The sequence below is a fragment of the Phyllostomus discolor genome, chromosome 1 (genome assembly GCF_004126475.2).
Source record: "Phyllostomus discolor isolate MPI-MPIP mPhyDis1 chromosome 1, mPhyDis1.pri.v3, whole genome shotgun sequence".
Classification (NCBI taxonomy): domain Eukaryota; kingdom Metazoa; phylum Chordata; class Mammalia; order Chiroptera; family Phyllostomidae; genus Phyllostomus; species Phyllostomus discolor.
In genome coordinates this window covers 7,771,801-7,905,650 of record NC_040903.2, presented here as the reverse complement: position 1 = coordinate 7,905,650, position 133,850 = coordinate 7,771,801, and the positions used below count along the sequence as shown (strand labels likewise).

The following is a 133,850-nucleotide window of genomic DNA, read 5'->3' as shown; positions in this document are numbered from 1 at the left end:
CCCCGTCTCCCCCTCCCGCAGCCGTGGGACCTTTCAGACTGGCCACGCAGAGACCACCAGCACATGAGGCTGAGAAGCTCTTTCCTCAGCAAACAAAGCTGAAGAAGGGGGAACGGCCACACCGTCCAGTAAGCGGTGCCGTTGAGCCGGGGACAGAGCAAACAGGACAGAGAGGCTCCTCTGCATGACTTCTACTCCACAGGGGAAACCAGGTGATGCGCCCGGGAACAGGTGCGTGTTGAGAGGGGGGGTGGGTGCCGCAGAGGAAACGGGGCAGTGTCACAGGGGCGTGATGCTTTCCGGACACTGGACGGTCAGAGCAGGCCTCCGAGAGGCAGTATGTGGGTAGGAACCTGGAGTTCTCGGCTGCTGGGCGGAGAGCGAGCAGGGTGGATTCTACGAGCAGAAGTTGGGTGGTGCTGGGGGACAGGGCAGTGGGGACAGTCGGACTGCAGCATGAAAGCAGAAAGGGGTGGAGAGCAAAGGTCTGGGATAGGTGACTCAAGCCCGGGGGCCAGGAGGAGTTAGAATGTTGCTTTTTTCTGCTGTCTGTAGAATGGGGCACAGGGCCGCCGGTGTGAAATGAGGGCACTGGTGGTGTGGGGGGGGGGGGGGGGGGTCTTTCTGGAATAACCTGGGCTCGGGCAGCCTGCAGTCACAGGGCAGCGTCAGAGGCCCCCCTCCCCTGCAGGCTCACCCCACTCTGCCGTCCCCTGGAAAGGCAGAGCAGCAGCACCTGCAGGGCCCGCCCACCCTCCACCTTCCACAGGTGGGCGGTGAGCGGCACAGACAGAACAGGATTCAGCCGATACTTGAGCCCTTTCATGCGGTCACCGGTCACCGCAGAGCAGGCGCAGTCGGTTTTTGTCTGACTTTCCGTTTCTCGCTGGATGCCGGGTGGTGGTGCTGAGGGGCCACCACACCTGCTACCTTCTGCAGCGGTCCCCAGAGGCAGGTGGGGTCCGCCCACGAGCCAAGGTGGGAAGCCACATTTCCAGGAGGGGGGAGATGAAAGGGAGGAGCAGGAAACGGGGTTCAGCCCCAGCAGCTGCTGTCGAGGTGACATACAGCCATGCACTTTCAGGTTCTCTGCTTCTGTAACGGATTCCCTTGCAAACATAACGGATGTAGATGCACTGTTCACATCTCCCTCAAAGAGAACACGTTTAAAAATGAGGTGAGTCCCAGGATGATGGGACCACCTTGAAGGGGTTCTAACAGGGCACCCAACCTCTGTCCTGCCCAAGTCCGACCTCTGTCCCAGCCAGGGCAAGCTGACTTTTTTTCCTGTTTTGTTAAAAATTAATTTAATGTAATTCTTAATTACAGCTGACGTACAATATTATGTTAGGTTCAGGTGCACTACATAGTGATTAGACATTTCTGTACCTTACAAAGTGGTCACCCCAATGAGTTTGGTGCCCACCTGGCACCAGGCATGGTTATTTTGGGGCTCCTGACTATACTCCCTGCGCTGTGCTGCACATTCCCAGGACTGTTCTCACAACCGGGAGCTTGTGCTTCTTCCAGCAGCTTTCCTCCCGTATCCCGGGTCAGTTGTCCCCTGGCTGTGGCTCGAAGGAAGACCGAGAGCAGGGGGGGTAACGATAACAGTGTTTGAAGCAGTACACACTAGACGTCCTCCGCCAATCATTGCACGAGGCTCTTTTAATTCATTCCTCACTTGGTCTGCACAATGTCCCTGCAGGGCCCCATTTGACAGATGTGGAAACCGAGGCTCGGGAGGCTCTTAACAGCCACCCAGCTAAGAACAGAGCCGGGAATTCACGCCCGGTCCCTCCGACAGCAGAGCAGCGGCCCTGCCCTCTGTGCAGCGCACGGGCACCCCGGGGACCCCAGGACAGCGCTGCGTGAGAGCCCTCGGCAGCGCGAGCACGATGTTGCGCTCTCTAACGAAAGCACGCAGATGACAAACGTCCCGTTCCTTCCCACCTCCTCCAGGCTGGCATTTCCCAAACCCTGACATGACTCCGATTCTCCATTGATTGGCGTCGTCCAGTGCTATTTTTAGAACTTGGATGATGAATGGATTGTTCTGGTTTTGCTGCTTAGTGTTGAATCACCATTTTTTTTGTTGTTGTTTGTTTGTTTCTTCCTAAGGAACCATGACAGTGGGAGACATCACAACGTGGGTTTACATGATCCCTGGCACTTTGAAAATCGTCTCCGCCTGGCTGGCGTAGCTCAGTGGATTGAGCGCGGGCTGCTAACCAAAGTGTCAGAGGTTTGATTCCCAGTCAGGGTACATGCCTGGGTTGCAGGCCATGGTCCCCAGCAACCGCACATTGATGTTTCTCTCTCTCTCTATCTCCCTCCCACTTCCCTCTCTATAAATAAATTTTTAAAAATCTTGAAAAACAAAAGAAAAGAAAATCATTTCCACATGGTGACAATTCATTCATCCAGCAAGGTGGGTGCCGTGGGGTCATGGCGTCCTTATACTAGCAGGAGACTAGGCCCTGGTCCCCAGTCGTCCGGGTGCAGGGCCAGGACCGGGGGTGGGAGGGTCCCCACCATGTTGGACACGGGCTCGCTAAACGCACAGTCATAACACGCCAACCCCACGCTAAGCAGGGAGGGTGGGGGGAGCACTCCGTTCCCACCTCAAGCAATAGCAAATACCACAACGCACTTTTACGAAAACCTGTATTATTTCTCATCCTCAGTGAATACACATTAGTTACAGAGAAGTCAGAAGAGTATTCACATAAAGGTAGGGGAAGGGAGAGGATCGCCTATAATTTCGCCATCTAATTTGGTACATGCTCCTTCTTTCCAAATGCTTTTGGTAATAGGTACGCACGCACGTGAGTTTCTGCGTGTGAATGCATCTCAGTGAGATGCTACACGGTGGTTGTCACGCACTTCCCCCACAAGGACTGGAATTCCCTGTACGGTCAGACCCTAATTTATGTAAGCAGTTCTTTTTGTCGGGCGTTGGTCTGGTTACTTCTTTAGGATAAATTCCTGGAGCTGGAGTTCCTGGGGCAAAAGCGCCACGAGACGTCTGGTGTGAGTCAGGAGACCGCCTTCCCGAGGGGCACACCGCGCGAGCACGACTGGAGCCCCACGGTCTCCGCAGCCCTGGTTGGGTGACTGTCGCAATCCCTGCTAACCTCCCAGGGGGGTTAAAAAGCATATCTGGGCCCTGGCTGTTGTGGCTCAGTGGACTGAGTTCCCGCCTGTGAACCAAAGGGTAGCTGGTTCAATTCCCAGTCAGGGTGCATGCCTGGGTTGCGTGACAGGTCCCTGGTTGAGGGCATGTGAGAGCCAGTCAATGAATGTTTCTCTCACACATCGATGTTTCCTTCCTTCTCTTTCTTCCTCCTTTCCCCCCTCTCTAAAAATAAATAAATAAAGTCTCTTTAAAAAAAGAAAGAAAGAAAGAAAGAAAATCACCGGCTTAAAACAATCAGCTGCCTGGAACAAGATCAGAGTTCCATCGGCACGGAATGAGAGGGAAGGCAGGTGGCAGGAACACCCCGCACAGGGCCAGCATCAGACCTGCAAGGACGCACGGGGCGTGGAGGGGTGGAGCCTGGGAGAGGCAGTGAGAGAAGGGAGGGAGGCAGGAGAGTGTCCATCACGTCCTGTGTCTGGCTGGGAGAGTTCTCTGAGCCCCGCCTACCACGGAGGGCCTTGACTGCCAGGCTGGGGGAGAGGACCCTTCAGGGAGTGGCTCACCTTGGGCTGCTGTGACAAATCACCCAACACTAGCCGGCTTAAACAACAGACATTTATTTCTCAGTCCTGGAGGCTGGAAGTCCAGGGTCACGGTGCTGGCAGACCTGGTCTGATGAGGACCCTCTCCCTGGTCTGCCGTCTTCTCGTGTCCTCACGTAGCAGAGAGCAGAGAGAGAGGAAGCGAGCTTTTTCCTGTCTCTTGGCCCTGAGATGGTTCATGTGTCGACACATTTTATGTGTCGGCTTCACGGGGCTAAGGGGTGCCCAGAGAGCTGGTAAGACATTATTTCTGGGTGCGTCTGTGCGGGTGTTTCTGGAAGACCCATTAGCATTTAACTCCGTAGACTAAATAAAGAGATCAAGTCCTCACCAGGGTGGGTGGACACCATCCAGTCCACGGAGGGTTCGACTGGAACAAAGAGGAAGGAAGGGGGAGCTCTCTCTGTCCCGGAGCTGGGACCCCCGTCTCCTCCTGTCCCCAGACACCGGCGCCCCTTGCTCCCCCAGGGTGTTGGGACTCCAGGCCCTGCACGCACAGCCTCCCCAGGCCTCAGGCCCCTGGACCAGACTGAGTCAGAGCCCCGTGTTACTCCTGGTTCTCCAGCTTGCAGACAGCAGGTCTTGGGGCTTCCTGGCCTCCGTAACTGCGTGGGTGAATTCCTACAATCAGTCTCATGTATCTCTGCATCTATGGGTCTGCTTGTCTGGGCAGCCCTGAAAATACAGGCATGAATCCCATTCACGAGGGCTTCACCCTCAGGACCTACTCCCCTCCCAAAGACTCCATCTCCGAGTCGCCCCCTCCCCACCTTGCACTGGGCGCTGTGATTTGGTGGGGCAGAGACCCTTCCATGGCATGACCTCTGTCTGGCCCGGGAGCTGAACCTGGGCCAGAAGGGGGAGATTGCTCCTTGCAATGCCCTCTTGGTAGTACTTGGTACCAACCTGATGGTAGTCGATGCTGTTCTGACATAAACCGGTACCCTCCACTGCCTCCCGCTAGTTTCTGGAACAGGCCCTTGTCCTGACCTTGTCGACATGTCAAGTAATTTCTCGAACCTGGTAGCATTTGTGTACCATCCCCCCACCCTGTACCCTGTTCTTTGGCCCCTGCTGAGAGCTGCAGACATTCATTCCATCGGGCAGCTGCCCGAGGTGTGCCTAGTACGGAAGTTTCTCTTAACAAACGCTATCCATTACCCGATCAGAGTGCCCAGCCGCTCTCTTCCTCTTCCCTGCCCTCTGCTTACCGAGGTGGGTGTTCGGTCCAGGGGTCTTCCCTTGGGTCTGTGTGCACTAACAGATTCCAACACGTACATTTGGTGGGGCACAGGGAGGGGACACAAACGTTCGGTCCCTAACGTGGGCAGGAGTCCCCAGGCCCCCACCCTCCCAGCGGCCTTTCTTCCCAGAGTTCACTTTCCCAACTAACCGCAGGCTGACCCACGCCAGGGCTGTGTCTCCTCTGTGCTCGGTTGCATGACTGTCTCTCTGTGTTCTTTTTCTCCAGTAGTGTACATTTTCCTAACGCCTTTTCAAGTGCACGGTCGTCACAAACGCTCCACCAGGGTTCTGCTTAAATGCATCCCCTGGGCATCTCCCCCCGATGGCTTTGGACAGTGGCCATGGTGAGCGTGAGTTGTCTCCCTCCAATGGAGCCACGGGGTGTAGAGCCTCTGTCGAATCGGGGCAGCCCCCGGGCCACAGCGCTCAGCCTCCTTGCACGTCCCTCCACCATCGCTGTGGCCCCTGTCGCTGAGGACACAGCGGTTGGATATGAAACGATCACCCTTCTGTCCAGACAGGACACAAAACCACCCCCCCCAAAAGGAGGGCTTTGCTCAGGCTTCTTTGGGCTCAGAAATAAAGCATCTTTGTTTTTACCGGTGTTTCTTCTCCGTTCTGCTGAAGGAGTGCTTCACCAAGTCTTTGCTCATGTCCCATCCTGATGTTTTCGTGCAAGTCCTGGCCCCTGTCTGTTGGGGGTGTCAGCTCCCCTGTCATGAAGGTGGTGGTCGGTGCTGATGGGCGGGAAAGGGGCCCCATTCCCATGATGCCTTTGGGGCTGTGTTTGTGAGGAAGAGATGATTGAAGAGGGCATCGTGGGTGCTGCAAAAGTGGGTACTCCCTGAACTTAAAGGGAATCCCAACTTACTAGCCTCTCTTTCCTCATTCACAAATTCAACAAACCGACTGGCAAGAAGAACCCCCCAAAATCACTCCTCCTGCAGTGCTTGTAAGCAGTAGCCTCTGAGGCTCACCGAGGTGTTTACTGAAACGATGCTGCACTCAGTGTGGGTTTCTGTACGCTACCTCCCGTCCTTGGGCGATGGCGGGCCAGAGAGAATTAGCGGACAAAGAAACACAGTCTCCATTCTCGGGCAAAGCTGGGCTTCCCTGCACGGAGAGCTGAGAGGAATAAGTGATCCTGATGTGAGGGTAATGAAACCTTTGGACTGTGGTCAGATGTGATGCTTTCTGGGCTGTGGTCTCATCAATTATTTAATGGCAGAAATCAGTGTAATTACTCTCATTTGTCAAGGCAAGAAAAGAAGACCTGGCCAAGCGAGGCAGCCAGCACCCCATCTCTGGCTGGGTCTGGAGAGCAGACTCCTGCCAGCACAGGTGTCGGACCCGCAACCACAACTTTGCCCCCCGTGTCCCCTGCAGCGGGCACCCTACCGCCGTGCACATTAAGTTCCTTTGATTCCCTAATGAAAATGGCATTCACGAGCCCTGTCCTCTTAACAGAGACGACTGCTCTTGATGTCAAGGTTTCTCCACTTTGCAAAAAGTTCTTTCTTGTACTTCCAGCTCCTGAATTAGGCCACCCCATAGCCCCCAAGCAAGCTGCTGACCCAGTTTGAAAGCTGTGGCTGCCCCTCAGTGCGGAAGTAGGGTTCTCACTGTGAACGAGAACCTTGTCTCTCTGTATTCATGTCCTCAGTTTCAATTCACAGGGGGCAGGCTCCCAGCCGCTGGGGCTCGTCCTAGAGTGGGCTGTTTTCCCTCTCTGCTGTTCAGACCTGTGAAATGGGCTTCCCGGTGGGGCCTGCTCCCTCAATTTTTCTCTGTGTTCATGAACCCAGGCAATGTGTGTGGAGCCCTCGAGTCGGGTACTGGCCCTTACTAAGCACTCGACAAATATTCACTGTTTTATCTCATTCAGAATTTCTTCTAAGAACATGTGATGTTTATCGCAGTGTTCTTTCTACTGTAGGGGTTCAGAACGAGTCATCCAAGATGTGCTTCGGTGGCGTTTGGATTACTTTGGGCTAAAGACAAACCACCTGAGACCCCGCAGGCCCAGGAAAAACTTTTGCGTCCCTGCCCTTTAACTGCCTGGAAGACTTTAAATTAGGGGCCTTGCCCCTAATAAGAGGTTATCAGAGGTAACCTTTTACCCACCTAGAGGCCAGGGCAAACAGCCAATTCCTGAATGTCTACCTGCTCCTCTCATTGTCCTGAGGCAGCCCTCCCTGCCGCCCCGCCCCCCAGCCCCAGAGCGCCCAACTGGCCCCTAGCTCAGGGTGTCACACACAGGGTCCGGGGAGGAAAGGAAAGGCCTGCCTGAGTGTGGTCGGCAGGGCGATAATGTGGGTGTCCTAACTTACAGTTTTCATTCGAACATTTCCCCTAAAATGCCCTATGGTGTGCTTGAGGGTGACATTGTTATGTTGCAGAATTACATGCTTATGATTCTGTAATAAAAGATGTTGTAATAAAAAGGGGGCATTATGAGCTTGGGCTGCGAACCAGGCATCGCAGGTTCGATTCCCAGTCAGGGTACATGCCTAGGTTGCAGGCCATGACCCCCAGCAACCGCACATTGATGTTTCTCTCCCTCTCTCTCTCTCTCTCTCTCTCTCTCTCTCCCCCATTCCCCTCTCTAAAAATAAATAAATAAAATCCTTAAAAAAGGGGGGGGCATTATTTGTGCCAGACACCCCCCTCCCACCCCCCATACATCTTGTCTCCCCTTTTGTCTCTGACTCTCTCATGTATGGGGGGTCTCGGGCTCCCCTACGTGTATGGGGCCCCTTATGTGTGTGTGTGTCATGAAAGTTGGTTATTTTCTCTTGTTAATCTGGCTCCTGCAGATCCAATGGTCACACCAGCGGGTGGAGGACAGTTTCTTCTTCCCCCGCAGTACTCACACGAGTTCAGACGATGCCTAGAAGTGTGGAGTGTTTAAATATAGTTCATCTGCATAGAAATCTGTCAGGATATTATTGACATAGAAAAATGTTGACAGCATATTGCTAAGTGGCGAAAAACAGACTCAAGCACTGGAACATGAAACTGTTTCTATAAAAAGCCTTTACGAAGATTCCAAGCACCTGGGTCAAACTGTTGAGCGATCGCGTGTGTGTGTGATCAGACTCTGAGTGATTTTTTCCCCTTCATGAGACTTTTTAAAAAAAATGGGCCTCATTTTTAAGAACAAGTTTAGTTTCATATCAACACCGTGTGGAAAGTACAAAGAGCTCCCGTGTGCTCCCTGCCATGCCCCACACCCACAGCCTCCCCTCACTCCATCAACACCCCCACGGGGGGGGCACATGTGTTACAATCCACGATCCAACACGGACACATCAGGAGGCCCCGAGTCCATGGAATACATGAGGGTTCACTCTTGGTGCTGTGCAGCCTGTGGGCTTGGACAAATGTGTAATGATAGGTACCCATTTTTATAATAGACAGAATAGCCTCGCCGCCCCCAAAATCTTCTTTGCTCTGTTTACTCCCCCCACCACCCCCATCACCTCTGCACCCACTGATCTTTTTGCTGTCTCCCTAGTTTGGCCTTTTCCAGCGTGTTAAATAGTTGGAATCATACAGTATGTAGCCATTTCAGACTGGCTTCTTCCACTTAGCAGTATGCATTTAAGGTTGCGCGTGTCTTTTCATGGACATTTCTTTTCAGTGCCGAATAGTATTCCACTGTCTGGACGTACCACAGTTTATTCATTCACCCACCTGCTGAAGGACATCTCACTTCCATGTTGAGGTAATTATAAACAAAGCTGCTAAAACACCCATGTGTAGGCTTTTGTGTGGACATAAGCTTTCATATATTTTTCTAAATAATAGCTCTATTAGACTATAACTGACATACCATACAATTCACCCATTTAAAGTATACAATTCCGTGGCTTTCAGTATAGTCCTACAGTTAGGCAACCATGGCCACTACCAATTTTGGAACATTTTTGTAACCTCATTAGAAACTGTACACCAATTAGTAGTCACTCTGCAGCCTCTCCAGCCCAGCCTTCGGCCACCGCTAGCGTGCTGTCGATAGATTCGCCTGCTCTGGACATTTCACATAGGTGGAACCATGCACCATGTGGCCTTTTGAGACCTAGCACGTCTTCAAGGCTCACCCCCGCAGTAGCACGCATCAGTACATTTTTGTTCCCGCTGCTGAGAAACCGTTGCATGGCTACGCCACATCTTGTCTGTCTCGGTATCAGTCAGGGGAGGTCGGGTTGCTTCCACATTTTGGCCGTTATAAATAACGCTGCTACAGACACTCACGCATGAGCTCATGGGTGGGCTCGTGCTTTCATGTCTCTGGGGTAGATCCCTGAGACAGGAAATGCTGAGTCATAGATTTCACCATTTGAGGAACCAGCAGACCGTCTGCAAAGCAGCTCCACCAAACGCAGGGTCGTGACCTCTCCTGGTTCTCACCAGCACCGTCTACTATCTGTCACCTGTCTTTTCTATAGCAGCTATAGGAGTGGGGTGGCGACTGGTCCTTATGCAGTGTACGTCTCTGTTTTCCGATGAGTGCGTGTCACTTCCGTAGTGGTGAGGGACGTGTTACTCAAACAAACCAGAGAAGTCCAACACCCCGCTGGCCGGCATCGCTGTGAGCAGCCACAGTGCACAGCGATGCAGTTGGTTGGGGACACTGGGTGAATTAAGTAGGGCATAAAGCAGCATGGTCGGCCTGGGGAGCTCTGTGATGTGCTGTCCCTGCTGTCCTCTGAGACCCGGGTCCCTCTGCAGTTCCACCTGTTTGTCTCCTCAGCCCTAGGAAAGGCAGGAGAGGACCCTTCTCCCTGGCTGGACCCTGGGTTTGCCTCCCAGTCACCCCAGGCTGGGTCTCCTGTCGCTCTGCCCCATCCATGCCTGGTGGGCAGCAGGACACCTCACATGGACCAGACGATCGATCTCTTGGGTATTTCAGGAAGGTGCTGGAAGCCGCGCTGGAGCTTTACCGGGTCCTCTTACAGGGAACATGACCCTCGGCAAGGTCCAAGCCCTCACAGAAAGGTGAGGTTCAGTGCTACGCCCTTATCCCGACGATGCCGGGTGCAGTTCAGCTCGGTACTTCCAACATCACCAGGGTGCTCATGCGTGCTGGGAACCGGGCTCCAAGGGGTGCTGTCCTGGTGGTTCTCACTCCAGGTGGCTCGGAGGTAACGGTAGGTTGGGGCTTGCTTCCTTTTTTAAGTGCAAACCCAGCGCTCTGATCATTGTCTGTGTAGCCTGTGACGGAGTTCAAGGCCACAGGTACAATGACAGCAATCACCATGAACTGAGGACCTAACGCCCTTCACTCTGCTCTCTGTTCACACTCGTCTTCACCCTGTTCCACGCAGCAGCTTCCTTGTGGCTTCCCGCTTCCTCGCCTTCCAGAATGTTGCAGAAGCCGTTTCTCACCCAATCGGTCAGTTCTGCAGTAATATGGAGGTCGCTCCTCTATGAATCACGTCTTTTGTTTTGTATGTTTGATGCTTTGACGTCTCAGGGCCTTGTTGACTCTGGAGGGGCTGCCCCTCCCACCGTTGGCTAATTCTAGCAAATGATTGGCCCAGCACTGTGTCTTTCCAAGGCAAGCCAGCCAATCCAGAGCCCGTACCCCCCACCCCCTCTTCTCCAGGCCCTCCCACGCAGTTGGATGGTGTCTGGCCAGGCACCAGACAGCTAGGGACAGCCCCTGGGCCCCGCAGCCCACCGAAATTACTCACACTCGCCCACCCCAAGCCTGCTCACCCTGCAGGAAGTTCCTTCCTGTGGAAAACGCGATACAGGCTCTTGTCCACGCTTCCCGCTGGTTCCCTGGGCCTCCCCAAGACCTGGGCCCTGTGGGGCCCTGCCTAGCACCCTGTGCCTGCTGTTTCTGGGGCTCTGTGAGGACAGCATACTTTCACGACAGCCACGTCCGTGTTGGGGTGTCTCACCATCCCCCATGAAACAAATCCCCGCCACTCCAAAGGCCTCTGGAAACCCAGTCTAGAGCGCGCCCCCAGCCCCGCCCCCCCAACATCCTGCAGATAAGAAGGTAAGCACCCGATTTCCTGCCCTCACTCTCTTTTGGCCTAGAAACCGTGAGAGGGTTTGGTTTCCTGCAGCTCGCCCTGCCGCCTCCAGCACCTGGGCCCTCACACGCCCGCCTGCCCTCTCTCTCTGCTGCTGGCTGCCTCTGGCTGCCGCTGGCCCCCTGGCTCAGCCGCTGGCCTCTCTCTGTCAGCTTTTCCCCAAACACAGACTGTTGCCCTGGCCAGTAGGTGACCTTTTCTGGCCAGCCTCCAGGCAAAGCTGCTGCCTGAAAACGTGTTTTGGAATTCCTTGACGTCTGGACCACTTCCCCACCGCGGCCCGGGCTCCAGGTTGGGTTTCAGAGCCCCGAGAAGAGGAGCGCGCGGCTGCAGAGGCTGAACCAGGCGTTCCTTCCCTGTCAGGGGCGAGCCCGCGGGTGGCGGGTGGCGGGGTCTCCTTCTGGTCCTTTTCGGGACATAAAGGATTTCCAGCCCAATCTCAGCTCGAAGTTTGTTTTTCCTTTTTTTGTTTGTTTCATCTCACATCTCCCTGAAAGCAGTGGCCCTGCCCCCGCAGGCCTCGCTGTGTCTAGACCCCCGCCCCAGTCAGGAGGAAGCGTGGGTGGGGGGAGAGAAGCTGTGCGGCAAGGAAGTCCCCCCCCCCCCCCCCCCCCCCCCCCCCCCCCCCCCCCCCCCCCCCCCCCCCGCCCCACGGACTCCTGGTGCAAGGCTGGGCCCCTGACGCCTGCTGCGCGGCGGGTGCCGAAGGCTGTGTCCCTTACGTCGATTTCCTAGGGCCGCCATAACCAAGTGCTGCAAGCGAGGTGACTCAAGCCAACAGAAACTCCTTTCACGAGTCCGGGAGCCGGGACTCCAGAATCGCGGTGTGGGTGGAGCCACAGTCGCTGCCTCTGACGTCTCTCATCTCTTGGGATGCGTCCCTCCTTGCGCCTGGTGACTCCAGGTGTTCCTTGGCTGGAGGCAATGTCCCTCTTGTCTCTGCCTCTGTATTCACACGGCCTTTTCCTCCGTGTCTGTGCCCGCACTCCCCTTTTCTCATCAGGACGCCAGTCACAGCACACACGACTCCAGCCTGGCCTCGTCTGAACTAATGACAGTAGGCAACCCCATGCCCAAACACGGTCACATGTATAGGGACAGGGGGCGAGGGCTTCAGCAGATGTTTTTTGAAGACAGGGTTTACCCATAAGAGCCCCTTTTCTACTCTCCCCCTCAAGGGCTGCTTTTGTGGTTCTTCAGACCTATCCCCCTCTGCTCACGCCCACCCTGCCACCCCCTGAGACCTGACCTCTCTTCCAGCTGCTTCTAATCCCTTCGTCTCCCACCCAACGGTGGGCCCTGGAGGTCTCCTCGCCTGGCAAGCAGCCCTCTGGGGCGGGATATCTCCTTGGCTTCCCTCGGCCCACAAGAAAACTTACACAGCCCTGGCCCAGGCAGCCGCAGGGGACGCAGGTGCTGCCCTCACCCCTCAGTGTCACCCAGACAGCTCCAGAAAAGGGGACGCCACTTGCCCATGGCCTCCCCCGTTCAGGAATGGGTTCAAGCTCTCACTCAGGGTGGTCGCCACACTCTGTCCTGGTCCCGTGGCAGCTCCAGCCCACCCTTCTGCAGCTTGGGAGACACGCCTGGCTGAGTCAGACACCGGCTGCCCTGCTGGCCCTCACCACCCCTCCCAGGGTCTCTCCCCTGTCCCTCCCCTCGTTTATGCTGAGGACATTATTTTTCTCTCTCCCCCCTCAGGAGAGCAGGAGAAACACCATCACGGTCTCTACACCTGTCGGTCTGCTTGAAAGGACGGCCTTCTCTGCTCCGTCTCTGCTGAATCACATGCTCCGTGTCCACCGAATCACAGGAGTGGGGAGTGGGGGTCACAGGTTCCCACAGATTGGAGCATTACTGCCAGGATACCCACCACCTCCTCTTAGAACGTGGGAGAACCCCTTGTCGTCGGTTTGGGAGATGCAGGCCGTCTCACCGGACAAGACAAGTCTCACCTACCGTCCTGGAAGACCAATGCCATAGCTGGCCCCTAGTGAGCACCCAGTAAATGGCAGTCTGGGAAGCCCGAATCTCAGCCCTGGAACCCCCAACGCTAGGCTGCTTCCTCTCCGGCTACATCAGCAGCTCGAGGCTTCAGGAAACGCTGCGCTCCTCCCAGGCATGCTCTGCCGGGCACAAGCACCAAGTCCCTCCTCTCTCCAGGGTGCTGTGCCGCTGCCTCCCGGGGCCCTGAACCTGGAGGGATGGGGTTGGGGCAGGTGTGAGTGACACGGGCAACGATGACCTCCTCATGCAATTGTGTCCTCCGAGAGGGCTTCTCCGATTGCTTAATCTCGAGGAGCACACCCCTGCCCAGACGCTCTCTGCCCCTCTGCCCTCCCTAAGAGTGCTGCAAAGCGGTTCTCCCCACGTGAAGTCCTAGTAGATTACAGTTTGTGTGTTCCCCTCTCTGCGGAGCTGAGAGGAACCTGTGCCTGGCCTTATCTGGGGAAAAGGTCTTTGCAGATATAACTAAGGATCTTGGAATGAGATCATCCTGATTAGGGCGAGCCCTAAAACCAATGACAAGTATCCTTACAAGAGAAGAGCAGGGAGAAGACATGGACAAGGAGCCCACGGGAAGACAGAGGCAGTGTGGAGGGATGCAGCCACAAGCCAAGGAAGGCCTGGAGCCTCGAAAGCTGGGGGAACTAGGGGAGAAATGTCGAGATCCTTGGGAAGGAACACAGCCCTGTCAACACCTGGCATTTGGCCTTTTTGCCTGCAGAACTGCACAAGAATAAAGTTCTGTTATTTTAAGCTACACGCTTGCAGTAATTTGCTAGATACCCCTGGGGAACTAACACAGCAGACATTCAGTAAGTGTTTGCTAAAGGAGTGAATGAATGAGTGATGAATGCATGCATGCATGCATGCATGCATGAATGAATGCATCATCCACTGCAGCAAAGTTCAGCTCCCTTCTGTGGGATCCCGGAGAGCCCACTGTGTCCAGCGGTCACCCCTAAAGGAGGAGTAGGTGTCAGGGCCACTGAACATAAGTCCCAGCTCTGCGCTAAGCATCAGTTCCCACTCCTGGCCTCAGCCTCCCAGCTGGAAGCTATGGCCTCCGAGGTCCATGGGGTCTCCAGGGTTTAACAAGAGCACTGCTGAGCCTGAGAAGATTCTCCAAGCCACTCCCTGCAGGCCCCAGATCGGAGGCCTCAGCTGGCAGAGGGCCCCGGGACGTCCTCCGGAGTGGGGCACCGGCAGCGTGCCCAGCGGTGGCAGCTGCTGTGTGCCTGCGCCTGCCCACCCTCCGGGCCCTGTGGTTACCTTAGCAATCACCTCCCTCCCCGGACTCCCTGCAGCAGATGGGACCCACTGGCGTAGGGCTGGGTGAATTTTCCCCTGGCTGGGAAACAAAACTTGTGTGTCTCCAAGGACATTATCTCTAGGTCAGGGCAGGGGGGAAAGTGGCTTAGGGAAGTCACCTCAGTGCTGAAGGCTCGTTTCCCACTGAGTGGGTGCTAGGAAGCCCGGAGGTGTGGCCATTTCTCCCGGGAAGTCTGTTTGGCACCCCAGTACAGAGAGTGGGGGCTATCTTGGGAAACTAGTAAAGATCTACAGAAATGTATCCACAGGCTCTATCTGCCTCTGTACTCTCCTGAGAACACTGTTGGACGGCCCAGTCTTGGTTAATTCAGTCTTGGTTAATTTCTGCAGACTCGCATGGGTGTTAAAAGGATTCAGACCCGCAAGTACTGGAATTTGAGCTGACCTCAATCTTTTGACCTTTCCAGTGACTGGTTCCTCTTGGGCAGCTGCTGCCCGTGGAGTGACGATTGCCCTGGGCCGCTGGGTGGAGCCAAAGGTCACTGGGGCAGGTCCAAGGGCATGTGAGCCGCAGAATGACCTGTGTGACCTTGGGGAAGTTCCCAGAGCTCTCTGCCTCAGCAGACTCATTTGGGAACCGGAGCTCCCAGTATCCGCCGTTCATGCCTCCAGAGGCCCCCAGGCAGCAGGGCTGTTTGGAAAGACTTCCCGGGAAAGGCTGTGGGGCACGGGGGAAACAGCTGGGAAAGCTGGGGGAGGAGCTTGGTGTGCAGTAAAGGGTTAGCTTTCACCAGAGAAAGGTATGGCCTTTGCCTCTGGTCCTGGGAGCTACCTTTAAGTCCTTGGAACGTGCTGCCCGATAGGAGAGGCTTTTTCACCTGGGGCAGTTTGGGGCTGTGCCAGACGGTCCACCCTAACGAAGTGGTCTAGGGTGGGGGCCTTGGGCCAGGCAGCACCAGCTCCCCCTCCAGACGGGGAGATAGTGAAGTCAGACATGTGGGTCATCAGCAGTGTCCACGTGGCCGAGCCCCCATAAAAACCCTGCCACCAAGGCTGGGGCCAGTGCCTCTGGTTGGCCACACTCAGCGTGTGTTGTCACGCACGGTCTGGGAGATGAGAGCGCTGTCCGTGACCCCTCCCACCGGGAGAGGACAGCAGAGGCTGCTGCCTGGAGCTGTCCCGGACCCTTCCCGCCACCCCCTTCTTGTCTCGGATTATGATCTGTGAGCTTTTGCTGTGATAAACCACAACTGCGAGTGTGACAGCTTTGCTGGGCTCTGCGAGTCCTCCGAGTGAGCTGTGGAACCTAAGGGTGGCCTGGGGGCCCTGCAGAGCCCACATCTGGAGAACGGACAACACAAAGGAGGGCCCAGTGGCAGAGAACGCCAGAGCAGGTCCCGAGGGACGGTGGGATGGGCCCCCACCGCTGGTTCCCCCGACACTCACGGTGGCTCCTCCCTCGCCCTCACCTCCGCCGCTGGCTCTCCTGTCCTCCACCAACTCAGGGAGGTGTCCCCAAGGACCCTGCATCTTGGCACCACCCACTCCAGACTTGAAATCCTGGTAGGGAATATCTGATTGGCTGAGTCTGCATCACATGCTTGCTCCCTGGTTTCCTCGGGGCTGGAAGAGAATTTCTGTGGTGGGAGGGGACCAGGCGCCCATCTGGATGGACACGCTGGGACATACCTCCATTCCCCAAATAGGAGGGGATGTCCTGATGCAGAGCAGCCAGAAAAAGCTACCTGCTCTGCATGAGTTGAGCGGTCAGACCCTCTCAAAAACTGCTCTGTGAGATTAAAGAACAGAAGGGAACTGCTTAGAAGTAGGCCGGCTTCACGGACGTGTCACCTGTGCAGGTGCCCTGGACCCCACCCTTGTTTTTGTTTTTAAATATTTTATTTATTTATTTTTAGAGAGGGAAGGGAGGGAGATAGAGAGAGAGAGAGAAAAAAACATCAATGTGCAGTTGCTGGGGGTCATGGCCTGCAACCCAGGAATGTACCCTGGCTGGGAATCAAACCCCACCTTTGTTTTAACATCCTCCTGTCACCGTCTTGAAATTCCTGATACTTTCTGAACAAGAGGCCCACGTTCGGTTTTGTACGAGGCTTTGCAAATGAGGTAACCTGTCCCGTCTGGAAGGTGTCAAACGCCACGGAAATGCAGGGGCTGATTATATATAACCTTTGTTTTACTAGCAAATGACCTGATCCATCGAAGTTATTTTCATAGCTGCCTCTTGTTGTTTCTGTGTTTGTTTTGACTTAGAATGAAAGTACCACCTGCCCCACTGGTGAGCGTGCCCCAGAGCAGCCCCCTCTGTGGTCACCGAAGGCTTCCTAAACCCCACGCCCGCTTGCCTGCTCTGCCGCCACTGGTCACGCTGACTTTGAACTCTCAGCGCCTCCGCTTCATTCTCCCTCCTGCCCTGGACCCGCCGTCCTGCACGGCCCTGGTCTGCCCCTCTCTCCAGCTGCTGCTGCTGCTGCTGCTGCTGCTTCTCTTCCGTTGGCTCCATCTGCTCAACTTCCTCTCTGCCCTTCGACCCTGGATGTACCCCCAGGCTGAGTTCCTTCTGGTGTTTCCTCTCCAGGTGCACCAGTATCCTCTCGAGCCTTCCAGCAGATCTTGTCTGCAGCAGCTCCCAAGGCAGCTGCTCTGACCGGTGTCACCACAGGGCTGCCCGGGCGGGTCCGAGCCCGATGCCATCGGCTCAGGCTACTTTGCCTCTCGCTCTCCTGATTCTGCCCACGTGACCATCAGCCTTCTAGCTTAACGGGTCTCAACACTCCTGCCTTCACATTGTTATCACACCTAGTACATGTCGGTCCGAGACATCACTCCTATGGGTATTTCCAACAGGGCAAAGGGGCGGTATCAGAATTTCTGGGCAGGGGGCTGGGGGGGGAAGTTATATAAGTGAGCGAAAGCTGTCTAGAGCTTCTAAGAGCCCCAAAAAGGACATTGACTCTCTGAAATCCCAGCCCCCAAAATTCCAGTTTAGAATCACTGCTCAGGGTAGGCGGCCACCTGTGTATTCGTTATAATATTTGTTCAGCTGCTGTAACAACGTTCAAAATAATCAAAGAGACGTTTCTGTGTCTCTGACAATATAGTCCGTGCGGATACAAACCAGGTCTCGAGTAGCCAGCCTGTGACTGTCAAGGACCTCAAATGCTTCTCTCGTCATTCCAGTCCTCGGAGCGTGGCTTCCAACCTGTCCTCCGCGCCCTGGTGATCGTCTCTACCTTCCAGACAGCAGGAGGGCGAGAAGGAAGGAGGGCGCGGCCCCTCCGAAGTTGGGCAGGCCGTTCTGCTCCCCCTCCGTCGGCCAGATACCTGAACTGCAGGAGACAGTCTTCATCCCCCCGCCCCCAGCGATGACCCCAGCTAAACACGGGATGTCCTGTCCCTACGGAGCTAGTGTGAGCGGGCCAATGGCATCTCTGTCACAGTCACACAAACGACAGTCTTGCTCGGACTTCCCGGGTGTGTGGCAAGGCAGGAAGTGTACCCTTTTGCTTCTTCCGCTGTCCTCTCTTCTGGCCTCCAATTCAGATGTCATGTATTGGAACTCCAACGTCCTTCTTGGGTCAGGTGTATATCAGGGTGGGAAAAGAAAGAGCTAGAAAGAGCCTAGGCTACGAGGCTCATCGAGTCCTCACTGCCCCTGAGCAGTCCAACTCCTGACTGCACCACGAGAGAGAGAACCATCCATCCTGGTTAAGCCACCGGCAATGCACGTTGGGAAGCTGACCCTGAGGCCTAAACAGCCCAGATGGGAAATGCATCCCGGGCACGGCAGGCACACCCCAGTTGCAGCTCTCCCGTCTTTCCCTGAACCGACAGATGGGTGCATGTATGCGGCCACCGGAAGTGCTGGGGGACGCTGCAAGAGGGCTTGAAAGAGAAAGTGGGATTTTGGCAAAACGAGTCAGATCCAAGGCCCACGGCCCAGAGGGGAGGACTGGGGACCTGAAAACAGTTTGGAAGCTGGTATTTGAGATCCTTTCTAACCCAGTTAATACACTTTTTTGGACAGGAAAGGCCTGAAACTGCTCGCCAGACAGGAGGATTATGGTCAGCACAGTCGCACTACAGCCTGGCGAGGCTCGGAAACATCGGGATAGCAAGGAGGGTGCGTGTGTGTGTGTACGCCCTTGTGCTTGAACGTACCAGGTTGTGTGTGTCCGCCTGAGTGCGTGTACGTTCCGGAAGTGTACTCAGTATGCCCCGGCCAAATTCTAAATCGGCAGAAGGTAAGGTCAGTGTAGGTCAGTGTTTGGTCAAAGCCAAGGCCGTGCTGAGCAGTACAGTCACCGAATGAAGCATTAGCAGCGTGCGATGAAATGGTTCTTTCTGCCGTGAGACTGCCTGGTCCAGTTATCTCCTAACCGGATGCTGTCTCCCAACCAGGACAGACTCAGGGGTACCGGTCACACTCCCCAGATGGGCATTCGGCAGGGCCAGCAACTGTGTGTGCAGGGAGTGAATGAATGAACGGCTTCCCAGTGGGGGAGGCCCAGACTAACCCTCACACGCTGCAGGATCAAAGAAAACGGCAACCACTGGGGTCACACTTTCAGGATCAAGGCCTGCAACGAGAATTCTGATGAAGTTTTCTGCTGATATTTAAATCTATTCAAGGAAAAAATCTTTCAAAAGTATTTAGACACACCCAACTGTTTTTTATGACTTCCATGCCGCCCTCCATCCTAACACGAGCCACGTGGTCTCACGCCCGGCCGCTGTGGTGGCTCCCAGACTGTTCTCACTTTTTTCAACTGACCTCCTTGTAAGGGGTTCCGGGTTTCCTGTGTGGACACTGGGCAAGAGAAACCCTGTCCTCGGGGGCCCCAAACCAGCGTGTCAGGATGGGAGCCCAGAGAGTAGGGAGTCAGGGTCTCTGCTCCTGGGAGAAAATCACGGAGAATAAGATACACGAAGCCCTGGTAACACGAGTTGAGTCACTGGATTCAGCTGTGCCGGCACGGGCCCCGTTCTTCCTGAACACAAAATCACCAACTTTCCTTTGTGCTGAAACTCCTCTGGAGCCAGGATCCTGTCACTGGCAAACAAAAGGGTTCCGACCAGTGTCATTGTCACAGCTTCTTCATTTGCCTGTTGTGAAATGAACCAATATTGCATAAGAGCTTTGTGTGAGTATCAAGTAAAATTATTCTTTGTCATGCACCGCCCCCCAAAAGCACTTCATGAACTAGGGCACTTTCGGTTGCAGAAAATAGAGCGTGCGACCCGAGTGAAGCCATGGCTACTCGGAAGTGTGGTCAGCACCCCCTAGGAGTCTGTTAGGAATGCAGGTTCATGGGCCTCCCTTCAGCCCTGCTGAGTTCACACCTCTGTGTTAGACCAGGTTCCCTGGGCGATCCTTCTGCACGCTGATGCCTGGGAATAAATGACTTCAGCAATAAAGGGTTTCTTATCTCGTAGAACAAACAGTACAAAGGTGGCTGGCAGCAGGTTGTTGAATGTTATCAAGGATCTGGTTGCTTTTACACCGTGTTTCATGGTTTCCTGGCTTTTGTGTTCAGGTTTATTTCCTGGTTGCAAGACGGCAGCCTCAGCCTACAGCTGAGCACACAGCACACCTGCATAGGACCACACCCAGGAATGGGGGGGCAACTTCTCCTCACATGTTCTTTTCAGGGGAGAAAAGCCTGTTCCCCACGTCCCATAAAGGACCTCTCCTTTAGCTCAGAAGCTAGGGTTGCATCCCATGCCAGTGTCTACATAATGGTGGTCACGGGAATGAAATGACCATTAGCGGCTGAGGCTAAGACACCCTCATCCCCTGTGGAGCTAGCTCCCCTGAGCACGTGGGAGAGAGACTACCCAGACCAGGTCAGAGCGTTGCCAGCAAGGGAGGAGGGGAGGGACAGCTGCGGGATGCAACCAGCAAGGTCTGCCACTCGCCCGTGTAACAGGAGAGCAGTCGGAAAATCGAGCAGTTGCGTCGCTTTGTCACTCTGATCCCTCGATCACAGTGAAGTCCCAGTGCTGGGGACCTCCTCCATGTCTTGGGAACTTCATCCACGGGTCATGAATGACAGAGATTTCCCGAGGTGCACCAGATGAGTTTTGGGTTAGCTAGTCAGAAGGGTCGAGGAAAGAGGCTGGGCGGCCAGAGGCCACCAGAGGCATCACATGCCCCACAGGTCTATTTGGTGTGGGCTCTCCAAGCCTTTCCCATGGTCAAGGCCATACCCGCACACCAACAATGGGCCCTTTTCAGGGCAGCACATCATAAGAGTGTGACATGGGCTTAGTTGCTCCATCACCTGCAGGGTGCCTGACATGCTCAAGGGATAGGTTCCAAGGCATGGTAATTTCCAGACTCATGAGGAAGGGTCACTCAGAAACCAGGAGGCCCACCTGCGTCCAGGTCAAGCCCCCAGCTGGAGGACAGTTGGAGCTTGATTGAGGGGAGGGACGTCCTGCTTTTGGACCCAACTCCTATCTGACCAGCTATCCGGCCTCCCCTGCAGGCCAGCCAAGTGGCAGCCCCCAGATGGGGCTTGGTCAGTGGGCATCCCCACGTCCCGTGGGCTGCCAGGCCAAGGCCACCATGTGGGCCCCTAGTCCCAGGTTTCCTGGCAACGAGGAAGCAGCTCCTGCTGGGAAGTAGCTTATCTCTGGGAGGTCGCCAGAAAGACTGGGAGTAGCAAGAACAAGCATGCTGTGGAGGGACGCGAACAGCAGCGGGAACCCTGGGTCCCTGTGGTTCCCCAGGCCGAATTATTTATGATGTGTGCGTTGGGTTGTGGTTTTAATTAGCATCCTGGGAAAAGGCGGCAGCCTCAGAGTCCTCCTGTGGAATCTCACAGAAAGCTCTACGGGCCCATCGAATTGTTTTGGTAACAGGATCAAATTCACAGACCATGATGAGCTGGCGGTGCAGCTGGATGGGAGGAGAAGCCCGGCCCCGGAGGTCTTCCTTGCTTTATCAGGCCTGAGGCGTGTGTGCCGTGGTTTGGGAGTTGAGATGGCGCCTGTAAGGCTAGACCAGGTGTCTGGCTCCGGGCCGCTGCAGACAGAGCATCCTGGCGAGGCACTGCCCGAGGGCCCTGTGCAGCCTCTGAGCAGCACTGGCAGCAGGAACCCTGGGGCCAGCAACGCCGTTTCCATGGCGCTTCTGCTCTGCTCTGGTTCTGGAAGACCTTCATGAGCCTCTGCCGTTGCAGCGAGGGGTTGATCCGAGCAGCGAGCCACGGAGGAAGCACACAGCAGCCCCGGGCAACCCGGAAGGCAGAATGTGGAGCACAGAGGTGAGGGCCCCGGCCACGTGATTCTAGATCCCAGATTAGGGGCAGGTTGGAGACACACACCGGGCCTGCCGAGACAAGCAGCCCTGCCCCCATCTGTGTGACCCTGGACACACTTCCCTTCCCAGCGCCTCTGCTTCCTTCTCTGTAGAACGCAGCAATGATAATGACTTAGCATAAACGGGCCCTCAGAATCCAGGGAGACAGGTGCAGAGTGGTGGTTGCCCGGGGCTGGGGGTGGGGGTGGGGGTGGGGGCAAATGCAGGACAACAGTTTAGCAGGAACGGAGCTTTCTTTTGGGGTGGTGAAGACGCTTTGGAACTGGATAGAGGTGGTAATTGTGCAACACTGTGGATGAACTACATGCTGGTGAATTGCCATTTTATGACGGTTAATTTTAGGTTAACTTTATGTTATGTGAATTTACTTCAGTTAAAAAAAAAAGAGAACAGGGCTGTACCCCTAGCAAACTCCTGTTGATCAGCTCCATCTGCTGGAACGACCCTCCCTCCTCTCCTCCTCACCACAGGAGCTTCCCTAGGGGGCTCCTCCCCGCCAGGATGCTTTGTGTGTGACCCCTCAGGAGGGGCCAGACCCCCACCGTGGGGCCCACTGCCCCCGAGGAGGGGGAGACATCTCTCAGGCCCTTGGAGCCGTGAGGGTCTTTTCTGGGTGACAGGCAGGTCTCCCCCACCACGCCCTAAGCCACAGTGCCATCTGGATTCATGCTGGTGCAGGTTCCCCCACCCAACCCCCCACCGGGGCCCAGCAGAGCCAGGGAGAGTGGCCGGTCAATGAACCATGTGCACTTCTATGAACTTCACCCCCATGATGTGATGAGGTCATTCAAGGTGAATTATTTTCCCGGTTAAGGCCCCTCCGTCCTTCGAATCTGTCCTCCGTGTCTCCCTGGGCATAACATGGGAAAGCTAATCTCATGGGGTTTACAAGATGGAAATGAGGAGGTAGCACTGGGAAGCTCCCCGCCAGTCTCGTGGTCTGGAATTTTCTCCCTGCTCTGCTCTCCCTGGGGAGAATCCACAAAAGGTGGCGGGGCGTGGTGGTCACGCTGGACCTGCGTTGTGGCCTGGTGGGTGACCTCAGTTGGGGGGCCCACCCTGATTCCTGATTTCAGCCACACTTTTGGGGAAACCAGATCGCTGAGAGAGAGATCAGAGGCCAGCTCCACACAGTGTAGAAAGGAAGGGAAGACCAGGGTTTTCATTCTGCTCCTTCCTACTGACAGCACTTGATACCCTCTCGGGAAGAACTCTATGGACAGAAAACAGAAGGTCATGTTTGAATCTCAGCTCTGCCACTCAGTAGCTGGGTGACTCCGGCTCCCTCTTCTGCTCCCTTGAGCTTAGGTTTCCTTGGCTCTAAAAGGAGGAAATAAGAGCAGCCACACATCCTTAAGTTCCAGAGGGGCTGGGAGGGGTGCACAGAGGTGACCCAGCAGGCTCCTTGCAGGTGGCCAGTCACACCCAGATCCGAGTTGTGATGACACCAGCGTGGGAAAGGTGGCAGCCACCAAGGAGCCAAGCATTTTTACTTGAAAATGAAAATAGAAATCTCCTGTAGCCACCTTGTTTATTTTCCCAGGGTTAAGCTCCCTGGATTTGAAGAACTAGAACCTCCCAACACGTTTTTTGCTGACTTACGACGTAAGTAAGAACACGTGTCCCGGGCCTTTGTTCCTCCTGGCTGCCGGGAATCGGACCCGAGGGAAAAAGGGAGTTGTTCTGTCCCATGTGTGGGCCCGGGGAGCGGACCGGCATGGTGGCTACCTAACCGCAGATGGGCAGCGGGCGATCCAAACCGCACACACACACACACACACACACACACACACACACACCCTTCTCTGCCGACCGTGGCTCGAGGGTGCAGGCTGTTCTGGGGGTGGGGAAGCACCAGGGCTCCTCAGGACCCCACTCCCGGGGGAGAGGCAGTTCAGTGTGGCAGGAAAGGGCTTGGAAGCCCAAATCCCTGCCACCTCGCAGATATGGAGCCCCCGAGGGGGACAGGCAGCGTCTCTGAGCCTCGGTTTGCTCCCGTGGGCGTGGACTCATGTACTAGAGCTGCCGGAACAAAGTGCCACAGACTTGGTGGCTTCGATGACAGAAACGTATTGACTCCCAGGTCTGGAGGCTGGAAGCCCGACGCTGACGTGGCGTGAGGGCTGGTTCCTTCTGAGGACTGAGGGAAGGATCGGTTCACGGGCTCTCTCCCCGGCTCGCAGAGGGCCACCTTCTCCGTGCCTTTTTTATGTTGTCTTTCCTCTGTGAGTGTCTGCCTCTGTGTCCAAGTGTCCCCTTTCAGTCGGGACACCAGTCATCCTGGATCAGGGCCCACCTTAGTGGCCTATGTTATCTAATTCCCCGTGCAATGACCCACCTCTAAATACAATACATTCCTAGGGGCTAGGACTTCAATGTGAATTTTGGGGTGGGGCAGGGACCCAATTCAACCCACAACAAGGTGGCTGTGACGGCGTTAGGAGATGGGGGGTAAGGAAGGGTTCACAAATGAGTTCCCTTTACTCCCCTGGAGGCAGGGGCAGCCTTCCTCTTGGGGGCATTGCTGTTGTCCTCACCTTCCCCGGGCAGGCGAGGCACCTCTTGGAGGAACGGGTGAGAGAGGCATATTCCTGAGGCTTGCAGCGCGCCCTGTGTCGTGGACACGGGCCGAGAGTTCAGCCTCAAATGTCGCAGCGGCTCAGAAACCTGCTGCAGTGAGTTCTTCCAGACCCGTTCATGCTGTCCCGAGCGCCAGGCCTCTTCACTGAACAAGTGGTCTGGAGCGGTGGCCCGAACCCCAGGCCCAGTGGCAGGCCAGCCGGCCTCCCAGTGCCCCGCCCCCGCTCCTCAGCATTAGCGCTCTGCCAAGGCCCAGTAGCCTTGGGAACCAAGAACATGCATTGCATACCTTGTGTCTGGGATATAGTATAATCCTGACTTACATTTATCAAGTTTACATGTACTCACTGTCTGTCCTCTGGTACGTGGCACGTCCTCTCGTGGCCTCTGCCTTCCTGGCCGCCCACGCAGGCTCTGCTTCTTTTGTGTCCCTTTCGAAGTGTCTATTTGGAAACAGGGCAGCAGTTCCGTAGCCCAAGCCATGTCCCCATCCTGGGGCTACCAGGTCTTCAGGACATCCCCAGTGAGCCCACCGTGCCCCTTGAGCCAGAGACCGGCTCCTGCCCTGGGAGAGCCCGGCAGGCAGGCAGGGTGCGGGCAGGAAGCAGCCTTGCCAGGCTCCCAGCCCCCCGCTGCAGTGGTGAGCAGAGATGAGCTTCGGGGGCGGGGACAGACCGAGTCCAGGAACGCCAGGTGTGGCTGTGAGGAGCCCTCTCACAGCCTGGTCTGTGCCCTCTGAATGACCTTGAGAAGACAGTGGTCTGATGTGATACTGGGGCTCCAATGCCCCGGGATGCTGGACAGAGTCACCCATAGGAGTGGACATCCCTGATGTCAACCAGGCAGGAAGAGGAGGATGCTGGGACAGCAAGTAGTTTGGAAGGCAGACCCCGGACTAGGAAGGAGTTGCCACTTTCCATCTGTGGGCCTCTCTGTGGGGACCCGGGCCGCAGGGGTAGGGAGGAGATAAGTATTGTGAGCAGTAGCCACTGCCCAGAGGAAGCTGAGCCAGACAGAAGGCACTCTTGGGTGGCCTTGAGGGTTCTGAGAGCAGCCATGTTGGTGACAGTTGTCAGTTAATCTGTTTATGTCCCTTTGGTGCTTCCAAGACCCCCTGTAAAATCTTGCTAAACAGTCCAGCTGGGTCTCAGCCGAGCTGGGCCCAACGGAGGGAGGGGTCTGTGTTCAGGGTGAGGTCAGAGGGCAGGAAGAACAGGCGGGGCCTTGTGATGCCAGAGGTGTGATGACAGGGGGAGCCCTGCCCCCACCCTGTTGCCAGCACCGGAAAATCAAGGTGAGGATTGGATGAGGGCACAGGGGAAGGAGGTACACCCACCCCCGTGGCTTAACCCCTTCCCTGGGCTTTTCTGGGACACAAGAAGTGATCTGAAGTGGGCGCACTGTGCTAACGATGCAAGCACGTGCTTTGCCTCCCCAAACCCTTATTTCCAGAAAAACACTGATCTTACAGGGTGTGTATTACCCTTCCTGTTTTATAAACGAGGCTCAGACAGGCTGTGTGAGCTGCCAGGGTCGCACACAGCTGGTTAGACGCAGAACCAGGGGTTAAAGTCAGACGGACATATTTAAACACTCAGTGGCTTATGATCAGTGAAATGGCTTATATTCAGTTAAATTATTTTCATCTCTATCAATTCAGTATAGAATTCTGGAAGGTGACCCAGCTGGGTATCGACAGGCATGGATTTGTAAACCTGAGTCCAACACGCTGAAGGGTTCATTAAAATAGCGAGTCCTTTTCCCTCAGGGCTAAGAAGAACTTCATATGTTCTTTTTGTTTGCGGCGTCTCTGAACTCCACGGACATCCGCCTCGGATGAATCAGAACCATTGGACACAATGAGACCCCATTAACGGCTGACGCCTGACTAACAATTTTTAGAGGCCAGAACAATTCGTGCAGCTTCCCCGGGGTGTCAACGGGCGAGAGGCCGGATTTGCCACAACAATAAGAGCTGATTGCAAGTGTTTCTCTGCCAGCTACGTTTATTCTAGGAAACCTTAAAATGACTGACTTCAGTAGCTATCAGCTGAGCTAGCTCATCAGCCGAAGCTGCTGCTTCAGATGCACGTGTGCAAACCTCCCCTGGAGCTAAGAACAGAAGAGGAAGAGAGTTGCCCTGAAACTGTCTTCTATGGAGAATTTGGCTCAGTACCTGAACAAATAAAACTTTACAACGGTTTAAATGAGATTTGAAAAACTACCCATTAAAAGCACCTTTCCAAATAATGCATTCTGCTGCTTAACAGAACTTCATTGGGACATGAAAATTGTTCTTGAAAGCATTTCCATGCACTCATTAAACTACACACTTTCAGAGTGAAAAAGTAATGCGTTCTTATGCTTTCATGCTTTTTTTTTTCCCCAGAAAAGTCGGTTACCAATGTGCATCACTTATAAACCTGAACGATGGAAAAACTTTCAACCCCCCCAAATATATTGAAAATGGGGTTAGATGGAGATACCTTTATAGAATTATAGTAATTTTTTCCTTCAAAGGGTTTTCTTTCTTTAATGATAGAGGAGCAATTTTTTTAATAGTAAATCTGGAATTACAGAAACAAATTTTACAAGAACAAAAAGGTAAAAGACTGTTGTCCCCTTGCTCCTGGAGACAATGGGGGCTGACGTGTCCGTGTGTTTGCTTTTGCTTTGTTTTGCTTCTTCTAAGCTTGGTTTTTATTGTTTCTGAGAGTGCTGGTAGTTATGCACCATGTTTTGTTCTAGGCAGGCTGGTCACCTGGCAGATGGAGGTCAAGGGTGGGGCAGGAGGCTGAGCTGCCGCCCCGCTGGGATCGCCGGGATCCTGGGTGAGTTGTTTCTCATCTCCAGGCCCCACGTTTACACAGGTCGCTTGCTTACACAGGTCGGTTCCGAGAATCTGAAAAAAAGCAACACGCCCTCTGTCCAAAGTTGCACACAGACCCATCGTGCCCTGCATGCAAGCACAGCCCCCAGGTCCAAACCCCTTCACCAGCCAGGAGTGTCAGGTTCAAAACCCCTGAACTAGGGGATTTTACAGACCCCTTGGCTGCTTACACCTCTGCCTTCTCGGGGAGGCTGCCATAAGCCCCTGATGTTTTCAGACGCCTGTGTGTTGTTCTGAGTACGAGGGAAGGAGGGAGGAGCCTTCCCAGCACCCTGCTTCCGCCTCCCCCTGCAACCTGTGTGGCTCTGGGAATCTTGCCTTCCGGCTGCAGGAAAGGGGAGGTCAGCAGGCTTTCTGCACCATCCCAAGTCCACACTACCAGGGACACTTGGATGAAACCGCCACATGCTGCCTAATGGCTCTTTGGTCAGTGACAGACCACGTGTACGACGGTGGTCCCTTCAAATTGTGACGGAGCCGAACTTCCTGTAAGAGATGGAAGGCTACCTGGTTCAGGAGGAATCCCCTCGCAACAGCCAAAACCACACATCGCCACGACAGTCCCCTGTCCCTTTACGCCTCCGACTTGATGTCTGATTCCTACTGAGCCTCGGGCCACCTTTCACTCCCTCCTGACTGACCCTGCGATGGTGCCCCTCGCTTCACCCAGCCAGTTTCTTCTCGATATTTCCAACCAGTCCCGCCCACATGCCTGTTCTGGGAGCGGCGTTGGTGGCTCCGGGCTTCTGTTTCCGACCTGTCAGGAGGCAGCAGGGGAGGGGCTGTGTGGTACGCACTGGTGTCCCGGCCTCCACGTCACTCCCCTCCCTGCTGGGCCTCGCCCAGAGCATCTTCCAGTCCTGCATGCGCCGTTCGAGGTTGGTGCCCTGTGCTGGTGCACCGCTTTTAGTCTTCGATACTGCATTCTCACTGTGCCTTTCCTATGCGTATATGAACGAGTCCTCACCAGGTGGTGTGCTGTCTACAGTACTCAGTGCGCTAACATGCTGCTCAGGCTTGTAGCCTGGGGCAGCAGGCTGTGCCGCTTGGTCTGGGTGTGCAGTAGGCTGTAGCATCTAGGTCTGTGTAAGTGCACGCTATGTATGCTGTTCACTCAATAAGAGCACTGCCTAATGACACACTGCTCGGAACGTATCCCTGTCATTAAGTGACACGTCACTGGATTCAGTCAAGGTCAAGAGAAAAGAAACCATCAGGTCAAGGCTTAAGGGAGGGTTTTGTTTCTTGTGCCCCTGTGAAATAGCCCCGATTCACAACACACCCTGGCAGGCATTCAGTGCCACCTGGCATGTTGGCCGCACCTAGGTCTTGGCCACACAGCATTCAGCCAGACGATGGCTAAGAGCCGAGTTGCCAATGTCCTCAGCCGCCATGTATGGTCATTGTGGCACACCCCAGCTCTTCCTGCAGGGACACGGCCAAGCCAGCTTCGGAGCAGAGCAGAGCGAGAAGGTTAGTTGGGGACAGAGCCGGGTGCTGGCAGGCAGGGCAGAGGGCCTGGTGGGGCCTTTGGGGACCCAGAGGTGAAGAGTGCCCTGGGAGGGACTTCTAATTAAGAGTCTGGAAGAAGGGGGAAAGGGATCGAAAGGAAGCTTCCACTTACTTGGTACTTATTGCATCCAGCACTATGTACACAGTAATCCTATTATTCAAGCCTCTCGATACACAGGCGAAACAGGTATTGTTCAGCTATCCGCCCAACAGCTGTTATGGGCCGGGGACACTGGGCCAGATCCTGGAGAGACGGCAGCAAACACAGCCCCAGCCCACACTCCCATGGAGCTCGCTTGCTAGCAGGGGAGCAGACAAGAAAGAACTGGGTGAATAATAAGCATGAGATGACAGGGGAAAGTGACCCAGGGAAAAAACCAAGCTACCCCAAGTGACAGTGAGGGGTGTAGACAGTGGCCTCCAGAGCTGTGCACGTGGGGACGGAGACCCCAGGCCAAGGGCACAGTCAGGCACAGCCTGAGGGGACATGTGCTCGGCCCAGGTAGGGGTGGCGGGTGCTTACAGTCCATGCTGGGTGCGTTGGCCGTTGTGCTGAGTGCAGGTTGAGATGGGGACCTTCGAGGGTTTTTAAGCAAAGGAAGGATGGGTTCTGGCTTCCACTGTGAAAGCATCGCCCTGGGCTCTGAGTGGAAAGTTGGACCACAGGCAGGAGAGAGAGCAGGGGGCACGTTATGACCCTCATTCACAGATGAAGATTTGGAGGCTCAAGAACATGTTTCAAAAATCTGATCATACCACGACCATCCTGAACAGTTGAGCGAATGCCCTTCACCTTTAGGATGGAGCATGAGCTCCCAGACAAGATCCCACACCACAGGGCCTGTGTTGGCTTCCCTCCCCCAGATCCCCAGCTACCCCATTGCCTTGGGCCTTCTCTCCACCTCATCCTCAAGAGGCTCACATTTCTCTACTTACCTGGCCTTTGGGCATCTTTCCTGATACCCGCAATGCCCTCCTCTCACCTGTTCACCTGGCTAAGTCAGGTCCTTGTCTTCCTTCATGTCTTTAAACACCTTTTCTTAGGGAAGCCACTCCCATCCCCATAGACCAGGCCAGGTGTGCTGAGTACCTCTGTAGGGTCCCTCTTCCAATGTGGCTGCATTCTCCACCTTTGAGAATCCCTGCCCTTTGGTAGGCCCGCCCTGGGCTCTGGGATACCCAAGGGCAGGCTGGCTCCGGTCTCGTTCACCCCTCTGCGCTGCAGCCAGGCGCACGATCAGGCAACGATGTGAACGCGTGATCAAATGACTTTGTGAGTTGCAAAGAACATTTGCTGCAAAATCCCACAGCTGATAGGTGGGAAGAACAGGGTTCAAACTTTTATTTATTTATGTTTGTTTATTTCCTTTTTATTGAATTGATTGGGTTGACTCTAGTTAACAAAATTCTACAGGTTTCAGGTGCACAGTTTTACAACACATCATCTGTACACTGCGTGGTGTGTGCACCACCCCGGTCAAGTCTTCTTCCATCACCGTTTATCCCCATTACTCCCTTCCACCTCCTCCCACTCCCCTGCCCCCCGCCCTCCTCGAGGACCACAGTGTTGTCCATGTCTGTGAGTTTCTCTCTCTCTTTTTTCTTTTTTGCTCAATCCCTCCGCACCTCCATCAAGCCCAACCCCCCTCGAACTGTGGTCAGCCTTCTCTATGTGAGTCTCTGTCTGCTTTGCTTGTTAGTTCACTTTGTGCCTCTGGGAGCCTCTGGTCACAGACTGTTCTGAGCAGAGTGGGTGTGGGGAGGGGACTGGAAGAACAGTTGACGGGAACCTTCGGCATGAGTCTCGCAGGATTCCAGTCCCAGTGAAGGGGCTGTCGTTACAGTATTAGAGTCGCCTCAGAGGGTTAGGGGTAACTACACATTTCCTATTTCCAGCACTTATTTGCATTTTAATTAAAAACAATGTTTACAATTTGGTGTTTGCCTCCATAGAGATCATGGAGATCAGAAGCTCCATTAGGGCTTCTACATTATAATTTTCAAGAAATTAAAAACACGATCTCGCTCTGGCTGGCGTAGCTCAGTGGACTGAGCGCGGGCTGGGAACCAAAGTGTCGCAGGTTCGATTCCCAGCCAGGGTACATTCCTGGGTTGCAGGCCAGAACCCCCAACAACAGCACATTGATGTTTCTCTCTCTCTCTCTCTCTTTCTCCCTCCCTTCCCTCTCTAAAAACAAATAAATAAAATCTTTAGAGAAAAAAACCCCACAATCTCCATGCAAATATATGGTGAACACACGTCAAAGGTTTTGCCTGATTCATTAGTTAATAAGGGAACCAGTAAGATGTTATGATTGGTTTAAAGGATCCTCTGAAGAGCAGACATTTATATAGGCACTCAGGAATGCCGACATGAATTTTTACTAATCGTTGCAACACTTGTCGCTGTCCTAGAGGGCAGCACAATTTTATGTTTGGGATCATGTTTTCTACATGGTAGAAATGAGGTGGTCTCTCCTGGAGAGCATTCGTGTGCATTGTCATCGTTTTTCTACAGTGTAACTGCTACCCTTAAGAGTTGGGAGGTAGCCTAGTCCATAGAAATACTGTCAAAGGAACCGATCTCTGTGGAATCCAATACTTTCTAGAAGGTCTGTTCAATCACGTCCTTCATTCCATCGAAAACACGGTCAGTCTTCGTCTTTGTGCATTCCCAAGTCTCGGAGAATTTCTTTTGAAGGACAGAGGTCAGAATATGTCCCCCTTTTGGCCTTTCTGGCCTGGAGCCTTGCAAATCCTTGGGATATATTACGGAACGTTTGTGGGATGAAGCTAAGAAGAGGGGATAAGGGTGGGAGAGAGTCTGACAGAGAAAGAGAAAGAACAGAAATAAGGGCTGCCATTCACTTCATGGCCGAGTGTGTGTGTGTGTGTCAGGGGTGTTGTCTGTATCGTGTCATTTGATCTTTGCAAAATCTCTGTTTCGTAGGCGAGGAAACGGAAGTTCAGGGAGGGCAAGTATGGATTTGGTGGCTGTAATGTTTCCTGTTCTCCTCTATCAGGGGGCAATTCTCTGCCATATCTGTGTCTGACCCACAGAATGTGTCAAATGCATGTGTAAGTGAATGAATGAATGAATGAATGAATAGGGTCGCACAGCTAGGTCCCATTCTCAGGTTTGTTAGAGCCTCCACATCCCATGCTTTCCCTGCTATCCCTTAAAAAATAGCTGTTCTCTGTAAATACCTGGGTGGAGCTATAATTTTTTTATGTTGTATTATGTATCTTTTATTTTATTTTATGTTTTCCAGTGTAATTGAGATCTAACCGATAAAAACGCTGTATTCGTTTACAGTATAAATCATAATGCGTTGATACAGGTATACACAATTGTGAACTGATCACCACGGTCAGTTGAGTTAACACCCAGCACTGTGCACAGTTGTAAAATTTTCCCTTCTACGTGATGGAAACTTTTCAGATAGACTCCCTTGGAAACTTTCAAACGTGCAGCCCAGTATTGTCGGCTGTGGTCATCGTGCCGTACGTCCCATCCCCAGAACTAATTTATCGTACAACTGGAGGTTTGTCCCTTTTGATGACCTTTGCCCATTTCCCTGGCTCCCCAGCCCCAGCCCCAGCCCCTGGCAACCACAAATTTGATCTCTGCTTCCTCGAGTTTGGTTTTACTAGATTCCACAGAGTAGTGAGATCATGTGATGATATTTGCCTTTCCCAGGCTGACTTCACTTAGTGTAATGCCCTCAAGGCTGGATGGGCCTATTAGTTAACCCCTTAATTGGTCTGGCAAAAAAAAAAAGGAAAAGAAAAAACGCATTTTAATTAGCAGAAAGTTTACCGAGTTTAAATAACTATCTGACCATAGCTTTGGTAGCAGATAAAGTATGAAGCAGAAGAGAATTTTGCAGACAATGCTATTTTAAAAAGTCTCCCAGTGAGGAAAATATGCAAGGATAGTAACGAAGAGGAAAGGCCGTGGCTGATAAAAGGGTTTTTTAAATGAGTTCCGAGTCACAGTAACCAAGGACGCCGGTCCATGGTCTACAGTAGGTACTAAGCAAATACGACTGGCTGACTGATGCCTACCTTGTAAGTACTTTCAGATAATGATGAGAAGTACAAATTAGTAGCTATTTAGGGGAAACAAATAATAGTGATTATTTCCAGAGAGGTAACATATTGCTTAGCAAAGGTGTAAGTTTTGCTGTCGTATAAAGTACAAGTTCCTGGGCAAACCGTAAATCTCCATCTGAACCACTGCGTGTGGAAAATGAAGAGGGACAGGCCCAGGTGAAAGCGGCCGTGGAGATGAGGCATTTATTTGAAGCGGTTACCTGAAGACAGATTTAGCACATAAAATGTAAAACGACCCCACACCTACCCGCATTAAAGTGGGAAAGAGTTTGCCGATGTCTCCCCAGAGTTCACGCTCGCTAGGAATCCAAGCTTTGAGGCCCCTGGCCTTGGGCCGGCCACCCTCCACCGTCTTCCTTCCCTTTCATCCAAACTGAACCGAAGTGTTCCTTTTCTGCCTTTGAGTTAATATGCAGTGGGCTTGGTGGATGACTTACACATTTTACCTGATGTTTCTCAAAGTACAAAAAGAATGTTTCCTTGGTTTCTGATGATCAAATATCAGCAATGCTATTTTTGGTATCAAAGCCCAGAAACAAGGGTTAGGGGAGGGGGCGTGAGAAAGGTGAACAGGAAATCATGAGGTGAAATATTTGCAATAGAATCCTGCCTTGCAGGAGGCCATTGCTTTCAAAACTAGTATAATTTCTTTCTTTAATAAAGATTTTATTTATTTTAGACAGAGGGGAAGAGAGGGAGAAAGAAAGGGAGAGAAACATCAATGTGTGGTTGCCTCTTGATCACCCCCTACTGGGGATCTGGCCCGCAACACAGGCATATGCCCTGACTGGGAATCGAACCAGAGACACTTTAGTTTGCAGGAGGCACTCAATCCACTGAGCCACACTGGCCAGGGCAAAACTAGTAGAATTTCTATTTAAACTAATATCTCTCTCTCTCTCTCTACACACACACACACACACACACTTCTCCCTTTTTCTTCTCTCTTCTTGGCTGTCTCTTACACATATTTCAGAGTTTCAGTCTTAAACAGGCAGGCTAGTGGCAGTTGAGAGGACACAATCCTATTTTTCTAAAGAGTCATGTGCTGCCATGTTTATTAATCATTTCTTTTTGAAGCATAGCTGTTCATGGTAGAATTTGTTAGGTTAACTAGAGTAATACACTTGCTAACCTATTTTGTGTTAGTGACTCAGAGAAAAATATCCAAAGTTTTTCATAGGGAATACCTGGTGAAGGACTTTGCATTCTTGAATGACCGAGAGTTGGCTACTCTGACAATAATTCATCTTAACACTTCAATTTAAAGGTATATGACCCTGGTAAGTTTGTTGAACCTCAATCTTCTCCCGGTCGTGTTGTAATTTTTCTTTACTGTGGTTCACCACTGACGCCAGCACTGTCCAATGGGCCTCTCCGTGATGACAGAAATGTCCTCTGTCTGTGCTGCCCAGATGGTGGCCTCCAGCCCCAGGTGGACCAGTGAGGAATGTGAGGCCCCGGGGGTTTGTGACTTATCAGCCACCATGTGACTTACCAAGGGCCACACGGGCAGTTAGAGACAGAATCTGAATGACTTTCCTATCTCTTGCTAGGATGCGATGGTACCTCATGTTTAGTTTCATTTGGGCAGGGAAAATGAGGAGCCATTTCAGAAAGGGAGACCTACTTTTTGCATCTAATGACTGAGTGTGTATGTGGGAATAGTATCACCCTCCTCTGGCCTTGCGTATCACAGGTGACATAGAAATTCAGCAACGTTAAAAATGCAGGACTGTCGGCTTAGGGATTAGGGCTTGGAGCCACAATGAACAGAACAAATCATGAGGTCCCTTCACGGTCTGCCTAAGGCTGTTCAGAACTGATCTGAATACTGTGTTCTGTGTTTATTATTTATTCATCCTTTGATGAAATACCTACGATGGTCTAGGTAGAGTAGGTGTCAGGGGTAAAGAAAATGGATAAAGACAGCGGAAGCATTCAGGGCCGTAGGGCACTGTCCACTGGGGCTCACAGGCCCTCGAAGGTTGTGCCTTATCTTTGGGCGTAGTTATTAGTCACCGTGGTATTAGGGCCCTGGAGGCCAGATCTGGGTTTGAAGTCAGTGCTTCACTTACTAGCTCTGTGACCTTGGACACACGACGGAGATGAGTTCAGCCTTCTCTCTAAGAAGGAGAGAGGAAGTGCTGTGTTGTTGCTAAGACTACGTAAAATCATGCACTTAAAGCCCTGAGCCTAGTGCCTCCTTCATAGTGAACGCTCATTAAGTGCCAGCACTCACCACTACTACCGCTGTTGATATTAGCATTATGAGAAATAAAAACGAGTCCCATGAGGCATAATTCTCGAGATAAAGTAGCCAACGTCACAGTGATGAAAAGGTTCAGGGCCAGAATTTGATCCAGGTTGGAGCCGGCTGCTTTCAGGCGGGAGAATTCACCTCTGGGCCCCACCCCAGAGAGGGCTGCCTCTGAGCTGCAGGGCTGGGGTTCTGGGGGCGGGCAAGCAGAGCCCCTGACCAGCTGGGGGCGTCACAGGCCCAAACATCAGGCTGGCTGAGAGGCCTACCCTCGCCACAGCTGTAGTGTTGCTTCAGAAGTTTCCTGAACTCATACGTAGTTCTCCTGGAGATAGGTGTATTCAGGATGAGTGTAAACTTGAAATCAAACAATACTATTGCCAGCACCTGTTTGGGTGGATTCTCCAGGAAGTGAAAGAGCCACGGAGTTAAAGTTCCTGCCCGTCATTCAAAGATCTGGCCGTTCATCCATCTATCCACCCGTGCTACCAACATTGAACACCCACTGTGTGCCGCCATCCCGAAGGCACTTTTCCTTACACACCTTACTTTTCCTATCAGACAGTGTTCTCAGTTCAAGGTAGAAAGTGGCAGGTGAGAGGCCAGATGCACATCGGTGAGTGGGGTCAGGTGAGGCAGTGACTCCTCCTGGCAGACTGTGCGCCCACCCCGGCAACTGGTGAGGGTGGTGAGGACAGTGGGGACTGTGGGGATGGTGGGCTGCTCACAGCCGGGAGAGACCAGTGTGAAATGATGATCTGCGGGGTGGCGTGTTCCCTGTGCAGCGGGTGTCTGCACACGTATAGTGGGAGAACCGCTGCTGTGTGCTGTTCAGTAGCTCCAGCCACTAGCATTGTGATGGGCACACACTCAGGAAAGCCCAATGATTTGGGTGTTGTTTTGTTTTATTCTGATAAATTGTTTTAAAAAGTCTGTTGGGAGCTGGCAATACAAGCATCTGCAGGGGCGGCGGGGAGTCCGCCCGCCCGAGGCAGGCCTGAGTTGGAACCAGACTCTGGGAGGAGTCTGTGGAAGGAAGGGTGGCGGCATTCCAATCACAAGGTCCCGTCTGGGCGACGGAGGCGTGGGTGCTGCGGGAAGGGCGTGCCCCGGTGAGCAGGACAGCCGCCTCAGGAAATGTTTGCGGGCCCAGTCCAGTAGGTTCCCCGGGGGCATCGCGGCGACGCTGCCCCTGCTGGTCCAATGGGAGCGCGCCCAGGACCCCGGCTTAGCTATCTTTAAAACACCCGGTGGGGGCCCCACCAGGTACCTGGCAGCGCTCAGCTCTCCAGCCTCGGGTGAGTACTGCGTACACTCAAGGAAAGTTTGGCATAGACGCGGCTCCATCCGCAGGTCCCAGGTGGGGAGGCGGGCGGGAGGCAACAGGTCCCACGGCCACTGGCCTCGCTAGGGCCTCTAGGGCAGACGCCTTTCTTGCGCCAGCCTCCTCCCAGAGCCTCTCCGGAAGTCTTCCCGGTGGTCCCCGAGGCAACCTCGTTAATCATTCACGAGCCGGGGCTGGGGAGCGGGGGCTGCAAGGGCAGCGGCGGAGGGTCACGCGGGCCAAAGCGGGAGCCGGACCGGGTGCAGGGTGAGGGTCTGCGTCCTCACCCGGATGAGCCTGGGGAAGTGTCTGTGACCCGGCAGGGGGCTGGACCCACCCCTTTCTAGAATGCTAGGGGCGGGGAATAGGACACTGAAGGGTTCCTCGTGCGCCCTTCGCCTCCCGGTCCTCTGAGACCCCGCCCGGACACCGTGGCGAGTGATGCGAGCCCGAGAGCGAACACAGGGGCTGCCGGACGCGAAGGTGGTCCAGGCACCCCGCCAGCCCAGCGGGATTCCGGGCCAGGTGAGATGCTCACAGACTTTGTTCACCGCTGCCTGGTGGGTCTTCTTTTCATCCACTGGAGGGGAGCCGGAGACTGTGGTCCCCGGGTTCTGGGCGGGAGCAGGCTCTGGGAGAGAGCGAGCAGGTCAGGGACCCTGACCCCAAGGCCGTGGGCTCGATCTCGGAAGAGCAGCAGACAAAGAGGAGTTTCGTCAGGGGCTTGGGACCTGGTCTGCGGTGAGGGAGCGCTTGGGGGGGCGGGCACCGGGGGCCGCGGGCGTTGAGCCTCCTAAGGGGTATGGAGAGCGATCACCTTTCTCTGGTTTGCCAAACGGATACGCCTGTGCAGGGGACCGTAGCACCGGGGAGCTCTGGGGGCAGCGGGAGGCCATCTCCCGGCTTACGCCAGGGAGCGCGCTAACCCCTGACTTGAAGCGTTCCCCTGCCCGCTTTGGGTGCAGAGCGTGCAGGGACCTTCAGCGATTTCGGGTTCAGAACTAGGTTGCTGGGGCGCCCCCGGCGGTAGGGTGCGGGCCGGGACAACAAAGGGAAGCGTGGACAGAGGAAGAGCCTCGCGCTGTGGGCGAGTCAGGAGCAGAGGTCAGTTTCCCCCGAAAACTGCGCCGAGAGGGGCAAGGGATCCAGTCCCGGGACGGTACTTGGGGCCCCCATCCGTGCCAACCCCGGCTGCGGAGCCCGCACGCTCTCTCGCTCGGGGCAGCCAAGTCACTCTGGCAACCCGCTCCCCCAGAGGTCTGGCTAATTCCTGGAGCCTCGCTCAGCCCTGCAGCCTGTTCTTTTGTGTCCGGCTGTCTGGAAAGGCTGCGGGGGAGGAGGGAGCGGGAGGGGTGGGGGTTGGCCTGGCGGCGGCTTGGAGAAAAAGCCTGGGGGAGCCAGGGCTGCAAGCTTCCTGCAGCAACAGGTTGCGCCCGGCAGCACACGGTGGCTGCTGACGACTCCCGGAGGTTTTGCCGGAGTCCTGCGGGCTGCGGGTACCTTCGTGAGGAGAAGGTGTGTGGCTGGTTTTCTTAAACTCGCCCCTGCCCTGCCCTGCCCTGCAACGTAGACCCCTTGTGGAGACGCAGCCATCTGCGGCCACATGTTAGGATGAACTACCTGGAACTGACGTGGTTTTGGTTTTTGTTTTTGTTTTTGTTTTGGGATGGATGACTTGAACATCGTCCATTTCATATGATTCCACTTGTGGGACCTTACTACCTATTTGTCTTTCCTCCCTCACTCGCGAGTGTTCTCTTTTCCATATCCGTGGAGCCGTCCTCTCTTGCTGGGGTCAGGGTGTTGGTGCCCGCAGGAGCGCTACAGGCCTTCATTGACTGCGGGCTGCGGGCGGGCGCGGGACCTGTTCCACCTCTAACCCCCCCAGCGGGTCGGGAAGCCCCGTTTCACAGATGAGCAAAGGAAAGGGTGGAGAAGGTATCAGTCAGACTCTGGACTCCAGCCGGGCTGTCTCTCCAGCGGCGACTTGACTTTTAGTTTTGTTTCCTTGACGCGTCTCCTAATGTTTTTTATAGACGTCCCTATGATTCCACGCTGGGCTGTCTCTGCGAGTCTGGGACAGGGACGCAAGCAAGTCCTCAGAGCACAGGTTAAAATAGTGCAACTTGAAACTAAATACTGTTTTGCTGACTGTTTAAAATATGAAGGAAATAGGTTTCCCAGGGGGCACCAAGAGCTACCTCCGAGATTTGTTAAAGGCTGGGGTGCTTCGTTACAAATAAATGGTAGAAGCCAACTCTGGTCATTGTATCTGGTGGCTCAGAGAAGTTGCAGGAAGGCGGGCCAGGCGGGCTCAGGAGCCCAGGGGAGCAGGACTCGGGACCTGCACAAGAGCCCCTGAGTGGTGCATGGCCGTGCTGTCACCTTGATGAGGCCCTGGATGTGGCTGCTGGCACTGCAGAGGTGGGAGAAGCAATTTCTGCCTTGATGTGCGGCTCCATGCACAAGCCCAGGAGAAAGCGTCTGATTGGCTGAGCCTGGGCCACCCTCCAGGGCACCATTTGGGTGCCTTGGCTGGCCTCACAATGAGAGGCAGGGCCTGGCCCCCGGAGATTCACAAAGGTGGGCTCAGAAGTCGGGCAGCTCCCATCATGCCCACTCCCATCCCCCAAAACCCTAGAGGACAAACATGCAGTGCAAAGATCCTTTAAAAAGAAATTCCATCAAAAGTTCAATCAGAAGAAGCGAAGAAATGAAGCTGGATGGCCACCGTGTTTGCTTTTAAACCAGGGTTTGTGGAAGCAAGTGCCCCACTCTGGACCCCAGGCCCAGAGTCACGTGAGGTATTTGCTTAAAATTCACATTCTTAGGTCCCTTCCCCAGTTTGAGCTCATGCGGCATTTGGAGTGAAAACCAGGGATCATCACCCCCATAAACCAGAAAAGCAGTGAGACAATTTATTGATCAGTCTGGTACCTAGGCAAGGAGATAGCCCCCAGGAGAGCAATTTCCAAAGCCTGCAAAGTTGGTCCCAGCAGAAAGTATGGCGCCCAGAAGGGTAGACCAGTTGGCTGCCTCTGTTGGCGGAAGTAGCCAGGACTGTCCATAAACAGATGTTTGATGCAATTTTGAAACAGGTAAAATAGGCCCTTTTGTGAGTCTTCCCTCCACCATTCGATTTTGACAGTGTGTCCTTGCTGAGTGCCTACTGTGTGCCTGACTCTGTGGGCACAGAGACAGTCAGACAGCCCACACAGCAGCTGGTCAGTGCAGTGCAGGGTAAGAAGGGCAGTTTGCAGCCTTTGCCTTGCTTCTGCCGTCCTGCGGCTGTGTTTGGGGAGCCGGAGGTGCCTTTGGAAAGTGGCATGAATGAGCCCAGCAGTGGTCAGGAACGGCACCAATGGCACTGGTTCTCAAACCTTCCGTGTCTTAAGTAAGAGTCCCTCCCCAGGGGAGCTTGTGAAACATGCAGGTGAACGGCCCCACCTGTAGAAATGAGTTCCGCTAATCTCACTTAAAACAAACACCCCCTTTACTGGATGGAGCCGTTGGCCCACGAGGGTTTTCCTGGATTCGATGCCAGCAGCTCCGGGAGCTGCCCTCAGGCACCCTGGCTGCGTGCGTGTTTGTGGTTTCGTAGGGAAGCACCCACACTGAGCACCGCCGGTTAAAACTAGAGTGAAGACCTTTTCTTTTTTGACTTGACTTTCATCAATTGTCTATCATGAGTTTTAATATTTTCTTAAAATGTACTCTACACCTTAGGAGGGGCCGACACGCTGGAGCAAGGTGTAGAGGCGTCTGGGCCTGGGGCTCCAGGGGCTGCCTCAGCCCACGGACACTGCCACATGCCCCTGACACCCCCACGTGCCCTGCAGTGGGAAGCAGCATCTTCTTCAGGGTGTCCTTTCCCGGGCTGGGAGTCTGAAAGTTTATTCCTGGCTCTCCCACCGGCCAGCTGCCATTTCTCTCCTGCTGCGTGCGTCTCTGTCCCCGGCCCAGGCTTGGCGGCATTACCGGGAAGTCAGCCTTTCTTAGCAGCTGAGCCCTTAATCCCTCCAGCTGCCGCGCTCCCTGCCTGTCCTTCAGCGGAGAACAAGCTGTGAGTGTGTGTGTGGTCCGTGTCCATGGGTGCACAAGTGTGTGTTGTGTGTTAGTGTGTGTGGTTTGGGTGTGTGTGGTGTGTCAGTGTGTGGTGTACATGTACATGGTGCGTGTCGGTGTATGCCTATGTGGTGCGTGATGCCCGTATGTGGTGCGTGAGGTGTGTGTGCCCATATGCATACACGATGGGGCAAAAGTAGGTTTACAGATCCTTGTCTGGAAAATAATACAATAATTAGTAGCAAAATGAGACTAAAGTCTGTTTCACGTGCTCACGACTCTGAACCTACTCTTGCCCCATTCTGTAGACATGTGTTAGTATATACGTGGGGTGTGTGTATGTAGTGGGTCAGTGTGTGGTGTATGTGTACATGGTGTGTGTTAGTGTGTGTTGTGTGTGTACGTAGTAGGTTAGTGTGTAGTGTATAATGTACCTGGTGTGTGCATGTGCATGTGTGCACACGCCTGCCTGCCTGCTTAGAGTAGCCCTGTCCTACCTGAATAACCACACACACCTCGAGTTTCATACCTTCCTGCTACTCTGCAGCCCCGGAAATTTCTAGACTGAGGGGCCTTGCAAAAGCTGACACGTCGTTATTTTTATTTGTTCTCTCTGGACACGATCTGATGGCTGAGCAGAGCCGTGATCTCCTGTTAGAACCAGTGAAAGGCTCGGGCACTGCAGAGCCTGAGGACCGTGTTTGCGGCTGCCGTGCCCGGCAGGGCGATTGCCTCGTGCAGACAGTTACCAGGGTCCTGGGTGTGTCTGTGAGTGAGGTGGACAGCAGACGTGGGAGCTCAGGGTTTACGAGGCTGGTCCTGGGAGCCACTGGGGGCTCTGAGCAGCCCTGAGTTGATAAAGGAAGAACTGAGGGTCATTCTACTGTGGCTCTTTGCAGAAGTAACTGGAGTGGGGCGGGTCTTAGAAGACAGGCAGCCTCTGAGGGGATTCTGTAGGAATTCACATCTTTCAAATAGCCCATGAAAGTGCGCCTCCTCCTTTGACTTGGAGGAGTGGAGAGAGTGGGCCCACTGGGCCCCTGTACAATGTGCCACTGTCCTGATGGTCCCCCTCACAGGGTGAGTTTCAAGAGCACCGTGTCCTTGTTTTGAAAGTTAGTGTGTGTCTACTATATAAAATAAAATCCGGGGTTTCTGACACCAGGACAGAGGGGACCAGCAGAGCTTCCCAGTTGTTCTGGTAGGTTCTGTTTTGGTTCACTAGTCTCATGCACTGGCCCAAGTGAGTCAGCGGTCTTGGCTTATTTATTTGTATATCCAACAGCACCTTCTATGCCCCCGCTCTGTGCCCCGCCTCATGGTCAGTTCTGGGGAACAGGGGCCACACTGGGTGTTTTTGGTAGACACTGGGTAGGCAGCTGCTTTTAGGATTCCTGTGCTCGTTCCGCCTCTCCCAAGGGTGAGCAGGAGTCCCCCTCCACCCTGAATCTCATCGCCTGGACCTCCAGTTGATCAGGTGGTGACCTGGGGGCACAGGTTTCCATGGAGACTGCCTGGTGACTGTATGAGACGGATGAATTCCAATGTCACCCAGCGAGTTTTTGGTCCCTGCCGTTGAGACCGTGTTCTTCTAGTTTGGATTGGGGGCCAGTGGAGAGGGGATGCTTGAAATGAGGTCAGTGAGCAAGTAAGGAGAATAAAAGGCAGAGTATGAGTGATCTCCAGAGACAGGGGAAGCGCCACAAACTTGGAGGAAAAAAGCGTACGGTCTACTGCTGGGGGCCTCCTGCCTCCGGCTGGAGCCCGAGACGGCGGGCTCTGCAAGGAGAGCCTCGGTGTCTGAGGTTGGGCTCTGAAGGCAAACTCCTGGGTGTGAGCCCTGGCCTCACCTCGAGTCAGCTGTGACCTCGGGCAAGCCACTGAAACCCTCTGTGCCAGTTTCCTTAAATAAGATCCTACCTGGAAAGCATGTACCACAGTGTCTGGAATATAGGAAGTGCACAAGAAATGCTAGTTTCCAAGATTGCATAACCATCACTACACACCTGTGGTTCTTGAACCCTTAAAGAGCCTGCATGTGGCCCCTTGCGGAGGAGAGAGCTGCTTCTCACTTTCCTGTCCCTGTGCCTCTGAGTCAGCTTCTGTTTGCCTCCCTGCTATGCCCCCCCTCCCTGCCCCCCCTCCCCCGGTCCAGATTAGGTGGATAGGCTTGCTCTCTAAAGCCTGCAGCTTCCTCTGGGGCTGCTCCCGGGGCAGGCAGCTGCTGTGTTATCCACTGTTGCCCCTTGTCTCTCTGCCAGGGATGCTGCCTTGAGCGACTGACCCCTCTGGAGGTTGCGCATGCCGGCCCCGGCCAGGAAACGGAGGACTCTGCAGACCTGGTCCTCCCCGCACCTCTTCTGCACAGAAGCACACGCTCCTGGCTCATCCTCGGCTTCCAGAGCCTCTGAGGTGGGAGGCCCCCACGTTTACCTTATGTGTGGGGCATCTCACTAGCCATGACCCTGACACTCCGCGTCCTGCTGCTGCTGGGGCTCTGCTGGAACACCATTTCCGAGGGGCCTCCGTCATCCCCAAAGAGCCCCGCTGGTCTGGAATTTCAGTTGCCCTCAACGAACTATGAGACCAAAGACTCTTACACACCCGGGCCCATTGGCGTTCTCTTTCAAATGGTACATGTCTTCCTCCACGTGGTGCAGCCCAACGCTTTTCCAGAAGGTAAGTGGCGAAGAGACGGTGGCGGAAAAGACAGAATAGTTCTCCAAATAGCTGTGTGCACACTCAACAATGTTTGTTAATGACAACGCGACCCATATATATTATCGTCAGTATTAAGGATGAGGTTCGAGGAGATGAATTGCATGAGAGCAGGAAGTATTTCGACAGAAGTTAAGAAAAGTTGTACCAGGTTAAATGGGTTGTCAAGAATGCAATGAGAAGAAGCGAAATCAAACTGTGTATGCTGGTTTTCCAGTTCTTTATCCTCCTCTCCTGTTTTTTTCCCCTTTTTTCTTATTCTCTTTGGCTAGAGCAATGACTCATTCTCGAGTACACGCCAAAGGTAAAACTTAGGGTAAAAAATGCAAATTCTCTGTCCTCAGATGAGAAGTTAATCATTTAACTTCTCATGATTAACTTCCTCATGATTTAACAATTCCGCACTTCTCTACCCACCACAAAATGCCATTGACATTGCTTCCAGCAAGGACAGGCTTGGCCAAACCCACGCGCCTGGGGGACCGTGCGTTTTAGTTCTTGAGGAGAGGAGGGGGGCCCCTTTCGGTCACATCCATGGCACCTGGTGCTTGTGTCCTTTCCACATGCCACTATGAGGGCTTCTTGCCTTTGCTTGCCCCCCTGGGCTGTACTCAGAGCCTTCCGGGGCATGAGTTTTCAGGGATGGGGTTATGGGCCTTACAAGGGTCCCTGGGGAGAGTCTGCTACCGGGGCCGGCAGCCTGAATTTTCATTGGCTTAATGTTAGATCTGCCCTGTGCTTGTTCTTTAAACTACACAGATTTGAGTATTATCATGATTACTAAAAATTATAAGAGCTGTGGAAATTTGTATCATCGTCCTTAGCTGGTCAGCTGCTGTTCCCAAGAGCCAGGGGGTTAGAAAGAGGGGAAAGAGAGGGAGACTTCATTTAGTGAACTTCAGCGCTTGTTTATATTATGGGCAGTTGGAGGATTTTCATTAAAATAAGTTTATATCAGAATATTTTTACCTTTATTTGCCTTAGATCAAGCAGATGGAATGGTTTTGAGTGTAGTTCTCAATTTTCTTATTAAGTTTAAATTTTGATTTCATGAAATACATTGCTTTGAGCCCTATTGTCTTTGAAGAGATTCCTGAAGACTACTTACTGTTTACGTCATTGCCTAGGAGACTAAATTTGGAAACCCAAAAGACAGAAGTAGAAAATACACTGCGTTTATTTATTTACTTTGAATGCAAATCCACTGTTTTCAATACATATCTCTTTATTGGTAGGCTTGATATAAATATTACTGAGTAAACACATACCTACTAGTGTTTCCACTGGCTTCTTTTTTATGTGAAAGGCATAGAGTTCAGTTGTCTATTTATTATGAACTTACAGTGGTGTCTCAAAATGTGTCATTGGATGGAAAGCGTATCAGGTACCGAGTTAATCCTGTAATCTCCTTCCATATGTTGTTCTATTTCCCTGCCTCTGGATTTCAGAGGGAGACTCCTCGCACTATTTTATAAGGAAAAAGCAGCATTTTAAAAAGTCTTCATTCGAATGATCAGGTTACAAGATATCCTATCTCCAACGCATTCTAAGGTTATGAGCTCCAAGATCATTATTAGTCTAGAAGGAAAATTCTGAAAAATTTAGATCCTACTGCAATCTGAGGGAGTTCGCCTTGCTTGCCCCCTTGACCTTGTTCAATACTTATTACTTCACAGAAAGAAATTCTCAAAAGTTTCAAGAGTAGACCAGAGCAGACCAACACTATTCCATTCAAAAAATAATTGTTAGGGCCATTTAAAGAATAAAAGTTTTAAAAGATTTTATTTATTTAATTTTAGAGAGAGGGGTAGGGAGGGAAAAGATGGAGAGAAACCCTGATGTGCCAGAGAAACATGGATCAGTTACCCCTTGCGCACCCCCAACTGGGGACCTTGCCTGCAACCCAGGCATGTGCCCTGACTGGGAATTGAACCAGTGACCTGTTGGTTCGCAGGCTGGCACTCAATCCACTGAGCCACGCCAGCCAGGGCATAAAGAATATAATCTTGGATTCTTGAATCAAGATTATGATCTTGGAACGTTGTTTTTTTTCCACCACCCCATTATTTATATTCTTTCACGCGTTTACTAGACTTCATCATAGCCTCAAAGTGCCCAGTGGATGCTTTGCAGCACAACAGACCCACAGAGACCAGCACGGCTTTTGCACGTGGGACCTGTGCATTTCATGATTGCCTCCTCAGAGGCAGCCGTCTGCATACTTGAAAATGGAAAAATAAAAAAGAGGTGGATTCTTAAGTGTTTACTTCACTAACTTATGGTAATACACTAACTAAAATAGAAGTCTTTAGGGTGAGTCCTCGATGGAGAAGACTCTGCTTCTATCTTCCGAGCAGATATTATCCCGTAGGTATAGTCTCTCATTGGAAAGAGAACACGTGTTTTGATGCTAAGTCCCAGGGCAGGAGCGGGAGGGCAAGAGAGGGCCCAGGAGGCTGGGATTCCTCTTTTCATGCCATCGGACTGGGGAGCTTTCTACTTTTACATCCTGTGTGCAACCAAAACGGTATACCAATTTTTTTTTTTTTTTGCATTTAGACCTCTCTAAACAGAAACACATGTTTCTGTTATTTAGCTAGTACTTGAGACAAAGGCTTCCTTAACTTCCTGGGAAAAGAAAAGCTCAGCCTAGGGAAGGCCAGGAAGACGATACTCGGAGGGAGAAGGTGCTCTGGATTCTGGCGGGGGACTTTCCTAACGACCTGCCCTGTCTGAGGCTGCAAGAGTGACGCAGTGTCCTGGCCATGGGCTCACTCAGAAGAGGGTGACAGGAGGAGTCCTTTGTCCCTGTCCAGGGCAGGATGCCCGAGGGTGTTGAACACCCTTTGTTCCAGGGAAGGAACAGGTGTGTCTGGAGACGGGGAGAGACCGTGGTTCGTGGTGGATCCCTGAGGTGGCTGATCGTGGAATAAGGCCGCCTGGGCCGGGGAGCCAGAGAGGGCAGGCAGGTCAGGGAGTTCTGTAGAGGGAAGGAAGCCGAGGAAGCTGGGGCTGCGCAAGCAGAGGTTTCACTTGTCTGACAGGCATTTCCTGAAAGCCCTACCTTTGGTGGTGCTGGTGCAAGGCACGGTGAGCCCGGGAGGAAGCGGAGTGGGGCTTGGGGGAAAGGAATCTCAGCAGCTGGTGAGAAAGGTCACAGGGAGGTGGAGGCTCTTGCAGTGGGTGCAAAGGGAGGTAATAACGAACTACCTCAGAACAAGTTCAATAATGGGGGGAACGGAGGCCGGATCCACTTTCTGTCCAAAGGACCGTGTTGAAATCCTAGCTCCCGCCGATTGCCTGCTGCGTGATCTTGGCCGAGCTGTTTCATATTCAGAGACTCTGTTCTCGTAGATGTAATGTGACTATAAGTGTAATGCACTTTATAGTGTGTATCTGTGAGGCTTACGTGGCTGTACTAATACTATTATTTGAGAGGAAACATTGGCCAAATTTGATGCCGAGATTAGTTTCAGGAGGGGAAGTGGGAAAAAGGAGGTGTCTCCAGGAGGGATCATTAAAACTTCTCGCTGCTGCTCCCTCGGGGACATTCCTCAAGGAGGTGCCTTGGAAGAAGCGTTTGCACTCGTTTTGAAGTTAGGCGGCTGTGTCTCCTGGCGAGCGCCACAGTAGCAGAACCGGAGGGAGAAGCCAGGGCTTGGATGCTGGGCTACTCTCCTGAGTGGTCCTTACTCCTCCACCAAGATATCTCTGTCCCACGAGCCCTTGCTTCCTCTGCTTCTTTCTCCTCTCCTGCTCTGCCTCGTACCTGCCATAAGACGTCTTCGCTAGTGTTTGCCCCTTTGAACCTCCCCGCAGCTTTGAGTGGCAGATGATTGTGGTAGATGCTGGTCTTACTTCTCTTTTTAATATCCGCCCCCGGCCTTACAGATTGGAAAACTGAGTTAGGGTGAGATTGCGTGTTCAGCTCACACAACTAGCCAGGGGAAGGTTGAGAAGCCCATCTCCAGGACGAGCTATCGCTTCTATATTTCCCTGCTTCCCTTGTAGATAATCTATTTCTCTGTTACTTGAGCATAGTGCTTGTAAACTGCCCGTGGGATGCTATGAAAAAGAGAGTGATTTTTGCACCCCAGAAGTGGCCGTTGCAGAAGGTGACCTGGCCTAGGTGGTGAGGAGTGCCCTTTTCAGTGTGCTGCGTCTGTGACTACTCTGGCAGAAATGGGGACCCAGATCAGAGCCATTGTAATGGCACAAACGAGACAAGAATCCCCCCTCTGCTTTTATTGTCATAGAAATTCTCCAAAATTATTCTCTGCCTTGTTTTTGTATATTTTTAAGTTATTGTAGGATGGTCGGTCTGCTTCCAACAGCACTGTAGGCTAATGGGGTTCACCCCTGGGATGTGACGATGAGAGTGGAGTTGGGGAAGCGGCAGAGTGGGAAGAGGGAAGAGGGAAGGTGGTTTCTGTGGAACCCGCGATGACATCAAGGTGTTCGGTTCCGTGGGAGCCCCTGCTGGTGCAGGTGGCAGAGACCCAGCAGCTAAGGTGATGACAAACAGGAGTTTATTGTCAGGACTTCATGTCATCCTCTAGTTTTCTCATCTGAGAAGCTCCGTGTCGGCCCTTCCGTTCTGAGTGTCTCTGCTGGGTAGGGCAGTCTTGGCTGTAGGCTTCTGCTTTTCATGACGTGGACTATTTCTTGCCAAAGGAGTTCATCATCACCAAACCATTATTATATGAAACATTAAAAGGACTTATTTAAGAAAAAGAAGAAGATCCAAACTATGAACAATCAAATGGCAAAAGGTGCAAATCTATCAACAGTTGAATCTAAAAGCAAACAAGAAGAACAGAGAGAGGATCATGGATACGGAGAGCATTTTGATGGTCGTCAGATGGGAGGGGGGTGTGGGGAATGGGTGAGGAGATGAGGGGATGAAGAAGTACAAATTGGTAGTCACCAAATAGCCATGGGGATGGAAAGTACAGTGTAGGAAATGGAGCAGCCAAAGAACTTACACGCAGGACCTACGGACATGAACAATGGCAGGGGGATTGCCTGAGGGAGTGGGGGCTGCTGGGTGGAGGGGGAAACACCAGGACAACTGTAATGGCATCATCAATAATCCATAATTAAAAAAGAGAGACTTAACATCATCTCACACACTCAGGGAAGGGGTCAGGCACCAGGGACTAGACCTTGCACTCTCGGGACTCTCCACCTCCCACGTGGGAGGGAGCTCCTCTCTGCACGTAACCGTTTCGTTCCTCCTTCCCCGGCCCCCCTCTGTGGGTTCCCCGACTCCCGCAGTCTCAGGGCGGAGAACCAGGTTGCCAATGTTACGAGTTTCAGGCTGGCTCCCCGGACAGTGGCTGGGCATTTTTTCTCTCTCAGTCCCAAATCCCAATTCAGTCCTGCCTGAGCCAATCAATCAACACCCTTGGGTCCATGCAGTAACTGTGGCCAAGGTCCCAACTCCTGGGCCTGATGCTGTGAACCATCACCAGGCCTCACAGCATCGTGGGCAGGGAGGTGGTTTGCAGGGAAGTGGTGACTGGGCCGACAGCCCAGTCAGTGTGTCTATGCCCATGTCCATGTAGAACCAGGATGTTATATCCAACACCTGTGTGTTCTTCAGTCAGACAGAGCCGTCACTGTCCTTTAGAGCGTGTGACTCATACTGGCGACTGCCTGGCCCTGTAAGGTCATGGAGGGAAAGAACCAATATCTGTTGTTCCTTCCTCCCCATGTCACTCATGCTGGGCAGTCCCTAGCTGCCACCTCCTTCCACCCTACCCACTGTAACAGCAAACAGCTATTGTGTGCCTCCATGCAGGGATTGAACAACTCCACGCTCTAGGAGCTAGGTACTGTTACTCCCATTTTATAGAAGTGGAAGTTCAGGCCCGGAGAGCCAGCTAACTTGCCCAGGGTCACGTGCTGGTGGTCAGGGGCAGAGTCAGGGTTTGAATCCTGGCAGGCTGGCTGGCTGTAGAGTCCAGGATCCCAGTGGCCAATTTTATTGGGCCGATAAGAAAAGTGAGACTCAGGAAGGTCAAGGGACTATTCCAAAGTCACACACACTGATGGCTAAGTGGCCGAGTCAGGCACCAGCCAAGAGGGCTCTGTGATGGCCACACCTGGGCTCGTCCCCAGGGCTCCACGCTGCCTTTGTGGAGGACGCCGGCTGTGCAGACGGCAGTTATCTGTCCCCAGAGACCTGCAAGTGCGGGTGGAGTTGGCCGGGAGGTGACGGGCGTGCCTGCAGGCTGTAACAGGGACTCTAATCCTCCTTACGCATCTGCTTCAGGGAGCAGCTCTTTGAGCTCAACTGAAACACTGGTCCGGTTGGCTGCATTCCCATAAGCTTGTCTACGAAGTCCCGCTGCCCTGCGCCCCGGCCTTCCCTACAGAAAGGAGGGGGGGCGGCGTGCGCTGAGGGGGATGTGCTCCCGATCCGAAAAGACTCCAGAAGAATAGCCTCCTCTCTCTTGGTCCCCAACAATGATGTCCTTTTAGGAGGATTTCCAATACACGCAGGAACTGAGAGACTAACTAAACTGAGAGACTAAATGTAAATAGAGAGAGACCACCCCAGGAGCTGCTGGAGGAAGGCAACGTGGTAATAAGCATCGCTTGTCCATTGGGGTTGAGTGGAAGAGAAGTCCTAAGATTTGCACTTGGAGAAGTAGCTGCAAGGCGTGGCCTGCCCAGGGCAGTTCTGGGTCAGAACCACGAAGGGTGCACATCCCCAGGAGAGCTGGCTCCTGACGGCCTGGCACACGCCCTCTGCTGGGTTGGGGTCTGGGTTCCGAAATGAGCCTCAGCCCGGAGCCGTAGGGAAGAGCTCAATGTCCGGAGCCACTGCCTGGGGTTGAATCTGGCGCCGATGTTCACTGGCTCTGTGACCTCGGGCAAGGGACTTAAAGTCTCTTTGTTTTCCCTCTCTAAAGTGGAAATAATAGTAATGGTACTTCTGGGGCCATCATAATATTTACGTAAATAATATTTATGAAACAATTACAACAGTGTCTGATATGTACGAAGTGCTATATTAATGTGTGTTAAATAACTATGGAAGTATACAGTCCATACGCATTTAAAAACATTTACATTCCCTGGCTGGTGTAGCTCAGTGGATTGAGTGCGGTCTGGGAACCAAAGTGTCCCAGGTTCGATTCCCAGCCAGGGTACATGCCTGGGTTGCAGGCCATAACCCCCAGCAACCGCACATTGATGTTTCTCTCTATCTCTCTATCTCTATCTCTATCTCCCTCCCTTCCCTCCCTAAAAAATAAATAAATCAAATCTTTAAAAAAATAATAAAAAAAACCATTTACATTAACCTCAGGTCTTGGTGATCACAGGGACTAAGGAATAAGTAGTTATCTGACCCCCACTGTGTTGTTTTCCTAGGGCTGCTGTAAGAAATCGCAACCCGGGTGGCTTAACACAACAGCAGTTTATGTTCTCACAGTTCTAAGGGCCAGAAGTCCGCGGTCAAGGTGTTGGCAGGGCCATGCTCCCTCTGAAGGCTCTCGGGGAGAACCCTTCCTTGCTTCCTCCTGCCTCCGGTGGCTCTGCCTGTCTCCCCACGGCCACCTCCGTGTCTCCGGCGCAAACCTCCCTCTGCCTTTCTCTTCTAAGGACAGCTGTCACCGGATGCAGGGCCTTTCCTTTGTCCAGGGAGATCTCGGATCTCAGACCCTTAACTTGATTACGTCTGCGAAGACCCTTTTTCCAAATCAGATCACCTTCCCAGGTTCCCAGGGGCAGCACTCGGACACAGCATTTTGGGAGTCACAGTCCAGCCCACAAAACCTACGACACAGCGCTTTAGTCTTCGCCACCCGCTCAGAGGTTAAGCAATGTGCCCAATGTCCTATTTCTGAAAGACGACGAAACCAGATGCAAACCCGACTGATTGTGAGGGCTTGCGTGTCAGTTGCGTAAATACGTAGTGAGCTCCTACTGAGTGCGAAGAAGCCTGGTGCGGTTGGGCAGAGATGGACTTGCCTGGGTTTCCCTGTTCGCAAGAGGCTGACCTTGAGAGAGCAGACCTCCACCTCCACAGTGGGCCGTGATGCAGGGCAGGCGGGCCGTACTCACTGTCAGGCCCGAGCAGTGTGCTCATGGCTGGCCAGAGGAGGGATTGATCATGATGGGGCGATCAAAGAAGGCTTCATGGAGGAAGTAGCATTTGAACCGAGTCCTGGTGGTGTTGGAAGGGTGTAGGAGGCAGAGAGTGTTCCAGGTAGAGCATTCTAGGTGTGTAAGCAGAGTCCTGGGTGATGCGAGTTGAGCCAGGGGCTCATGGGATCCGGCCTGGAGAGCAGTGAGGCCTGAGGCCTGAGCCCTGCACGTCTGGGAGGTCGTAAGGCCACGCACCTGGGGAGTAGCTTGTAGGCAGAGGGCAGACAGGCGCTGGAGTGTCATGCCAACACATCCGCACAAGTTTCTGCAAGTCGTGAAGAGTGGGCTTGACCTGTACCCTTGGCCAAAGCTACAGGCCATGGGGAGTACCCATGTTCCACGGAGCCTGTTCCCAGAAATTCTCCTGCACCCTCGGGCACTCGTGGTCTGGCCCAGGGCTTGACCAGGTGTGCATTTTGGACCAACAGGGTCAGCATCACCTGGGAGCCTGTTAGAAGTGCAGGTGCTTAGATCCTATCACCATATCTACTAAATCAGAATCATTTTTGTAATTTAAAAAATATTTAACTTTCTACATTGACGTGTTAATGAGCACACAGGACAGCACACCTGAACCTGCCGCTTGATGACTTTTCACACACTGCACACATCTGTGTAACTGGCCCTCGGATCGAGCAACAGCAAATGAGTTTGTAGAAAATTCTCTTATCTCCTAAAACCTTCTATTGTTTTCTGTTCACTGTCCCCAACTCATCCCAAGGGTAACCCTGTCCTGACTGCCCAGTGTTTAGATGAGGTCATGCCTGGTGAACCTTCGTATAAATGCTTTGGTTTCTGACTTCTTTCACTCAGTGTTTTCATTGCTAGTTTCATTCATGTTGTTGCATTTTGTATAAATATTCATTCTTATTACTGTATACTATTCTATCATGAATATACCATAATTTATTTACCCACCCTGCTGCATTGGCATTTGAAAAGTCCGCAGTGGGAGCCTGTGTTGGTCAGCATGGGCTGCTGTAACAAAATACTGAAGACTATGTGGCTTAAACAATAGATATTTATTTCTTGTGGTTCCGGAGCCTGAGAGTCCAAGATAAAGGGGTCAGCAGATCTGGCGTGAGTCCTCTCCCTGGTGTGCAGATGGCTGCCTTTTTTCTTGGCGCAGAAAGAGAGAGAGAGAAAGAGAGAGAGGTCTCTGGCCTCTTCTTCTTCTGATAAGGGCACTAACCCCACCCTGAGGGCCTCACCCTCTTAACTTCATCTAAATCTAATCACATCCCAAGGCCTCACCTCCGAATGCTGTCACTGGTGATCAGAGCTTCCACATATGAATTAGGGGGAAACTCAAGCATTCCCTCCATGGAAGGGCCATTATGCAGAGTGTGGCTATGAAGATCTTTGTGTATGTCTTTTGGTGACTATATACACCAACCAATCCTTTAAACATTTTTATTTTACTTATTTTTTAAATATTTTATTTATTTTTAGAAGGGAAGGGAAGGAGAAAGAGAGGGAGGGAAACATCAGTGTGTGGTTGCATCTCTCATGCCCCCTACTGGAGGGGGCCCGAAACCCAGCCATGTGCCCTGACTGGGAATCAAACTGGTGACCCTTCAGTTCACAGGTTTGCGCCCTATCCACTGAGCTACACCAGCCAGGGCTTTCTTTTGTTTTTGAGAAGAGTCTGATGAATCCTCATTTACCCATCACCCAAGCTTCAACTTGCAACTCAAGGCCAGCCTTGCTCTATTCCTACCTTTACCCACTTCTACTCACCCCTTCATTCTGAAGCAAGTTGTAGTCTTCCTATCCTTTATCTGTAAATACAGGGTCTGGCAGGAGTAACGCCTGCTTGAGTGTGGTTGGTAGGGTAATAGCATGGGGGTAATAATGTGTAGTTTTAATACAAACATTTCACCTAAAATGTCATATGGTGTGTGTGAGTGTGATATTGTTATGTTACAGAAATGCCTGCTTATGATTTTGTAATAAAAAATAGGCATTGTTTGTACCGGACCCTATATTTCAGTGCGTGTCTCTAAAAACAAAGACATAATATTATCATACTATAGAAAGTTAATAATAGTTCTTTCATATAATCAAATATTCAGGAAGTGTTCAGGTGTTTTAATTGTCTCATAAATGCAATTTTAAACAGTCTGAATCAGGACCCAAATAACGCCTATACACTGCAGCTGGTTGGTGTGTCTCCTTATGTTTCTTTTGAATTTATAGGATGCCCCTCCATGTCTCTTTTCCCCTTGCAATTTATTTGTTGAAGAACCTAGTTACTTTTCCTGTAGCATTTCCTGTGGATGGCTGATCGTATCATCATGCTGTTCTTAACATGTTCCTCTGTCCTCTGCATTTCCTGTAAACCAGTACTTATAAAGGTCAGATGCGTGTTCATTTTGGGTCAAAACGGTTTCTAGGTGGTACGGCACCTTTGCATCGGCAGACATTTCTCCAGTTGTCTCTCTTTGTAATGGCGGCAGCGTTGGTGATCACCGTCCATCCATTCATTCATAGCAGGTGCAGCCCTTTCAAACTCCTTTGCAAACATGCTTTCACTTATATGGAAACTCTTAAGAAAACATGAGATACTTTACATATTCTATAACTTGAACTTTTCATATAGTGAACTTTTCCCCATAAGGATGTTGACTAAAATAGATTTTTAACAAGGAACCTAGAACATTCTTTCACCGATCTTTTGATGTAGGGCCAAGGGCCTTAACATTATTATGGGTTAATTCTTTGAAGTTTTACGATTAGTGTTTCTGATATGAACAGTACGCACCCAAAAGCACCCTATTTTTAGTTTTATTGTTTTGATTTCTTTGAAGTGGAGCAAAAACACTTGGAGCTCGGTGTTTTAGATTTATAGTTTATTGTTTTCTCCCCAGGCTTTTATGGTTTACCCACACGTAATTTCATCCAATCGACTGGCTGTTAGTAAGTTCCTCATAGAACATGTGACTTCGTTTTTAATGGTCATTTTTTTTATGTTCTTATTTCTTCAGTTCATGTAATATTTAATTACTTATTATACATAAAGAGGCAGGAAGAAACTTGGGAACAAACCCAGTGTTATGGGTTGAATTGTCCCGTCTCCCCGTCACTGAAATTCACATGTTGTGGTCCTAACCCCAGGACCTCTGAATGTGGCCGTATTGGGAGATAGGATTGTTGCAAATGCAATTTGTTAGATGAGATCAGACTGGTGTAGGGTGGGTGGGCACCTAATCTGATATGACCAGTGTCCTCGTCAAAGGGGGAATTTGGAGACAGGTACACACGCCAGCAGGACTCCCTGTCACAAGCCGAAAAACCACCGGAAACCAGGAACAGTCTAGAACAGATCCGTCCCTGGGGCCCTCAGAGGGAGCAAGGCTCTGTCCACATCTCGCTGCATCCGGGCTTTGTGCCCCAGAACTGTGGGGCAATACATTCCTGTCCTTTAAGCCACTTCATTTGTGGTGCTTTGTTACAACACGTCTAGCAAGCTAACGCATCCAGCAAGTGCACCAGCGAGCAGAAGCTCGGAAAGCTCAGGGCCCGCAGCAGGGCTGGTCCCCTGGCCCCTGTGGGACTGTGCAGCCATGTTGTCTGAGGGAAGGGGCAGGTGGCCAGGTACCCTGGTCAGCTGGGGAGCGGGGTTCAGCTCCTAGAGCCTCTGCTGTGCATTTGTATATGCCAGTGATGTCACCTGTTCATTTAATGGACGGATTCTGGCGCATGTGCCAAAGGGTAAAAGAGATGAGAAATAAGTAGTATCACTGATTATTCCCACCTTTTCACAACTGTATCCTGTAGCATTCACCTTCACCAACACTTAAAAAAAAATCAGAACTCTGCCACTGCTTGTGTGAGACAAGAGATGTGAGGGCTTTTCACAGGTAACTCCTGGGTTGTGTTCCCCGCAGTCCCTAACTGGCTTGAGGACCTCACTTTTTTCAAGATCAGACACCTCATTCTGTTGCCTCTTGTCCGTCTCTTGCCTCCTGGCAAACTGTTATTTTTTCAAACTTTTCTTGTGATTCATGTTCTGGAAATCTGGTCCCTCCTATCTCATGGTTTTGTCTGTATTGTTTCTGTTTATAAATAAAAGTTTTATTTATTTGTACAGTGTTGCATGTTTACCATGGCCTTTTAATGGTTTGTAGTCTCGCCCTGGCTGGTGTGGCTCAGTTGGTTGGAGCATCGTCCTGTAACCGAAAGGTCGAGGTTCGATTCACAGTCAGGGCCCTTACCTGGACTGTGGGCTTGGTTGATTCCGGTCAGGGCATGCATGGAAGCCAACCAGTGGATGCTTCTCTCTAGCATTCCTGTTTCTCTCTCTCCCTTCCTCCATCTCCAAAAGTAACGACAAGAATGTCCTTAGTGTGGATTAAAAAAATTGTTTGCAGTCCTATCTTAGAAACCTAATGATGCCAAGGTGCCTGGAGCATCAGAGGTTCTTCATAATTGCTAGCTTTTATGTTGATATGTTAGAACTTTTAAAGAGTTCAAAACTCTCACTCCACCAAATTTCTTTCTCTATTCACTCAGCAAAGGTTGAGCATTTGCTGCGTGTATATCCCCGAAGTGCTGGTGCCGTGACGACACCACTGGGCTGCCAACCAGTAACACCCTCGGGGCCACGCGCCTTTCTGCAGCATGCTGCCCTGCTTGTGCGCTGTCTCGTTAAATGTCCCTCACTGTCAGGCTTTCACTCACTTTTCTCTTTGTCTCTCTGCCGTCAGCTGCCAGTGCCTCTCCGCTTTCGTCAAACCCTAATGCTTCACATCACACACTTGGCTTCATACAACTGTCTGGGGAGCTGCCGTGGTGGCCCCGTTTATCCTGTAGAATTCAGAGTGTGTGGATTTTATGATAGTTATTTATATAGCAGAGACTTGAAACTTTATTTCCAAGATTACCTTTTTTTTTACTTCTGTGTCAAAGCTCAAGCTTATAATATTTTAGCCAACAAGATGCCCAGACTTAACAGTAATTACATATCTGTGAAGAGTTCAGGGGCAAGGAACAGCTGTCGTGTGGGGGCCATTGTGTGGGTTTTCACTCTAAAGGTGACAGGGGCTCCTGGGGACACCTGACCTGAGAAGGGATAAGTATTGAATGAATGCAAGCTGTCATATGAGTCCAATTATAGGTGTTGTTATTAAATAGTTATTAAATGATAGTTTTAATGGTTATTAAAGTAATTTAAAATGAAGTTCTTTTTATTTTTAAATATAAAGCAATATATGTGCACAAACAACAAATGACATTTAAAGGTAATGTTTGCTAACAAGATTCTTTTTAAATTTTTATAAAAAATCAAATATACAATTATTGAAGTAAGTGTATTTTTTAAACAATTCTTTTTTTAAAGATTTTATTTATTTATTTTCAGAGAGGGAAGGGAGGGAGAAAGAGAGACAGAGAGAAACATCAAAGTGCAGTTGCTGAAGGTCATGGCCTGCAACCCAGGCACGTGCCCTGACTGGGAATCGAACCTGTGACACTTTGGTTCGCAGCCTGCACTTAATCCACTGAGCTACGCCAGCCAGGGCTGCTAACAAGATTTTTATGTAGCTGTTTATTCAGTTATTCGTTCGGTGGCTGCTTAGAGAGTGCTTTCTGGAACCAGGCTCGGTCCCAGGCTCCGGGGAATAAATGTTTTCCCCGCACAATGTTTTACACACGCGGGTGCACGCGCGCACACACACGCACACACACGCACACACTCTTTTTCCAAAAGGGATTATTTGACAAAGTTTTTCTGCCTCTTGCTTTAAAACTACATATGTGATTATTCTAGACATCCATTTCATTTGTGTTTAATTTCACAACATATAGAGAAATACAGAGAAAAACATTCATAAAACTTGCATAGTGCATTTCTTCTTTGAGAACGAACATGTAGTGAGATTGTTTTAAGTGAGAGAAAGCAAATGCTAGTGACAAAATGGAAGTCCCCGTCCCAATTTTCTTGACCTTGCCTTCCCTCCCACCTTCCCTCTCCTTATCCACAGAAGCCTGTATTCTTTCGGGCATGTTTTTATGTACTCACTATACATAAAGAGAGCATTGTTTTGTGCCTGCTTTCTTTCGTTTTTTTTTTTAAACTCGCTGTTATGTTTTCGGTTTCTAGCCATGGTGCAACCCATGGATTCTAACCCATTCATTTGAGCTGCGTTCTGATGCTCAGTCGTACCAGTAAGCCTCATTGTGTTTATCCTGTTCCCTAGCAATGGCATTTTAGTTCGTTTTCCTCGTCTTTGTTACCACTGCATACTTAGTGTTCCGTTGATTAGACAATGCATTTCACTGGTATACTGGTGGATATTTGGGTTTGCAGTTTCTCTCAAGCGCTGTTACAAAGACCACTGTTGACCACATGTATAGCTTTGCATCATCGGGCAAGTACAGCCAATAGGAGGACTGCTAGAAAAGGAATTCCTGCGGCAAATGGCACGTGCATTCAGAATTTCGAGTGACTTACCAGATTGTTCTCTAAGTCGTGTACAAATCTGTATTCCCAGTATTAAAACGTTAAAGGCTTGTTTTCCCATACTTTCTCCAATGCTGGTTATTAAGACTTTCCATCATTGCCAATCTGACATGGTATAGGGAAAAAAAGTCATGTTTTAGTTTGTGTGTCTTTAATCACAAGTGAGTCATATCCTTCTTCCTTTTGTATTTCTTTATTCAAAGGAACTTCCTGTTCCTGTCTGTGCTTATTTTTCCATTGAATTATTGCTGTTTTCCACTCTCATTTGTTAAAGTATCTCACCAAATTTAAAATACTCCATCTCTTGAATACGTAGCACACTTGCACCACTCAGGATTCAGAAGTACAAAACGATGCGAGAGTGACACTCTGTTCCCTTCTCAGCTCCCAGACACCCAACCGCTGTTTCCAGGTGTCGTGGGGGCTCCGTGTGTCCGCGTCATTTCAGATGTGCTTTCCACCAGCGACCCTGCATGTGTGGCCTTTTCCCCACAAATGACAACGTGTCGTGCATGTTATTTGACCCTTGATGTTCTTTTTAAACATATAACTTGGTCCCGATTTTATGTTAGTACATAAAGAGCTTCCTCAATCTTATTTTTATTGCTGCACAGTCGTTCATTACTTATTAACCAGTTTCCACCATTTTGCTGTTATAAGCCCCGTTATAAGGAGCTTTAGTTATTTTGCAAGTGTGCAAGTACGTAGGATAACCTTTTAGAAATAGAATTGCCAGGTCAATTGATAATTTTGAAAATTCACACTTTTTTTAAAAAAGATTTTATTTATTTATTTATTTTTAGAGAGGGAAGGGAGGGAGGAAGAGAGAGAGAGAGAGAAACATCAATGTGCGGTTGCTGGGGTCATGGCCTGCAACCCAGGCATGTACCCTGACTGGGAATCGAACCTGTGACACTTTGGTTCGCAGCCCGAGCTCAATCCACTGAGCTACGCCAGCCAGGGTGCAAATTTACACTTTTCATAGATATCTCCGAGTTGCACCGCATAAGGCTCAAACCACTTTAATCCTACAAGAGCAGTGCACAAATACCTCACTGGATTTTCCCCAGTGTCCTGTGAGGTGGGCCTCATCTCTACATGAGAAACAGGGACATGCAGGGTCAGAGAGAGGAACTCACTCAGCCTGGGTCTCACACGGTGTGTGAGTGGGCAGAGTGGGGACTGGGATTCAGATCCGTGTGAGGTCAGCGTCGGTGCCCTGTCACTCATGCTCCTCGGGCCAGGCTGTTGGGTAACACCTTGTAGCGAGATTGGACAATGGGCCTCATGGAAAATGCTTTGTAAGTTCTACTTCCCAGAAGTCTAGAAAGAAAAACAATAGAGTGATTGTAAATACTTGCTGTGAAGGCGATCCAGGTCTTGCTCAATAGATCTCAGTAGATCTTACTTAGACCGTTTCTGGGGTGCCTTGTCCTGCTTGTTTCCTACTTGTCTTCCCCGTGGGAACAGGAACAGGCTCCAGAGTTAAGGGCTGGCCTCCACTGGCTCCTACTGTGCCTTTAAATGAAAAATTATGTTCACTTTGTTCCATGTATTTTTAGTAATTCTTCCCTTCTATACCTGGAAGTCCAATTGTTTAATTTTCTTTTTTAACTTTTTGAGTTAGACATTTGGTTATCTCCCTCTCTCTCTCTCTCCCTCTCTCTTTTTTCTGTTAAGAGTTTGGCTTATAATTTATTTGATGGGCACTTTTCCTAGGGCATTTGTGAATTTTAAGTCCAGAATATAGACAACAGAAATTTTGGTTACAGTCTGTATCCGTCTCAGAAATAACAAGTGATTCCCTTTTTCTTCTTGTTTACTTTCAATATTATTCTGTATTGGTTTCAGGTGTACAGCTTAGTGGTTAGATAATCATGCACCTGACAGAGTGTTCACCCTGATCATTCCCGTACCCATTTTTATTTCTAGTTCCTGATACATGCATTTAAGTCTACACAGTTTCCTCTGAGAACACTTCGGCTTTATCCTGTAGGTTTTGAAATGTGGCGTTTTCTAGCAGTTTGTAATTTCAATGGAGCAAATGTCACCCTTTTGAAAGGATTGAATGACAAAGACGAGGCATGAGTCCTTATAGTTCCTTTGGAAATCCCCAGTCTTCAGCCCTGTGTCCTGCCGCCCACCTGGCTCGGTCCCCAGCCGTGAGCTGTGTGCCCAGCGTGCACCCCAGTGAGCCCCCTCTTCTCTCTCTCTCTCCACCACTTCCTGAAACTGCACGATGGAACGCGTTCCTTTCTTTGGCCTCCGTTTTAGGATATTGTTGAAGAAGTTGCTGAACCTGTCTCCAAGTTTCCCCTGGGTGAGAACAGGTGGAAAAACCTTTCTAGTCTTGTTTCTCCTGAAACAAGTTAATTGACCGGCGCAATTAACTCTGAGTGGCATCTGGGGAATTTCAGGGCCGCGGCTCTCCCTTTACGCCAGCAGGCACAGGGCTGCCCCTGGTTGTAAAAAGGGTTCCTTTTCTGCAAATGCCAGCGCACGCGTGCAGGCCGTGGGGATGGAAGGGGGGCAGGTAGTCTCTGCTGCTGGGGCTTACGAGTTTCATCTTCTGTCCCTGGGCTTGCTTTTCTTTTTTCTTGCTTCTCATTCATGTTGTCTTAATTGTATACAAGTCCCTGTTAGCGAAGGTAGAACAGGAATTTTTTAAAAAATCCGAAAGGCCAAATTTTGTTTTGAGTGGGACTGAAAAAAAAACTAACTTAAAGCTAGAAGAGGGGGTTGGAGAAGACCCGCAGGGCAGCAGTCAGGTGACAGGAGTCTCCTTCGCCTTGCGAGGACGGGAGGGGTGGCCAGTTTGCAGAGAGAGGGCCGCTTGACACGCCAGCTGAGGGGAGGGAAGTTCCTGGTCAACGGTGGGGGCCAAAACGTGGTGAGACGCCTGCTTATTGGTGTTGGCATTTCTTTACCATTTATGACCTCGTGTAGGAACCTATGGGTTTCTAAGTTATCATTCACAGATACTTGAATATGACGGTGTCGCTGATTCAATAGGACATGTTTCTTAGATGAAAGCTCTCTTCAAACCTAATTGGAAGTAAATGGCCTTATACCCAGGCCGAGAGGAGGTCGTATCTGTTTCAATATCCTCCTGGAAACGGGCTGACCCAGAATCTCAGCCTAATGAGATTTGGGCAGCAGGCTCCTAAGAAGGAGGCTGATTGTGACGTGGCGTGTTTAAAGCAGACAAGTCTGCGGTGGTGCAAAATGAATGTGCAAGGCACGGCATTTCTTTAAAGAGCCGTTCTATATATAACTTGTGCAACAGAAATAAAGCTGGGTAGAAATGAATATCTGCTCGGAAAGTGAAGTTACTAGGGACTTTAGAAATGAGTGCTTCCCAAGTATTGCACTGCAGTAACGGAGCAGACCCGTCACCTTTAAGACCAGTTTGCTCACAGGTAAATCCGGATGTTCTACGATGAGTCTATCAAACCTGCTCACTCGTCTCGACTGCCCTCCCAGCTGAGGCTGACCATCCCCTGGACCACCGCAGCGGTCTCCTGATGTACACAGACAGTGAGGAGGGGTATACATGGTAGCCGCCTAACAATCGTAATAGTGACACCAGCTGGCTCTTCCTGGAACATGCCACACGACATCCTGCCTCAGACCCTTAGCATCCGGTGTTCTGTTTGCTTGGACCCTTCTTCTGCATGGCTTATGTTTTCATGTTGTTGTAGTCTTTGCTCAGTCGTCATCTCAGAGAGAGCATCTCTGGCCACACTAATTCAGGACCCCTCTCCCCGCGCCCTCCCCTTGCTTCGTTTTTCTTTGCAGCACATATCTTGGTATTATAGTATATGTTTGCCCTGCTTCTTAGACTCTAAACATCTCGAGGGGTAAGACTAATTTGTTGTCCTCTTCGACGCCGTGTCTGTAGAGCCTGGAACAATGCCATGCTTGATCCGTAATGGTGTGCGCACTAGCGGACACACTCGGGCACACCCCACGTGCTCACTGTGCTGCAGTCACACGGGCCTTCTAGCTCCCAGAAATCTCCAGGCTCCGTCCTGATACTGGTGCGTGTGCACAGGCTGTCTCCATCTCCGAGTTCCACGTCTTCTGAGTAGGTGGCTGGCTCCTTTGTGTCTCCAATCTCTGCCTAGGTTTTCTCCTCGGATGGCGGCCTTCCCCGAGAAAACGTAGCGAGCCACCTCCTTGCTCATTCTTCTCCAACTCCATGCTTCTAGATCTCACGCTCAGAGCCCCCCTCATCTTCTCTCCATTGGCAGGTGCCCCCAGTCCTGCATTATTAACACCCCTCTGCCCCCTCTGCCTGTGATCCTCTTCTGGCAGAATCCCGTGTCTCCTTGCACCGTTTTCTGCTTCCCCCATTGTCTCATTTCTGTGTCGGAGCAACTGCGCGCTCCCAGAAGAGACTGCTGTGCCGTCTGCAGGACTCCCTCTACCTGTGCATCCACAGATCCCGGGGACACGCGCGTTCCCGTTCCACTTCTGACTGGGTGTGCTTCCTTCCTGTTCTCGCATTTCTACCCCAAACACTCCTCCACCTGCCAGTGACCTCATACTTCACCAACGGAATGAATGGGATCACATGGAAACTGACTCATCTCTCCCTAGTTGTATTTCCGGTTTCTCTCTAGGGCTAGGCATGCATTTAGGTTTCTTTTCCCCTGGGTAGAATTATTAATCAAAAGATAAGATGTTTTTCAAAGTTTTTGAAAGAATTATCAACTTACCAGAAGGCCCGGCAATTGTTTATGCCACCCCCAGGAATGCGTTGGGCATTTCAAAAACAATCACTTGCAAGGGACATAACCTCTCATTATTTTAATATACGTTTTAGTGACTGGCGAGATTGAGTGTTTCTCATCTGCTTTATTTTTTCCTTTTTGAGGAGTCAACTCTGAAAAATGCCTTTCGCCTAGTTACACCCCAGAGTCTTAGCCTGCTCGCTGTCGATTCTGCGGCGTTAGCTCTTCACGCAGAAGCCCTTTGCCTCCCTGTTTACTGTGAATTGGCATTAGGCCGTTCGGTGTTAGAGAATTTGTCATTTAGGGACGATCATCTGGTCAGAAATAGTCACCCAATTTTATACTTCCACTTTGCAGACGAGAACACTAAGGCTCAGAGGTGAGAGGCTTGCTCATTTAAGACCTTAGTAAGAGCAGGTAGGAAAAGAAGCAGGAAAAAGAAGGAGGGGCGGGGGCTGGCCTGGGAGGTCTCTCAGCACAGAAGTCGGTCTTCTTTGTTGTCTGAAGTTGGATTCCTGCCGCTTGGAGCGGAGTAGGAGCTCCTGCTGAATGAATATGCTTTTGTTCACTAAGTCAGCAAACTAATCATTTTGTGTAATGCCATTTATTGCACATACAACAGACATACCTTTATTTATTTCAGTTTTACACATAGTATGTGTTAATGTGAAATGCACAGAAATTAAAAAAGGTCCAGCTGTAAGAAAGTCAGATTTGTGTCTGATGTTTAGTGTGCCACTGGAACAGCTGGGGTTTTCAAGTTCAACAATATGGGGATTTCAGGGTTTTTTTTTAGTTTGTAAGAGGTCTGATTTTTTTAGCCCCAACGATTTAGGGCTTAATAAAGAAGCTGAGGTAAAAGACATGCCAGAACTTCTTAAAACAAAAAAGACCAAACTTCTTAAGAGTAGTATATTTCTAGATTTTTTTTCTTCAAGGGAAATATTCTGGCCCAGAAGAATGTTATCTTCCGAGATCTCATCTAGCTGTCCTGTTCAGGGCACGCATGATTTGCCGCAGATGCGTAGCACTGGGTGAGAGATGATGAGATTTACGTAGGAGAGAGAACATTTCCTACTCTAAGGAACAGACACTCTCTAGATGGGAAGACAAAATGCATTTGCAGAGAAGAAGGAGTCCAGGGAACGTGTAAGCCAGACGATCATTAAGTGTCACACCCGAGTGACAAGTTGGAAGGGTTTCGCAAAGAGGGAAGTCAGCTGAGGACCTCAAGTTTTAACTTAGAAGGATAGAGCAAGGGTTTCGGTGGGTGGGGGAATCACATTAGCAAGTCTCAGAAGGGTCACGATCCAGTCAGGTTTCCTTTGGGGGACCAGGGAAGAGATCCGGCTGGGTTGGAGGGGTCTTGTTTGGTGGGAGACAGCACTACAGCAACTGCCCACTCACTGCTCAGTGTGTGTCTAGGCGTCTTGTTCGAGGCTTTTCACGGATCATTTCTTAATGATGGATAGTATTACCTGGATTTTACAGACGAGAAAACTGAGACCCAGAGACATTAACTAGGTTTCCAAGGATCAGATTTGGAATGTGAACGTAGGACCACCTGATTCAAGGTGCCCATTTAATTTATCAACTAAACGGGACATTTTAAGAATAAAAGGAGACATCGGTAATGATTAGAAGAATAGGATCTCTCTGGACAACCAGGACCGTGTGGGCAACCAAGATATATGTTTGGTCCTCTTGACTGCAAAGCCAGGGCCGGCTCTGATCGAAAGCTAATCCGTGGAGGTGACATAAAGGGGTTGTTGGGTGATTCATCTGACAGCACCGAATACAATGGAATGGAGAAGAGAGATGAGAGGCCAAAAAACAACTAGTAAGGGGACCCTACTAGTTCAAGTAGGTGGGATGTGATGAGGATCGGAATTAGGTGGTGGAATTCTAGGGAAGTAAGATTTCCTATAAATTGCTTATAATAAAAAATTTTAAATCTACCCCAAAGTGGAAAAAATAATACAGTGAATCTCTCTGTGCCAGTTGCTCACATGAAAAAATTTATCTGATTTTTTTTCTTGTTTCATCTATCCTGTTCTCTTTTTTCTTGACATTTTTCTATGTTTGGATATTTAAAGAAAACCCAGGCATACTATCATTTCACCTTCCACCTCAATGTGCATTTCTAAAGAATATGGACATTTCTTACTATCTACAATGTCATTACCAAAACTACCAAAAGGAATAGGAACTCTAATTTTGTACTACTAATTCTCATTACTGAGGTTAACATCCACATTTTCCCAGTTATGCGTTTTTCTGATTTCCGTCTTCCCTTGGATCAGAATCCCAGTAAAGAAGGAAGAAACCATAAAACATTGGGATTCCCTAAAACTGAGTCCCAAAGTTCTGCGCTTAATAAGCAGGACAGTGGGTTAATTAGATAACTAACTGGGTATTGGAGGAGTAGAGGTTGGTTAAAACAGTTTGGAAAAGAAAGTTGGGGAGAAATCCAGGAACTTTTTTCCTTCCAGATATTTATTGTGAATAATTTCAAGTCTTTAGAAATGTTTTGAGGACAGTACTGTGGGCACCTGTATATCCCTTACCCAGATTCATCACTTGTTACTGTCTTCCCGACCACGGAGTGCTTCGGCACGTGTCTTATAAGAATAAGTCATTTTCCTACAAAAGCGCATGTGAGGTTGACACTCAGAACATTTAACACGAGGGTAGCACTTTCATTTAATACACGGAGTTTATATTCTATTGCTCAAAATTTCCTCTTAATGTTCATTCTTGTTGTTCCCTAGATCCAGTGCTCAGCCAGGATTCCTGCTTGGCTGTGCCCATATAGTCTCTAATCCAGGACAGTTTCCGTGGCCTTCTTTGATTTTTTTGTCTTTGTAACAACAATTTTTGTTGAAGAGCCTAAGCCATTCCTCCCCCAAAAATGTCTCTCAATTTTGAATTTGTCTTGATGTCTGATGACTAGATTCAAATCAAATACTTTGTCAGGGGCATTACACAAATGCTGCACCTGCTCAGTGGGTCACACTGGGAGGTTACTGCTGTCGGTTTGTCCCACTGCTGGTGACCCTGAGTTTGATGACTCAGTTGAGGTGGCCTGTTCCCCAACAACCATTTGCCTCGTGCTTTTAGCATCCATAGATTATTCTCGCCTTAATAAGCCATCACCACGGTGGTCGTAAAAGGGTCACGTTCTATTCTTTTCCATTCACCAGTGGGCTTTCTGCGGTATCAGGAGCACCCAGATACCAGCACGTAGTGACAGGAACTGGGGGAACCCACATAGTTGAGTGCTTCCCGAGGATTCAGTGGCGATTTGGGGAGCGGCCTGCACAGAGCTCAAGGATCTGGAATCCCCGGGAGCGCAGTGAATGTCTGTTTGCACGGATACAGATCAGAAACACCCGGTGGAGGAGGCCCACCGAGTCCCGCCTTCGGAGTGCTGAGGCTCAGCTCTTATGAAACAGTCTTTCAGTCGCCAGCCAGCTGCGGGGTTCCGATCCCGCAGCTAATAAACAGGCATAGTTACAGAGACCCGACAGACGTTGGACTGTTTCGTGTTTACACTGAAAGATGGCCTTTGGGCATTTCATTCCTTTTCTCTGCAGTTGGGGGTTTTGCTTTCTGACACTTGGGGAGGTGACATAGGAGACATTCAAAGCGAGCAGGCAGGTGTCCTCTTTGTACTGGGCCTGGGGTGTTGGCTTTGGGGGCCACTGGGCTCTTACTAATTCCAGTCTCATTCTCAGTTCCTAATGCTGCTCTTTTCTCTGCCACGAATAAGTGGAGGACTTAAAATGCTGGGCTCACTAAATCAGGGTCAGGAGTCAGGTCCCTGCTTGCTTGGCTTTGAGAAAAATCATTCTGTGACCGAAGAAAGGCCTGGGCTTTGACCACACAGCCCGGTCAGCCAGCGTGGGTCTGCTATTGATCCCGAAGGGGTGGGACCTTGACCGGAGCCTGCACTCCCAAAGCACGCACCATGAAGCCTGCCAGCCCCCTCGGCCCAGAGCCACGCCAGCATCCTGCTCAGCATCTTACGATACAAAGTCAGCTCATTCGGGGCGCAGTGAGGGCTTGGCACCCAGTCGCTGCACTCTTCACTTCTCAGAATGATGGGTGTTTACGGCTTTTAGGGAGCTCAGAGCTAGTCATTCGTTAACGACCACCCCCTTCCAGGGCTCATTCACAGATGCGGAAACCGAGGCACAGAATGGGTGGGCGCCCTGCACAAGTCCACACAGCCGTTCCGTGGCAGGGCTGGAATTCTCTGCTCTAAACTGTTAGACTAATTGCCTCTCTTGCCTCGTCTCCCGACTTGGATATTTTATGTAAGCCACGCCAATTATTTGTAGTTCCTGAAACCAGTCACGTCCTCTCATGCCCATGTTCCCTTTTCCTGAAGTTTCTTCCTTTCCCTGAATAGTTGGAGACATTTCTACTTCCCGTTAAGACGTCTCAAAGATCTCCTGCTCCGGTCTTGCCTTGCTCCTGCCAACGCCCCCGGTCTGCCCGCTGACGCCGAACCTCCCACGGCCGCAGCTCCCCACCCAGCACACCTGCTTCATCTCACTTACGCACCTGTCTTCCCGGGAGACTCTGAGCCCATTAGCGGCACAGACTGCACCTTTCCTTCTCTGCACCCTCAGCACCCAGGACAGGATGTGGCAGAGGAGGCGGCCTCACTCCGTGTTCTTACACTGAGTCCCCGAGGCAGCCGAACCCTTGCCTGGAGTCTCTGCTGGTCTTGGGGAGGAGAGAGTTTTCTACCCCGCTCGCAATGGTGGCATGCCTGCAACTCTTTTCCTTCCCCAGGAGCAGAGGGGGTTTTGCTCCTACCCTGTCCTCCTCCCACCCCCTGCAGCAATAGGCTGTCCCCTGTATCCTCCCGGCAGGAGGGTTCCCAACCTCCCCCCCACAGGCAGATGGCTTTTGCGTGTACCCCCTCCTTAGACGCCGCAGTAGAGTTTTGCCTTGGCTCCGGCGCAGAGGGTCCGCTGCCTCTCTCCTGACGGCTTTAAGGCTTTTCCCTCATCCGTGAACAGGGTCTAAGGACCTGGAAGGGGTCTCCTGGCCTGTCTCCCAAGCTGCAGCCCCCCACTTCCCTTTCATGGTCATGCTTTACTGCTCAGGAGACTTTCTCCAGCATCTGCCCTGGCCCATTCTCTCTTACGAGCATCCAGTGGAAGCTTGTGAGCACATGTAAACTCATTGTTTCCAGCCCTTCCAGAACCTTCCACATGCACATGGTAGCCCACAGTTGGCCTTTAAGAGCTTGTGAACATTTTCGGTGATTTCTTCTTTACTGCTTGGTGCTCTTTGGAATTCATTGCTTTGCAGCCACAGGTCTTGGATGGACCAACAAAAAGCAATAATGTCATGTGTTATCTGGCCAGTTCTCCTTGCTGGTGCGAAGAGTGTTATTTTGCAGATTTTTACCTCCTAATTTTGCACTGAACATTCTTTTTTTAAAAAAGATTTTATTTATTTATTTTTAGAGAGAGGAAGGGAGGGAGAAAGAGGGAGAGAAACATCAATGTGTGGTTGCCTCTCACGCACCCCTAGCTGGAGACCTGGCCCGCAACCCAGGCATTTGCCCTGACTGGGAATTGAACCAGTGAACCTTTGGCTCATAGGCCAGTGCTCACACTGGGCCACACCAGCCAGGGTGGCATTGAACATTCTTAATGTTGGCGAGTGTGCATCTCCTGATAGGACTTCCCCAGCAACACAACTTTCATGATTTCCAGCTTGGGTTTTATTCACATAACGGGAATTTGTGCTGTCAACTGAGGCTGATTTTTTTCCCTTAGTTTCTCCTCATTTTCTCTCTGAGCTTTTCAAGTTGTCCTCTCCATATTGAATCCAACAACTCTTTTTTTCTTCTTTTTAAAACAACAACTTTTAAAAATTTTACTGAATTTTCTAAACATTCAGTGTAGAATTTATATAAACAACAACTTTCACTTTTCGTGGTCATGTTTTATCCGTTTGCATAATGATTAAGCAAATTGTGCAACTGCACCAAGAAGTACCCCTGGCAGAAAGCGGTTTGAGACTCTGGGAGAGCCTGCAGCCCCACAGGCTGGGGGTGGGGGTGGGGGAGGTGGACACGCACAGCCTCGGGGAGGTGGTTCTGGCGCTTTCTTTAACTAAACGCTAGAGGAACACATGTTGCCTGAACCAAACATTTCTTGGGACAAAGCTAGGCTTTTCCAGATCTTGAATATTTAATGATCTATTTTCTAATGATTATTTATTGGGCAGCGTCTACATCTTCGCAGATTTCAGTCTCATGTCTTTTCGGGGTTTTTAAATGACGAACCCTAAATGCTGAAATGCTCTAAAAATGGCTCTAGGTCGCGTACCTGCACAAGATACTGCAACGTATGACTTAACATTTATAGGAAGTGAATGTTCTAACTTGATAGTGTTAAGAGTTAGGTTTTTCTTAGGGGAGGGGTAGAGAAAAGTATGTCCCTAAATGTTTTTTTGTTTAAAAAACCTTAAATACTCTTTTATAAACTGAAAGTGAGCCGAAAGTATACACAGAAAGTCAGGTCCCCCTTCTCTCTGCCCCACACCCCACGTTCTGCCCCCATGGCGAGGAGGTGACTACCCACAGCTGAGCCCCAGCGCCACACAAAGAACAGAACAGGGTTTAGCTGATTCACATTCTCACAAGACTGTGTGTGAGATCATGTGGATCTCCGGACAGACCAAAAAAAAAAAAAAAGGGGGGGGGGATTTGAACCACATTCCTTTCAGAGATCCTCCAGGCAAACTTTCCAGCAGAGGCAAAGGCTATAAATGGAGTTAGCTTTCCAGGAATGTCTTAACGACAAGCCAAATACCACGGGAATCTGCAGATGTTTTGGCTGAGTTCCCTGCCCCCTCCTGGATTCCCCAGCGGTGGCAGCACAGCTGCCGGCCTGTCCCAGGTCCCGGGGCCTCTTCCCCGCCCCTCCCATCGCTAGGGAGGCCCCTGGGCTCTGAGCCCTCTCCGGGGACTTGCAGCTGCCGGTGTCCAGGATTCCGAGCTCCACGAGACCCCAGCAGTCCCCCTGCCCTGTGCAGCCCGAGCACCTGCTTCCTCGGAAAGAATTTGAAGTGATTGAAGGCCACGCTGGGCCACTAACAGGCTTGGCCGCCTGCCATAAAGGTAAAATAAAATCCCAGCGCAGGGATTGGCGTGCACACGTGGCCCAGAGAAAGCCGTGAGGACCAGCCCGGTGCCAGATGTTTTTGCAAAGACGGCCTCCTGTGCAACGGTTTTCCCGAGCATTTTTCTTGGAGAGAGAGCCAGCACCGTGGTTAATTCTGGTGCGGGCCCGTGTGCGCCGGTGCATCAGTCCTTCAGGGAGAAGGGGCTCCGGTTCTGGGTAATTAAAGGAGGCCCCACAGTCCCGTGCTGACAGCTGTCACGAAGGAAGAAAGCACACCAGGGGGGCCCGCATGGCCTTTTAAGTGAAGGAAAGGGGCTCGCCCGCCCTCCAGAGTACTCGGTTATACACTTGGAGGCAGCGGGAATCCCTTTCGATAAGTTCTAATAAACACAACTTGGCTTCTCAAGGTCTGCAGCATCCATTTCTTTATTAAAAAGCCAAACTGAAGAGCCCAGTCACGTCGACGGAGGCTCTGAACTGAAGGGCGAAGGGCTCCATCCGTTTCTTGTTGGTTCTGTTTCTTTGGAGAAGCCTCCCCGACATGACGACCCCCATGTCTGGGGATCAGAGGAAAGCCTAGCCCCCTCCCCACTCCAGTCACTGGAGAAGCGAATAAGCCAGGTCCTCCTGTATCTTCAGGCAGCACCTGTGGTCCCTGAGTGCTTTCTCGGTACCACCTATGCTGTGTGTAGACGGTGCGACTGTGGCAGCCAATGACGCCGTTTTCATCGACCCTAAACCTGTGGCTTTGAGGTGGGGTGGTTGGCCCAAGTCGGCCTTTAAATAAGTGAGGGGGAGCTTCCCTTGACCAAAGATGCTGTTGTCTTCATGCACCTCCATTCTAGCTGGACGACTCATACTCACAAAAGCACCCTTCTCATCAAATGATGGCTAACGCATGTGTAGGGATTTGCAGTAAGTTAAAATAAAATGCCCAAGGCACGATTTCTTTTTCAGCCAACCTCTTCGGCTATCAGAACTGGTCACACACGCTTTGCGGATTCAAGTAGATTTCCACATCTTCGTGCAATGAATCTGCTCCTTAAACGTTCTTCTTGGTAACGGGTAAACTAAGTCACGTTATCCAAGTAACAGGAAATTTCCAGATTCGTTTGAATTAACGAGATATATTTCTGTCAAGAAACAATCGCGCCTTCGGAAATCTGAATCAGAAATTTGCAAAGCATAGATAGAAATGACACCCAGGAAGCCCAGCCCGATGAAGGAAGAAGAGCAGGTTTGCCGGCAGTGAATTACTTCTGTTCATAATGTAAGATCCCTCCCATCTGGGATCCCTGCAGAAAGTGCTGGGGGCCACATACAAACTGCATACATGTTTATATTTCCACCAAGAAGCGTTGCGTCTTGATTGAAATCTTCATTCCCCTTCGGAAAGAGCAGCCAGGACCTGGAAGCTGGTGCCTCCCTCCCATCTGTGCCGTTCCGTGTCCAGGACTCTTGGGGAGGGTACCAAGATCCTGTCAATTTAGTCTTAATCCTTTTTGGATGCACATTTCCCAGAATAACGCCGTAATCTGAGAGCATTTCCTTTCAATATTTTGGCAGGAGAGACACGCTTGAATCTGTGGTTTAAACGGGTTATGAATATGTACTTTGTAGATTAGGGAAATTCCGTTGGTGGTGACGCTTTTGAAAGGCTTGTGGGCCCTGAAGACAGGACTATACATGACTCCCGAGCTTTGTAGACCCGTGAGTGAGAGCAGGCAGCAAGAGCTTTTTCCTGGAGCCTTGCATGTTGCAGTGACTTCTCTGGGTTCCAGTACCTCCTCATGCATTTTCTTGTAGGAATACAGAAGACCAGTCTCTTAAGAAAACACCTTGTAAGATCTCAGTTTACCTTAGGGCCAACCTGTTGGCTTCACCAAGTCTCCATCTGCTGCGTGACCCACATGGGCTCGTGGAGACCCCCTCCTGGGAAAAACGAGTTCACCTTCATGCAGTCAAAGTCAGCAGGGTAGGCTGCAGGTGGAGGGTGCATGCAGCAGCAGAAATACGGTGGGGGGGGTCTCAATGGCCAGGGCTCTTTTAGTGAGAGTAAGTGACACCATCTGTTAGGACGAAAGTCCAAATTTCAGTGAGGAAAATGCCCCTCTCCCTGCTCGTGCATGTCGAAGTGGCAAGGTAGAGAGGTCTGGGCACTGCGGCTCGCCCTGTCCAGTGGCGCCTCCACCACCTCGGTCTCCTGAGTGCTGCACGGGATCCTCTATACTGTGGTGGGAAGTGGGCAGGGAAGGCGAGCACGGAGGTCTGGCGGGAGGTGTTAGAGGCCAGGCCTGGAAGCGGCATGCACGTGCCTCTGTCCACACGCTGCCGGAACCGGCCAGAACTCAGGTCCCGCAGCTCTGCAAGGGGGCTTCGGAATCCAGCAGCGGGCCCAGGAAAACGAGGGGGCAGGCAGGTCCTGCTGACACACATGTTCTGTGCCACCAAGGGGGGGTGGTCACTGAAGGCTGTGCTGCACCAGAGGGGAGGTGAGAGATGCTACGTCTCGTGTTAGTGTATTAGATCCCAACCAGGACTCCAGATGTTTCCTCGAGGCTCCTGCACCCCCTGCGCACTGCTGGCACCCCCTGAGCACTGTCGTGCCCCCAGGACCCTAACCATGGACTGGGTGGTGGGTGTTCCGTCTGGAGGGTCCGGCGTTCCACTGGGTGTACTCATCTGCCCCCCTCCCCCCCGTCCCCTCAGGAACTCGGTCTAAACAGGGGCAAGTTATTAATTTTTTTTCAAAGATTTTATTTATTTATTTTTATTTTTAGAGAGGGAAGGGAGGGAGAGAGAGAGAGAGAGAGAAACATCAATGTGTGGTTGCTGGGGGCCATGGCCTGCAACCCAGGCATGTGCTCTGACTGGGAATCGAACCTGTGATGCTTTGGTTCGCAGCCCAAGCTCAATCCACTAAGCTACGCCAGCCAGGGCTCCAAGTTTATCTTTAAGAGCCCGTAGAAAATCTTTTATACCTGGAAAGAAACAGTGAGTGTATACTAATTAATATCTAATTTACTATAAAGTTACACACTCAAATGCCTAGTTTTTTTAAGTTTCTAGAAAAAATTTGAATTTTATTTTATTATAAAACTAATACTTTCGGTAAAAATGTGAATAATGTCTTTTTTTTTGATCAGTGTTGATTTTACGCACAAATGAACAGATGAAGTCCTGTTTGGTAGAGACCCTCCCCGCCGTGTGAGTTTATGACTCACTGAGCGGCCTCTCAGGGCCCAAGAGGGACCCGGTGGCCGTGTCCTCCCTGAGAGATGCTTAGCTCTGTTTCCGCTCTTCGTGAATCCCATTTCCAAGTAAACACTTCACGTGCCCGCGAGGGCTGACTCTGTGTGTGTGGGATTTTTGTTAACTAGAATTCTGAGAACAATTAAGAAATTTAAACGTTTAGGAAAAAAAAATCATTCCCTCTCTAAGGTTTGCTCCTAAAGAACAGCTTGTTCTGTACGTTTTAAGACTCAATTTTAATATTTAACACCATAATACTTCTAAGCCTGTAATTTAATTTTATGCTTCATTTGAATAATTTGTACTCTGACCGGTTGCATCTAGTTCAAGAGACTAGAAAACATTAGGTAGAGACTCAGTAAAATGACCTGAATATAAAACTTGACTAAGACTTTTTAAAAAGTCTTTAAAACAAAAAAAACCCCTAAATTAGAATACTTTCAGCAGAAAAAAATTAGCAGCGATGAACAAAATGAACATTTACATAATCAATGTAGACAAAGTGCTTTGTATGGACACCAGTTATGCATATTAACTACTAGGCTGGTGAAGCAGAATGAGACGGGGCTCTTAGCCGACGTGAGCATTTGAAAACGCCCCAAAAGAACATGTGTGCGTAAGTCCAGTTGTGTGTAGCTGAACTTGAGGGTTTCTATGCAGTGTTTGGAGATGACGCAGGAGAGGTGTCTTGTGATTCAGAAGTCTTGGGTTAGGTTCATGGTAAGATTCCTTTCATTGGCAAAATATCGTATACACGTGAAATTGTTGAAGAGTAAATTGTACTTGTGGTTTCAAATAATGAAGGATTAGCAATTGCAGTGTAACATTTTATCAGTGACTTCTAGTGAAGTGTATGTAGTTCACTGATACGTATTAAGGTGGGATGTGAGACACCAAAAGCATTTACAAATGGCAACCCTCTAATTCTGCCACTGGCAAAACAGTGAGTCAGAAATATCTGTCCTCCAGCCCTTGTTAACAGTGAAGAGCCTCGTGAGCTCACTTATTTACCTGCATTAAGAAATAGGAATGAAATTCTAAGAGTATAGTAGTATATAGAGGTATAATAATGTGTGAACGTATATAGAGCTTTATCTTTTAAATATACATTTTATACTTCTACCGAAAAAGTAATTTCACTGTTGTTTTGTGGCTTTTTTCCCCAGATATTTTAAGAAAAATAATACAAAAGAAGTTTGACCTTTCAACTGATTATGAAAAGGTAATTTTTATTGATGTACTTGTTTTAAAGTAAGTCTGAGCAAAATTTGACTGGCTGGAAAGTAAATCTTTAAGTAACAGGTTATGGGATCTGTGAATGCAGTCATCTCTTTTGACTAAGGACTTCTATGGAACATTGAAACGCCTTATAAATCTCGCTTGAACAGCAGCAAAAATCACAAAAGCAGCAGTTCAAGAAACATCTTTCGAGTGGTATGATATTTAACAACTAACATTTCCTTAGAGGAAGTATTATGCTGTTTTTTTTGGAGGAGGGAGGAGAAGTCCCTAAGTCAAGCTGGGCCTTGAACAATGTGGGGGTTGGGGCGCCACGCCCCGCGCTGTCAAAAATGCCGGTGGGACTTTTGACGCCCTGACACCTTCATTACCAAGAGCTGTTAAAAAAAAAAAAAAAACTCAAGAAGAGTCTGGAAGCTTTGCTAGAAATAAATGGCAACGATTTATTCACGGGCCTTAGAGTTTGCCAACTGGCACACAGCTAGGCGAAATTGTGCAGAAGCGCTCCACACAAGAAAGGAAGGTTCAGAGGAGCTACAGTCAAGCCCCGTTCTTGAGACCGCTCAGCCCAGCGTTCGTGGCCTCTGGCTCGGTCCGAGGTGGCGCCCCGTGCGTGATCCGGTGGTCTGGGTCTGTGAACGGTCTCTCCTTAGCCCTTCTCGGGTAACCAGAGGTCTGATGTGTACCCAGGCATTGACACAGGACTTGAAAGTTCAAAAGCTTAAGTCCCCAAGCTGCCTGAAACGAGAACAGAATCATTTACTCAGGCCTCAACCTACTTGATTTTAGTAATTTAACAGCTTGACAACTTAAACAGCTTCACTCTGTTCCCCACAGCCTACTGTTGGCCTTACCGGTAACAAACAGTTGATTCACATGCATTTTGTGTGTTCTGTGTAATATATGTTGTATTCTTGCAATAGAGGAAGCTAGAAACATGTGATGAAGAAAATGACAAGAAAAGGACATTTACAGTAGGGTGTGCGTTTATTAAAAATACCTGGGTATGAGTGTATCTGCACAGTTCAAGCTGTGTTGTTTAAGGGTTAATTGTAGAATTGCTTGAACATCCCTAGAAAAGGGGGTGCATACTTTTTTAAAGAAGATAGTTTGTCAAAAAGTAGCTTCCTGTTTGAGCACTGTGTGTGGAGCGCTCTGTGCATGCCCGTACCTGGGGTTGGAGGGGGCTGGAGATGAGGAAGGCAGCCGGGTCTCAGCAGGCTACGAGCCAGATGGCCGAGACAATGTCTAATTATGTCAAGAAGAAGGAGAAGAAGGAAAAAGTAGATTTATAAGTAGCATACAGAGGAACATAGAGAAAAAAACAATTCATCATGACGAGAAGTTCTCCTGTGGGGAGGTGACTTTGGGGCCTGAGGTGAAAAGGGCAAGCAGGGCGGGGGAGATGGGGAGGCAGCCTCGATGGCGTCCCAGGCTTGAGGGAGCGTGTGGGCAGGGAGGACAAGGTGTGAATGGGGGAAGTGCCTGCTCAGAGCTGGCGGGTGGGGAGGGTGAGGAGGGGAAGGCGAACTGGGGCCAGGTTCACTGCAGGGTCTTCAGCACCTCGCTGTGATTGGTGGACAGTATTTTCAGAAAATATCAAAGTACCTTGCCTGTCTCTACTTCATGCCAAGGTCATTCCTTTGGTATTCATGACTGGCTACCTAAACAGAAGAAGGTGTTCTTTTGATGTTGGTTTATGATGGGTGTAGATTGCCAACAAAAACAACCAACAGATGTCTGTTGCTTTGGATGTTATGAAAATAAAAAATAGTTGAATCTGTGTGTCAGGTTCTTGGTCCTGGGCTGGCTTCTTGGTTGGGCATTCCCCTGGCTGGCTTCGTGTTAGGGCAGGAGGTCCTGCAAAATCGCTGCTCTTTGGTTTTTGAGTTTTCTTCTCACATCAGGTGCCATTGCAAACTGATAAAAAAACTTCAGGTGCAGAGTGGAGAGAAGAGACAGGACTGACCTGCAGGAATGAACTGAATTCTACCCGAGGTGTGGCCTGGGTCACAGTTTCCACAGTTGTGCCAGGAAGGGAGATTTAGTTATGCCAAGACACCGAAGGAGCCGGTGCACTATGGGAGGGTTTCAGTCTGGTAAATGCTGGGTGTGTTAGGTGAGGTTTCCCGGGGTAGACCCTGAGGCCCAGGCTCCCGGGCAAGTCAATTGTCTGGCAGGTGCAAGGGCAGGTGAGGTGACGATGGGGAAGTGGGAGGTGATATGGGGGAGGGGAGGAAGAGCAGCCTGTAAGGGAAGCGCCATTGTGCCCCCTGCCACCGGTGCAGCTGGAATTGCCACCTGCGTCCAAATCGGCCCATGGGAAGAGTGAGGGAGCTGAGGCGTCTGAACCCCAGGACTGCGGGGGCACTGGGTAAGGGCTGCTCAGCGGTGGGCGACAGTGTTAGTCCTTAGGCAGGTCTGACCTACGGATCTAGAAAACTCCTTTGAGCACAGAGTTAGAAGTGCCGGGAGTTAGAAGTCTGAAGAGACATACCGGGATGGGGAAGGTCTAAGGGACGTGGGTGGGCACCAGTGGCATCTTCCACGCTGCCCCGTGCCCACTGGCTCTCGAATTACCGCAGTCGCCCAGGTAAGACCTGCCTAGGTGAGTGGGGCTGGGGAGTGTTTTGAGCGCTCACGGCCCCGAGCTCAATGTGCCATCTTCTGGTGAGCCTCCGCCGGCCGAGGGGCCTGGGCAGCTGAGTCGGTGACCTTCCCGTGGGGGCCCTGTCAGGGACCTTTCTCCATCAGGGGTTAGGGGGCCTCAGCAGCCCAGACCCTTTGTCCCCAGGAAATAGGTCCCTGTCACAGCACTGCCTCCTTTCCGGACGTCAGCCAAAGATTAAAAGTAGCACCTACGACCCTTGAGCTCCTTCTCTTCTGTGACATTGTAAACATAATTTTCTCTCTTTTGTTTAATGCATTTATTTAATTGTCATTTAGAGTAACTCACTAGGAGCAGTGCCAGGGAGGGGGACAGACTTTAACCCCAAGAGCTCGCAGTTGGGGAAGGGGAGGCTGTGGGACAAGATACACGCGTGGATGGTAAGGTAGCGAGGACACAGGCAACTGACGTACCCATTCAGCGTTTGGGGCGTTTGGCACGCCTGGTGTGTGCCATACCCTGTGCTCAAGAGCCGGTAGAGCCAAGCTCCCGAATCCGTTCCCTGGGGGATCGGAGAGTGTGGGGGGTCCCCCCCCGCCTTCACCACGTGCTGACTGACCATCAACAAAGGGGAGAAACATAGCATCACCCCCTCACGTGCTCACGCAGGGTTTCTGCAGAGAGAGCGTCTCAGCCTCGCTTGTGAAGCGACAGCCGCTCGATTGAGTAGCAGAACACGTTTCCTGCACTCAAAGAACGCATCGTGGGGGGAACTGTAGGTAGACGACTACTCATCGCTTTCCACCAATAACCCGCCAGTGCCTCCCACGTGTCTAGAAACCTTTTCAGGGGGCAGTTCTCCCAGCAACCCCTCCCCCCCACCACCTGTCACCCCTCTTACTCTGCACACCACTGTTCGCAGGAATGGCGAGTTTCCTCGGGATGACTTCCTGAATTAGGGTCCAGGTGGCTGTGGTTCATCTCCCCGCCCGCCCCAGCCTCTCAGTTTGTGTCTTCTTCCTCATTCATTTCCTTCCTCAGCCACCACCTTCCCCTTCCTTGAAGCTTCGCGTGGGGGCAGGGGCAGGGCTTGGGACCGGTCCCTGCTGCTTCTCACATGACATTTGGGAAAGGTGAGTTAGCTCCCCGTTTCCTGCCCTGCAAGCACGTGAGGACCTGCCGCCTCTGAGAACACGCTCTCAGGGTCGAGGCCCTTCCAGGGGGTCTCGGAGGGCATGGGGATGGACAGCCGTGTAAGCCCCTGACCAGGGTCATCGTCTGGGGCTCCCTGGAGCTCAGAGACGAGAATGACGCTGCCATGCATGGATTATTCCTTTTTCTTATTGATTGAGCCTTCCACTGACAGGCTCTGGTGTAAGCCCTTCAATGTGTTAACCACTCAGCCTACATGAGATAGTCCATGTAAAGCCCTTAGAACAGAACAACGCACTACACGGGTTGCTTCTCACGGCGTCCCGGGCTGTCTGTGCAGTAACCGTGTAAACCAGGGCCTCTGCTCGACCCGCTTCTGTCGCTAAGGTAACCAAGGCTCCGAAGAACATGGGACCGATGCCTCCACCAGACCCCAGAGACGCTGATGTAGTCGGTCAGGGTTGATTGCTTATTGATGTGTCCCACAAGGCCCCCGGGGGGCGGTGATGGTGATTAGCTGCGGCAGGGAAGCCTCGTCACTCAGTGGCGGAGCCACGATGCCAGCTGCTACATCGCACGGGTGATAGCCTCAGATCTGTGCGACAGCTGGCCCAGGCACGGAGAAGGGAGATGTGCCCCCACCTCCACGGAGGGGCACTGGTCCCCTCGCCAACATATCAGACCTGGCTGGCGTGGGGGAAGGGAAACACAAGCAGTCAGCTGACTGGTGGGGCCCGCAGGCCGCTCTGCCCTGGCTGGAGGAAAGAACATCCGGCTGAGGGTGATGCGTTTCACCAGGGAAAGGGTCATGGGAACAGCGCTCTGGACAAGGAGGGAACACGAGGGAGCCCAGAGGGAGGGCGGGGAGAGAGCATAAGCACTGGTCAGGAAGAGTGGGGACACGAAGCCGAGACTAAACAATATCGGACCACGTTAAGCCTGAATCAAGCATCGTGGAGGTTCAGGGAACGCTGTTAAACAAGGCGATGGCACCATCGGATTCCCACGTCAGAAAGGACCCTTTGGCAGGTGCCGCCTTTGGCTCTGGGGTTCTCGGGCAGCGGCTGCTTCTCTATTTCATGAAGATCACGTGGTGGTGTGTGTAGCTCTTGTCCCTTTCCTTCCCAGACCTCAGTCCGTAACCCGTTAGCCTGCTGATTAAAAACCTTTCAAGAAATCCAAACGTGAATTCAAACATAAGTTCCAGAACGTGATGCTACTGGAAACACTCTTCCTCTAAGAAACACTCGCGTTTTCTATTTCTGCCCTGTGGTGCTCCTTCTCCCACTGGGTGCTCTCCGTGGCTGGTCACTCACCACACTGTCTCTGTTTTCTTGGCGCATGCTCCCTCCGCCTCACATGGTCTCCTCGCCGCTTTGACCTCCGCAGCCGGAAAGTGTGGTCTTGACCCTGAAGGTAAACTCCTTGTCTGCCCCTTCACCTTCCTCTGTCTAAAGTCCGTGAGTCGTGCAAGTGTTATGCTGTTGCCAGAGCTGTCTACCCTTCCCTGTCGTGTCTGCTGTGATGGCCTTTAACTTCATTTGTGTCACTTTCGTTTCTGCTATCGTTTTTAGTCGTCTTAAGGTTGTAGCAGCTCATGGAAGAAAAGCGACCCTTCCCAGCAAATCTTTGATCTTCCCTTTGCAACCCACAAAGAGTTCCGGAGAGGTGTTGGTCAGATGTTGGCCAGGCTCCAGCCTAGAAGTCAGCTCTTGAAATGACGTTTCTTGTCCGTACGCAGTCTGACGTCATATTTAGTCAGTAACATTGGAAAGCTTGTATGGCAAATACGGAATTTGTGTTTGGAGCTAAAGGGAATATATTTAAAACATTTCAATACGCTTTCCCTCCTGGGTTTGGGTTCAGCGTTTCTTGAGATGCAGGAGGAATTTTAAATTCATTGAAAAGTGGTAAATAATGTAGAATATTTGCTGAGAAGTGATAGCAAAATGTATATATAAGAATTTGGGGTGTCCGGAGCTGGTGTCTCCATCGGCCAATGCCACGAATCCCCAAGGAAGGGTTAAAAGCGCCAGTGGACCCTGCCTCTTCCTGGCCACGGACAGGCGGACCTTAGTTTAAGCAGGAGCACGTCCTCGACAGGGATGCAGCAAAACTTAACCACGTTTTTCTTTGTGGCATCTTAACCTTCATATCTAAATAAGTAGCAGTGTTCCAGTGCCCTGTGCCCCTGACGTGGTGTACGAGCGTGTGCCCACAGAGGTAACGGCTGCGGACTCAATGTTTGCTGTGTGCCGGGCACTTGGCTGGTTGTTTCCACGTTAAGTCATTCCACGGCGGGCCCTTTGCCATATGCTTGTGAGGTAACATTTTCCATTTTAGGGGCCTGGAAGCCCCCTGCTGGGATTGAAGGTGGGTCCTCAGTCTCCTCTCCTCAAACATCACCTCTGCTCCCAGGACCAACCCTTGTGTTTTGTTTCGTCGGCCCGGCTTGGCCTCAGAGTCCGTTGCTAACTAGCTGGTCCCTTAGTTGCAAACCGCCAACCTGTAATGTTCTGCCTTTCTTTATAAATGTCTTGCCTGATGGAAACGTGAGTAACTACATACGAATTGGAACGGGGTCAAGTTTCGTCATCCCGTTGCATGAATTTTTATTTATGCCCGAATAAAGTCAGGAGTGATTAGGAAAACATGTTTCGGTCACATGATTGCATCTGGAAGTTGTGCCGGTTGCTAGGACTCGAGCGCTCGAAGAACTGTCGGAGACACGGGCAGCCCAGCCCAGCCTCGCCGGCACCATGTGAGAGCTGCCACTTGCTAAATGTGTCCCCGGTGCCCGGTGCTTTACTTGGCGTGTTATGACTGCTCATACATCGTCTGCAGTGTTCGCTAGGATTTTACAAGGCATGCACTATTATTCCTAGCGGGTGGCTGGGGGAACTGAGTGGCCGTGTCTGACTCAGAAAGTCTGAACCTTTTGTCTAAATGTTGATATATTCCCGGTTCTTTTGCAACGGACTATGAACTTGTCATTCATCGATCCTATCCAAACTGCTTCCAATCCTCAATAACTTCTCCTGGTTCTGCTTTCCTGGCGAAAGCACCCTAAAATGCAGAGCCTTCGCCACACGGGGACTTCTGCCAGTGTCTGTTACACTGTTTGTTTGAAAATAACCAGAATCCGTCTGGGGTTGAAACGAAACCCTTTGCAACTTGAGTCTGCATTTGGGCGTTTTTCTCAGGAGCTGAAAGAACGCAGGAACCGCTTGGGCCCATGTTGTCATCACTCACATCTCTGCCTCCTCCGTTCCGAGGGGCTTCCCAGTGGAAATCCTCACACACACCCATGCACCCACATGTGCGCGAACACTCAGGGTGGCAGACAGACTGGGTACAGAACGTGAACCCTGCACACTGTGGGACGCTGTGGGACGGGCCACTTGTTCCGAGTCACAGTACATGACACTTCTTTTGTTTGACCTGCAGGTGGTCCACTACGAGATGGGGATCATTGTCTGCGCCACCCTGGGGCTGCTCTTTGTCGTGCTGATGCCTGTGGTGGGCCTGTGCTTCGGCCTGTGCCGATGCTGCAACAGGTGCGGTGGAGAGATGCACCAGCGGCAGAAGAGGAACGGGGCCTTCCTGAGGAAATGCTACGCGGTCTCCCTCTTGGTGACCTGTGTCGTCATAAGGCAAGTAGAGTCTTGGACGGCACAGCTGGTCGGGGTTTTGGTGGATGAGGAATGGCTCGTGTTAAACTTGTGAGTTACAGACAAAGCCACAAAAACAACCCTGCCCCCCCAAAAAAAAACCACAACAGAGACGGAAAATGCTTGTCTGAGATGACTTAAAACTGTATCACTGGCACCACAAGTTAGCACTGTAGTCATGCTGCCCTAATCCACATGCTAACCCAACCCTCTGGCACACTTCCGTCTCGAAGACGTGCTGACAACCCTTAGACTGCACGAGGCACTCACCTCCGGAACAGAGGCTCCCTTCTCCTGAGCAGCTGACGCAGGCAGGCGGCCTGCAGGGAGGCAGGGCCAGGATTTGCTAGATGATTCGTACCTCCCAAGGGATCCGAAAGCACAGCTACAGTCCCTGAATTTGGGAACTGGAGAAAACTGGAATGGAATTAAGTTTCTACTAATGTACCTATAGTTTCTTAAATTTGCAATGAAGCCGCTGCCCTCTCTCAATGTCTGGAACACACCTTGCAGTTTATTAGGGCATTTCTTCCTGTAGTCCTGCTCACAAAAGTTTTCCAACCGACAAGCAGGTCTGAAGGGCACTGCTTTTCTTTTAAGAGGATGACGTTTTGTTGAGAGTCCAAATCAGGTTCCTCCTCTGAGGAATGTGCTCAGTGACACCGGGCCCTGGTTGTGATCTTTGGTCATCACCCCGCATTCCCTCATTCATTCAAGCCGCGTGTCATTTCAGCCACAGGCATAAAGCACCTGTGGCGTGAATAATGCCAGGGCTCCCGGAGACTCAGAGACAATGAGGATCAGCCGTCAGCATCCTCCTGGCCGTGCCTCTAAGTGTGGCATTTGCTCAGGAGCCGTGATTAAGATTTTTCAAGTTGTGCCGAACAACTGGTATGTAAGGGGAATGTAAGCAGAAAACAGAATTAAACAGCAATTAAACCAACTTACACAGAACAATGTACGCAGCCCTGCCCGTTGAAGTTCTAGCTGCGTATTCAAGAAGAAATGATCTTGGAGCGTGGCCATTGAGAGGGTAAGATGGACGCTGTGGGGTGTCCAGTTACTGAAATGCAATATACCCTCTGGGAAGAAGGACTGGCAGCTCGCCACATGCCGATACAAAATAGTCCCCAAGCGAGATAACGTGGAAAAGGCAGGTTGCAGACTGTGTGTAGAACACGGCAGCTAGGAGAACAACAACAAAGGGGGGAGGTACGAACCTCGGGTATATTTGCCCTGAGCCTGCGGGGAGGAAGCTGGCCACCGTGGAGGGGAAGGAAGGAAGCTCGCTCTTCACTGCAGATCGACTTCAGGGCTCCTTCCTTCCCCACCGTGTTAGTCACACGAAAAGTTAACCGTGAACAACCAGAACAGCCCCACAGAAAGCAAACGCCCATGCGCGGCCACGTGTTCCACGGCGGTGATGTTTTTTTACGAGGCATCATTTTGCTGCAAATAGTGACATAACAGACTTGAGCTATGTACTCGTAAACAACCTCTGGGTGAACATGTGAGCTGCTGTCGTGCACCCTTTGTGACCACCGGGGTTCTTCTGTGTTCTCGGTGAGAGATGAGGGTTGGGGGCACCTCTCTCTCCCTCTGTCTCCCTGCTTGTCTCTGTCTCCCTCTCTGCAAATAATGTGAATGTTTATTCACATTTAATTCTAAAAAAACAAGTTAGGATCCAGACCGTCTTAATTCCAGATGTTGCTGTCTTTCTGCTTTGCATTTGAAATATTTTCAGGAATGCGCACACTCAGCAGCTCTCACCTCCTCCCCAGCTCCCAGAAAGGGGTCCGTCGTAGCCCACAGACCTGCCAGCCCCGGGAACGTCCTCTATGGCTGAGACTTACACCCGCTTTTCCTGCTGAGACGGGGGCAGTGGGGCTTCTCCTCCTAGTGCACTGTGGACACAGCCTGGCCAGTAAAGATGAGGCTCAGTTGAGAAAGTATCATTTGAAAATATTTTGCCCTTAGGGCTTCTTGTTAGTGTGATCTCTAGTGAACAATTTAATAGTTCTCACTTGATATAAATATATACGATGTAATTTCAGGAATATGCTTCATAGCATGTAGTTACTCATTTACCCAAATAAATATTTTGTTTTGTTTTGTTTTGTTTTGGTTAGGGTTAGGACTAGGGTTAGGGCTAGGGTTAGGATGAGGGTTAAGGCTAGGGTTAGGATGAAGGTTAGGGTTAGGATGAGGGTCAAGTGTAGGTCAGGGCTAGGCTAGTGCTGGGGTTGAATTCAGGGTTGGGGTGGGGTGAGGTCTAGGGTTTGGGTTAGGTTTTCCGAATAAACGTTTACATATGTAATAAGGAGCTCTCAATTATTTTGAGTGAAGAAGTTTACCTGTTTGGGATTTCAACTTTTAAATTGGGCTTTATTTGCATTACATATATTTATGTGTAATAGTTCACCCTGAATTGATTAAATTATTTACATTCTGTTTAAATAGCAAAATATATAAACAATAAGGCCACAAAGTCAGAAATAAATTTGACTGTCATGTATATACAAAATGAATGCTGCAATTTTTAAAGAGAACTCAGACCCATGAAACAAATTCAGTTAAGTTTTTCTCCTGAGTACATTTTAGTGCAGAAAATTCTTTTAAAAAATAGATTCTCTGATTCTAGAGCCTCCTATATATTCAGTTAAGATATTTCCCCCACCCAAGTAAAACTTCTTAGTTTGAAAATCATAATTTTAAATTCCAGTGTAATTAAACTGAAGTTGATCAATTATTTGAGGCTAAGTGACATATTTAAAACTACTTTATGCCATATAATGCATTCAATTGATATATGAGCCATAAGCAGGTCTAAAGAAACTATTTGAGGTTGTTTTGCTTAATTTAAATTCAGACTAGAAGTTTAAACTCCTTGGCCTGGGGTTTTTGAATTCAGAATGTCTGTTTGGATGTCTTCCTTTTAAAACCCCTGCTGGTTTGCAAGTCTCTTCTGCATCACGGGTGGACAGTAGCAGCTCTGTATCGTTTACAAGGAATCGAAATGAGCCCCGAAGAGTGAAGACCAGGAGGACACAAAGCTTCCTGTACTGCGAGCAGATAGAACGGCGAAGAAAGAGTGCCCACCACCTCAGAGGTCGGATGAGAGGGGCGGGCGTGCGCATGGAGCCGGAGGAGGAGCCGGTAGCCTCTGGCCTACAGTGACCTCAGCAGAGCTTGGACACTGTTGGTGCTTCATCTTTATAAATGATTTTTTTTTAATTCAGAAACCAGGCATGGCTGTCGCTTACCTTTTATCAGACTCATTCCTACTTTGTGTCTTTCTAGGAAGTGTTACAATTAAAAATGAAGTTAATTTTTCAAATGAGTCCTGAATAGTCTAATTTTTCACCCGTCCTTTTTTATCTACAATGGTTCAGATTTTACTTATTTTTTTTCTGATTGACAAAGGCATTAGGTGTTAAGGAGAAAGATCCCGCAGTAGATGCGGAATATATGTGGTCACGTTCGCCCCGGGTCTGAGCTTTTTTCCCGAGGCGGCCGCGTGTGTCAGAATCCCTGGGAGGCCGACCTGTGTTTCTGGGTTTCTGTGAGCTCTCCAACCATCCGGGGGGAGATCCGGTTTCCACCTTGGGCCTCGGACTGCCGAGCAGATGTGTCTCACTCCAGAAAAAGCTGCGCGTTTCCTCCTCCTTCTTTCCTTCGTGCTTGTCATCACTGCATTTTCCCGAATTCCAAAAGAGGTTATAAACAACGCAAAGGAACAGCCATGCCTTTATTTCTCCAGTGTATTTCTAAGTTTCTGAGTACAATCAATCAGCTTTTGCCAATTACGCTGGTGAAAACTGAATCCCAGTCATTTCCAGGAAGACGGCGGTTTTTCAAAGTTCATTTTTCATAGGGATGTGGCCGTCAGTTCCCAGCTCGGAGGCCACAGGTTCCAGAAAAGGAACTGAGCTAGCGTGCCAGAAAATCAGGAGGCTTTCTTCATGTGAATAAGAATGCTAGTTACCTGACATTTCAATGAAAGGTTCTCTGTAAAAAATAAGAGATCAGGTATAGGCTGAAAGCATTTATTTAGCTTTCAGTGGCTAATTATATTCAGCCACTGAAATGGTAGAAATGGTAGAAAGAAAAATTGCTATACACTTTAAAGGTTTAGCCTTATTCTTTAAAAGCTTGAGGTATTCACTTTTATGGGTATATGTGAGAAAATTGGTCTCGTCATAATAAAATACAGAGAAGGTAATGCTAACGTACCATAGAAAGTAAAATTCCTATCTTCTGCTCAAATGTTTGAGATCTGCTTGTACTTGCACAAAAAAAGTGCCTCTTTCTATATCGTTTGTGTTAAAATAGAAGTTTCAAATTAGAGATTGCAACCAGAGACCAGTTGGTTTTCTTGGTATTTAAAGTTTCTTTTTTCTTTGACACCTTGCTGATATTTAAGGGTGGGAGATTTTACCTAAGAATACAGATCTCCAGGTGTTTGTGTGGATCTGGCCACAGGATCTGGCCGCAGGGGTCCGCTGCGGTGAGGGCACTTGCCAGGACTGCCGAGCAGCTGCCCCACCCCCACCTTCAACCTCCTGCCCCCGGAGGCCTGTGCCCGGCTCTTTGCCCGTGGCGTTCCCTGCCTGCCCACGTAGGCATTGGAACCTCTCCTGCCTCATCTAAATGTAAGATTTGTGACATGGCATGGGCCTGAGAATCAGCTTTGACAGTTGCTGGGTTCTGTTCCAGAATTCTGTTTAGTACAGTTGTTTTTTTTCTTAAACGATCAATACTTTCATTTTAATTGAATCCATAATTGATCAGCAGAAGCATGGGTCTTTTTAAATATGTCGCACTGAAATTCAGTGTCGAGTTGCAATTCATCTTACTGATTAATGATCTTGAGAATAAAGTCATTTATTTAATAAAAGAGCAAAGACGGCTTCTGAGTTGGACACCCCACACACGTGGCTAATCTTCTAAATGGACCATATGAAACGAAGTCCAGTCTTTAAGACCACGGTCACTGAGCTCCCACCACACATAGGGACCCCGCATTATGCAAAACTGACAAAGAGGCAGTTTTCACCTCATTTTAGAAAAATTAACCACAGCTTAAAAATAAAGACAAAATAGTGTGAGATGAGAAACAGCCCCACCAGCATTTCAGGAGAGCCCTCTGGGAGAGGAACCAAGGAGGCTCCAGCCGGGGTGCCCTTGAAGGCCAGGGGGACTTGGTCTTGCTGCTTGTTCCCCAAGTTCACCTTGACTTCTTGTATGACACAGCGTGTCTGGAACGTGATGAATGACACATCATTCGGACATGCTGGGGAGAGACAGCAAGGGCCCCCACTGTGCAATCTTGGCGTGGGCAGGTATGCAGGTGGCGATCCTGATTTACCACAGGTGTTGGAAATTTGGCGTGGCAAATAACGCTCCAAGTACATTGCTATGACTCAACTCTTTTCTTCTTCTGTCCACACTGCTCCAAAGCCATTATTTCGGGTCATTTGGCTCTCTTTGGCATCAGTGTCCATTACTTAATAACTTAAGTCATGACTTAATAGCTGTTGTTGCTATGGGGTGAAAGTCTGCCTCCTGAATGCCAATGCAGACTTAAGTCGGACAGACATGGACTCTACGGTGGTCATTCCAAATGGCCCAGAATGTGGTGAATACTCACTGTTTAAAAAGATGACCATCGACATGAACCGAGACTTAACAAAAGTCTTGGAGGACGTGTGGCCACCCAGCAGCCCTCTCCTCTGTGGCTGGGGAAGCACTTCTCTCGGGCAGCAACGCTCAGGGTCGTGACTGCAGCCGAAACTCACAGAAGGCACGTGACTTTCTCAAGCTCACACAGTGTGAGGTAGGGGCGACAGTGGCAAAGTCTTGTGTTCCTGCTCCAGTCCATGTTAAACATAAGCAACAGTGTTCTATAGTGTGTGTTACAGACTTTTTTGGATTCGTGTGGGAAATCTAACACTCCCGTGTAACCCTGCAATAGGACAGTGTTTTAAGTCAGACCAGCGACGAATGGGTGCCCCTTGGAATGAATGATGACTGCAAATGGGTGGATGGCTGTCTCCGTTTACCGGGGACGGAGAGGTTTCCTGGGAACATGGGCCTTCGGGTGCAGAAACAGACACTCGGCTACCCCACCTGGAAATAGGTGACTGTGGAAAGCCCAAGGCATTGCTTTTGGTGCAGTGGCAAGGTGTTGGTACTCTGCACCAGAATCTCCCCCCGGGGTTTGTTTATTATTTGCAAAACTTCGTTCTATCAGAACTTTTTGTTCTATCCATATGCTCTGTGTTGAATGGTTACAAACTAACGATTTCATTATTGACTTCTGTAGGTAAAATAGTCTGTTACGAGTTTATGCGATTCCTTACTGCCACCTAGTGGCTAAATCCAACAAGCCTTGGTAATTAGCAATTTTAAATATTAACATTTTATTTGTTCTCAGGCTTTGACATTAAAAACAAACCGATTGGTCAAATTAATTAAGTCAGGACATTGTTAGTAACTAGTCAATATTAAAAGCCCTCAGAGTGGTTAAGTGTAGCCATTTTTTTCTCTTGAAAAATGTTCTTTATTTTCACGTAGAGGAGCCTTTCCTATAGGGTTTTTGAAAGTCTTTATTGAAGTATGTTTTCCATGATGAAAAATGTCCCTGTCATAAATAGATATTCGTGAGTTTCTATGAAGTGAATACACTAGTTACATTAGGACCTGCCCCTCCCCCAATACAACGGCTGCTTTCGGTAGCATTATTTTGCGTGATTTTGGGCTTTATATAAAACGGAATGGTATAGTATGGACGTTATTGTTTGTAGCTCTCCGTAGAACATTTTCATGCTAAAGTCACACATGCCGCTTCTCAACCAGGACAATAGAAAAACTAACCAAGGCAGCTGGAGGAACCAAAACTGTTTGAAAGCCCAAAGCAGTCTGTCACTTTGGCATTTTTGCCAGTAGTCTTCTTGGGGGGAGCAGAGGTGTGCGTGTTGGGGGGTGTGTGCGCGCAGAGGTGTGTCCTGAGGCTGTAGCAGTGGAGGGACCTCATGGGAAGGAAGGTCCTGTCGTTCCCCCCCACCCCCCCTGCCCCCACGCTGCCGCTCCTTGGAAGCCCCGCCCTTTCCCGCCCGCAGTGCCGCCCTGCACCTGGCCCGTCCGCAGGGTCACACAGTAAATGCTCTTCCTTGTCCTGTGCTTTCCCCGCAGCCTTGGAATCATCTCTGGTTTTGTGGCGAACGAGCACCTCAGGGCCCAGATCCTCCAGACGCGGAAGCTGGCGGGCAGCAACTTCAGGGACCTGAGAACGCTCCTGAATGAAACGCCATCGGTAAAAACCCCGACCTGTGTGTCCCGTGACGCTTCGTGTGTGGGGCCTTTTGGAGTTGCTGTATATGTCTGAAGTTTTACTTAGACCTTCTAGAAATCCCGGGAGCCCATGTGGACACATGTCATCTTTTACTTTTGTAGAGGAAGGAGTGAAAGCCCAGCAAGTCATTTCTAAAAGAGTACAAAAAAACGTGTTTTCAAAATTGGTGTTATCTTATTTTGTGGAGGTATAACATAAAATTATCGTGTATATTATAAAAGTGTTTCCAGAGTCTCCTGATTTATTTTCTTTAAAGAAAAACATAGTTAGGTGCCACGGTCCTTTTCTTTTGGGCAGTATACTTAACTCTCCATTGTTTGCATGAAGTTATCTTTGTGATGAAACCTTTCTGCTTTGTAAACACGCATTTGCTAATGTCTATATAGATGGGGGAGTGCACACACACACACACACACACACACGCACACACAAGTTGTCTTTGGGGATGGGAACATGAAGGGCCCAGGGACCTTTTTCCTGTGTCGCAGTAACATGTTGATGTCTTGCCTGTTCAGAAGGTCGTTTGTAAAAACATCTGAGCAGAAGCCAGACAGACACAGGCCGCTGAGCTCAGGGGACCAGCCGGGGGAGGACGGCCGGCCTGCCGGGTTTGGTAATCGGAGCCCTCACAATCCATGGGTCCTCTCACACAGGAGCATACTTTCAAGTTTGATACAGTCTGCAAAATCCTGACCCCCGAAACAGTGCCCTAGTTTGTGAACATGGGGGTGGGGCTCCACGGGCAAAGGAGACAGGCAGTTCTTAAATGTTGCAATTGGAGAAGCTAATTTCATCCATCTATTACAGCAGGACAGGGAGGGAAGTGTTCCGTTTTCCCAGTCAGCATAAAAATGCATCGTATTTTCGCCTGTCGTTCTGAAGACTCCATAGCGAAACCTTTTCCCTAAAATGCTGGCAAAATTAAATACACAGCGAGTGTGGCTGGGGTGCCTGGGCATTGCTTTCATACACTTAGAAGGGGAGTGCCTTGTTACGGCTCGTGGGGAAACCTCCCTACTTCCAAACCCATGACGAGCTTTTAAGAAGTCCACGAAAAATGAGGCAGACAACGTACCTAGTCGTTCTGTAGAGGAAGCATACCTGACCCCAAACACCATAAGGTATTCCTTCTTACTCTACTAACGGGAGAAGGGAGAAGTTAATCGACGATGCACATTTTCACGGAGAAGATTGGCCCTAGTCACGCGAGAACAGCAGCAGAGCGGTGACGGGCGTGCGGGAGCCGCTGAGACGCAGAGGGGGGATGGCAAGCTCAGGAGCAGCCTCAGACTAACACGGTCCTAGCGGGGTAGTTACCGATGGCCTCCTGTTCCTTCTAGCTCCTCCCTCCCAGAGGTGGAACTGTCTACGCCTCTCGAATCCAGGCCGTCTCTATGACGGGCTTTGACCAAAAGCACTCAGTGGGCGTGGCCTCCTGCATGTGTTGAACTTCAGCTTCCCCAGGCCCCGCAGCCTCCAGCCCTGTTCCCCTCCCGCCAGGGCCAGAGCGGGAGAGCACCCAGGCTGGACGCTGGGGAGACCGGAGGCCACAGAGAGAGGGGGGCCCGCGTTTGCCCGGCCCAGCCCAGCCCAGCCGGCCACAGAGCCCGTGCACAGACTCTGAGGAACAATAAGTCATGTTTCTTAAGCCAGTACACTTTGGGGTATTGTTAAGAAGTCTGGGTATCAGAAAATGGAAATATCTCTAAGAACGTGCTTTCTTTTTTACATGTTCTGGTTTGGGCTAATTTGTGTATGTTAAATCTCTTTTTATGGTGGCTTTGGATCTTAGAAGAGAAGGTTTCATGTTATTTTATTTTATTTTATTTTTTTATTTTATTTTATTTTATTTTAGCAAATCAGCTATGTCCTGGGCCAGTACACCACTGCTAAGGAGAAGGCATTCTCAGATCTGGACAGTGAGTAGAATTTAAAGTTGCCTTGGGTTTTTTTCTGTCTGTCTGTTTTGGCCAGAAGATGCTAAGGCCACCTCCCACAGGACGTGGACTAGGAGGTGAAGTGTGCCGTGTCTACAATTTCCGTGTGACAAGAGGGGAAAACAGAAAGGTGATTCCCTAGAGTTATTGGAAGTTTGTGGCATGTTATTTTTCAAGGATGGAAACCCAGCAAAATGCTTTTGCTTTCTTATAGCCACAAGTGCTTGCTCTTCAGGCCCCTGTGAGGGAGGACATGGGTCTCTGTCAGGTCCATTGTGAAGGACAGAAATAGGCCCTGGAGAAGGCCGGGGCTTCAGAAGCAGAGGGCTGGGCATGCCCGTCGCTGTGTGTCCACAAGGGCTCATGTGCAGCCTTGCTCAGACTTCGCAACCAGGGGCTGCTCTGCCAGCAAGGCGACACTTGGCAACATCCGGAGACATATATGGTTGTCCCAACAGGCCAGGGCTGGGGTCAAGGCTAATGGCATCCGTTGGTTGAGACCAGAGGTGCCACTAAAAACCCCACATGTGCAGAATGCCTCCAGAACAAAGAACTCCCCGGGCCCTAATGTCGGCAGTGTCGGGGTGGCGAGACCCGGATCTGGCTGGAGAGGTTTCGGGCCCTAGGCAGTCATGGCTCAAGACGATAAACCCCGTGTTCCTGGTGTGATTCAATACGGAGTCTCTGGTGATTAACTTCTCCCTGGGGCACAGCTGGGGTGGGCACTTGGAAGAACGTGGAAAAAGCCTCCACACAAGAGTAACACCCAAACAGGGTCTAGCATAAAAGCGGGATTTCTCTGCGGGAGAGACGGAAGGTGATTTTCCAGGGGCAGACCCCCTGCGGGGCAGATGGAGAGCAGGCGTGGGAACAGAGAGGGAGCACGTGGAGCAAACCTCACGCTCCCTTGTGCCTTTTTGCATTCAGATATCAAGTCGTTGCTTGGAGGGGGAATTCAGGAACAACTGAGACCGAAAGCGATCCCCGTCCTTGACGACATCAAGGCCATGGCGGCGGGTAAGTGCTGTGACAGACCGACGGGCCCGAGAGCACACGCCACCCAGAAGTTGCGGGCTTCCCAGGTTCGCCCTCCCCTCTTGTGGTTCCCCGTAGAGTTGCTGGGGTGACAGCCACCACCTGTGTTCTTGCACACAGGCCAGGCACACTGTGTCACCATAGGATTTTTTCTAAAGCTTATGTCACAGTTGTTGCACGGATGACCTACAAGTCATTTGGAATAATAGTGGCAGAATTTGATAGGGGCCCGCCCCCCGCTTTTGTTGACAAGGTTGTTGGAACACAGGTGTGCTCCTCTGTTTAAGCATCGCCTCTGGCTGCTTTCTCCCTAGGGTGGCACCCTTGTGGCCCATAAAGCCTGAAATGTTTACTTACCTGGTCCTTTTACAGAAAAAGCTCATTGACTTCAGCTATAGAGGACAAGTAGTCTATAGAACTTTAGGCTTTGGGGTCTACTGATTACTCTTTCCCTCCCCCCCCCCAAAGAACTAGTTCTGTAAAGTAAAAATATACATAATGTATTCAAAGTCACCACAGCTGATAGGATGAGTGAACAGATATTCTGATCTTAGTAAACTGCACATTGGACTGCAGTTAAAAAAAAAGACCTCCCAAGTCCTTCCAGATGTTGAGAACATGTCTGTGCTAGGTACCAGGCGCTCTTCCTGCACCGGATTGGTCAGCGCTCACAGCTCTATGAGGTGATGCGGTTACCTGCATTTTACCAACTCAAGACAGTGAGGCCCAGAGATGGTGCGACCTGTCCAAGATCAGGGAGCTGGGAAGTGGCGGAGTTGGGATTCAAACCCCGGCCTGGCTATGGAGCCTGCGTAGGACCATCCCACAGGATGTCTGGGTGCATTCGGGGACGTGGAGATGTAGGGGGCTTCTGTGCCACCCCTGGTCGGACAGCCCAGCGCCACCCTGCAGGAAGAGCTAGAACTGTGGAGTCAAGAGCCGGTGGGGCCAGGCCTCCCTGCACCCCACGCCCCTCATGGGCCAGTGCATCGGAACTATTGGTCTGCCAAGATCTCTTCCTGCCCCAAAACTCTGCCGGTAAAGGCTGCGCAAAAGTGGATGAACAATACCGTGTAGTCAGCATGGGCCTTGACTTCTTGCCCGGTGGTTTGCATAAGATTTAATGTTTGAATTATAGTTCTCTCTGGATGAAAGACAATTAAAACACATTTATTTCTCTCTTCAGTGCCTCATGTGTTAGTATTAAAATTCTATTTTTTAAAAGTCAGGCCAAATCCATGACAGTGTAGCCTTGGGTGTTGGCCAAGGCTTTGAAAAATGTGGTTAATAAATAGCTTGGGCGATTTTTTGGCTAAAAATTCTTTGCAGGTTTATGCATTTAGTAGCCTTTGGAGAGAGCAGAAACCTGCAAATTTATTTGCACAAATCACATCTGAGTGGCACGTCAGGGTCTGTAAAGGAAATGTGCCACGTGTTGGTAAAACAGGAGTTCACTAAACTGGGGATTCTGACCTATCTTTTCACTGACTTCAGCTACATAATAGGCGACCTTGCCAGGCCTGGGTTGACTCCCAGCGTTACAGCCCACTAGATATTTTATAGACATAAAATGCTCTGAAGCCTTCGGAAAATCTGCCTATGTTTACACCTCTCAGTCCTGGGGCCAGGACAGCATAGCACTCACAACCTGGAGTGTCAACAGACGGCACCCAAGCGGACGTGTTTTCTAGGCCATCGATTTATTGCCCATCATTTTTTGTTGTCATTTGTCTCTTGCTTTACAGTGACTTATCTTGAAGTCAAGGTGGAAAGGCAGACCGTAGAGGTAGACCACACAGCACGAAGAGGGGAGGTGTGTGCTGTGTGCTGTGCCTTTGGTACGCCCTTTCCCCTTTTGTCGTGTGTTTCTAGTTGCCACTGGGTTCTTTGCTTTTGGTTTTTTGCTTTTGCTCTGCTAAGGCAGGTACTTATCGAGGCTCTCACAGAGCAGGTACCAGCTCTATGCCGATAATTCTGCGAGGCAGGTGGGAGAGATGAGATGCTGAGGCCCAGAGTGACTCCTTGATAAAGTCTTAAATAACGGCCTTAAATAGTTTCAAATAGTGTTGTGATACAGCTAGAGCAGAATTCAAGAGCAAAGATTATCTGAACCAAATTTGAAGATTTCCTATTCAGAGGAGATGCCGGAATTTGAGACTGGTGGTCACAGAGTCCAATCCTGGAAGCCTCCTCAGGCCTCATCAGAGCCAGGTGCTGGGGTGCCATCTTGGATGACGTGGGCAAGGCCATCTCTTAGGAGCAGACCTGCTAGGACAAAGTCTAGAATGACAGACTCTCCCAGTGACCGGAGATGACCCTGCCAGCTTCCTGGCTTACAGATGAGGAAACCGAGGTCCCGAGAGGTGGAGGAGTTTGCTCAGGGTGCTGTTACAAAGCAGTAGCAGGACTGGGAGATGAGACCTCAAATTACTTTTGATTCCACAACACACAAGCATTAAAGTGTGTGTGTGTGTGTGTGTGTGTGTGTGTGTGTTGTTGTTGTTGTTGTTGTTATAGCTCTCAAGTTCACATGGTTGCCCAGGAAAATTGGGGAGGTGAGTTTTTAAGGGCATTCACTCTTTTCCCAGCAACACCCAAAGGTGGCTTCGCCATCCGTTTTTGTGGGCCTGGAAGACTTACTCACTTCGAAGAAAAACAGTGCCCTCTAATTTCAATTCCCCATCACCATCTGCCGTGGCTGTGAGTCTCTGAGTCACTGTTGTGAATGGGCTGCCTCCCCACTCACGAATACAGAGAGCTCTATGGCCCAGAGAAACCAGGACAACAAGCAACTGTTGGGCATGTCCCAGTGTAAGAATGCGTTCCAGGCTGCGGGGCTCCCAGCATGACACAGAGGGACTCAGGGTCATTGAGGACGTTCGGTCTGAGTGTTCCAATCCCCACATTCCATGAGCAGCATGGTGGTGGTTTCGCCAGTTGCAGATGAGGAAATTGCCGAGGGACGTTCAGGAATCGGCTCCCACTCACACAGCTCGTAGGGAAGCTCGGGTCTGCGCCCGGACCTGCCTGAATCCAAAACCGTGCTCTTAACCGTCGCTCTGTGCGTACTTCCAGCTCTGTGACTTCCCATAGCTAAAACACGTCTGGGTGTGGCCAGCGTTTCACGTGGATCAGAGCTGCTTGTGAGTGAAGATGCTAGCTTCTCTGGGCTGGCCTCTGCAAGGCTGGGTGTCGCTAGGGTGGCGACACCCTTTCCTGAGGCTGCTGTGCCAGTGACAGGCAGTTAATGCCACCCCGGATGTCCCCATTGTGTTCCCCAAGTGGGAAGGCTGAGCTGGCATAGTGACAGGCAGAGGAGGCCAGCAGGGTCCCTGTGTTCCCCTCTCAGACTGCCCCTGGCAGCAGGCTCTTCCAGTGGCCTTCCAGTGGCATATACACATGCGTGTCAAGTCCCTTCAGGGGACCGCTGTAGATGAGCAGTGATTTGCCGTTGCCAGGCCAGTGTTCTAAAGCGGACCGTGTTCCTACAGCCATCAAAGAGACCAGAGAAGCCCTGCTGAACGTGAACAAAACCTTGGGGGAGCTGAAGAAATCCACCGCACGACTTAGCACCAGTCTGCAGGACGTTAAGACGAACCTGGAGCAATCGCTCAACGACCCCGGGTGCTCCGTGCAACCAGAGAGGGCCACTTGCGATGATGTCAGAACGACTCTCAACCAGCTGGATGACAACACCAACTTGGGTCAGGTGAGGAGCGTGACTGCACCACAGGGCTGTGTCTTCAGACCGCTGGGCTGAGCTCAGCGTGGGCGGGCCTGTCAGGTGCGCGGTGGCCTGGGTGTCGCCGGCCTCCCGGGTCCGCGGATCGCCACGGTGCACCCGCAGCAGGGGGCGGGAGAACGCGGAGAAACCCCTCCTCGTTGAACTGTCCGAGATCGACTTGATGGAACACCAAAGTGAATTCAACTTTGAAAAAAACAGGGAAACAATGCATTTTTGTAGACTTTAAAAGTCAAAATATTTTTTTTATAATTTTAATGATTTTTTATTTTATTTTATTATTTTTTTAAGATTTTATTCATCCATTTTTAGGGAGGGAAGGGATGGGGGGAGAGAGAGAGAGAGAGAGAGAGAGAGAGAGATATCAATGTGTGGTTGCTGGGGGTTATGGCCTGCAACCCAGGAATGTACCCTGGCTGGGAATCGAACCTGGGACACTTTAGTTCCCAGCCCGCGCTCAATCCACCGAGCTATGCCAGCCAGGGCTAAAGTCAAAATATATTTTAAAATGAAGTTCCTAGTATGTTGACCACGTATATCTAAATATAAGGTAATTTCTCATATTCCCGAAGAGATTATGGGGAAAAAAAAGGATTTGGAGCAACTTGAATGTATAAAGTTCTGAATATACAAAATAATCATGTCTACTCATGGTTTTTAATTTATTAAGATAGTGATATACAGATACATATCACATTTATATAAAGCAATATTTTAATAGGGCCGTATTTCCCTCACTTGCACATTTCATGAATCAGGCTTACCAACACACTTCACAGGAGCAACCGTGTCTGCATAGCTCCTACAGTCACTTCCATCACCCTTCAACAGTTCTTGGAGCCCAGGGTGTACACTCGCACTTAAATTGGGATCGGGCCTGTTTGAACGTGATGTTTTATTCTTGTGTACTTTCAAACAGGAAGAAAATCCACTAGAATGGTACGGGGAACCCCCATCCGCACCCTTTACCCAAATCCACCAATCACCAACACTTCGCTCCATCCGCTTGATCCTGTCATTGTACCCATTTACCCATCTATCTCTCACCTATCTGTTCACGTTATCATATATGTGCATAAAATAATAGGCACTTTTTCTCAACGTTTTGGATGTAAGTTACAGACATTATGCTCTTTTTACCCCTAAAGATTTCGTACCTTTCCGTAGCCACTATACAGTTATCAAAGTTAGGACGTACTCATATAAGGTTGGCTAATACTCCGTTCTAAACCATACTTCATATTCAGATTTTGCCAATTTTTCTAAAAACGTCCTTTACAACGGTTTCCTCACATTCCAGTCTGTGGTCCAGTCCAGGGTCACATGGAGTCCTTGGCTCTTGTGTCTCTTTAGCTTCTTCGATCTGGAACCGTTTCTGAGTCTGCCTTTGTCTTTGGACGTTGACATTTGCAAAGACAACAGGGCAATTGTCATATAGGATGATCTTCAACTTGTGTTTGTCCAGTGTCCCCTCGGGATTAGCTTTCAGGTGTGCGTCTTTGTCAGGATATCACGGAAGTGACGCTGTGCTTTCCTGGGTGCCTCGTGTCGGGAGGCCCGAGGTGTTTGTCCCGGTATTGGCAAGAGAGAGATCACTTGGAGTCCATGGATAGTAATGTATAAAGTGAAAAATTTATGCCAGGCAACGTACCAATATAACTGCTGACTATAGTACTTTTAGATGTGTTTTTTCAAAAGTTATTTATAACTTTATCCAACAATATTCAGTACCCGAAATTCTGAGGTCACACCTATTCAAGCTGTGTTAAATTTTGCTCCCTCATTTTTTCCTGACCGAAGCAGGACACCTCCAGGTATCTAAAGTTAGTGTTTAATGCCGGCCATTCTGAGCTAAATGTGGTTTCCCCAAACAATACCCTGTTGTCGCTGAGAAATTTAGATCATCCCCTGTAATGCAGAGGCCGCGGAACTTGGGTGTAAGATGACAAATGATTTGGGAAGTAACCGGCTTGCCTTCTATTTTGTTTTGCGCATTCCAGCTCCCATCTTTGGATAAGCAAATTGATAATATCACTCATGTGCTTCAGACAGACTTGTCCAGCCTGGTCCAAGAGGTACGTTGTTTTGGAAAATACACAGTAGCTTATATATTTTTAAAAAGATTTTATTTATTTATTTTTAGAGAGGGAAGGGAGGGAGAAAGAGAAAGAGAGAGAGAGAAACATCCATGTGCGGTTGCTGGGGGCCGTGGCCTGCAACCCAGGTATGTGGCCTGACTGGGAATCGAACCTGCGACACTTTAGTTTGCAGCCCGAGCTCAATCCACTGAGCCACGCCAGCCAGGCACAGTAGCTTATTTTAAATAATAAACTGACATATAGGAAAATAGGTAACAGCAAAGAAGAAGTGGAATCCCGGAGAGGGGTTGCCAAGAAGGGCGATGACTGTTCACTTCCAGGTAATTCTGTGCATTGTTCCAACTCAAGAAATGTTTATTAAGCATCTCTTACGTGCAAAGACACCACGCTAGGACCAAAGCGAGCAGAAGACACACAGGCTCTCACCTTTCCAGGGCTCAGGACCCCATGGGTCAACACTGACTATGCCCCCACCCACCCAGGGAGCAGCCACGCTGGTGTTTTGCCTCCACGCCTGCGTGCGCACGCTGCCGCTCTGCCCGCCTCCCTCTGCTGGGCCCAGCTACCGAGGTCATGAAACATGAGCTACTTTTTAAGTTTCATACTTCACTTTCTCAATGAGGCCTGTCCTGGGCATCTTGACCAGGTCAAAACCCGTTTTAATACTTTCTTACAGCACTGCTAGTGTTCTTTGTTAAGTTCCTCGTGGCCGTGATTATTGCTTTGATGTCTGGGCTATCTCACTGGACTGTAAACCCTAAAAAAGGCGGGGTCCCCATTGGCCTGGATTTCCCTGATAGCCTACCAGTCATTGCTGCTTATTCAGCCAAGGCCTTGAATGGCCAGAGAGTATTTCTCTGTAGGTTAGGATTTCGTAGGTGCCCTAGGCCTGTAGGAAAGGGAGAGAGTAATTTATTCCTGACTCTACTATGTCTGTTAGCATGGATATAAAAATATCATCAAGTAGCTATTAAACTCAGCTACATAGGAACCAGGTACTTATCCCCTTAAACAAGTGATTAAGGCTCTCGGTCTTTGGACTCAGGTGTCATGTGGTTTGTTGAATAAACGGATTGAATTAAGGGATCTGTAAGGCTCCTTCCGGCCATAAAACCTCTTGTCACCGGTGACCCGCACAAGCCCAAACTGGGGTCAGGAGCACGGAAAACCGACACCAGCTCCCGCGTGCTGGGGGTGGCTTAGTCACCTTGGAGGAGACAGGAGTCGGGATGTTCTTTCCGTGTCACGGATGTTGCCAGGGTGCAGTGGAACCCCGCCAGCACCATCAGTGTAAGGAAGCTTGTCACCCGGACTGGACTGCTACCAACGGATGTCACAGACTGGGCGGCTGACAAACCACAGACGTTGATTTCTCACAGTTCTGGCGGCTGCAAGTCTGGGATCAGGGTGCAGATGTGTCGGCGGGTTCTGGCGGGAGACCCCTTCCTTCCAGGCTGCAGGCGGGCATTCTCTCATGGTGTCCCGTTAGCATGGTGGTCTCCTCCCATGGAGAGAGCTCTCGGGGGTCCCCTTTGTAAGGGCACCGCCCCATTCCTGAGCCCCCGCCTTAAGAGCCCCCCAAAGTCCCTACCACCTAGCACCTCGCTGTGGGGACTGGGACTTCAACATTTGCATTTTGGGAGGGACACAGATGTGGAGTTCAGAACAGGTCACAGTCCTACGGTGGTCCCAGGCAGCTGGCTAAATGCACCACCCGACAGAAACAAGCACAAACCCACCCCCCAGGGAAAGGCTGGCTGTTTGATTGACTGACTTGGAAGTAATGACACTTTCCGGTCACAGACGTAGCCACAGAGTGATCTAGCTTGGCGTGGCTGTCTTGTTTTCGTTTCAGCCCCACTACAGTCTTTATTCTCTCTAAACTGTACTTTAGTTGTTTTCTGTGAGACTAGGTCTCCACTTTTATTGTGTGATTGCACTGGAAAAATGAGGTTCTGTTTTTGGAAATTCTTCTATAGGAGTCGGATACGAATTTACGGCCACACTGGTGCACTGCATGGGTCAGGGCCCCTTACCTCGGCGCTGCGGGCACCGTGGGCTGCCCGTGCTCTGTGGCAGGGGCTGCCCTGCACACTGAAGGGTGTTCGCTAGCCCACACCGGCCCACACAGGGCCAGCAGCGGCCCCCCCCCCCCCCCCGCCAGCTGTGATAGCCAACAAGTCTCTGATCATCGCACGTGTCTCCTTGGGGACAAATTGCCTCCATTTGAGAAACACTGGTATAGTCTAATGGAATCGTTTAACACGAGTGAAAAGTTAAAAGTTAAAAATGTCTAGCATGATCTTTGGTGGATACAATTTAAAGAAAGTCCCCTCTAAAGGGAATATTTTTAGACATTTAATGGCCATATAACGATAATTTATGCCTTAGGTAAATCTTGCATTTGTTATTTCGCTTTTCTACTCTCGACTAAATGCGTGATGGTTAACTGCTGTTCTACTTACCGTGTACATCAATTTATTTTTAACTATTTTTAGGGCTATAAATCCTTTAATGATATACCTGAGAGTGTGCAAAACCAAACCGTGGACGTGGTATCAGGTGAGATTCACAGTTTGAAATAATTTTGCGTCTCTCCTTGTTAAGGGTCGGGCCATTAGTACAAAGAAATGTATTAAGAATTGTATTGTTCTTTTCCCCTCGTAAATACTATTCTCTCACTAAGACCTAGAAAGCTAAATGAATATCGCCTTTTCAGTGGTGCCACCTCCACATGCGATGTAGTTTTTAAAAACGATGACCCTCTACTGACCACAGTTACCCTCACCCCGAGGGTGGAGGGCCACCAGGGGTGACCAGCCCTCGTTGGGAGCTGTTAGAACTAACAACAGCCAAAGTCTGGGAGGTCACATTCCGACCGTTTGCACTGGGGAAAAACTGTAGATTATTATAACTCCTAAAAGAACTTAAAAGTGGTTGTTTTTTCGGAATACCATGTAGAAGGATTTGTTTTGCCTTTGACGGAGATGTTTGTGTGCCTCTTATGCTGAGGCAATGATATTTTAGGCTCTTAGGGTTGCTTACGATTTTGGAGAGAGAGCTGGAGGGTGAGCGCCTGCCACTGGCCTTAAATGATCGGCTCGTGTTGTATTCAGGGTTTGGTATTTAGAGGGAATGGGCAGAGAAAGAACGTAGCGTAAACAGTTGTTGGTGCAGGAACAGGGATGAACCTGGGTTATTTGCTGAGAGGAGAGATTTCTGAAGCTGTGTGAGACTGTATTTTCTCTCTTGCTCTTTTTTTTTTTCCATCTGTGGGACATTAACTATCTTTTATTTGTATTTTTTAACTTTATTTTTGACACTGTTATGGATGTCCCCATTTCCCCCCTTGGCTCACCTGCACCCAGCCCCCGCCCCCCTTCCCTCTGGCCGTCACCACACTGTTGTCAGTGTCCATGGGTTATGCACATGTATTACGTTTTTTGGCTAATCCCTTCACCTTCTTTCGTCTAGTACCCCCTCCCACCTCCCCTCTGACAGCCGTCAGTCTGTTCCACGTGTCCACGCCTCTGTTTCTGTTTTGTCAGTTTATTGTGTTCATTGGATTCCACACATAAGTGAGATCATATGGTATTTGTCTTTCTCTGACTGGCTTATTTCACTTAGCATAATGTTCTCCAGGTCCTTCCATGCTGTTGCTAAAGGTAAGATCTCTCTCTCCCTCTCTTTTTAATGGCCAAGTAATATTCCACTGTGTAAATATACCACAGCTTTTTATCCACTCATCTACTGATGGGCACTTGGGCTGTTTCCAGATGTTGCTATTGTAAATAATGCTGCAATGGACACAGGGGTGCTTATATTCTTTCGAATTGTTGTTTTGGGTTTCTTAGGATATATTCCCAGAAGTGGGGTCACTGCCTTCCCACCAAATAGTGCATGAGGGTTCCCTTTTCTCCACATCCTCACCAACACTTGTTTATTGACTTACCGATGATCACCATTTGGGCAGGTATGAGGTGATATCTCATTATGGTTTGAATTTGCATCTCTCTAATAATTAGTGACCTTGAGCATTTTTCATATGCTTATTGGTCATCTGTATGTCCTCGTTGGAGAAGTGTCTATTTGGGTCCTTTGCTCACTTTTCTTTCTTTATTTTTTTTGGGGGGGGGCAGTTTTCAACTGGGTTGTCTGTCTTCCTGGTGTTCAGTTGTATAAATCCTCTGTATATGAGGACTTAAATGTAAGTTGCAAAACCATAAAAATCCTAGAAGAAAACATAGGCTACAGTAATATCTCAGACTATCTTCTCTTTTTAAAAGATCCTTTTCTCAGTGCTTCTGTTTAGCTATTGACCAAGTGGGTTGAAATACTGTGTTAGGTAGAAGTACTTGTTTTTTTTTTCCCCCCAATAGTATTTTTCCACTGCACAGTGCTTTGGATGCCTTGTGGGTTCCCTCGTGTTCAGTCTAAGATTCCAGCTGGAAATACTGACGTATTAAAGAGGAGGCCCCACGGTTGTATGCTGGCATCAGAGGGCTGACGCATGCTGAGTGTCGTATAGCCACCTGCTGACTAATCTCTGTTTACTTCCCCTGTCTCCCCTTCCTGGACCTCTCCTGCCAGTTGGTGCGGCCCTCCCCCGTAAGTCTGGCAAAGCGAGGTGTGCAGGGCGCGCGAGCGAGGCCCATTGCACGCACTGTCATTGCCCACACACAAGCCAGAGTTTTCTCGGGCCTGGCCGAGCGCCACTCCATCAGCCGGAATGGAATATAAATTGCTTCTTTTCATGTTCTCCTAAAACAAGTAGAAACCCTCAGCTGCCATGTTTCGATCATTCAGTCCTACCTTGCACACATGGTTTGAGCACCTACTGTGTGCCAGGTTCTGCTGGACTCCGGGATGGGGGATGAGTGAGGAGGCATGGCCGGGGCTTCCCGTTTGGCTGGGCATGTGCGCAGGTGCCGTTTATCACACCCTGGTAACACGTCCGGGGACGTGCGAGGGGTCCAAAGTGGGGCCAGGGTGGACGGCTTCCTGGAGGAAGCAGCTCCGGAGGCCTGCAGAAGGTCTTCGCTGAGAGAGGCCCCAGGCACGTACAGAGTCACCGGGGAGCTGGGCCGTGTGAAAGGGCAGGACAGCTTGCGAAGCAGGGGGCCCCCATTCTGAGTTCAGGGGAGTGTTCACAGGAGAGGGGGCATCTAAACGCCACTTGTCCAACTCCCAGACATCCCAGAGGTAAGAAAGAGGCCCGTGGAGTCACCTGGCCGTGGACCCCTTGGGCCTTCGGGCACAAAGCCCTTTGGAGGAGGCGCTGAGCCACGGTGCCATGACCGTCTCCTCCCGAGAGATGCCGAGAGTTCAGGCTTTGTGAACAGCACACTTTGGAGAAGGTTCCCACCGCGTTTGTGTAGTGCCATCTTGGACCACGCCGCCACCCACCCAGAAGTCCCCAGGAGACCCAGGGTCGTATCGGGAGAATGGTTAAGCTTGTCTCGGCTGCTGCAGAGAGATTTCAGGATCAGGGCTTTTTTTTCTTTTTTTTTTTTTTTTTAAGATTTTATTTATTTTTAGAGAGGGAGGGGAAGGAGATAGAGAGAGAGAGAGAAACACCAATGTGCAGTTGCTGGGGGTTCTGGCCTGCAACCCAGGCATGTGCCCTGACTGGGAATTGAACCTGCGACACTTTGGTTCGAAGCCCACGCTCAATCCACTGAGCTATGCCAGCCAGGGCTAGGATCAGGGCTTTTAACCGACGTGTGTGTTCCTAGCACATCCCTGTCGAGAGGCCTTGTGTGAGGGTCGGGCCAGGCGGCACCTCGCACCCCAGGGGGCTGGTCCCAGGACCTGCTGTTGTGATGCACCGACCCTTCCCAGAAAGCGAGAGCTCATCTGCTCCCTGAAAGGTCGGACGAACAGTGATGGGAACGGTTTGACCGCCGGGAGCGCTGTTGCTTTTCGCACGTCGGAAACACGGATGCGCTTTCACAAGTCTCAGTTCGCACGAGCCCCACAAAACGTTACCAAGAATGCCACCTGGACGCAGGTGCTCAAAAAAATCAGTCCCAGAGAATTCGTGTGTTCCCGAATGCCATTTCTTACACGGAGGAATGATCGTATTATTGCATTATTTTTCTGAAATTACTTAACAGAAGCTTTTAGAGTTTAGGTAAATCCCATTTCTAGTGCTTTCCGAAAAAGAGACATATGGGCAAGTATTTAACCTCTGTGAGCCTCAAGGTCACTGTTATTAAGTGGGAATTAAGACTACCTACCTCAGTGGAATAAATGAGTTAACCCTGGTAAGAGTGCCTGGCCCAGGGTAGGCACACAGTACCTTTGAATCCTCCGACCCTTTATTTTTGTTTTTTAAATAAGTGGAAGAAAACTCTGGCTTGATTTCAGCACCATATCATCACAGTCCACGCTCATAGCTTGCTGTTTGGTTAAGTAATTGCTTTTCGATGGCCTTGGCTACATTCTGCTTGGTACAGAGCCTTGTCATGTTTTAAATGCATACATAACCTGGGAAAAAGTAAAAGTGGTTCAAGTTTTTCAGTTTGGTCCACCCCCCTCCCCCCCAAAAAAAACCCTTTCTGTTTCCTCTAGGTTCAGAAATACATAATGGAGGTATTTTTGTTTTCAGGGATCAAAAGTACCTTGAATTCCATTGGTTCACACATCGAAAATGTAAAGGAGCAGATTTCTATTCAGAATAAGCTGACAGGTTTCTCGGATCAGATCGATGACGTCGAAACGTACGTCCACCGCACACTGCCCGCGCTGGAGGAGTACAATTCATACAGGTGGGTGCCTCCTCCGAGCTGGGGAGCGCGGGGAGCCTTGCTGTGGAACGGGGTACAAACTGGACTTGCCAACTAGGGTCATCTTATGAGAGCAGGTTGTGTACAAAGAGGCCAGAGCCTGGCGGATTCACCCTGGTTTACACTCACTTAGGATAGTGGAAGTGTTCACTGTGTCAGGGCAGATACCAAAGTTGAGAGCAAATGGTATTCCCAGTGCCCGGCCGGCCCCAGGCGCAGTTATCACGACATCGTCGACGGCATTGTTGGTGCTGTGATTTACATTTCTGTGGCTGCTCTGTAACTGCCCATTGGTACCTCATTCCGTCATCGGGGGACCACTCTGTATAAAGCACGTGATCATCTCACCCCTGTGTCGTACATCTGAAACTCACAGAGGGTGATACTGAACGTCAACGGTAATTGAAAGAGAAAGAGTCACAGATCGTAAAAGCTTAGAAGTAAATATATCCCAGAAACAAAACGCAATTGGCTAAAATTGAAACCATAGGAAGAACATCAGTGTAGTTGCAGCATAGGGATGACGTGCAAAGTCATGAAGCACTTCGTACCTTTATTAAATTTGCAGGCTCGAAGTTCTCGAGACAAACTTTTAATAATTGGCAATTTTGATGTTGTGAGTGGCTTCTAGACTCTTAGTTATAATTATCTAAAGCATGTACCAGGGTTTTAAAACCTAAAAGTGATTAAGAAGAACAAGGGTGCTGGGGTGAGACTCTTTGCATCCCTGGGGGATACAATAAATACGGAGAGGCTGGTGCTCACAGCAAGAAAGTCCCTGAACCCAGTCGGTTGTCCAGGGAGCTCAGGTAAGCCGCTCAGGTTTGGCCCGGGATCAAGTGTCCGTGGTGGGTTCGGCCCTGGGTGATGCCAGGGAGGACCTGGGGACTGGAGGTATCTGGAGGGCCAGGTGAGATGTTAGGATATGCTCTCCTGCCTGAAAGGCTCAGCCCCGTGACCGGCCCCCGGAACTATTCTCACTGCCCAAACCTGAGCACATTCCAGACATGCTCCTTCCTCTTCAGGCCGTTGGTCATGCAAGAGCGCAGGATAAATCATAACAGCCATCACTAGACTTTAGGGGACAGTTCCAGTATGCCCACCAAGCACCGCACGTGTGACATTGCCTATAAAATGCACACCCCCCCCACCCTGGGTTGTGTCCTGTTTATAGCCCGGTTTCCTAGGAAACTGAGGCTCAGGGGTGCGAAGCCACTCCCTTAAAGCAGCAATAACTTGGCAGAGGGGGTTTCAACCCCCCACCTGACTGGTCTCTTGTCACTGCCCTGTGAGCAGCAGGCCACGTCCCTCCCCTGGGGCTCGGCCACCCCAGCGGGTGTCAGGACGGACATAAGACAGACCCTTGCTCAATGAGCTGGCAATCCCATTAGCATTCCACAGATGGAGAGAATGGTACCATTCTCTGTCGCCATGTCAGCTTCCCCTGCCCAGAGTCCCTCGGCTCATTTTTAGAAGAAATGTGCCTGAGTGGATGAGGCAAGCATTGACGGTAAAAGATTTCTGAGGCCAGGCTCCAGGCTTATTGAATTATGCGTCCCCAGGATCTGGACCAAAACGCCACAAAATGGATGCAGATGGCTATTATAATTATCAAGATTGCTCTTAATTGAATGAAAAGCTTTAGGGGCGGGCTGTTGTCTTGGGAGTAAATTCTTTATTTTTTTAGTGTTGTAAAGGTTGGGAAACAGTCCTACCTTCAGCTGCCGGAAAAGCTTATTGTACGTTCCAGGAATGCCGGGAAGACCGCATTGAGGATCCATTATCCTGAAATGTCACACGGGACCATTACAAAATTGAGATTTGCATTCTGCAAGCATGTCATTTAGGATGCTTGTAAAATTTTAAAACATTCAATGCACTCACCACGCAGAGAATTTGTGGTTCCATAAAGAACTCAATGACCCCAGATATTCTTGCAACCACCAAATACTTTAGAGAAAGACCTGGGGGGAAAAGCCCAGTATTTCTTCATGTGTTGGCTAACCGTGATCCATTTGCATCTCGTCATCATTCTAATAGGTGCACACAGCGTTAGGGGCCTGGAAAGGATGGAAACGTCAGGGCTGATGTTACCAGTCGCCCTGGAGGAGTAGAACCGCCCCTGCTTAGGAGCGCCACGGAAATGAGGCAAAGGAGGACATGATCCCATGAAGTGAGAACACTTCAAAACCAAGATAAAAATTGACTTGTTTTATTGGGTTGGAAGACTAGTGGCAGGAAAGCATCTTTTCATGTCACCCTCTGAGGGATTGAACAGGGGAATCTGACATTGGATCGCCAAGGAGTACCCAGCTGCCCCCACCAATGCTTTGGCACTGCCGTGATGTCTCCTCTTCCCCGTGTAGTAACACCGTGTGCTTCTCTCGCCAGGTGGCTGGGCGGCTTGGTAGCCTGCAGCGTGCTGACTCTCATCGTGACTTTTTATTACCTGGGTTTATTGTGCGGCTTGTGTGGCTACGACCGGAACGCCACCCCCACCAGGCGAGGCTGCGTCTCGAACACGGGGGGTGTCTTCCTCATGGTGTGAGTGTTTGCTCTTCCTTGCCGAGTGGAGGGTGGGGAACTCAGGGAGGGCAGCCGGTGACCCGGGTGTTGCACAGGTCTGGTGGCCTCTCGGCTGAGCACTCGGTTCCAGTGATGTGTACATGTGATCATACGTTGGTCATTGTGAGAAATTTCATCAAGTAAGAAAGTAAAAGAAATGTCTAAGTTAGTTGTACTTTGATAGACAAGCTTAAACATACTGTTTATCTATAGCGGGCTCCTCTTTAAAGCAGCTACCATGGAAATTATTTCAAAGTTTGCTTTCTTTATTCCATTGTTTTTTTCCTGTATTCATATCCATCTATCTGCCCATCCATCCATCCATCCATCCATTTACCCATCCATTTATCCATCCGTCCATCCATCCATCCATGCATCTGTCCATCCATCCACTGATCCATCCATCTATCCACCAATCCAACCAACCATCTATCCATCCACCCATCCATTCATCCAAACATCCATCCATCCACCCACCAGATACTTGTTAAAGACTGACCTGGTATCAGACACTGTGCCATATGGCCATCTAGCTTGCTCCCTTGGAAACTCTAGAAACTTGACTTCGAACAGAAGTTGCCTGTCCATCCCATCCTTCATGCTCTCCCAAGAATGTTCTTCTTCAGAGAGAAGTTGGGTTGTGTGTCTTCTGTGCTTAGAGCCCCTCAGTAGCTCCCCTGCCCTGGATCTACCAGCCACCACCCCATACCCCCCACTGTCTCTCGAGCAGCCATTCGCCACACTCTGTGCCCTCCGTGGGTACAGAGCCACCTGGGCCCCTTTCAGACCCTCAAAGGCACGCTTCCTGCCCCAGAGCCCCCCGCTCACTGTGTCCTCTGCAGAAAGCCTGGGTTCACTCACCTGACCCGGAGCCCATGTCTGAACCGTGGTGCTGGCTGCGGGTGGGCCCGTGACTAAGCCACCAGGGTTGCCTAAATACCCATGCACCTAGGACTGCGAGGCCACCATGCTTACCACTTTCTGTCCTTGCTCCTGGGCAGGCTGACCCGTTCAGCCCACAAACAGCTGAAGATGCGGGTCCCTTTCCTCCACCGAACAGGTGGAGTCCGTGACGACGGGTCGATAATACTGAATATTGAATAATTCCTTGTAGAATTCTTAACCTTATTTCTCTTTTTTCCAGAGGGGTTGGAATCAGCTTCCTCTTTTGTTGGATATTGATGATCATTGTGGTTCTTTCTTTTGTCGTTGGTGGAAATGTGGAAAAACTGGTCTGTGAACCTTACCAAAGCAAGAAGTTATTCCAGGTAAATGCGGTTTCCTTGACCATGATGGGAGGCTCAAGCTAAAACGTTCACTTCTTACCTCGTGGGTTTCTTCAGGAGCAGTGTGAACAGATGAGGGGTTCAGTCTTTTTTTTTGATAAGTTGAGATTCCTACCGTTTTGTGTTGAGCAAAAAAAAATACGCTAGTATATTTCTGCTAAGTGAAACCAGTGCCAGGAATTCAGGCCTGTGCATCCATGGGGCTGGTAATATTTGGGGAGAAAAAGAGATTTCCATAGCGGTCGTTGTCAGATGTGGCCAGAAATATCAGAAGATAAATTCTCAGGTTCCTCCCACGCTCCGGGAAGTTTCTGATATTCGAAGAGTTTCCCAGATGACAGTTGCCCACACAGATGGTTTCAGGCCACACATTCGAAGGGAAAGGGATGATAAATTCTACGCCTCCTGGCAGACAGTTTGTCCCCAGCAGACAGCCCGCTGAGTCCGTTAGAAACTGAAGTCCAGCCTCCCTCGGAGACCAGCTACTGCACACTCCGGGGGACCGTTTCACGTTTAGCTTCCGTGGTGAAGAAGGAAGTTTCCGTTTACGTGCTTGCTCCCAACTTCGGCCTCCCAATGTTTTCCTCCAGATTCGGATTTTTAAAATATATTTCTGTTTTCCTGTCTGACTGTATATATTTTACACCTCCGATCTGTTATACAGTCAGGTGAACGGCTATTAAAGTAACCAGCTGTTGCCGTGGTATTTTCATTACTCGGTTGGTTGAGGAAAATTAAATCGAGAGCATCAATTTCTTCACTTGGTCTCTCTTTTTTAAAGATTTTATTTATTTATTTTAAAAGAGGGGAAGGGAGGGAGAGAGAGGGAGAAAGTAACATCAATGTGTGGTTGCTTCTGATGTGGCCCCCACTGGGGACCCGGCCTGCAACCCAGGCATGTGCCGTGACTGGGAATCGAACCTGCAATGCTTTGGCTCGAAGCCCGCGCTCAATCCACTGAGCTATGCCAGCCAGGGCTCTTCACTTGGCCTCTTGATAAAAAATAGTAATAATACATCAAGCCAGGCTTATTATCTTCCATCGTGTGTTAAACCATTTAAAAATAATTCTTAAAAAGTAGGTAATATTTTGAAACCATTTACGGTCCTCCAGCCGGCATACAGCCGTGCATGATGCAGCCCATTCTAAATGCACGTGGCGTGAAGTCAGAGAATGTGCGAACGCTCATTCACTTTGTCCAGAGGGGAGAGTGAGGAGCTGTGCCCACCGCGTCACGGCTTCCCACTAGCTGCTCTGCCCCCCGTGGTCTGTTCTCTCGTGTCTAATGTGTGTGTTTCACTAAAATGTCGTGTTCTCCAAAGAAAGTAATTTCACTAGTTCCTCTTGGTGCTACCTAGTGGTGGTTTGATTTATTCTAATCACAATATTATTTTCTACTTTTAAGTTGAAAATCAGTGAGGAAAATCATGATGTGGAAATCCTGAAAATGTACTTAACAGAATATTCATTTTATTATGTGTGTGTGTGTATCAGTGTAAAACTGTCTTTTAAAAAAATGCTTTAACCTTTGTTCTAGATTTTGGATACACCGTATTTAATAAATGAGGAATGGAAATATTATCTCTCTGGCATGGTACTTAACAAACCGGATATTAATCTCACTTTTGAACAAGTTTACAGGTATAAACAATTGCATTGTGTATTTTTTTGCTAGTTCAAATGTTATTTTCCCCAGAATGAGAATTTTACTTTCCAGGTGTCTTTAACCTCAATAAGACTTTCCAGTTTCCAAAATTAAGCTGTTCTCTAGTCTTGGCAAAAAAAAAAATAGTAGAAAAAAGACCAAGAAGATGATTCTTCCCTTGAACACCTTCTAGACCAGCGGTCCCCAACCTTTTTGGCACCAGGACTGGTTTCGTGGAAGTTGATTTTTCCATGGACCAGGGTCGGAGGGGAAGGTTACAGAGTGAATTACATTCAAGCTCACTTCCTGCTGTGTAGCCTGGACCCTATCCTGACGGGTCCGGACTGGTACCAGTCTGCGGCCTGGAGGTTGGGGACCCCTTTTCTAGATCCTAGAATGGTGGTGTCTTAAGGTCCCTCTGTCCAGCAATCTGGGACACACTGGTGAAGGTGACCCTAAGACTCTTGATAAAAAATAGTGAAAACTATTGTGAAACAACAATAGTTTACTTGGGATCCTGTGAAAACTCTTGTTCACAGGATCCCAAGTAAACGCCACGTAACAAGAATTCAGGGGGTGGGTCCAAATCACACACGTGCCTGTGGCCATGCAGCTCAAGGGCCGGCTGTGCTGTGGGACTGTCCGGGCTCCAGTCCTGGATCTGCCACCAGGGCTCTGTGACCCTGGGCAGTTCAGCTTCTGTCCGTGCGACAGGACTCCAATGCCATTGGCTCTCCTCCAGCAGACACCGCAGATGCCGGCAGGCCCAGCCACCCTGCCTGCACCTTGCCCTCATGGTGGACACTGCAAATCCACTGTGGTCTTCCACTCAGCCCAGGGACTTCTCACGACCCTTCCCAACAGCATGCTCTTGGCAGACCCTGTCAATCCACCAGAGTTCCTGTGCACAGCTAAGCCCTCCCTAGGCTTAGAGAGGACGAGGCCAGCCCCTTTGTGATTCAGGCTCCTGCAGAACTGTCCAGTCTGCCTTCTGCCTGTTGGTGCATCAGGCTCTCTGCTCTGACACACCCGCCTGCTCAGGGCTCCCTGGAGAGGAGCTCTGTACATCCTAGGGACCTCCGAGGGTCAGAGGGCTCTGGCTGCAGGGCTCGGGGGACATGCCCCCGAGGAGGAGCTGTTTGGGGGGCAGAGACACGCATCGGATGAGGCTGGCCTTTCTTAGCTCAGAGGAGGGGGTTTGCCCGTCTCAAGGAAGCACAGGGAGGTGCGGCCAAGTTATGTCTCCCGCCAAAGTATCCCAACCGTGTGGGTGTCGGTGGCCCGCTCCGAGTCTCCCTCCTGCCACTGGAGTACGTGTGCAGGCGGGGGTTCAGGGAGTGAGGCTCAGCCCGGGAGTTATGGAGGCAGACGGTCTGGGGGACTTTTCACAGAACCTTCCGATAAGGCCCAGGACGTGCCTTGTACGTAACATACCTCTTTCTAGCCATTGTTGTTCAGGGGTTTTTCTGAAATGAGAATTGACAGCCGCCCAATGCGTAATTGTGTTATCCCCCGCATCACCGGAAGGAACCCAAGGAGACAGATAGAAGGACATACGTGCTAATCCTTCCAAACCTGTTCTCACAATGGGAATTTTGTAAAGTGGGGGGCAAAGTCAGGAACGGTGGGCGCTGGGGGGGGTTCACGCAGCCACAGGTGATCACCTGCTGTGTCGACACCCAGAAGCCCCTCTGTTTGCAGGTTAAACAGTTAACGCTTCTCTTCGACGTTCACAGTGGACAGAGGTGGCCCCCCCCTGCCTCCCTGGGTCACGTCAGTCTGTTTATCCCCGCAGCGACTGCAAAGACAACAAAGGCGTTTACACCGCGCTGAAGCTGGAGAACATCTACAACATCAGTGACTGTCTCGACACCCAGCAGGTGAGTGGCTGGGACCAGCCAGGGAATTCATGTAGCCCTTCACTCAGTCCAGTTGTCTCTGTTGCTTCAAACTGACGTGAAAGTCACGTCAAATCAACCGTGTTAAGGTGACATTTCACCCATTCACAAGGTCATGCCACCCTCCCCCACATCTAATTCTAAAACACTCATGCCCCCCCCCCCCCCAACCACTCGTCTTTCTCGAGGCACCGGTTTCTCCAGTAGGTGACCCAGGTCCCGAGGGCACCTTGCAGGGAAACTGTGTATCTCCCCGAGTGTCCGTGTTCCTAGAGGAACAAGCCCGGCTTATGTCCCAGGGGTACTGGCTCTACAAGACGGGCCACCGTCTTCCGCCAGACCCTTGATGAGGGAAGAGGGCACCGACCACTGGGGCCCACCCCACCGTCATTCCTTACGAATCATGGCTCCGGCCCCAGCACCCCGGGGTGGGCTCTCCTGAGCCCTGCTGGCCCTTGGCACGAGACGGCATGGCACCAGGGATGGGATGAACAGCACGGCATGGCCCTCCGACCAGAAGGAGCAGGGGTTTGAGCTGCCCAGGCCTAGGACACACTGGGGTCCCACTGGCCCTCTCAGCTACGCCAGAAAGACTCTAAGGAGCCTTCTCTCCTCTGGACTTCCCCCAAGGAAGCAGACGAGGGGTGCCCGGGATGAGGTCGTTCCCCAAACCCCACAGCTTGTCCCCTGAGACCTCACGAAAGGCGTCACGGCGGCTGAACAGGCTTCAAACGTGAAGCGTCTATTCGAAGTGGCACACAGACTTGGTGCTGACTGCCTTCCCTAGATACGCCTTGCGATGTGCATAAGCACATAATTTTGTAACCAGGCTCAAAATAAATGCCCCCCTCCACCACACACACACACTTGTTCATCATGCTGTGTGGCATTTTCTTTATGCCCCGTGATGAGTAAGGTTGGAAGGGCCCCGGACACTTGGGCACTGCATGCCGCCAAAAACTACGGACTGGCTCTCAGGGCAACCCCAAGTGATCCGCCACGGCCCATAAACCCAGGCCCCCTGACCGCCTGAGTCCAGGGCGTGCTGTGCCCTGTCCCGGGATGCAGCCTGCCCGCCCCCTTTCAGCCTGTCTGTTTGTCAAGACCCCCTCGGAAGGTCCTCCCTGCCCCTCTCCCTGGTGTCCTGATGCGGTTCCCGTGCCTCTTCCCTCCGAGGTCTTCCAGGATAAAGATGCAACAATTAGTTTGCTGTGCACCCCGCCGCCTCCTCACACCGTGCTTGTCACAGGGCCCAGGGAAGGAGCGGGCAGGGGCGGGAGGGGGGAGAGGGGTCGGCAAGCGACGCCAGTCGAGTGGGTGTGTGTTGTCTTTTGTCCTGTATAATGTTCTTGCTCTTTGGTGACATTGTTGGAGAAGCGTAGACTGACTTCTGACCTTTGTTTTCATCGCGAAGTTTACCCAAAACGTAAGCAGTGATTTTGAAAACATGGAGGTGAATATCGACAACATTGTCCTGTTGGATGCGGCGGGGAAAAAGAACCTCCAGGATTTCATCTCTTCCGGGGTGGACAGAATAGATTACGGCGCCTACTTGGCGGAGGTACGGCCCGCTCGTTGACGCTGGATCTTTGGGGGGGAAATTAGAGCCCAAGTGTGTTTCTTTTTTGTTCTTATTTATTATTTTTATTGAGAGGACATTCACAGAACACAAAGTCAACTATTTTTGAGTGAGCAATTCACTAGCATCTCGTACGATCGCAGTGGTGGTATAGGACCACCACCTCTATCCGGTTCCAAAGCATCTTCATCACCCCCAAACAAAGCCCTGTTTCCCATTGGGCTGTTGCTCCCCATCCCCACCCCAGCCCCGGGCAACCACCAGTCTGTGTTCTGTTTCTGTGAGTTTGCCGACTCTGGGTATTTTGTGTGAAATGGAATCATGCAGTATGTAACCTTTGTCCCTTTCCTGTAACCCAAGGATTTTGAGATTCATCTACATGCTAGCACGTGTCCATCAGCACTTCATTTCCTCGTAGGTTTGAATACTGTGATTTTATGTTTATAAGTAAGAATGCAGCCCTGGCGGGTGGGGCTCGGTGGACTGAGAACCAGAAGGTCACCAGTCTGACTCCCAGGCAGGGCACATGCCTGCGTGGCCGGCCAGGTCCCGGGTTGGGGGCGTGGGAGAGGCAACCCATAGATGTTTCCTTCATCGATGTTTCTCTCCCTCCGATTCTCCCTCCCTTTCCCTCTCTCTAAAAACAAATAAAATCTTTCCAAAAAACAGAAAGCAGACGTCGCCTGTGTAAGAGCTTCCCACCTTGCTTTGTAGGCCCGCGTTCCCTCTGCTGCCTGTGGAGACGTCGTTAAGGGTTAAAAATCCCATGTCCGTGACACGGTGTTCTCTCGTCTCCTTTCTCAGACAGCCAAGACACCCACAAAAGTGAATCTTTTAACATTCGCACATGGTCTGGAAGAAAAAGCCAACCAGTTGGTGAGTTGGGGAGCTGGACTCAATTTTGTAACCGCTGTAGCTGTCCCATGTCAATGCGACCCGGGGGGGGGGGGGGGGGGGGGGGGGGGGGGGGGGGGGGGGGGGAGGGGCTGCTGCAGAGGCCCCTCACCTCCCCAAGCAGCCCCTTGTTGACAGGCCCTGCCGCGGGGCCCGAGGGTCTGCCAGCCTGGGGAGGTGCCCCGGGTGGTGTCTGCATGCACACATGCAGCTCTTCCCGAGCCCTGTGCTAGGTGCAGGCGCCCTGAGCCGCTTGAGCGCTGGCGCCGCTCTCACCCCATCAACCCCTCTGCCAGCCACGCGCACACGTTTTCCTTGCAGCGCAGGGATGGGGACCGAGGGCGCGGGAGGGAGAGCCCAAGCCCCCCTTTGTGTCACCTGTAGGAAGTGGATGCGGGAAGGCAAAGACACCCTCCGAGCTCTGTAAGCTTTTCCCTTCATCGGCTGCTCTGCTGGCTGGTGATTACATGGCTGGAACCGGTCCCTTTCGAGAGCAGCAGAGCATGGTGATGGGGAATCTGGGCTCTGGGGGAAGACCCAGGTTTAAATCCCGACTCAGCCGCCGCCCAACTGTAAGACCCTGGGCAGGGCGTTTCCCGGCTCTGTGCCCTAGTTTCCTCGCCTGGAAGATGGGCAGTAGGATTGTTACCCATTCACATACAAAACTCTGTTGAAGTGTGGGTTCAGGAACAATTGCTCAGTCGAGCCTTGGTTTTCTCCTTGCGAAACGAGACGTCGCTACTGTGCGGTGACTGTATAGCCGCTGTGCCTGGCAGCGGGGAGAGGGGACGCGGCCAGTGGCACTCAGAAAGGACGGCAGTGTCGGTGGGTCGCTGCAGACAGCTCCCGGTTCTGTGATTTGGTGTCTGGGCAGGGCCCCTCCCGCGGCCCCCAGGCTCACAACTGTCGTGGCACCCGGAGGGCTGGGGGTCAGAGAGAGTGCTTCAGGGACTGGAACACTGGCGTGGATCTCCGTTTATTTCACTCTCTTTGTAGCCCCAAGGAAGCTTGAAGCGGTCCCTGGCAAGTAATGCCCAGACGGTCAGAATGATTTACCACGGCCAAGTCGTGCCTCTGGAATCGCCCATGGTAACGGTCAACCTCTGGCATTTCGCCGTACCCCTCGCGTGACTCGTTTCGCCTGGGTGGCTTTTGTTTAGCCTAGTGACACAGTATGTGCGTCTCACACGGGCATACCGGACAGGCCTCAGGCTGAGAAATTGAGCTGTTTTAAAAAACAGATGATACTATCTGGGCTTTAAAGAAGACACAGTTTCAATCTCACCCCCTTCTTTCCGCTCACCTTCCTGTCTTTTTCCACCCGAGGGGGAGCACTTGCAGGAAACCCGAGGCTGCCTCGTATTAACAAGTTGTGCTCAGACTCCCGTCACTTTCACCAGCACTTGGCTGCACGCTGAGGTTTCTTTCTGTTCTGGACGGACGCATTCTCACAGTCTTTTGCTCCAGACCCTGCCCAGAAACAGGGGCGGGCAGGGGTGGGTCCTTTCCGCCTCCACCAGCCCTGTTCGCTGTCCCGATCAGTGTCTCCTCTGTCCTCTCTTCCGTCCTCCTGCCTGGCTTTCCGGTCTTGGTCTCCTCACCGCCTTCAGGCTTTTCCCCTGAGTGCTGGAAAGGCAGCTTGTAGCAGAGAAAGAACAGGGGCTCTGGCCTCAGGCAGCTCTGAGTTCAGATCCTGCCTCTGCCTCTTCAAACTCACGCAGCTTCCAGTGTCCTCGCCTGGAAGTGGCGGGACCGGCTCCCGCCTCGCTGGAGATGAAGGATTTCACCTGCCGGAGGGACTCTGTGAAAAGGGGGGATTATCTCTATGCTTATGAGGGGCCTTGTTTGCAGCTGTCCAGGGGAAGGCTGTGGAAACAGGGTTACAGAGTCGGCGTGCTCGGGTTGGGAGAACCATATTAGCTCACTTGACCTCAACTTCAGAAGCTTCCAGAACTAGTTTTCACCACCTCTGTCTTTTTTCTTCTTCTTCTTCTAACTTTTTGATTCATGTGTGTATTTACAAAGTCCTTCTACTGAATTTTCTTCATTTTTGTGCTGTGCTGTGCCACAGTTTTCTGCTATACTTGCTTATGCCTTGCACAAATTTGTTAACCTCTTAAGCTGGTGTTTGCATGTCCCTTCAATGCCTGCCTTCAAGTGGCCGCAGGAGTCCCTGTCCTTTTCAGGACGGGAGCAACCTGTCTACAAACAGGCAAGTTGTTCTGTGCGTGACCTACAGTGTAAACCCAGGGGTCCGCAAACGGCGGCCCTGAAAACGACGGCCCGTGGGCTCAATCTGGCCTGCTTCCTGTTTCTGTCAATAAAGTTTTATTGGAACACAGCCATGCTCACGTAGTACAGGTGATCTGTGGCTCCTATGGCTACAAGTGCAAAGTGGTGTGGCTGGGACAGGGCATGACTCACAAAGCCTAAAACCTCTACGCTCTGGTCCTACACTGGTGACGTTGGCCGATCTCTGGTCTGAACCATGCAGGTTACGCCTCTCTGGTCGGGCGGCTTTATGTTAAGCAACGTACGTCACTTTGGGCAACCCCGGCGACACGAGACACGCGGTGTGCTGCCCTGTGAGGCTCTCGGTTATGCATCCTCATTTCCCCGTTCTCCCGCGCCACAGGCCTGTGAGATGCGCCTTGGGGCAGGAGTCCGTTGTTCCTCCCGGAACAGCGCCACTGCAGAGCCCAGTCGGACTGGACGGCCGACGTGGGCAGGGGGCACACACAAGGGGTGGGGTCTTGCTGCTTCCTGTAGTGAGTTGGAAAATGTCATCTGTGTTTATTTACCAGAAAACTCTTCACCAGAGCATCCAGGACCTTCAACACCAAAGCAGTGGATTGGGGGTAAGAATTCCTTTTCTTTTTCTGTCACGGGGTCTTATTATGGAAGCGCACACACACTTTCAGAGCTGTTGGTTTTGCAGGTACTTTTACATTTTAAAAAAAAATCTCCATGATGCACCCATTTTAAGTGCCAAACTGGGTTTTCCTACCGTCTTTCTGTAAGTAGTTCTGTCCACGCAGATGACCTCTCGGCGCGTGGTTAGGGACACTGGGGAAAGCCGTGCTTTGACATGTAGGATGCAAACTAAAAAGATGCACTGGTCACTCTTACGGAGAGCACACTGCCTAACAAACAGCCCCCAAGGCTCAGTGCCTCCGACCACCGACTTTCATTCTCACCCTTGGGTGGACTGCAGGCTTCTCCACACGCTGTCCCACCCAGAGGCCCAGCCTGGGGAGCAGTTTCCGTCGGGGTCACCGTGTGTCTTCCTAGGCGGAGACAGGAATTCAGGGGATGAATGGGAACACAGGTTGCCCTTTAAGCCGCCTCTTAGAACCAGCACACGGCCACCTCCTCTATGTCCCATTGGCCAAAGCACGTCCCCTGACCAAACCCATCACCCTAAGGGTGGGGAAGTGTCCCCACCCCTGGGTGGCCATGCCAGGGAAGGTGCCAACAGCTGACACCCCGCACCACCGGGGCTCCTCGGGCGGGAAACATTCCCACAAGGGAAACTGAGCTCCCAGGCTGTGTTGTATCCAGCTTGTACCCACGGCGACGCTAGGCAGCTCAGGAACTATTTCCTACTGCAGGAAATTGGCGGTCCACGGGAACTGCTGGAGGTCAGTCCCACAAAAGAAAACTACGTGTTCTTTTCCGAGCTTTCCTCAGAGCTCCCCGGTCCCCCCTTCATCACAGGGATTCTTGCCACCCTTGATTGGGTGCCCCCCCTTGCCCCAGTAAACCGTGAACTCTTTGGGTCCCAGCTGGTGCTCTCCCGGGCAGCACCGAGCCCGCCTCTCTGTTGCTGTTCCGAGGTCCTGACTCAGGTCCTCTGAAGACTGTTAGGTTCACTCTGCTCCGGGACCATCCCTGCACCTTTAGTCACAGTTGCCACTCCACCAGTGTGTGTCCCATTCCAAGGGGACCTGGAGACAGACAGGACTTAAGATTGGCCACAGGTCCTGTGCCACCCCAGCACATCTTGACATTCAGGGTGACAGCATGCTGCGGTGCGTTGCCCTTCATGATGGGCAAGTGGGAGCAGATGTCAGCCCTCACCCACCGGCCAGGCTGTGCGCCCTGAAGTCTCTGGGCACCTCTTCTAATTTGCACTAAGCTGCCATGTGGGTCGGCCTTGTCCTCATCTGTGTGACAGGGCAAAGGGTATGGACTTTAGGGTAGGGAAAAAAAACTAGGTGCAAATTCCAGGTCTCATGCTTCCCAGCTTGGTGATGTTGGACGGGGTCAGCTCCCTCACCTGTGAAGGGGGCGTAACAGTGCCTTCCTTTCCACCCTGTGAGTGTTCAGTGATGTGTTTCAGGTAAAGGACCTGGCTGGGTATCTGGAACAAGGAGCTGCTTGCTGTGTGCTCCTCTCCTCCTTCCTGCCCTCAGAGGGCTGGGCTGGGTCTGTCGTCTCCTTGACTAGCAAGCTCGGTGCTGTGGGATGGAGTTACCAGCGCTCACACCCATGCGCAGTGAACCCCTTTTCTCAGTCGGTAGATAGCGTGGCGACTGTTGCTGTGTTTTTCAGGTGAAAGTGCACAGTATCATTTCCTCTTTGGATGCTGCTCAGAACTTTATCGCAAACAGCCTTTCCTCTGTTATTGTTCAAGTAAGTTGTTTTTTTTTTTTAATCAGCGTGCCAATAAGTAGACCTGTGCCCGTTAACTACATGACTCAGGAGAGCAGGGTGTAGTCATTCTAACAGTTTCCAACTCTTTGATTTCTTTCCAGGAAACTAAGAAGTATGGGAATATGATCATTGGATATTTTGAATACTATCTGCAGTGGGTCAAGATCTCTGTAAGTAGTTTATCTTTTATGAACACAGGGGAGTTGTGCTAGGATAGTAATCTTGTAGGATAAAATCAGAAAGAGCTAAAATCAGAAATAAAATTAAATTCCCAGTAATTTGACAGGAGATAAGTAAAAGGACCCTGGATGCAGGGACCGTAACTGGAGCCTCCCTGAGACTCAGGAAAGTGTTGTCCACACTGGGCGGTGCTTCCCAGGTTGGAGGGCACGCCCCCCCAGCCCCCCCCCGCCATGGTCTCCCCCAGCTCCCTGTGCTCACCTTCATCACAGAGATGTTTGCCACACTTGACTGTGTCTCCCCAGGTGAACCTTGACTTCCTTGAGTTAGAGTCCACTTGAAGTTTGGTTTGGATACACCCTGGCTAGCACTGGGCCTGCTGCGTTGTTGGTTAGTCAGCCGGGTGTGGTTTAAACAGCCGAAATTCGTTCTCTCACAGCTCTGGAGACTGGAGATCCAAGGTCAAGGTGTCGGCAGGGCTGGTTTCCTCCGAGGCCTCGCTCCTTAGCTTGTGGACACCTGTCTTTCTGTGTCTTTACATGGCCTTTCCTCTGTACATGTCTGTGCACATTTTATGAGGACACCAGTCACATTGGGCTAGGGCCTACCCTAGTGACCTCATTTGAACAGACTTGCCTCTTCGAAGACCGTATCTCCAAACATGGTCTTCAACTGGGGGTTGAGACTTTAACACGTGAACGTTTGGGAGACACAGTTCAGTCCGTCTATCAGGAAAGTTGAGGAGCACAGTTTCCAGTGGTTTTAAGGCAGCATCTTGCAGCCAGCACCCGACTTTTGTGGAATTATGGTGTCTTGGAAAGTGCCTTTTGTCATCTTGGGCTCTGGGCCAGCCGCCCTCGAGGCTTACTCCGTGGGGGTGGGGGTGGGGGCGGGGCGTGATGCTTGCAGCCGAGTAACTTGGGTAGGTGCTGCTGACCAATATGGGCTTCGAGAAGTCAAGTGACTCAGGAACATTGGGGCTACCCCTGAGCCGCCCTGAGCTTCTCAAATCTTGTTCCTGGCCCTTCACCATGTGAGCCCAAACTGCCCGCCGTCTTCTCCTTCGTTTCCCGCCCCACCCCCTATTCCAGCCACGCCCACCTGCTTGAATCCCTGGGACTTTCATCCTCCATGCAATCTCCTCTACATGTCAGACCCACCTTGCCAGTCCCTGCCTCCGGTCCCCACTCGCATGCATTGGGTGGCCCCTGCACTCGGTCCTCCTTTCCGAGCCAGCTTCCCGGTGTCTGTGCTGACACCTCCTCCCACCCCCAGAGGCGAAGGCCTCCGGGTCCCCTCAGTGCTAGCAGGAGGAGGACACACATGGCTGAGTAGTGGCAGAGGAAATGCATCATCATCATCGCCACCATGGCCACTGTATGTGTTGTGTTCTCACTAGACCAAGGGACCACATTGTGGGCAGATTTATACCTGGAATACGATGCAAACACTCTGAGTCCGAAGTAGACATGGTTTGGTGATAAACAGGAACAGTTTGGTTATACTCGAGCCACCCCATGGGAATACCAGGTGGCCGCTGGAACAAAACGGACTTGGCCAGGAAGAGGAGATGCAGAAAAACATAGAGAAAACAACCTCTCCCCCACTTCCTGTAAAGCAAACAGCGAAGGAGCCTATAAAGACTGTATAACATAGTTTGAACTTGGAGACGCCAAAGGTTATTAACTCGAGTTGCCTTGTAAGGTACAGGTGAGCCAACAAATAAGGACAAAGAAAGAAGACACACCACATTGTCTGTGTCCCAGAATTTTTTGAATGAATGAGTGTAGCTCTCTTAAGTCAATGGGACTGGCGCATCTGTCTGGGATCCATTAAACGTGTTTATTCTCACCTCATTAATGAGTACCTTGTTTTCTGTCTTCAAAAAGAAGGCCAGTGGGTAGTTCTGTTTTTGTAAATAAAACTTTATTGGCACGCAGCCATGCCCATTTCTGTTATATGATCTGTGGCTGCTTTTGCCATGGCAGAGTCGGGTAGTTGGGCCAAAAATTTATCGTCTCCCCTGCAAAGCCTGAAATACCGGTACTTGCTCTCTGACCCTTCTTCACACAACAACTTCGCTGACGCCCGTTCTAACACTGATCAGTGAACTCACTTTCCATCTCCTCCCCACGTCTTTGTCAGACCACAGAGGGAGCGGGTGAGAAATTCGGATGACGTAAGTTTCTGGACAGGTGTGCTTCCTAATTCTCGCAGGAGTCCAGGACAGTGGGTCCTGTTGTTCCAGATGACAAGGGAGGAAATGGGAAACGGAGGCTCAGAGAGAATCAGGAGGGTCTGGCTTCCAGGCACATACTCTGGCACATCGTAGAACTCACCCGTAGAAACCAGCCGCGACTCCATATCTTGGAGGGTGGAGAGATCCTTCTCGGGCAAACCGGCTGAAGGGACGCGGCATGTCTGGTGCCCACGGGTTCTTGTGGCTCAGGCTTTGCCTCTGTTTCTCTCCCCCTTAGATCATGGAGAAAGTCGCAGCCTGCAAGCCCGTGGCCACCGCTTTGGATTCCGTTGTCAGCGTGTTTCTGTGCGGTTACATCATCGATCCCATGGTGAGTATTTCATCTTTCAGAAGCTAAGGATAGACGATAAACTCATCATCTTTTATTACCCCCCCCCCCGCCAAGATTGTACTATGCTTTATAATATAAAATAGTTTTCTGCTTGGGTCTGTTCTGTTTAGACCTGAAATCTAATATGTAAATGAACGTGTTCTGATACCTAATTCACTAGACAAGTCAAAGACCTAGCTGTGGGTGTGTGCTCTTTACTGGAATTATATTTACATAAGTTGGAGGACCCTCATCAAGAAAACTGTGCAGAGTAATTGGACAGGAATAAATGAATAGTCATTGGTGTACAGATGGCCAATATTCAAGTGTTAGTGCCTACACACACACACACACACACACACACGCCCATAGCTACAGCGAACTTAATTTCCTTTGTGATTTAAAAGCCCATTGAGATGTTACTATTGGAATGGTCAGTTCTAATTGGCCAAGCTTATTCCTCAGCTCTATCCACTCTGCTGTAGACACTGACTGTCTCCACACGCCAGTCCTCCTCTCCTGCCACGCTGGCTTCCAGTCACTATGGAAATGAAGATGAGGGTGCTTACCAGAATGCCCTGGGCTCTGCATGACTGCATTCCTGCCCGCCTCGGCCACATCTGCACTGTTTAATCACCTTTCTCACTGTGCTCTAGGCACACTTGTTTTGGGGGGGTTTGAGGGGGTTATTTCTTTATATACATCTCAAGCTCCTCACCTCAGGGCCTTTGCACACGCCACGTCCTCTGCCTGGACGGGGGACTGGACACACGCTCTTTATCTCTCGTTCTCATCCCTCCCTTCCACACCCGCCCCCCACCCGGCTAACTCTTCCAGGTCTTGTCATACAGTGGTTGAGGACAGACTCCGAATTCAGTTGTCACCTCTACATTCTCTGAACTCTGTGACTTTGAACACCTTTAAACCTTTCTGAGCTTTATCACCTCAATAGGGTCGTTCTGATGGTTTAGTGAGAGGGTACATGTAAAGCCCTTGACACCATTTCTGGTTCACGACACACTCAAAAACCATTCGCTACTATTAGCTGTTGTCTCAGCGCAGGGCTGGGCTCAGACATCTCTCTCGTTTCCAGGAGGCCTTCTCTGGTTTTCCCAATGGACTGGGCTTCCTTTCCTACACTCCCACAGACCTCCCAGCTTTCCCTTCAGAGTTGTCGCTGCCGTTTGAAGTGTGCGTCTGTGTGGTTCCTTGATTAAGAATTGCCCCCACAGCACACAGACCGGCCTCTCCACTCCACGACCACAGGGTCTACAGGCGCTCCATTCTGCATATTGCTGGCACAGGCCATGAAATGAATGAAGGACATTGCATATGAAGGATAACCAGACAGCTGTCTGTCACAGGGCATCCACATTGCTGTGTTCATCCATCTCCCTGCCCCATGTCTACGTGTCTCTTTGTCTGTGGGGTGGACTTTTGTATGTGGATGGAAGCGATCCTAACTTTCCCAACATGCAGACACTGATCCTTGACCTCCTGGCTGCCCCCCTCCTCCTTCAGTTCCCTCCCCGGCCTGTCCTGCTGCATGCAGCCCCTGCTGATGGCCCTGTGTGAAGCCCTCCAGTGGGGTGGGGCCTGGAGGGTCCTTGGTTAGCCTGGTCAATTCTGAATTGCTCTCGCTGCATCTCCCACCCGCCCAGGCCAGTCAGATGGCCCAACGGCCAGACGCCTGCTCCCAGATAACAGGAGAACCCCCTGAGGGGACGGCTGGCGGCTGCTCGGGCAGAGTGCAGGCTGCAGCTGTTTACAGCTGTTTACAGGTGGTTTCAATACTGAGGGAGCGCTCTGGGCATCAACTTCCCCAGGAAAACACTCTCCACGGGGCTGACTCACACGGTTCCTCCTGGTTGTTCCCAGAAGGGCTGAGGCAGCTTCCAGTAAAAGCATACAGTTATCAAAAAACTTTAAAACCTCTCAAAACAGGTCAAAATCATAGAAATCTGCCAATAAAAAAAGTAGTGGGAGGAGGAAGGGGACACATTTACCGGAGATTCTGGGCCAACACGGGTCACTGCCATTCAGCACTGACCACGACCAGGAGCAGAGCAGAAATGCAGGGGCCGAGCTGGGAGGTTGTGCTTTAATCCAGGCTGCCTTTTGCCTCCCCGTGGGGTGGGCGAGGCTGCTCTCTGGGTACTTACAGCGCTGGCCTGAGGCATGGGACAAAGACTTGCACCTCTCCTGGGACCTGGCGGGGTGCGGGTTTACAAAGCAGGACGAGGGTGAGACCCGGGCTGGTGCACGGTGCCCACGGGGCCATGCCGGTTGTGTACAGCGGTGTCCGCTCTGACTGGTGCGTAAGCCTAAATACTGTTGGCCGTTACCCCCGCAAAAGTCAGCGGTGTGGCCGTGGCAAACTGAGGACAGATGTCCCCCTTAAGGGAAGAGCCACCACTTGGCCACCGCCGATGCTGCCCGGTGGGACGAAGAGCTCAGGGTTACGAGATCAAGCTTCAGACTTCTCAAGAAAAGACATACATCCAGATTTCTATGTGAAATCTGACTTGGACATATTGGCAACTTAAAAAAAAATACTTGAACGTTGCTTTTTAAACAAAACAGGATTGAACGCAGCCTGAGCGCTACCTTAGAGATGGGTGGAGCTGAACACCGGAGGCTTGTTGAGAGCCCGGTGCGCCCTAAGCATGGCCGCCCGCTGTTCACGCACAGAACGAAGTCAGAAGGGGTTCACCAGTCACCGAGACTCACAATCAGCTCTCCGCAGGGATCCGGGCGGGCTCGGGCTGCTGGCTGTTGTCCCTCCGGTCGCTGGTTTACGGCTGTACGGTTGGAGGGTCCTGGAAGCAAACCCTGGCTCCCCCACTTGCCGCTTCCGTCACTCGTTTACAAAATGAATACAATGGGATCCCATCAAGGTTTTTAAAAAGAGCTCACGAATTATAATAATGTGTAGCGCTCCACCTGGTGGCTGTCTCATGATCAAGTTCCCCAGTGGTTTCAGTGAGCAAAATTAGAACTCCTTTAAAAAAAATCTCGAAATGGAGTGATGTTCCCCAAGCAGCCAAAGTTTCCCGTTTCCCGTCTTCATGCGTGGAATCCTCCCGATTTCTCTCTCTCTCTCTCCCTAGAATTTGTTCTGGTTCGGCATAGGCAAAGCCACCCTATTTTTGCTGCCGGCTCTCATTTTCGCTGTGAAGCTGGCCAAGTACTACCGGCGGATGGATTCGGAGGACGTGTACGACGAGTAAGTACAAGTACACGCGGTGGCTCTGCACATCTTGGGGTCCTTTTCGGTGGTGCTGCCCCCGGAGACCTCGTTCAAGAGGAGCTCTGCTGCAGTGACGTGATTTTTGTTTTTATTTTTAACTAGAGGGTCACCTCTGTTCAGATGCATTCTTTGTACCAATTTTCTTAAGCTTGTCTTAACCATTTTTTCCCCCCTCTTGCTTGACTTTCTCAGTTTCCTTAACTGGCCTCCTTGTTTCTCGTTTGCAGTTCCTCTGTCCCGGGGACTTGGCACTTGAACCTGTAGCTGTCTGGGCTAGTCTGTCCTTTGACCCCGTAGTCTGCCCTTCTGTCTGTGTGCGGTGAACTCCCACGCTTCATTTCTACGTCACTCACCTTCTTCTCGACACGTGTCTCTTCCGACCTGGTTCCGTCAGCATCACGTTAGAGTACAAAGGTGGGGGGTGCGGCAGTTGAGCTATGATCATAATTAAAAAATAATTATCTCTCTCTGTTTTTTTTTCCTTTTTTGGTATTTTATAGTGTTGAAACTATACCCATGAAAAAGTAAGCCTTTTCTTTTTTCAACCATGTTTATAGATTGGGGCTGGGATGGGAGGGGGTTGCTCTTTATTATTATTCAATGGACTTTTTAAACCAAATCAATAACATCTTAAAATTATATAACAACAATAGGTATGTCCAGATAAAAATAAATGCTGATGCCTCTTAAAACTAAGAGTGGCACATGGTGCTGGAAACATAAATACTTGTTGATTAATGAAATTGTACCTGTTAAACGTATTAATATATAAACTGGTCATTTTGATGTTTGATTTCTAAAGGGAGCGCTTTGCCTTCTTTGTAGATTTAACAGGTTGTCACGTGAGCATGTATATTGTCTTTGTAACCCACGATGTCAGTGTCCATCTCGGAGGTGACATGGTGTTTTCGGTGTATTTATTTCTGTTACAGTATGCAAACGGGTAACATTGGTTTTCATAGACATCAAACCACTCAGAATCTATGAACAAAGCTGTTAACCAGATCCAACTGCACGGGTTCTCGGCCTGCCGCGTCTGCAAATTCTGGAAGAGAAACCGGCCCCCGAGGAGTTTGCGGATGGATACATGGCCCCCGCATGAAACGCGCACTCGGGGCCCGAGAGGGAAAGGCGTGCGCACCCGCTTTCCGCCTTTAGGCGTCTGGCTTCAGTCACCCGAGCCGCCTGGGAGAGTGGAAATGTGGAACACATTCGTTCGTGTTCCGTGTAGCCCTGGGAGCCAGACGTGCATTTCGCCACACTCGGTGGCTTGGGGAGTCAGACTGGTAGTTGGAGGAAGTTCGGCACATAGCAGACATGCGCGTGAACAATAAAATAATGACCTCAGAAATATGACTCCAGTCGTCTTACTGAAAACTGTATCTATACTGCAGTTCCCACGTAAGGCACTGTATCGTCTTCTCAGGGCGGCTGTAACAACGGGCACAGACCGAGTGGCTTAAAGCAGCAGAAACACATTCTCTCGCAGTCGTGGGGACTGGAGGCCTGAGACCAGCCTGTCGTGAGAGTCGGTGTGTCCCCGAGGGCCTGCGGGCCAGTCCATTCCCTGCCGCCCCCCAGGTTCTGCCCGCTGCTGGCAGTCCCTGGGGCTCCTCGGGGGTAGGCTCACCACTCCGGTTGCTGCCTCTGCCTTCACACTGGTTTCGGAGGAGGGCTCTGTGCCTTGCACTGGCCCCCTCCTGTACTCCTCACCAAACCCCTGTGGGGTCAGCACCTCTATCCCAAATTACAAACCAAGTGGCCTGAAACCGACAGAGCCGAGTGACCCACCATCACACAGCTTGTCAGTGTTCAGGCCAGAGAGGACCCAGGTCCCCCGGCCCTGCAGCACCTGGCTCTGAGCGCGTGGGCGCCAGAGGCTCGGGTGGGTCTGGCACAGACCATTTCCCAACAGTTCAAACTGAACCTCCTCGGAGGTGCCCCATGCTTTCCAATGGTGAAACGTGACGCAAATCAGCACCGCTCAAAGGGTGGCCCGAGGGCCCAGAGCAACCGGATTATCGGGGAGAGTTCCAGAAATGCTAAATCTCAGGCTCCAACCCAGACGTACTAAGGGTGAGGCCCAGGAATGTGTATTCTAACGAGCTTTCCGGATGAGTCCAAAACAGTAAACCCGGCCAAGCAATATTGCAAGTCGCCCTATGGGATAGGTCTCGATCCATTTAGAAAATAGGTTTTATCCAAGACATGTGGTTATGCCCCATTGGAAACCGCAGGTTGTTGGCAAAGCAATGCAGGCTCACACAGCCTCTCTCGGAGGATGGGGGTAGGCAGAGCTGGTCTGCAGATGGTGCTCATGGTGCAGTGTCACAGAGCTAGCCACCAGCCCCGGAGCCCGCCATCGGTCTGAAATGTCCGTCTTCACGCCCGTCTTCCTTCCCCAGGGAGGGGCTCCTGCCTGCCCACGCGCCCTTCCTGACCTGCTGCTACCATCCCCAGGGGCCGATCGGTGATTTTTACCGCTTCTCTGTTCTCTTCTCAATGAACATTTAGTTCAGCGCTCTCTCCCAGCAAGCTCTTAAAAGCTTGTGCACGCAGTTCATGTCTTAAGTTCCTTTGATTCCCCACCACGCTCTAGAGGAAGCATGGATGGATATTAGACTCGGAAGACTTCAGCTCAAATGTGACTCTCCCCTGAGAAGCAACACGAACTCCCTTAGCCTCATCCCCTCTGTTAAATGGGGCGGGGGGTGCCCCCACCTCACTGGGTGGATGTGATGATCGACGTGATGCCTGGCATGGAGTAGGCTCCAAGTGCAACCAATATCACCCACCCGTAGTAGGCTTCCAATAAGTAGCAGATCAAGTTTTGTGAGGCGCTGAACACCTTGTGCCCAGGGCTTCAAGCAGAGGCTAGTCGGCCTATATGTACGATGTCCTGAAGAGGAGTCTCCATTCGGTTTTAAAAGGAAAGGGGACAGTCGAGGAGGAAGCATTGCTGTCTGTCCCCTGAACGAGAACGGCACTGGCAGCGTCTGCCAGACGTACCTGTTTGTGGAACTCTGGGGTCTGCCAAAGTCCTGCAAACTCCAGGGGAAGGCTGGGGTGGTACATTGTTAACTCGGGTCACAGTTCAACCCTTGGCTCTGCAGCCCCTCAGCCTCGTCCCTGTTTTCTATTATCACAATCAGAATAATCTTGATAACTACAAAACCCAATTCTACCAATAAATATTTGCTACCAAGAATGACATGTGGGGAAAGGAATGGAGAGGCAGACATAGCTGGAGCCTGAGGACCTGTGTGTAGGGTGTGGCAGGTATTGACCTTGAAGCTGGCTGGGATCGAGAAGCGGAAGTCCTCCTATGTCACTGACCAATTCGGACTTCCTCCTGTGAGCCGAGGAGAACCATCCGCGTCCTGAGGACGTGAGGAGGTGTCCTGTCTACAGCAATCATCAGGCAGTGAGCTGTATGCTGAACTGGGCAGTCTGGAGGGCAGGGGCCAAAGCGTATTCACTCTGCCATTCCCTGCAGTGACTACTGTTGCCTTTTGCATGGAAGTTACTGAGTAATGATTGAATAAATGGTGCTCTTTTCCCTCCAGCGCTGAGTTGTCTCTTACCCGGCTGCAGGCTCTTGAGAAATTCTCTCTGCCTCTCTCCCGCTCAGTGAGCGGACTCCACCCTGAGCCCCTCGGCCTTCCCTCCAGCCTGGTACTGTGACTACCTCTGTATTGTGGTGACTGACATCCTCGTCTTTCCCCTCGTTGAGGGCGAGGACCTCCTCTCTTTGAGGGCAAGGACCGTTTCTCCTTGTCTGCATCCCAGTTGATGACGAAGAGGCCCCTGGGCGTGCTCATTCCTTCCTGAGCATTCTTCGGATGAACTAAGTGGGAGCATGAATGAACGACAGCTGAATGACAGATTGCTGGGCAGGACGTGGGCGGTCTGGCCAGAGGCCAGCCCACGCGGCCTGCGAGAGTCCCTTCCTCTCTGGGTGTGGGAGCCCCGTTCACTGGGTTCCCTTCCAGGCCTGTTTTAGAGCTTGTTTCTGGCGTCTTTTATCTGTACTTCTTTACCTCTTCACGTGACGGAAGTAACAATTCGTTAGCCTATGGGCATGGTGACTCGCAACATTAGCAAGCAGAAATGACAGCTTGCCCCGCCCCCATTTTTCAGTTTTCTGGGGTAGCAACTGGCATCTTTGTTAATAAACACGGGTTAGAGACTCAAAATTCCAAAGGGAGACTCTTCAGTGCCTCCTCTGCCCCGAAGATGAGGTGGTGGAGTGCACGTGTGTGCGTGCTCGTCTGTGATGCCCCTGCATGAGAGCGTGTGTGAGAGCACATGTGTGTGCACATGTGTGTGTGGAGGTGCATGGCCCTCTGTGTGCTCTGAGGATTTTGTCCAAAAGGAGCAGGCATCTTTAAAACACATTTAATCTGTTTTACAATGATTTTGTTGAAAAGATATGAAATATCTGCAGACGATCAATGAAATTACCTTGCATGGAGTTTGTTATAGAACACTAACAAAAATTTTAAAGAACCTATATGGCTTTGGGACAGCTCTATGTCTTGAGAACAATTACTTTAACAATTACTATTATTATGTCAATCCCTTCCAAATTGCTGCTATCCCACCACACTAACCGCCACAAACAGTAGTTTTATTTGGTTTAATTTAATACAAAAACCATGAGTTACTTATTAGATGGATGCAGAATCAGGACACAATGTTGCTCGTGGCTGTGGAAAGAACTGTATCAGTGTGATGGGGCCTGACCCGGGGCACTCCTTTCAGATAAACACACTTTAATGGACTATAATTTGTGCTCACAGTCAACGCTGTACCATCAGCCTTTCAATGCGCTAAACCAAAGCTGAATTCTTGTGACAACGAGCACTTTCGGTTCCGAATGCCAGTACCGTTCTGCAGGTCTGTGAATGCTTTTGCCACCTTAATAGGTTTTAACTGGTGATCGTTTAGACAATTTCCTCATTGCCTGATAATGAATAGGTTTTTAATACACACAATTCTTCCCCAAGAAGTAATATCACTTCGGTGCAGTGACTCAGCATGGTGTCTGTACAGGAGGTTATTTTTAAAGGAGAGAATGATTTTTGAGCAAATGGAACCTGACACATGACAGAAAAATCAGCTTTTGAGCTTGAAATCACTTGCGGCCACCGGACCGCGTGAGATGTGCGTTTATTGGCCAGACTTAGCCTGTGCGTGGTTAGCAGTTGTGTTCAGATGTCCTTTGGAAACCTGCACAGGGAGGCTGCTTTCCATCATTTAAAGTTTTGCTGAAGAGAAGATGACATGACCCCAGTCTAATCATGAGAAAAATACCAGGTATGTTCCAAATGGGTGGCATTCTCAAAATACCTCTCAAGGTCATCAAAAACAAGGAGTATCTGAGAAACCGTCTCAGCCATGGAAAGCCTAAGGAGTTATTTATGCCTGTTACACGTCACGTGGTATGTTGAACGGGATGCTGGGAGGAAAAGTGCATTGTGGGTTGAAAACTGATGTCCACACAAAAACCAGCACAGGGACGCTTATAGCATCTTTATTCGCAATGACCAAAGCTTGGAAGCAACTGAGATGTCCTTTAGGAGGTAAATGGATAAGTAGATCGTGTTACATTGCAATAGTGAAATATTATTCAGTGCAAAAAATAATGAGCTATCACACCACAAAAAGACATGGAGGAAACTTACAATCATATACGGAGTGAAAGACTTCCACCTGAAAATGTTACATTCCATCTGATTTCAACTTGATGACGTTCTGGAAAAAGCAAAGCTATGGAGACAGGGAAAAGATCAGTGATTACCAGGGACTGGGAAGAGGGAGGGATGGAGAGGCGGAACACAGAAGATATTCAGGACAGTGAAAACACCCTCTACGATACTAGAATTATAGATATGTGTCATTGCACATTTGTGAAAACCCACAGATTGTACAACACCAAGAGCGAACTATTAGAAACACCGTGGACTCTGGGTAATGGTGATGTGCCAAGGAAGACTCCTCAGCTGTCACGACTGTCCCACTCGGGTGGAGGAGGCGGACACTGTGAGCAGCGGTGCCAGTGGTCAGTGGGGTGGGGGCATGTATGGGAACTCTGTGCTTTCTGCTCACTTGTGCTGGAAACCAAAAACTACTCTTAAAAAAATAAAGTCTATTAATGATTTTAAAAAGAACATTAAATAAAAAGTAAGGAGATCTAAACAATATATAGACTTTAGTAATATTTAGTAATACTGTATCAATAGTGGTGCAATCATTTTATAAATGTGCATTATAATGTAAGAGGTTACCCACAGGGGATGCTGAGTGAGATGTTGTGGGTCAGGGGACCAGTGACACTGATAGAGAGATGATGATATCTAAGCTGAGCCCTGATGGGTGAGCTGGGGTGTGCTGGGCAAAGTGGGATAACTGGAAGGGCATTCAAGTATGGGGTACAGAAAGAGCAAAGGCAGGAAGTGGGTAACCATGCTCAGGAAGTGGTGAGTGAGTAGCCTAGTGCAGCCATATTGGAGTCTGTGTGTGTGTGTGTAAATGAGTTTGGAATGACAGGTGTTGGGAACCGCCCTGCCTGGTTTCAGAAGCTGTAACCACCGCCCGCCCCCCCCCCCCACTATGGCTAAGGCTGAGTGAGCGACCTTAGGACCATAAGCCACTAAGGGGACAAAACTTATCTCTTTGGCAGGAGCACCGCCTCTGCTTCTTTTACTTCACCCTGCCTGGCCCCCAATGCTTGAACAGTTAGCCAATGATGGGTAAGATTCCTCAAGGGAGGGATGATCTAAGACAGGCATGATCACAGGGAGGCCCCAGGGAAGGACTTGGGGGGGCTATAGCAAAAAAGGGTGATGGACCCTCATCCCTCGGCTTTGACATAGCCTGAGTCCTCATTCTGTCTGCAAGAAGTCTCCTAACCTCTTGGCTGCCTTACTTCCCTGGCCTGACTTAAGCCTGCAACAATGACAGAGGTGGGTACAGCCCTGTGCTGGAAAGGGCGGGTTCCCAGGGTGATCAGGCCTAAGAAAGAATTCATAAAATCCTGTGAAATCTGCTTTGCTAAGAATGCTCTCAATTAAATGATAAGGGTCCGAGCAGGAAATGAGTTTGTCTCCCAAAGTATTGTAGCCCTTTAGCTAACAGACCCTGATTCAGAATAAGCCCTCGTAGCTCTTTGTATGTTATCTATTGTTTGATCCTTACTGCCTGACAATGATTAATGAGCTTTACCTGTATTCCTGTGCAAAACAAACCTAATGACAGCCCATTGAGGAAAAGGCTCTTGGTCCTTCCCTTTTTAAAGATCAGCCACCTTTCCTCCCCAAGCAGATCATGTCGTGATAGACTTATTCTCATCTGCGGCAGACGGAGGGCTCTGCGGGCAAAGCTCCCCCACAGACAGGCTGAGCCAACAGGGGAAGGTCTACATAGCCTGGTGTAACACTGTGCCCCTTGTTTAAAATAGAAAGATTGGGACAGACATTGGGATGGGGTCACAGGAAGGCTGAATGAGGCCCACCGGAAGCTGGTGGGGGCCGTTCTGTGCTCCCTGACAAAACTGAGGGAAACACGTCTCAGAAAAGGTCCTGGAGGCCACCTGTTCCCTTCAAATGTGCTTTGTGTTCTGACCTCCAGCCTTCCTCCAGAAAAAATCTGGCTGCCTCATGAGGATCAGGATGAACTTATTATTTCAGAGGCCACCTTGATCTCTCTCTCTCCCTGTGGAACAAAGCCGCTTTATCTTGTAGACGCCCCAATAATTTTCTGAAGCATCACGCTGTGAGTGCCTATTTGGGGAGCTCGTGGCTCTGCAAAGTGGTGGTCAGGACAATGCGGATGGATCTCTTTATGAGCCAGTTGTATAAGAGGCCTAGAGTCTGGGGAGATGGCCCCCTCGGACAGCAGGTATGAAAAGACCTTTTGACCCTCTGAGTAAACCAGTCAACACCCATAATTCTGTGACCTTGGAATTCTTAAACGGGGGCATCCTGAGTGGAATCCAACCACAGTTATGACAGCTGGGTGTCTTTACTGTGGGCCAGGATAGCATTTTTAGAGAATTTCAATTTAGATGCCAGCCCAATTCCATATACACACTTTTGGATGTTGGGGCATTTCTTAAAAGTTCAAGAGACACCATTTTTTATCAAAAAATGTATGAGTACATACCAAAAAAAAAAACCCCACAACTTCTGAAAATGCTGACCACCACACCGCATGTTCTCAGCCAGTTGGAGCTGAGTCCTGACCCGCAGGTGCCAGAACCAACCCAGACTGCCACGGTCCCCACCACTCCCTGTGATGCCCACGGCTTCCTGTTGTGCCCCTGTTATGGCCCACCGCTTTCCACCACTCCCGTATTTTTCTTTTCGCAAAGGCCAGGTTGGTTGCCATTTATTACTACTCACATACAGTATTCACATACTGGTATTGTTTTCTTTACGGCTGAGTTAAGAAAACAAATACAATTTCTTGTACCCACATACAAAAAGAGAGGTGACCGAGTATAGTGCGGTCCGCATCTTCCTTGTGGAAGTGACTCCCCTCTGTGTTTGAAACAAAATATGTCTGTTTTTTAAAGGATACAACTCGAGTCGCCATCGAGAACCCAATCTTTCCTCCTTCGCTTTACTTTAGTAGCTCAGCCCTGTAAATAATTTAGTACGAACCCCTGAAGGAGGTACGGTTATGGTCAGCAATCTGGAGATGAACACATAGAGGTTCAGAGAATTTACGGGGCCGCTGTGACAGGGGTTGGGGAAGGCTGTGTCCAGGCCATTGCGCCTGCGCCATTCTGGTAGGAGACTGCCCGTCG

At 50.6% G+C, this 133,850-nt stretch overlaps 1 protein-coding gene across 7 annotated transcripts; it reads left to right on the top strand.

Moving 5' to 3' along the window:
- The first annotated feature begins 36,149 nt into the window (after nucleotides 1-36,149).
- Nucleotides 36,150-126,394, top strand: PROM1 (prominin 1). 7 transcript variants are annotated; one of them, XM_028506653.2, is made up of 25 exons: nucleotides 36,150-36,316; nucleotides 42,669-43,086; nucleotides 74,057-74,112; nucleotides 81,337-81,542; nucleotides 88,755-88,875; nucleotides 90,770-90,833; nucleotides 91,779-91,868; nucleotides 95,378-95,595; nucleotides 97,629-97,703; nucleotides 100,226-100,289; nucleotides 104,338-104,497; nucleotides 106,907-107,059; nucleotides 108,225-108,348; nucleotides 109,904-110,007; nucleotides 111,807-111,891; nucleotides 113,324-113,470; nucleotides 114,293-114,364; nucleotides 115,379-115,471; nucleotides 117,187-117,240; nucleotides 118,937-119,017; nucleotides 119,140-119,208; nucleotides 121,696-121,788; nucleotides 124,899-125,014; nucleotides 125,539-125,562; nucleotides 125,971-126,394. In XM_028506653.2, exons 2-25 carry the CDS (start codon nucleotides 42,867-42,869, stop codon nucleotides 126,023-126,025), a joined length of 2,544 nt encoding a protein of 847 aa, XP_028362454.1. In that variant the 5' UTR covers nucleotides 36,150-36,316; nucleotides 42,669-42,866; the 3' UTR covers nucleotides 126,026-126,394. The 7 variants fall into 7 exon arrangements, with proteins under 7 accessions (XP_028362454.1, XP_028362455.1, XP_028362453.1 ...); XM_028506654.2 differs by lacking the exon at nucleotides 36,150-36,316 and adding an exon at nucleotides 79,279-79,305 and having other exon boundaries at nucleotides 42,585-43,086; XM_028506652.2 differs by lacking the exon at nucleotides 36,150-36,316 and having other exon boundaries at nucleotides 42,585-43,086.
- The last annotated feature ends 7,456 nt before the right edge of the window (nucleotides 126,395-133,850 follow it).

What these genes read in the sequence shown, in the direction of transcription:
- PROM1 (XM_028506654.2), top strand. Translation starts at nt 42,867, where the DNA reads ATGACCCTGACACTCCGCGTCCTGCTGCTGCTGGGGCTCTGCTGGAAC. An exon ending in TGCCTCTGGAATCGCCCATG is followed by an intron (nt 115,472 to 117,186) that starts GTAACGGTCAAC and finishes TTTATTTACCAG; the next exon opens with AAAACTCTTCACCAGAGCAT. An exon ending in GAAACTATACCCATGAAAAA is followed by an intron (nt 125,563 to 125,970) that starts GTAAGCCTTTTC and finishes TTTCTGTTACAG; the next exon opens with TATGCAAACGGGTAACATTG.